At 40.3% G+C, this 110,064-nt stretch overlaps 1 protein-coding gene across 4 annotated transcripts; it reads left to right on the top strand.

Moving 5' to 3' along the window:
- Positions 1-13,850: 13,850 nt before the first annotated feature.
- On the top strand, positions 13,851-109,305 carry ARNT2 (aryl hydrocarbon receptor nuclear translocator 2). Of its 4 annotated transcripts, none has more exons than XM_051796951.1 (20): positions 13,851-14,073; positions 39,013-39,124; positions 44,785-44,832; positions 47,914-47,958; positions 50,547-50,760; positions 52,188-52,401; positions 69,150-69,252; positions 71,232-71,297; positions 71,773-71,858; positions 79,019-79,095; positions 81,072-81,206; positions 82,045-82,119; positions 84,949-85,100; positions 90,852-90,924; positions 91,080-91,203; positions 95,189-95,285; positions 97,794-97,932; positions 99,432-99,597; positions 102,119-102,255; positions 104,670-109,305. In XM_051796951.1, exons 1-20 carry the CDS (start codon positions 14,043-14,045, stop codon positions 104,766-104,768), a joined length of 2,193 nt encoding a protein of 730 aa, XP_051652911.1. In that variant the 5' UTR covers positions 13,851-14,042; the 3' UTR covers positions 104,769-109,305. The 4 variants fall into 4 exon arrangements, with proteins under 4 accessions (XP_051652911.1, XP_051652910.1, XP_051652913.1 ...); XM_051796950.1 differs by having other exon boundaries at positions 13,852-14,073; positions 95,186-95,285; XM_051796952.1 differs by lacking the exon at positions 13,851-14,073 and adding an exon at positions 32,835-32,979 and having other exon boundaries at positions 95,186-95,285.
- The last annotated feature ends 759 nt before the right edge of the window (positions 109,306-110,064 follow it).

The following is a 110,064-nucleotide window of genomic DNA, read 5'->3' as shown; positions in this document are numbered from 1 at the left end:
TCCTCATATTTAGGGATCACTGGTTCAGCAAGCTCTTACTAACATGCTATTAGTTGTCTCTAAGAAACATATCAGAGGTGAGATAACCATTGCCAGGATTCACTTTTGTGGATCTTAAACTCTTTTTCATTACAAATATGATTGGTGATTAGTCAGAAATCTTTATTACTGTATTTACCTTAGCATCTTAGGGGGTTCATCTGCTTCTCAGATTTCCTATTTCCATCCAAATTATGGTTTCCCTCATATGAATTGGTTTTGAGATGTTCTGTATATCCAAAGTTAAGATTCTTATTTGTCTAGATGGTATTAAATAATTCTTTCTCTGCAGGGAAACTGGATTCATGGACTGCAGCTACTGAAAAATTATTATTGACAATAAACTAATCGAGATCTTATTTCTTACATCACTCTGTTACTCATAAATAGAGCAGACTCAGAGGTAAATTAATTACATTGTCCTAAGCTCTGCAACTATGTTGACAGACATGGTCTTCCTTCGTTAACTCAGAGGTAAGAGGGGCAACTCCATCCCCCTCTGTTGCTCTGCCTCTGTGGCCTGGACTCTGTGAAGCTAAAGGTTATTTGTATCAGTCAGACTTTGAAGCCCAAATGTCTTCCTAGCTGCAAGCAGTGTCTTTAATGGAAATGAAGAATGCAAAATGCAAGTCTTGATAGGTAGAATACTTCAATACAGCACATTTAGCAGCCAAATATACTGTGGGTGTTAATGGTGTTGGAACAGAGATGCAAAGTTATTGAAGCAAATAAGCTTAACAGTTAAGTTACATTATGCTTTTTAAAATGTTTTGTTCAGTTTTGGTGCTTTTTCTGTGGCTCATTCAGCACAAGTCGTGTGCACTATCTAGAGTTGCTCTCTTGGTGATTTAAATGATATTCAGTACCTCTCATTTTACTACTCATTAATACTCATTCCTTGCAATGAGAAGGTCTCACATCTGCACACTTCTTTACACCTCTCGCACTAATGAGCACTTGCTCATTATGCAAGAACTGCAGAATTCCATTCAATACTAACATGAGGTAGAGAAGATGCTTTAAGATGTGCAATGTGAGATCCTCATAGTTGTAAAACTTTTTTAATAAAAGTAATCTTAAATGGCAAGGTTTTTTACATGGTGCATCAGTTCCATATCATGCCTGTTCATTGCTTCCTCTTGACTTAAAGCTTTGCAAGTACTCAAGCACCATGTTGACAGTGAAAAACTGATGTCATAGGTATCTGTGGGACAATTTGGTTCTCTCAGAACTCCTGGAGGTCCAAAGCAACTGATCCTGCAGACCTACTTGTTCACATGACTGAGGGACTTGGAGGCTGGTGCTTCTAGGAACTCCATTTCCATCCTGCTGCTGTCCACAGGTGAGTGTGAACTTTGGAAGAGCCATATCCCAGCCTGTCATGCTGCAGCTTGGCATTTCATCCTTACATTTTATTTTTAATGAAAATATTTCAGGGCATGTGATCCTGCAAGCACTTGCATTAACCTGCTTTAAAACTGGTCTATGAAGTCTAAGCAATTTTCTGCATCCCATTTCTTCTACTTCAGCACTTACACCTCGTATTCAGAGTAATACCTTGAGTCCAGTGCTCAGCTGACAGTCCAACCCACACCATGAAAGCAGAATCTGGGCATTCATCTACGTCTGTGTGACATCTGTATAATTTAAATAACCTCCCACGACCCTTGTGTGAATGCTAGTGTTCATGTAATTACTGACAAAAATTATCTTGCCCATAAACTGGGTGAACTGTGTATAAATCCTTGATGCCAGGGAGTAGGATTCTGAAATGTGAGTTATATTCAGAAGGAATACAAAATGCAGAAGAAATTACTCTTACCAGAAAAGAGATTGATTCACTGAGTTCTATTTAGCTTTTAATTTATAACAAACTTGCCTAATCTCAGTTTCTGTAGCTTCTGTTAAAATATTAAACAACATTATATCAAGTACATCTCCTGTGACATTAAAGGGAATGGAAAGCTTAGACACACATTAATTGCATTCCAAAATGTGGCATAGACCTTAATAAACCTAATTTAAAGAACCTTAGAACAATGACATTTATGCTTTAATTAGAGCAAAGGAAAGCTGGGCCACACACTTTTAAACAAACAATTTTTCTTGCGGGACTCGGCCTTTCTGGCAAGGTGCACATTTCCCTGCACTGTGCCACACATCAGTCTTCTTCCACAGGCAAAATTGGCTTCCTGGAGATGGATATTGCCAAACCAAAACACAAGAATGAAAAGCATTATGAGAACCAAGTAGACAGTATAGGCAGCCTTGAAACAAGGCTTTCTCAAAAACCGACTGGACTTTCCCAGGAAAATGAAGTAATTTATTTCTCTTTAAGGAGGACACATTAAAATAACCAGATACGTTCCAAACCCAACAATAACAGTTTAAGATGAAAAATGTTATTTTAATGATCCCTATCACTCTGGTATTCTAATCACAGCACATACGTTTAAAATGGAAAACATCCAAATCTGCAAAGAAACAATTGACATGAGACAAAAACCCCCTTCAAAATCAGATAGATTAATAGATCTAATTTATTTTAAAGAAATTCACAAACTGTTACAAAAAACAGATTGGTCATAAGACTCTAAGTTGTTACCATATGCATCTCACAGATTCTGTGTTATGTTCCTTATGCTGGCAAACTGACTAATGATTTCAAGACTGTTCCCCAGACAAGAACATGACAATTTGTGTGCTCTGCATTAAAGCACTTTGTACTCTGCAGCAGAATGAAACATAAATTTTTGTGGAAGAATTTAGATGTTCTTTCACAATCTGGTCTGGTAAAAAGGAAATTGTGTAGCAGCTTAATATATATTTAAAACTGACAATCTCTCTGAATGCAGATGAATGATGTAATATGTAAATACTGCACTTGTATTTACTTTCATTTTGCTTTTTTAATCTTTTAATGCTGTAGTCACAATCTCAGTATTTCATTATCTTGCAGGTTTTCACAGCAGACCCTTTGGATGTTGTTTTTCTGCAATTTGACAGTTTGGAGGCACTTGGGACCATTGGATAAAAAGAGCAGCCAGGTAGACTTGTTGAAAATATCAGCAATTTATTGTTTACTCTGAAACCTAGTGACACTAATTAAAAATGTCAATATTGTCAGCAATTCAATAGCATTTTCAATGAAAAGTATGGGTATTTGGAAATACAGCAAAAATATTATTTTTAAAAAACTGGTCATAAAATAAGTTTGCAGTTTCTTAGGGAATTCTAGTATCTCTAGGACTTTCTTCAGTATGAGTTTAAAACCCCTACCTTTTAGGTGGAGGGCTGGTGTGGCAACAATGCATTCAAGCCCAGAAAGCTGTGATGACTTGCTTCATTTAATAGGACAGAAGTATTTGATTCTGACTTTTGCAATTTATCCCATTTTGATTTCTGTACTAAAGTGTTATTATAATATATTGCAAAAGGCTAAGCCAGGTATATGAGGATGGTTGACAAAACTCAATTTTTTTTTCTGGTTGAAATTAGTGATTTTGATATGCCCGAAAGAAAATTTGTAAGTAAACTCTTTTTGTGGGAAAAAGAAAACAAAAACAAACAAACAAACCCCCCCCCCCCCCAAACCCCATGTTCCAAACTCTGATGAAACTGCAGATTCTGGAAAAAGTTGTTTCATTCAAGAAACATCATCAGCCTCTATCTTGGGGCTCATTCGGGCAATTTAATGCACACAAAGCTAACACTTGCAATCAAGAAGGACAAGCCATACATTTTTAAAAGGGAACTTCATTTTGGAAAACACTAGAATTGTAACACTGTAGGAAGTCTGTGGCATCAGGCCAAGTACTTGATATTAGCTGTTAATTGGAACTCAAATTCTTACTCTTTTTTGTGAGCATGAAAAGTGATGAACCCAGGGCAGCTCTAAGCAGGACTGGATGCTACAGGAATCCCTTAAAACCATTGCTATAAATGGTTACACCTCATTAGCAAGAGGCTCATGTCTAATGTCCAAATCCTGGTAGAACAGAAAGTCAGAGTTCATTTATCTTAGACTTTAACAGCCCTGAGCATTAGCAGAAAGCCCAGGTGGGTAGAGGACATGTTCCTGTGCTCCTCTGAACAAAAATGATGATGCTGATGAGCTATGCAATGGATGTCAGGTGATCTGGGAGTGAATCTCCAGCCCCATGTGATCCCGTGATGAGGCAAAGACATGAATTTATTGAGTATAATTTCTTCTTCCTGGCAGTGAAGACAGGAATAAATGAGCAGTTACGGCTGAGTTCTTCTCCTCTATTTAAATCCTCAGACTTGCCCCTCAGCATCACACTTGAGAATTTAAAAACACTGAATCACACCATTTAATTGTGGGTACTTAAACCTCCATTTGACTGCGGCAGAGTTTTGTTTTTGAAGATACAATACAGAAAACCAGAAAATTTAGAGTTAATCTGTACATAAAAATATGGGGTAAATATAGCATGAGCACCAGAAAAATCATTGGTATTTTAAGAACTTCTTTTTCTTCCCTATTACCACTATGCTGTCGTAGCACAATTCAGCAGAGTTGGCCTGGCATGTGTGGCTGTGTGTTCTGAGTGATGGTTAGATGATTAGTAATTCAACATGACCTTGAATTCCATCGCCCTCAGACTGGTAATCACACAGCTTATGTCTATTTTGCTATTGCTTTGGGTGGGAGAAGATAGAAGGATTTGCCTTCTTTGTGAATACTTGAGCAGCAGGGGCTAATCTGACTCCATATGGTATTAATAGAACTTCACCTTTTTTTATTATTTTTTTTTATTTTATACTATTCGAATAATGTCCAAGAACAGCACTTGATATTAGTCATGGTAGTATGAAAACATTGTGTCAATATTTTTTCCATGAAAAATACTGCGAGAAAAGATGCATTTTGCAGCTGCTACTCTTTGGGACACATTCCTACTATTCACTCACCTGTGCTTAGGGGTAAGGCAGCAAGAAGCAAAAAAATACCTCAAACACATATTGAAGAATGTGTTCAATGGGAATAAGAATAATAAACTGTTCTAACTTGGGAAAGCACAGAGCACTCAATCCTATTTTTCATAACTATTGGTCATTTCAAGATGAGATTCTCAAAGGCCTGGTTTGCTCAGGCCTTTTGAAGATCCTAAATTTAGTGGGGTGGCTGAGGGTAAATAGGGGGATGCAGAACTTACCCAATCCACATTTTGGCACTGGACAGTGTCAAAACTGTGTACACATTTCTCATTTCCAGACCATGACCGTTCCAGAGATGACTCCACCCACATGATCCAGCTTTCAGGCAGCTGGATCATGACGAGGAAAACTTACTGTTCTCTATGGAAATCATCTGTTTCAGGCAACAGGAGCAGCAGAGGAAACATTAGACTGATGCTGAGCATGATTAAAGGCAAATTTAGACAAGGATCAGCTGTGTCCAGCACCACTGCAGGAAGCACTGCTGGAAGTACTTTCCTATTATCCCATATTGTTACTTATGCTCTGACTTAACCACATTTCACGCAGCTCCTGCCTGCAGTTGCTCAGTGCTCTGGTCTGTCTCCATCATGCACAGTCACTGCCATAGACAGTTGGGATGTAATTGTAACATGGGAGAAAATGTGTAGCCTTGTCCAGACAGATATGCCTGAACAGCCTTGACATCCTCCCTCCTTGGGGTTGGGAATCAGCATAATCTCTGTGGTCCTCTGTAGCTTCAGTGCACCAAGGGCATTTCTCGAAAATCCTGTTCTCAGATTTTGCCTTCCATCACCGTTCAATACTCTAATTGATAGATGGTAACTTTGAGGTGAAGCACAACGTGCTCAGAATGGGAAATACCTGACAAAACCTGTAAACATCACATTACAAAAAGATAACTCAGGCTCTGAAGAATCAGTCACCAACCAACATTTCTCCTTTTGGTCTCTCTGGCTTTGTCTGTCTTTCTGCCTCACACCAACAGAAAGAATAAAATACAGCATGAAAGAGGCAGTATGAAAAGACAGTGTCCTGCTTACACCCCACCAACAAAGCTTTTAAGGTATTTCTTTCCAAGTTAGCTGTGAGCATGCTGTCCTGGAGTGAATTCCATGGACTCAGGAAAAAACGATGCTCTGGAGGGGCAGCCAGTAAGTGGCTCTTCCAGAAGTGCGAACTGGCGCACACGACAAACAGGAGAAGCCCAGCATATCATCCCAGCCCTCATCACATTCCATTTTGCAATATGGTGACAATTGTGAAACAGCTAACTACTTTTTGTTTATGTTTTCTTAGACAAAGAGCGGGAAAAGGAAGATGATGGTTTTCCAGCTTCCAAACCCCCACAATTCATTTGCCTAATATTGTCTGGGAGTCTTATCTTCAACAAAACTCTGTGCGTGTGAAACACTCAGACACAGTGAATTGAGATAAGATGAGCAGAGTAAAAATGCATTTCAGTCTCTGGATATCCAGGATATTTTGTGACAAATTTCTTCATGATTTTGTCCAGTCCAAAGAAGGTATTTGTTTTGCTTCTTGCTGCCTTACCCCTAAGCACAGGTGAGTGAATAGTAGGAATGTGTCCCAAAGAGTAGCAGCTGCAAAATGCATCTTTTCTCACAGTATTTTTCGTGGAAAAAATATTGACACAATGTTTTCATACTACCATACACCGTAGGCATTGCTATTCCACAGTCTTTTCTTTATAAGCATTCATCTCAGCTGCCTTGCAGTGCTGTTTCCACTGTACCATTATCTCCTACCCCAAAAGATGCAACCACCAAACAGGAATCTGGGTGCCAACTCCATCACTCCACTGTTCAAAATCCTGACACTCAGCCTTCTGTTTGAGGAGATCAATACATGATCTGGCCTGGATGGATAGAAATTAATTGATGTGACATTTTACAATTAATTCACAACACTGGGCTAATGCTAAGAGTGGTTTTAATGATGCAGATGAAACATTCTACCGCATGAATTCCCCCAGCAGCAGTTTGCTGGAAGCTGCAAGAGTACACCAGAGGGAAGTATAACTCAGCATTTGCCTTGTCTTTACCTTCCTTCCTCAATCATTGCAGAGTTAGTGGACATTGTCAGACACAAAATGCTCAGCCAGGTGGATCTTTGGACTGATTAGTTGTTATGTATTGACAACTGTTTTTAATATAAGTATACTACTACACTTTTTTATATGTTAGCAGATACAGTAAAAGAATTTTATTATATTTGAGGTGATCTGGAAGAATGGATAAGAAAGAAAAATTATCTATGGCTGTATATTCATCTGTTCAAGATGGTTGTTCCTTCTTTGTTAATACAAATGTGAGAACCATAAAGCATATGGTAAGGGATGGTCCATCACTTTTAAAGTACACTTTTGCTAATGTAGAAATAAATTATGATGCATTCCATAATTCAGGGATTAGATTTCTGGACATAATTAAGCATGTACTGCCTGGTCTCAGAGACATGGGTACATGTGTTCAGTTTGTCTATTTCAGAAATAAAATCAAGTAGGAATATTTTGTGCAAGCTCTTTAAATAGAAGAGTCTGCTGAGAATTTGCATAAAATCTTACTCATGAAACGTAAAATGTGTCATAAATCATAATTCAATTTATAAGACAATTAAATGCATGTGTTTCTGTTCTCTTTTATGGTTCTTGGAAATTGTTATCTTGCATAGCTGGAGAAAGAGAGGCTAAAGAAAGCAGAGAAGAATTAGAATAGAATTAGCATTAGAACAGAGGGCAAATATCAGACAGTCACTTCCTTCACATATTTGTTTTTTCTAGCTGTCCTGTGCTCAACTGAAAAAGCACAGCATATTTCAAATTCCTCATAATTTCTTATTTTCCTTAGGACACAGATTGCCTCCTATGTCTCACGGGATTCAGATGGTTTTGTTGCAATTAACTGTGAGAGATTTTCTGCCATTTTAGTCTCTGTAGCTTATGATACCAGTAAATCTCTCTGATGAGATACAGAAAACTCTGTAAAGGGATAGAATGTTGTTTATGAAACTTATCAAAGTACTCTTCGTAAATTCTCACTGCAAACAAGGCAAAGGCCTCCCTCAAGTTGGCAGCAGTATTTTTATAATATGCAATGTTCTTAAAGTATGCTTTTCAAACTGCATTGCCATAAATGTAAACGTGTCCTGGTCCTATTGTATGTTTTATTGTATGCCCAAGCACATCAATCTTTTGTTGATTACGATTAGATCAATTCTAGAAATATTGTAAAACTAGAAATCATGAACCGAGAAATTAAATACTTTTGTCAAGATGTGTGGTGTGGATGTTGTATTACTTGAATCTTTATATTTTATTACATTCATAGACTTTGTAATACAGCAGATGGGGCAGCAGGAATCTGGGAAATCAGCAGTTTGGTCTCACGCTGAGCAGTGAGTGAAAAAGGCCCTTTTCCCTGCAAAAGACCAGCTCTGGTTTTACTGTTCATTTTTACTAAACTGACTAATCTTTTACTCCAGCTACTATTATAGGACTAGTGAGTTGGGAGGATGCCACACAGTGGCAAAATTTTAACAAAAAGTCTTCACCTTCCTGGAGCTACTTGTGATGTGCATGTTTGTTTCAGCAGAATTTAGCTCAGGACCTTATTTCTGAAGGTGGAAAGGGATAAATATGTTCAGGACTCTCTACTGACTTGGAACTCCATTCCTATTTCTTCAACCCAACAGGTCTCATTTGCTTCATGCTTTAAATAATAATATCCCAACCAAAATAGATCACAAACACATCCCTTCAAAAGAAAAAGCTCTTGGTTCAATATAAGACATATTGCATTTTGGAAAAAAAGACTTGACTTGCATAGTTCTTGGTGTCAGTTTGCTGATTCAGGCCCAAGTGCTATTTCTGGCATCTGTCTTTTTGTTCATGTCTTGGGTTTATGTAAGTAGACCAGTATTGTTTATATGGTTTTGGGTTTTTACCCATTTGCTTCACAGAATGATTTCAGGGATATAATTAGGTATGCACTGTGGAAACTATATTCCCAGATGCCCTGTGGTCAGTTCTACCTGAGGTAACCACCAACAGCCTCTATCAGCTTAATGATGTCTATTGTTGGCAGTACTTCTGTCAGAGAGGGAGGTTAATATCAGGAAATAAAATAAAATCTGCTTAGTAAACATTGTGAAGAAAACAGGTTATGTGTTAATGTGCTTGCACCAGCTATTCCTCTCTTAGGCTTTATAATCAAGTTTCAATGTTTAAATTTTGGTTGTTAATACATGGTTAAACTTATACAAACTTTGAAGCAGCTTGAAATGTTAGAGCTGAAGTTAAGAGATAAAAGGTATCTGTCAGGTGTTTGGTTCCCAGTCCAGATTTCTACTAGCATAGGAACACTTGTCTGATCTCGGTTACATTTCTTAGGTAACAGACATCTGCCACAGACATTTCACCTTTAGAAGGGTTTCTGTAATACTCAATGTCATTTTCCCTACAGGAAAACCACTGCAGAATTTAACAGCAATAGCTATAGAGAACATCATAGAAATTACATTTCTATACCTCCAGGACCGAATAGACATTAATATAACTTACACATTCTTATCAAGGTCTTTTATTGCATTTTATAGGAAGAATACAATTTTCTCTCACATTATATGGGATAGTTTAAAGAACAAGGTTGTAATTTCCTTAACAAATGCTTTTAAGACCTTCCTACGATAGTTCACATTTTAAACTTTATCATTTTCTCTATAGCTTATTTAGGCAAGTGTGGTCACCCATATGTGACGAAACAAATTAAAAAGGGCACATAATGTTCCAGTTCCAAGTACTTGGGTGGATGGGGTTGCTTAATATACATATATCATACTCTTCCAAAATGGCAAAGACTTTTGGATGAATTGAATGCAATATATTAACTCAATTACAATGGAAACACAGATCAAAGAATGTAGCTGGGAGGTCTTATTAAAGTATGAGACTTTATTAAAATGTCACTGGTTTTGATTATACTGTATTAAATTGCCTGAAATTTCATTTCATGTCCCAGAAAAGAAAATTCTACTAGGGAACTGTAGGTTCAAGGTTTCAGACCTTGTTTTTCAACGTTGCTATTAGAGAGGACTTGTACTGGTAAAAACCACCAAAGATCTTTTTTAACCAAAAAAGTACCACATCCAAGTATTCCAACTGGCAGGGCAGTGCTGAGCTTTCAAAGGAAAGGTGTTAATGGAGAGCATTTTCAGTGAGCTGCAGTGCTCAACTGATCTATTTCTGCTTCTGAAGCCAACACAGCAGAATACACATGTATGCTGAGCACTGCTATCAGTGGTAATAGCCCTCTAAATTGGAAACAATCATTGTAAAGACATCTAACAGACATTCTCCGGTACATAATGACAAGACTGAGGTAAAAATCACTTTTCTTAATTCGTTTACTTTCCTGTTGCTACACATCATGTCAACACTTGTTTGTAATTATATTAAAATGGTGACGCACCCCCTGTTGTGAGGCAGGAACAGTGTAAAGTTTGCATATTGCTGTCTTGCATATCCATCCTGTTTTGTGCCTGGTATTGATACAACACTGTTCAGTCTCTCTGCAAGCACAAAGGTAAAGTCCAGCACTGTCCCTGCTTTTGTTGTGAGGAGCCCCATTCCACAGGAATTAGGCTTTCAACGTACATAGCTTGGCATGAACTTGGAGAAACGTGAATTCATCAACTAAATTGATTTCTTGCTTTAGTCTGTACATGTTCTTTGCATTACACTGAAAGTAAAACACAGAGCATGCATTTCCACCATGGCTAGAACATGATTTTAAGAGCAGTGATGGTTTCTCTCTCCAGTGACCAACGTTACAGATCTTACCAGAGGTATGGAAAGGCTCAGGACGAGATAACAAGGAAGCAGTTTATTACAGATAAACAGAGAATAATTCCATTACATTTATGGATTGTTTCAGGGATTCTGAAAGACTCTGCTAATACTGCCTATTAAGATAGAGAAGATGGGGAGGAGAAAAAAATCAATTTGTTTCTTAATCTATTTAAGTGAACAAAGAATTGCGAGTGAAACTGAACAGAGAGAGTCAACAAAGCTCACAGCAAACAAAAAAGAAAAGAAGCTTTATTTTTGCATAATTATGTCTGAACCACAGTAGATTTGACAGAACCTGTTCCATGCTAAGCCCTAAGGTCTTATTTAGGCGGAGCACAACATCAAATACCCTGGCTGTAATGTGCTCTTTCTGGGCTAATCTAATATCTCATGGGATATCACGCATGGGGACAGCACAGGCAGTTGAATGGTTTTGTTGGTTTATATTCAGTCATTGTAGGACTTATCCCATATGTTTGTTGAAAGCTATGATAGCACACCAGATCTGGTTTTTTTTGGGGGGGGGTGGCTTCCTTATCTCTAAAATAGAAATGGAATAAGAAATATTAGTGCTTTTCTGGCAAGAGAGAGATAAGGTTTAACCCCTAAATACTTGTAAATGCCTTCAGAGGACACTTCAGAAGTGCCTAATGCTATAAGTTATGGTTTTATAAGGCCTTTTACTATCATTATAGTGTTAGGGGTTTGATCCTTTAACCTTTATGCATGTATGTAACTTGACATAATGGAGGCTCATTGAAAAGCTTTCATGAGCAGCACTAGCCATGCAATCTGAACACCAGATTTGATAGGAACCTAAAGGAATTGAGCTCTGACCCTGCACCAGGGTAAGTCACTCCAAATGTTGCTTTGTTCAAATCACAACGTTTTATCTGAATGGAAATAGCTGTATTTACAAAATTGCTGATATTAACACAGTCTTCCTGTATTAGCAGGGTAAATGCCTCAAGATAAGAATTAAGATTGCCTGCTGAGCATCCAAAACTCTACGGCATCAGGAGGCACTAAAGCAGTTAAGTTGCTCAGAAAAACAGCTCCACATCTGATAGACAAAAGCACAATAAATCAAAGATAAAGTAAACTTTCTAGATAACCAGGAGCATTTAACGCTGTTCTGATTAAACTCCTCTATAGGAAATCAGTAAACACAGCCTCCATGCTTTCCTCATTTTTCTGCCAATTTGCATCTTAATGGATAAACTGGTTCATGTTACTCATTCAGCAAAGCAAGGGATTGATTTGCAACTTTTCATTTTGAGTGCTCCCATCAAATACTGCAGGGCTGTTCAGGGCAACTGAGCACAGCCATGGGCAGGTATTTAAAGATTAACAGGCCTTTGTGGCATTCTGGGGAGATGACAAAGCCATCAAAATTCATTAATTTTTTTCCAGTATTACACACATGCTGCACGTGACTGCTACAGTTATTACACCAGTGGCTTTTCAGAAATCTTGTGGTTTAAATCTGTGATACTGATTTTTTTTTCCCTTAAAGACCTGAGTTATGAGATTATGAGAAAAATCTCCAATTCCATTGAAAGTGTATTTTTCGTCCTTGTGTTTGCAATGGAAAGGCTTGAAATGTGAGAAGAGTTACAAAGGCTCAGTTGTTCAGTTGTGCTACTTAGCGTGAATGTGAGTGCAGTGTGAGGCAAAATAAGGTTTTTAGAGGAATATGATACAATTCATATGCTCCACCTGGAGGGGCATAGAAGGTCTCTGAACTCCTGGATATTTTTTTAAAGAACTCCAAGAGTTATTACACTTTCCTCTGTAATTCCAGGAAATTAGTATTATTAACAAAGAACTAAGATGTTTCTGTACAACACTGTCCATTTGAAGCACCAAGTCCTCCACCTCAAAGTCAGAGGTACTGTAACATGCAGATAACACCACAGCTACTCTTTTCCCCCAAAAGATCTTTATCTAGCGCTTGACCAAGCTGCACACCACGTCAGCATGTGTGATCCTGAGGAACCACAGAAATGGCTCTCCTGAAACCCAAGTGGAGAAAGTGTTGGAGGTGTATGGACTCACAGGGCTCTGTTCCCCTTCCACCTCCCAGAGGACATCGCCACCTCAGGGGTGAAGGGATGTCATTGTCTGGGGACAACAGGGGCGGCAGTGACATTGTCCAACAGCTTCCCTTCTTCACCATTTAAGTGGGTAAGCTCTACCACAATCACTACCCCTCAGTTTTGGGGGCAGCAGGCGTGGCCCAAGATTCCCCCTTGGTTTGGTGGGTGGTGGACAGCACCCCTACCTTCCACTCGTTTAGAGGGTGATGGACAGCACCTCACAGCTTGCCTTGGTTTTGAGGGCAGCAGGCAGTACCTCAACATTTCCCCTCAGTTTTGGAGGTGATGGACAGCCCCTCAAACACTTCCCCTTGGTTTTGGGTGCAGCGGGCAGGACCCCAACCTTCCACCTCCGCTTAGAGGGTGATGGACAGCACCCACAGCTCGCCTCGGTTTTGGGGTGGTGGACAGCACCCCAGCCTTCCCCTTCAGTGTCAGAGGTGATGGACAGCACTCCAAGCACCCTCCTTGGGGTTGTGGGCAGTACCCCGACTTTCACCCTGAGTTTCGGAGGTGATGGCGAGCACACCATCCTTTCCCCTCAGTTTCAGAGGTGATGGACAGCGCCCCACAGCTGCCCCTGGTTTCGGGGGTGTTGCGCAGCCCCCGCCCTTCCCCTAATTTAGGGTGCTGGGCAGTTCCCCCCGCCCCGCGCCCTCATCGCCGCCACCGGCGGCCCCTCCCTCGGGAGAGTTCGCGCCCCGGGGGTCGCGGGTTCGAGCCCCGCCGGAGCCGGGGCCGTTGCGGGGCCGCGTCGCGGGGCACCCTGGCCGGTTCTTGCGGGGGGTCCCGGGCGGGCACCCGCGGCCCGCGGGCCCAGCGCACATGTGCGGCCGCCCGGCACATGCTCACTGAGCGCGGCGCATGAGCAGAGGCGGCGCGGGGCCATCGGACATCTTGGGCCGCCCCGCTCGGAGCGCGGAGCGGGACCCGGGGCGGGAGGAGCAGCCGCCGCCCCCGCGCCGCCCGGCCCGCCCGCCCCGCCGCCTTCCCCCTCCCGCGCCTCCCCCCCGGGCTGCTCAGAGCATCCCTCCGCCCCTCTTGCATTTGTGTTAATTCTTCTCAGAGACAAGATGGCAACGCCGGCGGCGGTAAACCCTCCCGGTGAGTAGCTGCCGCCTCGCCCCCCAAGTGGCACAACACGCCCCCGCCGCAGGCTCGCACCCGCCCGGCTCGGCGCGGCCCCGCAGCCCTGGGGCCGGGCGGTCCCCGCCGCTCCTCCCGCCGCCCCCGCTGCGGGAGAGCCGGGCCAGGAGCCCCCCAGAGCCGGGAGCCCTGGGCGGGTTCCTCGGGAACGAACAGTTTCGCATAAGCATCGCGGGCACGGGGCAGGAGAGGAGCGGGGTCGGGCAGCGGGGCACCGCGCGGACCTGTGCGTGCCCCGCTACGAGGGGCAGGTTTATTGTCGGGCGTGCGAAGCCAAAACAGGGTGTTGAAACTGACCAAGGGCACCTCGGCGTGTGCCCTGTGTTTATTTGTTTCCCAAAGGATGCAGTAAATATTTTGTGTTAGTGCTACAGTTACTAAGAGAAGAAACTCACAAAAAATTTTCCCTTTGAATTTTTGCGTGAGGGAAGACATTCCCTGACGTTTCGTTATGTGTCTGTGAGATGCAACATCTATTTTGTTGGGTACTTGATGAAATAAAGTGAGTTTGGATGAAATTACATATTTGGATGAAACGACATATTTTGAAGATGTACTTGGGTCGACTTAGTGTGAAGCAACAGGTGTCTGACACTAAAAATAAGTGAGACAAGGAATCTTGCACTGAGCTCAATACTAATGAAAAGTGTTGTTATCAAAGGTCGATTCCTGGTTTACTTGTTTTAGTGTGTGCTTGCATTGTGTCACTTTTTGGAGAGCCAGGTTCAGTTCTGACAATTAAGGGCTTGCTTGAGTAAATGCCAACTAATGTGTAAAGCCTGTTCATTAGATTAAATCCTTCTGTAGTTGGTAGTGTAGCTGTCATGCTGAAAGTAAATATTGTGATATAAACAATTAATTTGGTTCAGTAAGTGCCAATAAATTAAGCAGGAACTGATATTTGTCAATCAGATTAAGTTTTAATGTCAGAATTCTACATATTAAATAAAAATCAATATTTAATGGAAGGTTATTAAATTAATATTATTTAGTTTCCAGGATACCATGTTGCACATGAGAATGGAGAGTTTCACAGTGTGCACTCACAGCTACAATTCAGTGAGTGGTGTTGCAGACAGAGGAGGATACAAATAGCCTTTTTTGACAGGGCTTTGGTTTGCCATTCTCCCATCTGCTCCTCCGAGCTACACACTGGAGGAACAGCCCTGACTGCTTAGAGGTCAGTGCTGAAACTGCTGAATTATAGCAGAGCCTGGTGCCCCTTTTGCACCAGCCCTCTCCTCTTTCTATTTCTACCTGCCTGCAGCTGAAGCCACAGAAAGATGTGGTTGCAGGAGGTACAGTGTGCATGGATTGCTTAGCCTTGGAGTAGGGCTTTACCATTGTTCCCCTGTGACCGCTTTGGGAAATGAGAGAGTGTTATGGGATTATGGAAGAAACTTCAAAAAAAAGAGGGAAAGAAGAGCCAAGTGTGTTGTCTGTGTGCATCTCTGTGCATCTGATATGGTGAAAGTTGACTTGCAGTGTGGTCCTCAAACTCTCTGAAGCACAGATTGATGGTCTGCCGGAAGGATGAGGAAATGTGTTGGTTTCCTGAAGTGAACCAACATCTTCTGTAAGGCTGAGGTTACAGAGCATCATTTCACTCCTCGTCTGCGCAGTTGGAATAGATCTGAGCTGAAAGACAAACTCGCTGGCTGTTAATGATCCTCCCACCTTTTCTGTGTATAAGCATTGTCAGATGCAGCTGTGCATGGACAAAGTCAAAATAAGGGGTTTTTGGGCAGTGAGGAGAGGAGACCTTTGATCTGTAGCATAGTGCTGCATTTGCTCTACCACGGACAGCAGAAGACGGAACTGTGTGAAATACCTTGATTTGTGCTGTGGCTTTTAAAGTCATAATTTGTTGCTTCTGCTATTTTTTTGCCTTAACTGCGAAGTGGTGCAGAGAAACAGTCAAAATCTGTAACGAAATTATTTTAATCCTGCTATTTTCTCTTGGGGACAGATCCTCAGCTGAAGGACCATGAAAGTAGCCCTGTTAGTGGTAGCGAAGCTGTGCTGCCTTGTGCCAGTTGACTTTCTGATCCGCAGTGTTAGGGGAGCACAATAGAGAGATTAACTTGTTAAGCATCTTTAATGATGATTAGAAATTACAATATGATTAAATTTTTATTAAGCAATTGTCTGGGGTTCTAATAACAGTTGATAATTTAGGCAGGACATTAACTTGCAGCTACTACAATACAAATACATGTGATTTTAGTCATATTCTAGGCAGTGGAATGGGGATTAGCTGAGACAGAAAAGCTGGGTGTTCTGTAACTCTGGAACGTCTTTCAGTGTGGGATCTCTTGGTTCAGAACCATGCACTGCTCTGCAGTAGCATCTTCTCTCTCGCAGTAGATGCAGATTTATCCGTTTTCTCACTGTTCTTTTTTCAATGGCCAGTTTGAGTTGGAGAAGTTCATGGGAGTGGGGGCAGTTGGCAGCCTCTCCAGGCTGGGGCTCATGGGAACTGCAGTGTCAGGGACTGAAGTGTGGTGGAGGTCACACCACCTCTCTGGGCTTCCTGGGCTGCGTTAGATCTAAACTTATAGTCCTTTTTGGTGAAGGTGTTTGTCCATAGCTGCAGCTGGACATTGCACTGACAAAAATGGGGGCTCTGCGAGATAGGCTCCTTCCTCTTCCTGCATGCTTAGCTTTGGGAACAGATCTGGTTAGAAGTACTTTGTTCGTTTGTCGTAATCTGGATGACTAACTGGAGTGTGAAACACAATACAGGTGTGTGGGAAGCTCATCTGCATTGGCACAAAGCATCAGAGTTAATTTATTTCCTCCTGAAACAAGATTGGCATATTAAATGGGATTTAAGAACAAAAAAATTGTGGAGGTGTAACAAGCATTTCATAAATTATTGCTTGCAGCAAAGTAACTTAGTGCCATGTCTGTTTCAAATGTGTGTATTTTTGGAATGCAAACTTTGTCCATAACTGTTGCTACTTTGGGGTCAAACTTTGGTTAACTTGTGTGCAGTACGTGATGTGGTGGTTTGTGTATTAGCTAAGTTGGATTGAAAACAAAACTCTTAATGAATGTAGGATTTTTTTTTTTTTCCTGAGACATTGCTTGGTCTTGGGTAATGAGTTCCAGTCTGGCTCAGTCCAATGTGTGAGCAGCAACTTTCTGCTGTGGTCAGGTGATGTGAAATGAACTGTTTGTATCCTTTCAGTTCCTCCTGGTGAGGTATCCCTATGGATTGCCAAAATGCCACAAATTCAAAAGTCAAGTTAGGAGAAATCATGAGATTTTTGAGTTGATCTATAGTTACCTTAGAGGGAAGATCCCTTAGGATGCATTTTTGGCTGTGTTTTAAGATTTTGTGAATCCTTAGGGGTATATCCTTATATTTAATTGAAAAAAACCCCCAAGCCTGGGTTGTTCATGTAATCCCTAAAGCTCCTTTTAACATTTTCTTTTTAAGCAGAGAGCCCAAAATCCAAAGGGTATGGAGAACAACATGTCCTCAAAAGGGCATCTACTTGAGATTGTCTTGAGGTGGTGGGACATGAGAAAAAAGAGTTGCTGGGGCTTAAGTATGATCATTACAACCACAGCAGCTCATGAGGGGTACTTCTAGCCAATGGCTAATTCAAGATGTGAAAAAATTGGGGTTGTAACTTGTAGAAAGATGATTAAATAAGCTCTCTTTGCTTCCAGTTTGTAATTTTATGTCATATCAGTGAAAGCTTGTAACTCAGCCCTGCATCTGAGCTCTTGTTCTAGGCAAGTGCACTTGGTTCTGGGAGTTGGTTTTGGTTTGTTTTTGTTTGTTCAGCTTGGGAGTTTAGTGGAGATAAATCATTCTCCTGTTTCAGCCGGACATTCTGAGAACCAAATAATTTGTTACCCAGTTTTACATTTACACTCAAGTTACTGAGATATTAAGTGCTGTGGATGAATTTTCTTGATGCTGCCCATTCCATATTCCCATAAGGAACTGGCTTTCTAAAGCTGACAATCTGGCCATTCTCCAGCTTTCACACAGCTTTGAAAGTGATCATTAAAAAAAAAGGATCTACTTCAGTCTATTAGATTTTGAATTGTCTGTTCAACTCATAGCCCAAAAGTGGTTGTGTTTTATTGTTGCAGTTCTGCCCTTCATTCCAATGCAGCCGATCCAGTAAACCAGGAAATGGATTTCACTGCATCCTGGGAAGTAAATGGAGTGTTCTAGTGATGGAGGTTTTAATGAGTTCTGATGTTTCTGGGATGCAAAAAAGTAGTCTTCATTCTAAGATAAAGTTGAAAAAAAAAGGTCTCAAAAATAGAACACTCGTTAGCTAATGGAGGTTTACATTGCAGATCTTTTTGTTCTCTTGTTTTGATAGGTTTTTTTGCTGCAGAGTGGGTCCATAATTCAGTCAAACTATGAGGTGCTAGTGCCTCTTGAATTGTTCTGTGATAATGTTTTGTCCTTCAGGACTGTGTACTGAACATAAACTGGCACTGATGAAATCTCTCTTTTTTTTTAATAATTCTAATATATAGGTATAACAAAAGATTTCATTATGGGATATCTCTTCTATCACAGAATAGTTATTTAAAATTTGCATAAGTAGCTTGTGGTTAGTTCCAAATGTTTTTTCCAAGTAGAATAATGTTTCCCCATGCCTCTAATAAAAACACAAAATAAAAGAGAGATTGCTGATTTCTGTAATACCATATGGTGTTGCTGATTTTTCTTACCAGTAAGGAAAATTGCAACAGAGATTAGGTAGCAAAGGGAAAAAAAATAGGCTTTTCAAAGCAGGCAAAATAACTCTGTTGATGTAGTGATTATTGTTATTAAGAGGACAGAAATGGGGCTGTCATTATGAAGATGTATTCAGAGATTATGCTTAAATGGTTGTGAAGATCAGATATGTGTGTCGTTTAGAGTAATTTTGGGGGGCTTACTGCTTCATAACTGACAAGCAAGAATGGAAAATGCGTTAATTCAGTGCTACCTGCAGAAATCACAGTTATTAAAATATGCAGTAGAAAAGGGAAAGAGAGGTCTTTGAGTTTAAGAGATGGGAATTTAGTTCTTGGATCTTGTAGATCTGTGGCAGATTTTCCAGTCTATCTATAGCAAAGTGTCTCTGGCTGGCCAGCAGTGTCTAGAGATGGATGAATCAGCTCAGGATGAGCTGTTCTGTCTGGCCAGCTCTGTGGAGTGCGGAGATGCTGCCTTGGATGCAGAAGTGTGCACCCACCAACACAAGCTACAGTCTTTTCTGACTGTGAGAGTGTTCTCAGTAAAGGTTATGTGGGAAAGAAGTCTCCAAAGACAGAGGTGCTACTTTACTATTCTGTAACATAATCTGTGCAAAAACTTAGATTTGCTGGACGATACAGGCAAAAAATTTGACATTCCAGAAATCGTGGGTGGGCACTTGCTGTACAAACCATTGGTACAGTTTACTTCTTGCTAACAGTATTTTCTTTGTTCAGCTGTAAAGCATTTCCTGTCACCCCATCTGTATCAATCATTCTGTCAAGTGAGGAAAAGAAAAATTTTGTGAAGCTGCCTTTGTACATTTAAGTTACCTTCTGATTATAATCCGAATAAGATAGATGCACATTGTTAGCAAAGCAAAAACTTAAAAAAAATTCTTTGCCTTCCATTGCTTAAAAAAAAAATACATGTGAAAATTAATGGATTGAATAAAGCCATGTGGACCAAATATCCACTTTTTGGCTGCTCCAGAAAGAGCTACTTTGTCACAAAATGTTACAGGATTCCAGCAAAATCTGACCTTTAAAGTGCAGAAATTACGTGGTTTGAAACTGCAAGGAGAAACAGAATTTTTTAATGAGAGCTGGTTCAAACTTTAGTTTGGGTAGTCAGAATTTCAAATGGATCTCGGTTTTATTGTTTACATGGATTAATGTCTGTAGTCATGCGATCAGCAGTGAATTAGAAGCTGTTTTCAAGATAGATGTAATTTCCATTTTTTTGTACCCAAAGCACGCTGGTCTTCCTTGAGCAAAGCCATCTGCGCAGGGAGAAAGAGAAATCCTTTGTTTTGGATACTCTACATATTGATGAATGTTTCTAAACTTTCTGCTTCCTCTCCTTTTTGTCAGCTTTTTTTCCCGTTTTACCTATCTTTAGTATTTCTGTCCTATGGTTTCAACCCTGCTTTCCACACTTAGGTGCCTCTACCTTTCTCACAGCTCCTGTAAGTACCATATTTTCTCTGTGGAGCTGTGCTGAGCTTTGTATTGACTTCTCAGTCAGTGTTGTTTAAATGTAAATGAATCCTGGCATTCTACTGGTGCTACTCCCAGGTCTTTCAACAGCTTATAAATTCAGATTCTGTTCTGTAGGGAGCGTCTGAAGTTCCCCTTAGAGAAAAGTGGTACTTTTCTGTTGTAAGTAGCAACTGTGCTGCCTTCTGTGTAACCCAGCAGGTACTGTAAGGTATAATGAGTTGGCTCAAATTAGGAGCCTCTATTAGCTTGCATCTGCCCTAGATGTGTATGTGTTGCTGTTTTGTTCAAGGACAGCTCATAATATTAATTTCAAATGCTTAGATTTGAGCTGCTGCAGGTTTTTCCCATCTGAATGTCAACTGCATGTGACAAATAGAATAATATAAAATAATTATAATTTTTTTCTCTAATCAACCGAAAGGGGTGTTGAATTGTTTAATTACTGGCTTTGCCAGCATGCAGATGGAAAGGCTTTTCAGGTAAGTTGCTCCTACAAAATGCCTGAAATGGATAGTAATTAACGACTGGCTCTTCATTGGTATGTTAATTATGCTGCCATTTGTCCTGGTGCCTGTCGTTCTTTAAATGTTCAGTTACACTGAACTGAAGCGTTCACTTCCTGGCAAACACAGAATGTATCAGAACAGTTTGACTCTCAGATATATGCAAATATTTTATGGGAAGAGGCATGCCAGTAAATCACTGAGCTGCAAAGAACAAAAACAGTGCATATTTGTATTCTTCAGAGGTAAAAGCAAAACCTGTTTCTGAGGAACATGCAGGCCTGATTTTGAAAAATGGTCTCTAGTACTCTACCAATAACAATCCAGAACACAATTCCATGCAAGTAGGTCATTTTAGGGGCTTGTTACTGCTGGCTCTTTCTATTAGTAAAGGTAGGTGGACAGCTGGGTGCTGTTAAACGCCCTTGAAATGCACATGCTTTAAAACTGCAATATCTGGAATGATGAATCAAACTGGAATAGAAATACTTTTAAAACTTGGGATAAAACTCATTATTTTGAATGCAAGGAGAATTAAAGTAACTTCTTGTGAATAGATCACATTCTCAAATGTTATTTAATTTAGAGTTTAGTTCTTTAGAAAATGCAGATTGTCTTCTGTTTTCCGGACAGTACTTTGCAAAGTGCATCCCCAATCTCCAGGTACTGCTGCAATAAATAACAGGCTGCATCTGATATGCCTCCAAGTCATTCAGTAATGTCCTGGAGAAGGGCAGGCTGCTGAAGTTATGTGGCTGACCAGCATGTGAGTATGAGTCTAGTTAGTATTTTAATTTGCTAAGCTGCCAGATGCAAAGTGGTTAATCTGCCCAAGGCATGGTGACCCTCAGCAGGTGGCAGAAGTCAACCCCTGAAATGAGGTGCTGATTGTAACAGTAGCTGTGGGAAGTGGATTACAGTAATAAAATTAGCTGTAAAATGGCACTGTGTGTCACTGCCCTCTGAGTCATGCTTCATCTTTTAATGGACAAAAAATGTTGTTGTTGTTGGTTCTGCAGAGCCAACATGGGCTTGGGTGAGCTGGATTTCCATTGTGTTGTGTCCAATGGAATTGTGAGCAAAGTTCCCAGCTCAGTTTTGAGTTCAGCTTTAAAGACTTAAAAGTGCTGTTAGCTAGAAAAGCTTGGTTTGAAATGCTTAATTCTGACGTTTGCAACCACTGAGAGGCAGCTCATTTAGCATCGGTCTGTGGAGGCTTCCCTGTGAGAGAATTTGGGAAAAGAGAGGCCAGTCTGATGAGGCCAGTCTGATGACTACTCCCGTGAGTCATGTTCATGTAATAGTGTTTGGGGACACCAATGGTTTCCTCAGATTTAATTTTATTTTTTTTAAAGCATTTTTAAGAGATCCACTGGCTTTCTGCATATTGCTGGCTCACTCTGAAAATGCTCTGCACTTTCTGTAATGCGTAGTGTTTTGACCAGTAAAAAACAAGGCTCTGTAATGAAAACTTCCCTTTATTTTAATGAGATTTTTCAGTGACCTTAGAAATACAATGTCAAATTATTGGAACTATGTAACGAATTAAGGATTTCTGGGGATAAAGTTTCCTCTGCTAATTTTTTTTGTTTTCATAAGCAATGTTTCTGGTTTATGAGAAAAAAAAAGAAAAAATAAGTGTAATTTGCTGTGCAATCAGGTTTGTGGGAACAGCAATTGCATCTTAGTTGCAGTGTATTTTTGCTTACCAGTGAAAGTTTGAAGTGTGCATTTTCATTGTTGAAATTAAAATAAACGAACCATTGCTAGGAAAAATACAGGAGTATTTTCAAACTCTTTTGTGAGGACTGGAAAATAAGAATCCTTTCTGACTGCATGAGGTCGTTAAAAAGGTGCACTCAAGTCCTAATAATTAGTCATCACGTCCTTTCTTGCAGACAACTTAGCAGACCAGAGTTTCTGTGAAAATAACTTTGGGGGTATTCAGCCCTTCACTGGCTGTGAAGCACAGTTTATGTGGCAGAGGTATCTGTCTGTCTGCACTGCAGGAGGATTGATGCCTCCTGCCCACTGGGTTCTGACCATCCATGATCCTGAGCAGGCATGAGGTGTTGAGGACATGTTTTGTTCTGGCTCTGCAATCATAGCAGGGATCTCCAGGAAAGGGGAGAGGGGACTGCTGGGATTAAGAATTTCTTAAGTGAACGTTAACCATCTTTCCTGAGTGCCACGCGTTGAGGCCTACAGAGTCCAAATTTCCCCATTTCCAAAACACCTTAATATGTGTAACGTCTCTGTAGATTCCCTGCCATCTCTGAGTTAAGGTTGGTCCAAGTGGAGCTATTGTGCTGGAACTGGATTCCCACTAAGAACAAAACATTCTAGATCAGACTTGTGCTACATGGAACCACTGTCCAAAAATATCCCATTACAGACATTTTAGAGTTAAGTATAAAATTTCCATTATGGATACTAACAGAATAAGACAACAATGGAGAATTTTCTTCCTTCTTTGTTGATGGTAGTCACTGTGAAGTACTTGGGTGTATACGAGTCTTTGGGTTCCTTGTAGTTTATTCAAGCTTGAGACTTAGATATTGAATGATCACAGCTGTTGGGTTTTTCTTCTAAGTTAAACCTGAGTGTTTCTGGACTTTCTGTACTCTCTGATGTCTTCTCGATAAACCAAATAAACTTCTACCTTTCGAGATACAGTAGTCTTTTGCTTAAATGTATGTTGATACTCTTTCACTGTTCAGACAAGCTAACATCATACATTTCCTGACTCAAGACTTAATCTTACTTTTTTAATGGTCCTCCTCTCTGCTTCAGAACCTTTTGGTTCTGAACTGTAAATGGGACTGAGGCTTATAATGGTCTTTAACATTTTAGTGAAAGCTGCCAGTGCCAGTATCTTTGCTCTTCCCTTTTGTTACTTGTATTTCTCTCTCCAGGTTCCATGCATGTTTTAAAAAAAAGGCACGTAAATATATAAGTAATGTTTGAGGTTAGGCAGCTGTAGGATGACACTGTAAATGAAATCTTAGCACTGGTGTACAAGAGCTCAGTTAAAAGATGGGTGGTTTTACTTGTTGGCATTTTGGTTGAGTAGAATCAGTTGGAGATGTGTGAGTGGGTGGAAGGAACATTAACGTGAAGTTCATGCTGAATTATGTTTTGCTTGAGGAAAACTATTCATTACTCTCATAGCTGGCACATGCCTCTTTATTCCTTCTCTAAAGTAGTATCTGACGGCTCTGATGAAAAGGTTGATATGACATTGAGGAATTGGTTCTGCCTCATCCACTGATGATGTGCAAAAGCCTTTCTGCCCTTGGCAGAACTGAACAAGCCACAGGCACTGTGCCAGTCCTCCCTTTGCTCTAGGAAGGGCATACATGTGGTAAATGGTTCAGGGTGTGAGGAGTCTTGGCTCCATCTCTGTTACCTGTGGAGGTTAATGACGTTTTATTTGAGTTCAGCTCCAGAGCTTGTTGTGTCTCCACCTAAGCCCCTCTGTTGGTACTGGTTTTTCAAGGTGGTTTTAAGGACAAAATGTTCTTTCATCATTGCTAAATTTAAAATGAATGTGGTGATTATGAATAAGAATTTGAAAGACCAGTAGATTGTCACTGTGCAGGAGAATTCTTGGCTGCTACAAACTGGCTGCATGTCCCCTGTGTGTCACTGGCTGTCTTGTGTCTGAGAACTGAGCAGGGAAAGAAGGCAGGCTGGTGGTACGGGCACAGGACAGGGCTCAGGTTTACTACAGATTTCCTGCTGAACCTCTGACAAGTAACATTTACATGCCACAGTTAAGTCATGTGATTTTTGTTTCCATTTCTCTTACCTCCAGTTTGCATGTTCTGTTTATAAGACTGTGTATTCTGGGATGTTTTTTTCATTTGTGTCCATTATAAAGTGACATATTTGCGGGAGAGTGTGAAGTGTCTATCCTGGAGCAAGCAGAGAATATTTTCTTTTTCATAGCAATGTCCTAATTGATAATGTTTTAATAATAGGCTTTTATTGCAACCACATTTATGTTGGATTAGCAGAAATTTTTTCTCCCTTTGGGAAGGAGCAGAGATAAAAAAACAGAATATGTAGCTTCTTTCTCACTGGAAACAGCAGTTACTATTTATTCCAGGCACACGAATAACCATTAATTTGTATTTTCTTTACAGAGTAGATGTGATATTTGGATAGTGTGCTTTTTAAGTGCCTTAGCAGAATATACACATGACAGATAGTTATTTCACTAACTAGCAACGATCCACCTGACTTTAAAGTACTAATACAGGTTTTACAACTTATTTCTTGTTGTCTTGACTTATGGTTGTTTTCAACACTTAATTTGCCTTTGAAAACGCATTAATTTGTTCTCATCCAGTTACTGTTTGTATTAAGATTGAGAGCAAAATGTACATTACTTCATACACCAAAGAAAGGATCAAACTATATAAAAAATACAGTTGCACTGAGATAAAATTCTGATATAGTTTTCGAGTGTTTATTGTGTATTTGCAAGTTGAATTTGAAAGTAGGAAAATGCATTATATGGGGGTATTTGGTTAGTGGGTTAACTCAAACTGCTCTTTAATTCAAGTCAATGAACTGTCACTGGAAGTAAATAAATTTCCAGAAATTAAATCATGATTCTTTCTAATGTTGAAATAGAAATCATAAAGTACTGGTAGTGATTTCTTGGTAAATGCATTTGGCTGCCACTGGTTGTTTGCTTTGTTGTGCAGGGTCCCCTGTAGTAGCTGGAACCTCATCGCCCAGCTTGGAATTCAGACTAATCTTGTGTGTCCTGTGTACTTGTCTGGGCTGCTCTTCAGTCAGCAAATAGCAAAGCAAAAACCTTAGTTTGGTCAATATTTACAGACAAATAATAAGCTTGTTTTTTAACAAACATCCAGTTTGTTTGCAGTGAGGCTTTTTTCAGTATCATTCTTCACTTCTGTATTTGATATATCCACAGAACTGTCTGTATACTTTTGGGAGCAAGTGGCTTGTAATGGATGTCAAATCATGTTTAATATGAGTATGGTGACATGGAAAAATAATGCTTTGTTGTTTTATGCTTTCTTTGTTTAGTAGTTCACTGGTAGAACATCCAGTGAATTCTTGTATTCTGTACTTCTGAAAAAGCAGTAAGAACCTGGCTATTACTGATTGCTTATTGAAAGTCTAGCAGAGCCTACCTGAAAACAGCATTTTCTCTCTTATTTTAAGATTGGTAATTTCAGAAAGCAAAGTATAAAATTCAGTATTATAAAAGCTATTCAGGAAATAGCTCTATGAAGAAGTTAATCATTAAAATTTTGAAAATTCATGAGACGTTTTTGGGTGTGTAGTAATCCTAAAGTAACACTAAGAAATCTTAGAGTTATGCAGCAGAGCATAGCATTTTGTATTTTCTATATGCCATAATGATGAGCTGTGCTATTTGGAGCATTTTTGTGGGAATAAAAAATTCTAGAATTTAATGGGAAACAAAAAGGCAAATGCAACTACCTTTGAGTATCCAAAAGCCTGTGAGCTTTTGTTTTGGATTTTGTTGCTGTAATTTGTTTGTTTGGTTTGGGTTTTTTGTTGTTGTTATTTGCAGATATGGAAGATATAATATGTGAAATGAACCAAAAGGCAAAATGTTCTAAAAAGCATTTAGTGAAGGAGCAGTGAAAGGTGGGAAAATCACTAAGACTTTAATTGTAATTTTGTTTATTTGCAGAAAAATTCACAGCTTGGGAAACTCATCTGCAAAGATGAGGGTAGCTGCTAATAAGGGTTGGTATATCAGAACATTAAAGACTTCAGAAGTAGTTCTGAAGGTTGTCCTTGGCGGGAGGTTAAACTGAACACATCCAGATCACTGAGAGGTGCCAGATGAGCATTGTGGGAAGATTGCACTACTCCTTTTTGGGTGGCTTTTCGAGGTTCAGTTTGATTTGAATTGAAATTTTCTTATCCACAGCCCTTTTCCCATGGTCTGGAGGCTGGACTATAATGTTTCATAAACTGGGCCTGGGATTTGGAGAAGTGATGGCTTGGAGTAATAGATTACACAAGCAACCTGTTCACTTGTACATCTTATTTGAGTCATATAAAGTTTTTGAACCTTGTTGCTACTATGGGAAAGTGAGGTTGGCTGTTTTCTCCCATCTTTAGGGGAAAAAAAAATAAAAGAAATGTTAATCAGAAAATATCCTTTGACCTGCTGGAAGTTCAGTCAGGGATAAAATGAACTGAATATTTACTATGCTCAGGCTGAGTTTTTGAAATGGAATTAAGTGTGGGATTTTTTCCCCTGCAATTTTTAGACAGAGAATGCTACCTTAGAAATTGTGAGGAAAGGAAAAAATACTAAACCACACCCTATTTTTAGAATGTGTTTTGTGATGGATAGTTATTTTCTTTTTAAGGTATTTCACATAAATATTCTTATTCTTAGTAATAAATTGGGGTATGGAAACACCTAAAAGGCCCATTAATTATTGTAACATCAAATAAGCATCATTTGCTTGTTGATCAAGCAGAACTTAAGTCATTAGTGCTATCAATAGAATGCTGTTTAATGAAAACAATAGCATTCTGATTACCTAACAGTGCCCAAGGACACTGTAAATATACTGATAATTAAGTATTTGGTGATGCAAGTTGCTGTTCTGAATGAAATTTAAAATTAACATACGCTTCTGAGGCACTCTTAAAAATCTTTGTAACAAATAACGAAGGCATTTGAAGGACATGAGTAAGTAATTTTCAATGAGTAATTTAAATCAGAGTGGTTTGCATTTTACATCTTTGTCGTTGGGCCGTGTTGTTCCTGAGCTTCCTGCAGCTCATGGAGAGTCAATGTCTTGGTTTTGTGGGTGAACCACAAAGAGCTCAGGTCTTTGAGCCCAGCTTGGTCAGTGGCTTGCAGGGCAGCTGGTGGGTCACCACCACAGCAGTGGTGGTGGGTTTGGTGTGATGTAGTTTGACAGTCACCACTTCCTCAGAAATAGGATGTGAAGATCTTTCCTGGTCTTCCTTAACAGCCCCTCCATGACTTGGCTCACTAAGGTGATGACCAGAGAAGATTCCTCCTGCTCTGTTGCAGGTCAGGTACGACCACTTCTGTCTCGGTCTGGATTCTTGGATTTTCAAATTTTTAAATTTAGGATGAATTTTAGAAATACTTGCACCTGTGAACTTAGACAATGTTTTCTCAATGAAAATTGATTGAGCCAAGTCATGGAATGAATTCATTCACAAAAACATCTCTGCTCGTTATTTCAGAAATATCTTGTCAAAGTTCTTCCAATGTGAACCAAAAGTTATAAATACTGCCTTGAATGCTCATGAAATCCCCTGACTTCTACTGTAGTTAACAGAAAATATGGACAAGTGATGTTGGCAATGACTTTCATGTGAATTTTGTGCATTTCTGGGTAGAGAGAAGAAGTAAAACTGTTGAGAGAAGACGTTGGATTCCTTGGAAGGTTAAGCTGCTCCCGATTTGCATTTGGTTTAGATCCGGTTTGGTCAGTGTTGTAGACAGATTTATTACCAATTAGCTTTATTTCTTTGCATATTTATAGCTATTGAGTAAGTTTTATGTAGTTATTAGGACTTTAAAGCACTGTTGACTTTTTATGATGTAAACTGGAGAACTACAGTATTGATCTTGGTGGTTTCTTTCTTGTGTATTTTAATAGCAGTTTCAAAACAGTTTCCATAAATTAGTAGATGAACTTGTACATGAACAAAATAGATTTTTGATCAAGCACTGATACTGTTTGAAATCCAAACCAGCTTCTATTGCTGGAAGGTAGTTGCTAGATATAGTAAAAAGCCAGACTTCTTGATAGAAAATCATAGAAATGTTATTTTAAAATAAAAAGTTTGAATATGAATGAATAAAAATGAAAGCTTAAATGATGTTGTAGTGCAGATAAACTATCAAGCAGTTACTATTGTTTTTATTTATTTATCATAAGACAGTTGCATAGGACTTTATAAAAGGAAATTCGCTTGCAAACATTTTTGACTTATATTTTGAATTATATAACAGAGAGGAAAAAAGATGAGTTTGGAGAAGGACAGATAGCAGTGATGGTATAAAACAAATAATGAGTGATCTAGAGCAAGGGCATACTATGGAAAACACTTGATTTGATTGCTAATAAAATAAATTATAGTGGTAATTGGCTAATTTCTTATATTTGTAGAAGAAACACGTTTAAGGAATATTCATATCCACTGCTCATGAAGTAAAAATGTGCTGTCCTGTCCCAAAAGTAAAAATTTTCTCAATCCCAGCTTGTCTTTTCCAGCACTGGCCAAAAGCAGGTGCTTGAAGGAGTGTAAAATCAGAAGAAGCATGTGTGGTGCCTCCCTTTGGTACCATCCCACCCTCCAGGCATGTGTGACTCCGGAGGCTTCTTGAGACAGGCATGACATCTGATTTGTAGAGCTCAGTGAATTTCCTTTCCTCAGTTTTGGACAGGCTCTACTAAAACCCATGTAATTTTCTAGCATCCTCAGGTTCCCATTGCAGGGAGTTTGGGGCGTCCAAAGATAGTTGTGGCTTGTCAGGAAGGCTTGGCAAAAATAGTAAGGGTGTGGAAGATATAAAAGGTGACAAGGGGGAAGTTGTGGGACAGTCTGACTGTAGCTGAAACAGTTTCATGTTGCCCTTGAGGAGAGGACTGGCTTGGGGTGACTCCCAAGAGGGGACAAGCAATGCAGTGGGAGAAGGAATCTAGGTTTACTCTTGTGTTTTATCTTTGTAGTCATGAGGGTGGCCAGCAAGGGATGTGACAATGTGCAAGGCAGGAAATGAGGAGTGGTTGGATGAGAGGGTTTATCTTTCTGTATAGACGGAAGTCCAATCTCAGTAAATCTTCGGAATGCAGAGGGAGATGTGACAGAACATGCCCATAACTGAAATCACAGTAAAGCTGATGTACAGTGGTGTGGGTTATTTTTTTTTTTAACTTGCATTTGAACAAATTGAGAGTTACCCAGTATACTCTGTGTGTTTACTGAGCAGCACTCATTTTACCAGGACCTTTTAACAATTAGTGATAATCTTGTGGGGCAGGGCCATGTGCAAGTGTTTTGCCTAATTCAGTGTTATTATGCCTGGCTTTAGTGTAGCTTCAGCTGGTCTCGCAGCTTCCACTTTACCTCCTGAAGTTTTACTGGATGAAATACAGCAAGTGTTTGTTTCGAAAAGGGAAAAAATTGTCCTGTACATGAATTTCTAATTGAATGCCAGCTAAAACAAGCTAAATGAAACAGCCTTGTTAAATGAAGAATTAATGGACTGAGTGTGATCTGTCTCTGAGAAACCTGAAAGAAAGTCACTGCAGTTTATTATTTTTTTCCTGGTGTTTGTTTGCTCAGGCTGGGTGTGTGCTTTCACAGTTTGTGTGAGTTCATTAATGGGTCAGCTTTGGGCGCTTCTGCATAACAGAACAGCCATATATGCTGTTTGCTCAGTCTGATGCTAAGTAAAAAGTATGGAAAATAACATTGAATGTTACCTTCTGTTTCTTGCACACAACTTATAATTATGCAGTTATTTTTGGCAAATACAAAATGTCAGAGAAGGAGAGAAAATCACCATTCATTTCAAATGGAAATGATGCATAGGGAGCTTTGTTTTTTGGTAATTTACTTACTACTTTTGCCATGTGTCAGTAATATCAACCAAAATAATGTCAATAAAACCAGGGCAAATTAATAGAGAAGACAATAAAGTGTAGAATTATGTTTTATCAGTGCATGTGTATAATGGCCGAAGACTGTCAGGTTCACATTCAGACACCTCAAATGGTCCTGCTGCTGTTGACTACAGTTTTACTGTGACCCTTCATGTAAGGACCTGCCTCCCTTCTTTTAATAATGTTTCCATCAATCCTGAAACAGCCTTTCAAAGCCAGATTTTCATCCTCTCTGAAAACCGGCCTTTTACAGTTGCTGCCCTACTTCCCTGCGCGATTTGCATGTTCACTTTCCCACTTGTGACTATTTATACCTGAGACACTTGCCAAGTGCTGGAGGCTCAGGTTGTGTTTTCAATGTGAGTCTACCCCAGGTCCTTGGAGTTGTTTCTAGCTCGCTTTCCCTCATGCATTTCCAGGCCTTGGTTGTAGAAGTGCTTTTCTTCTAATGCATCGGTCCATTGTAATTGTGGTCCAGACCTGGGCACTGTTCTGTTTGTCACTTCTGCAGTGAGAAAGATTGTCAAATTTTAGAGGCAGGCCAGGTGCTTAAATTCAGGTGCATCTTCGAGTTCCTTCTGCAGTGCAGGTACAAGCCTTGTTTTAATTCTGAGAGCACTTATTGTTTTCCAAGACTAGAGACATGCTCTCAGGGCAGGAGCCATTTAAGCCTCTTTTTTAACCTTTCCTCCTTTTTTTGAATTCCAGCAACCTCTTTTGAGGGGAATGGTCACAATTTGGCAGGACTTGTCAGCAGTTGGATGTATTGGCTTATTAGAGGGCGTACAGGGAATAGTTCACCTCAGTCAGAGGCTGAATAGGTCAAGAAGAGATAACAAGGAATTATGAATAAGAAGTGGAAAAATAGCCAGAGAAAAATTCAGGGTCATAGGTGCCATGCCATTTGTCAGGAAGATAGGAGGAATGACAAAGCAGCTACCCCTTCCCTTCTTCCCAGCCTAAGTTTAGGTAGCAAAGTGCATTTTCTGTCTATGCCTCAAGTTTAATTTTTAGTCTATAGCATTCCCTGCAGTAGGGGCAGAAGTGTGACTCCAGGTCTTCTTCTGGATCATGCTAAAGACCATCCTGAGTTTATTCAGTTGTATATGGGTTGTTGTTGGTCGTGCAGGCACTGAGCATGGATGTGGTCCCCACCCTTTTCTTATGCCCTGATATCTGTGAAAATTGTTGTACCTTGACCACAGGATAGATATTAGATATGGATGGATGGAATTACCAGACATGACTGGAATAAACAGTGATTAACATGAAAATAGGAAATAAAAATAAGAATATTTTCAAAATAGCATTCAAAATCACATAGTACTGTATGAAATAGTTTTTTTGTTTAAAGAATCATAAGACTGACATTTTTACAACTGGGTTTTTGGGTACCATGGTTTCTGGATCTAGTTTTGAATGCTTCAGAGGACTCTGATTTTCAGTGTCAGCTGCTCATCCTGCAGAGATCCGACTTGCATTGTCCCTCAAGATGAACACTTGAAGCAAGAATTCCCCTAAAGCAGACCAAATTCCTCTTAGTCAAGGTCTATTTCTAATTCTGTGTCTGCATCCCACCTTCTTTTGCACATCCTTGTGGTGGTGTTGAACTTATAGGGCATGCAAAAAAGTATGGATTGTACTGAGATCCCAGGGCTCCATGAATGGGTTCTGTGAATACAGCAGTCAGGTGTGGAGGCACTGTAGAGTATTTCACCTCTTTGGCTTCTAATCCTGCTCTCCTGGTCTACTGATGGGGCATATGGTAAATATCTCTTGGATTTGTCACTAACTCTGGCATCTCCTCCAGAGTCACAGCAGAAAAGGCAGTGAGCAAGATGACTGGATTTGGCATCTGGAACACCAGTTAGATCACTCTCTTAAATTGCTGGTCCCTGTCTCTGCTGAACAGCCCCTCAACTGAACAGCTTCATCTCCCCCCCTGCACGTCTGCTTAACATTCACCTGTGATGCAGACGGATGATAAAGCTCTGATTTTAATTTTAAAAAAGGGAATGTTTCTCTCGTAATGTTCTAGTAACTAACCATATGCCCTGGTTTTTCTTCAAGATCAGGGGTGAGCCCCCACACAGACCCCAAAACGCAGGACATCGTGGTGGAGGGGGAAGTTTTTAATTAATTAGGGTTTATATATTATTCATAAAAGCCCTTCCTATCTTAGTAGCTATTTCCAGAACCTAAATGGTTAAAGTAGAAAATGTTAGTAATTTTGCTGCAAATAAATTGATCAGTATGCAAGACGGTTGTCACCGGCTGAATCATGGTCCACAGTTAAGGTAAACAGATCTGTGATGACATTTTCTGAGCAGAATACCAATGCTGCTACATTTCTTCCCAGAGGTTTCTGACTCTTCTTATATGCGGATAAAATTTCTCTCCTAGAAGGTTTTGTTCACGGGAGAGAAATAGCATCTTTGTAAGAATCTTCCTTAAAGGTGGGATTTCTTATATTTTGTGATTTATTTGTAATCGTGATTCTGTTGAGAGCATGGAAAGGAATGTTTTTGCTTTTCTGCATATCCTGTCGTACAGTAGATCTTTTTGATGTGGAGTCTATTTAAAGTGTCTGGCAATGGAATGCAAGTAAAACAGTATTTAACGGAGTTATCAGGAACAATGAAAATGTTTTATTTTTTATAATCTTTGAGAGTGAGCTCTGTTTTATAATCTCTGTAGTTAACACATAAAAGCAATGACTAAATATACAGCTAGATTTCTAGCATTAGTGTTTCTGTGAAATATTTTTGACTACATGATGGCTTCATATTTTAATTGGCATATTCTGAAGTAAGAGATATGATAAATTTTATTCTTAAATGTCTCTGTGCTAGGCAGAAAATCCCCTTTGCAATTGACTGCAATCAAAACCTTTTAGCTGAGATGCATCCAACTCCCGTATGACTTCAGGGTAATGAAAAATACAGTTTCCAAAGAAGTTTTTGAAATCTACTTTCTCAGAATATTTAAAAGAACATTTTAAGATCTCTGTGTATGATGCTGTTGATGGGAGAGGGCACATTTGTAATTCTGTGTTTAGGCTTAGATCCACATTTACTTGGAGGTGATTGACATCTCAGTCATTCTATGGATTAGTGGCTGGAAATCTGTCACATTTGTATTGATAAAAGCAGAATCTCCTTCGTTCAGTCAGATGCTGGTATCTGACTTTAATCCCATTTATTACAGTAGATGCTGAAGGATAAGAGAGCCCTGTGGAGAGCATGCTCAGTAATAGCAAACCTGGAACTGGTCGTTAAAGTCAATGTCAGGGATTCAAAGTCTCTTGGAGTTGGCAGAAGCATTTCTCCAGTAGACTTTGGATTTAAACCTGGCCCTGTCCGTGTCTGGTGTTTGTAGGCAAGGGGAGTATAGTTTGGGTGCTTGAGTTGCTAAAACCAGTGTAATTAATAGGACCTTTTGTAAGATGGACTTAGAAAGTCTTGTCATGCACGGCGTCTGGTTGTATTTCAAAGCTGCACAGCAAGATGCATGGCTGTGATTTCTGGAGAGAAGCAGAGCAGAGACCATCAGCCCTGGAGCTGTGTGGTGCAAACTGTGAAGACATCTGGCCAAAGAGCTGAACTTCTCTGGGGGATGCCTCAGCAGGTCACAACATTTGTGTCAGAGACAAGTTAAGGCTGCACTTCAGGTGGTGGTTCTGGGGTGGGGTTCAAGATTTAAAGTTTGGCCTTAAGAGCCATGGTTTAATAGTTCTCTGCCTGAGAAGTCCGGGTTCATCGTGGCTAATTGCAATGTCCAGTAATTCTTGCTGTGATTGTGGTTCTCATGCACTTTCACAGTATCTTTGTGCAACATTTAGCTTGCTCTTTGTGTTTTGCTTTGTGAAGAGCACAGTAGCTGTTTCTTGTGCAGATCTATATAACAGAGTTTGAGATGAACGTGGATTTTATTGGGAATAAAACCCTATGTTTTATCCCTGTATTTCTAATGTGCATTTGCAGATTGTTTTTCATTTCAAAAAGATCCCTGATTATTTTGGGGGTGACTTACGTGTGGCACTGGAGAAAAGTGTAATATCCAAACTTGGAGTGTTTAGCAGTGAAATTAATTCTGGATGGAAATGGAGGGACTAATTCTGCTGCTTTTACATTGAGCACTGACATTGTCCCTGGATTAATGAGGCCCCTCAGAGATCCCCAAGATGAATATAAGTATTAGGGGCAGGATCAGGCCTGCTTCCAGTGGTAAGACAAGAGCTGTAAGGTGTCATCTAACTGGAAGAATTGTGAGTGAAGATCACTGAAGATTGTGAGTGTTGTGTTGGGTTTTGTTTTAATAGCATTTCTGTGTTCTTTGGCAGATCTCTAGGTAACTCTGTGACCTTCAAAATTAAATATTGTATACATTTTTTTCAGCAAAAGGTAACTTCTATTTGATGCTAAGGAACATCTTTTAAGTAAAGTTATTCAGAACACTGCCTTGATGCTTGCAGATGATTTTCATGAATGTTCAGCTTGACCTTGTTTTACTTTGAGAATTATACCCTTATGCTCATGTTTTAATTTTGGGTAAAGTAAGCAGCACTTGCTTTATTTCTGTTGGAAGAAGGAAGGTCCACTCTTGGAACGTTCAATCTCAAAAAGAGAACAGCTTGTTTCATAACTTTTGTTGCGGCTGAAACATTTCTGTGAACATCAGTGTTAACATGTGTCTGGATGTGGGTTTGCTTATATGGGCCTGGAAACATGATCTTTATGATTGTTGACCTAGCATGTTCTTATATATGTATATATATATATATATATGAATATCAATATCAATAACCAACTTGACACCCTTCTGCAGTGCTGGACTTTTATACTAGTTTATGCTCCAACAGAGTAACTGGGACTGCCCTCAGTTTACGTTGATGTAACTTCACACAATTGCAGGTTACTCTTATGATTTTTTATGTTGGGTGTTTTTTAGCTCTGTGTCCAATACACACACTACACCTTTTCTTTGTTTTGTTTATGGTAATAGGCTCCCTGGAATGCCTCTCTACTACAGTATTTCTATCTGAGACTCCAATTTATGGGTGTCTTTTTTCGTCTCTCTTGTTTTCTTTCCTGAGCAGGCACAGGCAGGTAACTTCTCAGGTGCTTGGTCAGAGAAGCAGCTGATGGTTCCATCAGATTTTGCATCTGGCTCTGCCTTCCCAGGTTGGCCCTCATTTCTGAGATAACATGTCAAAGTTTCTACTTTTCTCACCAGCTGTATTTTATAAATGTAAAAATATCATCTTGTCTTTTTTATATGCTTGTGAACGAGTAGAGATGAAAGTAACTTGAGAAGTAGTTCATATCCATTCCTTTGTCTCCTTAGTTCTTTCAACTTTCAGCAGAGAACTGGTCCTTTTGTGAGCCAAGTTTTTACAACCAGAATCCATTGCTTACATTTCTGCGGAACCACCCAACTTCAATAGGGCTTCCAACACCCTGTTGGCTGCAACTGAGCACTTGGTCACATTGTCATCTCTGTTCTTGAAGTCCTCCTGTGGTGCTCTGGTGTCACTGTATGCCAAGGCTGTGTGTGAGGTGCTTCACTGCTGCTCTGGCTGCCCTCGCTGGGGCAGGTCAGGTTCAGGTTGTTCCCTTCTCTGTGCTGCTGTTGCTCTTGGAGTTGCCTTCTTTGCTGTATTTCCTGCCTGGCTTGAAAGAGACCCAGCCCTCTTGGTTTCTCCATCTGCAGAGCTCTGATTCTGTTGTGTAAGGGAAGAAATTCTGGAAAGTGACTGCACTTCTTAGCAGTGTATGTCCACCCTCAAGGGTCTCAGGAAAGCTGCAATGGATGACACAAGGGCTGGTGTCTCTTTGACATGGAAACTCTAAAAGTGCCTTACAAACCGATGTATGTGCAGGTTTGTCATACCTTCAGACTGTTGTATAATGGAAAGTCTTGTGATTTGAAGGGCCTGAACCTTTCCTTCCTCTTATCTGAGCTTTCTTGTGTATTAATGAGAGTGGATCCCCTGATTAATTTTTTTTTTTGTCGTGTTTATATTTGGGAAATGGAAGTTTTTGAAGACCTCTTTTTAGAGCAGTCAGCACAATGACCTTGGTTTCATTCTCCCAGGACAGTGAAGATGTACGTGAAGGCTATTTGGTGTAAAGAAGTTGCTTGTGGTATTACACTGTTTTTGATGTACCATTCTATAGAATCAAGATACTTATATAGTAACTCTTTGGCTTATACCCTTTTACACCAATGATCTATTTGTTGTAGAGTGTTTTATTTCAGGTATTTTTGGACAGTGACATAACTGAGCCTCTGGTTTGGTAGTTTGGCCATTCCTTTAACCTTTTCTTTTTCCTTATACACAATTTCTGTTTGTCCTTCCTACTTGAAACCTGCTAGCTACCCTTGTCTCTTTTATCTTCATACATGAAAGGCTGAATGTAAGAGCAGAAAAGCAACTCATTCTGCCTATCCACAACCACTCAAACTGCAGAATGATCAAAATGTTATCTGTCTGGGTCTCCCCAAGTTGACAGTGGTGAGAACAAGTGCCCTGTAGAAAGGGGTTTGCTCAACCTGTTTTGGATGTACCACCAAGCATGGGATGCATATGGGAGTGCAAGGGGGCTTTGTTTCCTTTTTAGTGATGTGTGAAGTTGCCTTAAATAGTTAACTTGGGCTTTTGGACTTTTAAGAGTAGACTAATCCAGCCTGTTTTTTCATCATCTTTGTTTTAGATTGAGGAAGATGAGGTTACAAGAATTTCTCATCACAGTAACAAAAACAATATTGTTTTTACTCTCTAAAAATACTGCTCAGAGATGATTGAAATTGTTTTACAACTACTACTTTAAAAGAATCTGATCTCCTTGATGATCTATACTGAAATGTGTTTCTGAGTGACAGGGACACTTTGTAGGTAGATTTATTATGGTTTTTACCATCTGCTTTAATAAATGAGCGAGCAGAGCATTTCAAAATGACCTTCAGTTCTGTCCATGAAATGAGTTTGAATGTTCTGAATGAATTATGGGCATTAGACTGCTAAGGGTACTTATTCTGGAAATACTGATTTACTGTTGTTTGGATGCTCATGCTTTTATGTTTGTATGGAAATATGCTAATGTACATTAATGTTGTGTTTCCAGATAGCTGCAGCTTTAGCCACAGTGGGACTTTCTGTGGTGTGGGGTTGTAGGCAGAGATCTCATTGTTTGGCCTTGTAGACTTTGTTAAAAAATATTGCTCTGTTGCTTTTTAGTTGAAGAGGAGTTAATAAAAGTAAATGTACTAGAAGAAATTCATGAAATCAGTGAACAGATAAAATGTTATTATTTGAAATGCATAATATTGCATAATGGATGTATATAAAGTATGGCAGAGATGGAAGTGCTCTCCAGACATAATGAAAGAACATGGATTCCTGTTTCCATAATTGAAGGTATTTTGTACTTATCTGTTGGGGAAAAAAACCAGGATTTTTTAACAGATTTACTTTCCATTAGTAATTATATTTAACTATAGCTCCAGATAACTTGCCAAGATTTTTTAAAAAGAAAAGTTGGAAGGAAGATGCATTTTATTTCAAGATAATTAAATGTTTTGACTGTAGATTTTACCTCCAGAGTGAATAAAGTATATCTGCATTTAAAAGTTATAATTGCTCATATAGTTTATAAGAGTTACATAGAGGAAAAACATGCTTAATCCATGGGATAGAAGGGAAAGTTATAAATATGTTATATTCCACTTTTCTTTTTTGAAGTGTTATTAGTAGGTTTTATAAATACTTGCCATTAGTGGTATGAAAACCATTGCATAAGGTGAGCTCTTGCTGTTTCTCGGATCAAAGTTTAGAGGTTTGAAGAGCCCATTGACTTGTGGCTATACCTTGATATCAACCTGGATTTTGGGCTCGGTTCTGCTCTGCAGGACACCACACAGAAGTGCAGGAAACCTTCAAGCTCTGCTAAGTTCAGTCTGGTCCTCTAATACCTTCAGAACATAAATAATAAAAAACAGTGTCATCTGATAATTCATCTCTACTCTAAACTCTTGACCTCTCTGGCAAACTGAGAAGATTTTTTTTTTTTTATTTTTCTTGAGACCCTGGTACCACAATCCACAGCTTCATTTGTCTTGGGAATTCAGCTCTACATTTCTGCACAGGGCACTTTAACTGTTGCAGAAAGGTTGTTGACCTTTATCTGACAGCCCCTTGGAGACATAAAATGAGAACCATTAGGTCACTTGAAATACAGAGGTACCTACCTGTGATTGTCTCCCAGGCACTGGTAATGGCTATTGACACAACTGGGCTTCTTGTAAGGGAGCTGTAAATCTGCTGGGTTTTGGTAGGAGAGCTTTATTTTTCCTTTAGAAATAAAAAGGAAAACTTTCTCTGTTTATTTTGGAAAGGGCCTTTATCTAATGTTGCCACCATGGGTTTCTCCTTGAAGGTAATGGATTAAAGGATTTCCCCCACCTCTTCCCCTACCTCTGCTTTACAGAAATGGCATCAGATATTCCTGGCTCGGTGGCCTTGCCAGTGGCTCCAATGGCAAGTGGACAAGTGAGGATGGCAGGATCCATGCCTTCCAGAGGGGGAAAGCGTCGCTCTGGGTAAGCCATTTCTTTTTTTTTTTTTTTTTTTTTTTTAGGTCTGGAACTGGAAATTACTGGTATTGTAAAACTCAAAATGTACCTATATGTATGTGTACATTTAGTATGTAATGTTTTATGTATCTAAATTACATTATGACATTAGTCACTGATGTTTTGTTTTTCTCTTCAAAATATCTGCTCCTTCTGCAAGATCAAACGTGCTGCTGTGTGGCTTCTTGTTTTGCTTGTTTCAAAAGACTTCCAGGTTTGGCAAAGCATCCAGAAATGGAGCTTGGATCCTGTGACTGTCGTAGATGTAATGAATGCATATTGCCTACATCTGCTTAATCCCAAAATGATTTATCATGTGAATAAAAGCAGCAAGTTTGCACATGCAGACTTATCCAGCTTCACCTGAAGGTTGCACTTGGAGTCTCTTAAATGGAGGCCTGTTTAAAGATGTTTTCTTTATAGTTCCAGGTACAGAAATACCATGAACAGTCCCCCTTCACAAATTGTGGATTATGATATTCTGGGTCTCTCTGGAAGTGCAGCACAGTCTGCTGCTGGGAGAAGGGCCTGAAGCAAATTCAACCCTTACACAAGCGTGGGGGCTCTACTAAAGAAGAAGGAGAAACCAGGGAACTTCAGAGGTTGATGTGGTACAGGGATGGTTTTTCCACATCAGATTGCTCTGTGGCAACTCACAGTAATCCTCTGTGTTAGAAGAAAAGTGTAGCAAGAGCTTCAGAAGAGTAGAAAACTCTTCTCTAGTATTACAGTAAACCCCTCTTTTTATCAGTGGTTGATCACATATAATAATGGTCTTTAGGTGATGCTTTCTCAGAGATACCTGATCTGAGACTGCCTTCAAAAGAGATTGATTTGGTCCTGAATAAGACAATGGTAGGGCTTAACAGGGTTGATAGTGGGAGTAAAACCTTCAGTGAGGGGCACCTAAGGAGAAGACATTATTCCTTGTGAGGCTGCTCTAGGGATTGTTTGCCAAGACACATTGCCAGTTTTAGGTGTCTGCTCAAGTAACAGTGCTGGACTCTCAATCTTAGAGTGAATTAACAAGGGAGAAGGTGGTCTGTGCCTCCAAAGGGGAGCTAAGTTGGTGTGACATGAACACTCTGGCTGTTGTTCCGAGGCAGATTCCTTTGAACAGAACAATCTGGAGATCTGCTCACACTGAGTGTCCTTTCTTTGCTGAGCTAGCTGTATGAAACTGGTCTGAGAGACTTCTGAAATCTGTCTTTGACAGGCATCACATTTTTATTTTCAAGCTGCTGAATGAAAAAACCTTTTTAGACTTGCACTCAAAAGAGAAAACAAAGCATTAACATATTTTCATTGCTACCTAACATAGATAAGCTTTTGTGCTTTTGAGTTGCAGGATATTTGATCTCGTTTTTGATCATAAACCATGTCAACTGTGAGTACCAGTTTGCAATTTACTGTTGCCAAGGGTTGGTGCTGCTGACTGTGAAATATTCTGATTATATTAAGTACTGATTTGATATTAATTAAAATGCTTTAACTGTTGTGTTTTAAGTATTGTCATCTATTTGCAAGAAGGTGGAGTGAGGGGAGGGTGAGAGGATCATAAAATCAAATTATTTTAAATGTATTTAACATGCAAATTCAGTGAGTCAGTATAGATTTGCTTTTATACCCAGATGGTGGTATTTCATTTGTGCACCACAGCTCTGAACTAATAGCCCTTCTCCAACCCTGAGCTGAGGGTGCATTTTTTTTTTTTTATGCTCAGTGTGTGTGTATTCAGACCTTGAGGGAAAGAATGCCTGCTGTGTCGGATTCCTCCAAGCCTGTCTCTGAACAAAGTTGCAACTAACACTTGGTCCTTTCATTACTGTCCTGGCGATACATCTTTGTACACCTAAATCCTTGGGCATTTTAGAAATGAATGCTTTGTGTCAGACATAAAGGAATGGAGCTGGTGTACACAGCCAGCTTTCCCAGTTTTGGTTATCTCTGAAAATTGTTTCTTTTCTCATAATTGCTGAGGCAAGCTGGCAGAATAATTGCTGTATGGACTTGAATGTAGATTAGTTTAAACTCATTGGCTACCCAGAAGGTTTCTCTGACATGTAGGCATTTGGCTTCATTGACAGCTTGGAAAAATATTTTTCCTTTCTATAAATTACACCAACTGCTTTATGGAAAAGAGTGACAGCATAAGATAATGCATTGCAGTGGTCAATGACTACCTTAGACTAATGCACCCTCAGTTCTTTATTTAATGTGTTTTTAATTTAGGCTTTGCTGTGTTAGAGAATAAGGGGCTCTTTCACTTTCCTGGCTTGTCTGTACTTGGGCAGGGAGGGTTTGGAGTTTTTCTGATTATTTGGTTTCAGTTGCATTGGTTTTGTTCTGGTCTTTTCTTTGACCCAGAGCTATTAAGATCTGGGGAGGAAGAGACCTCAACCCACCATTGTACCCCCACAATATTTTACTGAACAAAAGGCTGTAGTACAGATCCCCATCTGCCTCTCAGCTGCATCTGCTCCTGACCATTCCTGCCTGTCCCCTTCCTACACTATATAATCATGGCAAGCATCTTTTGACATTTCCTGGGAATTTTACATAGTAATTTTGTTGTAGTCTTGAAATTCTCTCCCATCTCAATTTTTTAACCTGTGCAGGTCTACCTTGTTGTAGAGTTTTAGGGGGGTTTTGTCTGAAAATAATTGAGAATAATTAAATTTTTAACAATATTTTTATCACTGTATTTATGGTACCCACACATCTTTTAAGGAAAATACATTTTAGTAAGTACCTCATACATCAGACCTTTTCACGATTGATGTGAACAGTATGAAAGACGAAAACAAGATTTATGCTGTCTCTTCAAAACAAGAGAGCATAGTGCAGCTTTTTTTAAAGCCCCTTTTTAATGGGAATTTTAAATGAAGATAAAAGATAGTCTTTCTGAATCTTCTGAAATGATGTCATTTGTCTTCTGGGAGGCTGCTTCTACTGTTTTGCTAATGTGCAGTATATTCTATCTAAACAGAAGATCTTATCTGTCAGGGTATGAGGAGGTTGATGGAATATTATTTTTACGTGTTCTGCTGTGTTCTGCTAAAGGTTACAACTGATTCACTGTCTTCCCCTCTGCCTCACTGTAAAGCAGACACGGTGGATCAAGCAGGACATTGGAATCAATGACTTTGTACCTGAGTGGGTTTTTTTAATGTTTCAAAAGGGTTTTTTCATTTTACACAGGGAAATGTGAAATGTGTTTATTAACAAAGATGGGACAAAGATACATTTTGCTGTTGCATTTTTACAAGTATTGATAATTTTAATGAACTTTGTGTTCAATATCTGGATTTTTTTATAATATTGCATTTGGAATAAAGTCGAGGGGTTTGGGTAGTTTAACAGAGCAAAGGCATTATTTAAAGATTTAGAGTACAGACTGATAGTGCACCCTAAGCACTCAGGTTATGCCATAATGAGCCCACTGTCGATGTGGGAGTTGTTACCTATGGTATTAACCCATCTAAGGTGAGAAGCTGATATCCAACCATCTTGATAAGTAGTCCCCATTACTCCTTCAGAGGTGGGGACACAGCGTGGGCAGCAGGATCAAGCCTTTAAGTATCATCAACTTCTCTGTAATTCTCTGCATTGTATTCCAGAAATCATAAACTAGACTAAATGCAGTAGAGCTAATTTTTCATTTTGGGGGAAAATCCACTCAGCTGGAGTATTTGGCTGGAAGCTAAGAAAATCATAGAATCATATCTACCAAGGCATGAGATCTCAGTGTACTGGAGAGGAAGGAAAAGAGTTACAAAATTCATCTGTCCCATATTAAAGCAGTGTCTCATAAAATCCCTGAAGAAAGGCTTTTCCCCGTAGGTGCATATTTTTTCTGCAGCCCTTTCCCTCCTGGTTTGACACTGGAGGTTTCTCTCAGTTGTGTTTCAGTGAAGGATGTGCCGTATGTAATGCTTTTGTGAGAGGTTTCAGGTGGAGCCAGCCTAGTGCTGGTCTGATGTGCCCTCCACTTATGGACCAGCAGTTCTCCTGTAACTTTGACTTTCACATTTTCAGTGTGGGTAGAAACACTGCAATTAGAATAACTCAGAAGTTTGTTCTGGAATGTCACCTGCAGGCACATTATTATATGTGGGGAAGAAGCAGGTAGGTAAGAGGAGACCTTTGGCTAGGCAATAATATGTAAATGTTAAATTGCTGGGAGTATTGTCTGTGGTAAAAGGGGAATTCAGGCTGCTGGTGTCAACACTGAAGGCCACATTTGGGGTGACAGCAGCAGCTGGGTCCTGGCTTAGCTGCAGCCCCATGACATGAGTGAGGGCACTGGCCACTGGAGGTTGGTGGTGTTCTGCACAAGGCAGCTGAAAGGTCACAGACTTTGGGACCGGATTTGGTGGTAATTAGGCGAGCAAAGATGTAATTTATAATGAAAATGATGATTGCATCAAAGTTAAGCAAGTTAAATACACAGCTTTTCTTATGACTCTTTGGGGAAAATGGTTTTCCCTCTGCTTCCTTCAGAAATGAATAATCACTATAACCATCTGGAAAATATTATTGTGACTTTCCTAATATTGTGTCCAATTCCTGTGCTGATTTGCTGCCCTTGTCCCAGTTGTATGGAGGTTGCTGTGACTTGGACACATCTTTTATGGGCCAGTCTGTCTTGGTTATCAGAGTTAGGAAGCGAGGCAATACTGCTTAACTGGCACTTGTACTTCTCTATGCTGATGTAGTTCCAGAGAGTGTTTTTACATCATTGTTACCACACCCTAAACATAGAAATCTCAACTTGTAATTGGTAGGAATTCTTTTAATACTGAGATAAATGTCATTGTCACTTTGCAGGGATTTTGCCTTTAATAGGACTTATATGTGTTGTTAATATGAAGAGTGTTACATATGTAATCTGTAATTGTATGAAGTTTTATTACAATGAAATATTAGAAAGCCTAGAGTGTCAAAGAAATCTGACAAAGTTGTTTGCAAAACAGACCTATGATTTTCTATCTACACAAATTAAACTGACTAATCAAGATCTGTATATCATACTAATGTATTATCTTATTAAAATAAATACACTAATACAATAATTGTATGTGGTAATTTTATATCGGCTTGGTTCTTACTCTAAATTAGTGGCAGGGTCACCACCTTGTGATTGGCATATATATATTTGTCCATCTCTTTTTAAAGTATAAAAATGTATAAAATGCTTTGGAAATTATTCTATTGCTTAGCTTTGTAGTGGCTTAATATCAGTGGGAAGGAGACAATCACACTGCCTAACATAGGAAACTAATTTAGATGTCTGCTTTAGGAAGTTAATCTTCCCAGTCGTTCTGTGTGAGAAGTGAAGAAAGAGGTTCCTGCTGTTTGTGGCTCCTTGGAGAAGCCAAACTGGAGGGCTGGGATTTGGCCCAAGGAAGAGCTCATCTCTTCTGCTGACTTAAGAAGGAGGTCTGGGACATAAGTCAGCTAATGAGCTGCTTCTAGGTCTGGAGAATATGAGCAAGACTGGAATCTGCAGTCGTTAACATCTCTAGTCAAAACACAAAACAAACAAGTTTGAGAACCACTGGCTTGAATGTTCATGGCCCCATGCCTGTGTCTTGATTACTGATTTGGAAATCTTGCTTTCACAGAATGGACTTCGATGATGAAGATGGGGAGGGGCCCAGCAAATTTTCAAGGTGAGCATTTTCGAAGAGTCAGCCAAATCACTGACTTCTCTCAGTGAAGAAAGACAGCTGTCTCACTACTGATGTTTTAAAGTCAATATGAATATGGCTGAAGAACTTGCCAACAACTTGACCCAAATTCTAGTTACTGTTTTTATCAGCTTCCTCTGCAAATTAGGCATCTCAATAGAAATCTGCCTAATGTAGTTATTGGTTTATAAAGCTGACAGTGTGTGTGTCATAATTTCACTCTGCAGCTATGTCAAATGAAAAAAATTGTGATTTTTAGCTTATTATTTCAAATGCTGTAGATGTACTTTGGCTATTTGACATTGCTGAAGTTGTCTTTCTGCCACTGAAAATGGAATTTTATTTCTAATTTATTTCAGATGTTAACTGCTTATTAAGACAATTTGACAGATCTTAGAGGTGGATTGAGTTTTTTAAGATTAGTGAGCTTTACATAATGTACCATTAGGCGTAACTGAATAGTAAAAATTGACAAAATAAATGTTAATTAACGTGGAATATTCTAAGCTAGAAATAAACAGTAAAGCATCATTGTCATTTTCTCACTTTTCCTTTTCATTTCTGGTCACACTGTTTGCGTTTTTTCATCAGAAACCAAGCAGCTGCAGTGAGGGGTGTAGACACTTTGAGGCTTGTAGGTAACTGCTGATTATCCAAATTGTAATTGCAGCTCTCTAGCAGCAGCCATGTTGAAACACAGCTGTCACTGTAGGGTTTAACAGATCTTCCTAGTCAGTCTGAAAGATAAGTGTGCTGAAGATATGCTGTAACACTCTATCAGAATTTACTGGACAAGACCAGCAGTACTCCTGTTGAGCTGATGTCATTTACTGAAAGGCTGCTCCAGTCCTTGCTGTTAAAACTGGTGATCTGAGGGCTTAGTCCTAATATTTGCTAGAAGATACATGTTAAGGGAACAAGGTTTTTGATGAATAGGACCTGATTCATGCCCGCATAAGCATCAGGGTTTCTAGGCACACTGGTGCACATGTGTTGGTCTCTCTCCATTCTGGCTTCAGGTTTTCAAAGTTTGCTGGTGGGTTGAGCCAATAGTTCCATTAGTTTTATTGGAGAGGTATGCTGTGATGTGCTTAGACTCAGTTGATTTTAGATGTCAGATCAAAATCTGGTATTTAAATCTGAAATGCTGTACAGACCTCAGATTATCTGTTTTTAGGGAGTACAGAAAAACAGTGCAGGGACAACCCACAGCTATGTTCAGACATCCTCTTCTAGCTGTGCTCTCTCTCTCTCTTTATGACTTTTCCCTTCTCCAGGGTGCTCACATGACTGATTCCTAGCTTATCTCAGTCAAAACTATTTGGTTAGCAAAGAACTGCTGTTTAAATGTTTCAGCTAACCCAGCTGGCTTTGACTGAAGTGCCTGAAGGAGCATGTGTGCAGAAAGGTCAGCTGGGAGACTGGAAATAAAAAAGCAGTAGTTGGAGGCAATAACATCTTCAGCCCAGTTAGGCAGAGAAGGATGAGTAGAAAAGCCCCAGGCTTGTGGGAGCTACAGGAGTAGTGGTGTAGTGCAGTACTCCACGTGAGTTGACACACTTTGCTTCTCGGGGACTGCCAGGTCAGCTCAGGTATCTCTGCATGGCATCTCATCCTCACACGGAGCCGTCTGCATGTGCTTCCCAATGGTGGCATGTGGCCATTCCTCATGGAATCTGTCTTTTTGTTGGAAATTTTTAGTCTCGGTCTGTTCTCTGGGCACAGTCAAGGGGAATAAAGTGGCATTTTCACTTGAATGTTTTGAGGGTGCTGGTGTTAAACGCAACATAAAGACAGCTCAAGTCTTGCTTAAGCTTTGTCTTCAGTGTTTGAGTCTTAATGAGGAAGGAAAATATGAAACTTCATTAGGAACTTAGTTTTAGTTCAAGAAAAAAAAAGTTCATTATTAGTTTTTTAGAAGAGAAAAACATGCTTATTTAGTCTGTATTACTTTGTTAGCTAATACATGGGACCTTCATATGCTGTCTGTTGTAATAAATTACATCATTTTGGAAAGGTGTAATTCTAATAAAAAATCTCACTTAAATATTCTTGAGCAGTAGTACCCTTACTTTTAGAAAAGACATTACCTTATTTTTGTATTTTCCAAAACTTACATTTTCTGTTTTGGAACAAGCAGTTTGGTTTCTCCAAAAGTAAGAGCTTTTTCAAACAGATGTCTTTTTGTAACTGTGCTAGCAAAATCTAATTTCAAATAATTGGAATGTTTTTTAGGAAAGGGAAAGAGGAGCAGCATGTAATTTTTTGCTGAAATGTCACACTGCTGCCTGTCTTTGGGACAATGGTTCAGAAACAGTGAAGCTTTGGTCTCCCAGGGCAAAAGTCCCATTGGTTTGGATTTCCTCCATAAAAGTGCTGCCAATACACTGCACATACCTGGCTGGGCATCCAACTTCTGTTGATTTGTGTAGGAACAAAGTACCTGTTTACTTCTAGGGATTTAAGCCAGTTTAAATTTCACTTCTATTTACCGAGCAGTTTCACCTGCCTGCCTGACTTTTGCTGGTCTCCACAACAGCCAGTACAGTGTCTGTACCTCCAAAACTTTTTTCTGAAGGCGTCCTTACATAACACATCGCACTTCAGCCGAGTCTCTGCCCTCCCATGTTATCTGTAGACCATCAGTGCCCTCTGCTGAATGGAGTGAGCTGTGGTTGCAAGCTGGAACAGAGACAGCTCGTTCACTTCCAGCACAGCAATGAATATTTCATGGGCTGCTGTCGATAAAAGCTCACTGGTGTTTTCTGTAATGGTGCTGGTTGTCGAGTTTCCCAAGCAATCAGTGTATGTCAAAGTGTTTGCTTAAATCCACTGAAACATGTCTTCTACTTTTTTAAATATACAAGTGAAACTTTTTAATCGGCATGGCTTGGAAGTATCATCAGGCTCTGTGTTTTCTTTGCTGTGTCATTCTCATTCCCTTGTTTTTCTTGCTGTTATTTGTAATAGTTTGCAGTTGTGCACCTCTTTGCTTTCTACTGTGTGTTGACTATAATGCAACGTGTGACCCTTGTTGACTGACGTACTATCTCTTGTTTCTAGGTATGATGGTGATCAAATCTCTGGTGATAAGGAAAAGTTTGCAAGGTAGGCGTGTCCTGTAGAGCTTTTCTGCTGAGAGAAAAGAGGGGGATGTTCGTGTCCAAAAATGTCAGTACGTGTGCCTTAGCTTAGAGAGCTGGTTATTTTGTTTTAGGTGGGACGATGATCAAAGGACTGCTGACACAGGTAGGAAAAAGGGAAGTCAAATATGGTTTGCCCCCATTTTTGCTTTATATGATGCCATTCTGACTTATCAAAAGTCAGAATGGATGGCGGATCCAAAAGTGCTTGAAATCAGAAATACAAACCCTAAGTGGTTTTGAATCAGCTCCCCGGTATCCCAGAATTTAACGTCCTTCCAGAATTTCCATATAAAAACAAGGGTAGAAATGACAGAATTAGGACATCATTCTGTATACATGTTTATGAATGCCAGGGTTCCTAGGACACAGACTTTCAGAAGAGGACCACAGCTCCTCTTTTTCTTTTAAGGATTTAAATTTTAACAAGTTTCAGGAAAGTGTCAGGGTTTTTGTTTGCTTGAACATTTTCACGGCCAGTAGATTAACATACTATTACTTTTAGCTTTTATGATCATAAATGAAATGGACTGTTGGGATATTCTTTTCTTCTCATGAAGTTTTGCAGTCTCTTTGTTTACTCTGTATAATGGTTGTTTTTATAGTTCAGGAGTATTAAAATACTTTAGTGGCAAGACAATGTCATATGTATTTATAAATGTAAAATGTGTGTTGAATATGTCCGTTCTTTGTCTCTCTTTCTTGATCACTGCTTCTGTGAAAATGCTGAACTTAGAGCAAGCTTTCATCATGTAAAAATGCTTTTTTTTCTTCCCCTTGTCCACATTTACCTGCATGTATAAGCTGACGTACACAGGTGTGCTGTATGTACGTGTACACTGTCACACAAGCTGCTCTGCTCATGTGTGTGTACATGATCCAACTTCCACATCTGTGCAGACCCACACAAAGGCTGTTTATCAGCCAGGTGAAATGAAAGGTTCACAATTACAGTGTAATAGATAGTGACCTCAGGCAAGGCTTGGCTGTGATTTACTGAGCAGCCATGGGCTGTCATTGCAGGCACCCACAGCTGGGTTTCCTGAGTATCAGACAGTAAGCACAGGCATCAGTAGGAGTGATAACTCTGCATGTAGCCCCAGCAAGGGGTATTTCTGGAGACAGTACCTCATGCATGTAACACCTGTATGCAGGAACAGGATACACATTGTAAAGCAGGCCAAGCCCATGCATTCCTCTGTTTCAGAAAGCAGCATGCAACAACTCATATTATTTCTTGCATTTTAAGAAAAGGCTTCATTCTTCAAAGAAGCCAAAAAGTGTGCCAAGCCTGTCTTCTCCTTTCATGATCAGTCTTCATAGCAGTCAGCTCTAAAGAACGTTCCAGTTTCTTTTAATGTTGTGTTATCACATCAGTCAGTGCTGGTGGACTCTCCAAGCGATCACCTCTCACGTCTTGTTGGATCAGCCAGCGATCCCACAAGAATATGCCATGCTCAGCTCATTGAAATGAGTGGAAGATGCTGCTTTGACAACTGAAGCATCATCTACCTGTTGTGTACTTGTATTTAGCTGCCACCTGACAGGTACAGTATAAGAAGAATAAGTGCAAGGCACTGAAGCATTCTAGGTCCACTTGGACCATTTCAGATATATTGGTGTGATTCCTTAATAGTGATCAAACTATGGTGATTTCCAGAAGGGGAAAACTGAACTCCCAGGTCTTTGTTTCTGAAAGATTTTGGTGGCTGTCCATTTTGAGAATTCTCAAATTTGACTCACCACCTCAGTCATATGTTTCCTCTAAAGGATGAGAACATTGGAGCTCAGCCCAATCTGGGCAGCATCAAGTACTGTCATTGTTATTTCCCTGCTGTGCTAGATTGTTTTTGAGCATAAATTCCAGTCTATGTCTGACAAGCCAGATGTTTACTTGCTGTCTTTCATGCTCATTTTATTTATTTATTGGGATTTTTTTTTTGTGTGTACTGTTATACCATATATAGTCCCAGTGCTGCAGTCTGATCCTGCAGTCATGTAGTTACTCCCTGCAGGGATGTGGGATGTTCCAAAGAGTATTTCAGGACTGGAGATCTGTGTATCATTGAATGGGGGTTTTTCTGTAAGTCAGCACTGACGCTGCTGACCTGATCCAGCTATTAGTGAGAGGTTTCCTCTAAAAGACACCTTTTATAAGCAAATCCAACATCTTGAGCAAGGACTGGAAGCTGAGGGATGCATCTCAGCAAATTTGGGAGTTTGGCTGATGTCAGTTCCTCGTATCTTTCTACTTCATTTTTGTCCTTAAGCCAAAGGAGATTAAGCTGGTTAAGAGATTAAGGTCACAAGCCGATAATTAGGAATATGGGTTCTTTTCACAGCTATGAACAAATCATATTTGTCTGTCTGTGGCCTGGATTTTCTGCCTGTAAACTGGGGGGATAATAGAGGTTTGCTTTGTAAAGGACTTTGCTCTCCTGGGGTGCAATCAGCAAAAGACGTGCAAAGTATGGTGATTAGTTACCTCCAATTTGAATTCTTACACTGCTCATGTCTCTTTTCTGTTGGTTTGGTGTTTCTTTAAATGTTCAGGGAGAATCATAGTGAAATCGAGAGGCGCAGGAGAAATAAGATGACCCAGTACATCACCGAGCTGTCTGATATGGTGCCCACCTGTAGCGCCTTGGCTCGGAAGCCCGACAAGCTGACGATCCTTCGGATGGCTGTTTCACACATGAAATCAATGAGGGGCACTGGAAACAAATCTACTGATGGAGCTTACAAGCCTTCATTTCTTACAGAACAGGTAGAATTTCAACAAATGTCTGTCTTCTCTGGTGTGAATACAGTCAGTTTTTTGTGAGTGTTTGGACTTGATCTTAACTCTATGACAGATCTTCCTCTTTGAAGAAGCAAATTGGGGTTCTTACTGTGAGGTCTGTCTGAAAAACAAGGCGCTTGCTGCCTCTCAGAAAGGAATTTTCACCGCCAGGTCTGAGTTCTTCCCATCCTAACAAAGATTCTCTAAAATAATTAAAAAATGAGTCTGGAAAGACCTGTCTGTCCCTCTGGGGGTTAGAGGAAGGTTAAAAACATTGTTTAGTCTTAACAGTGAAATTCCCAGCAGCTGAACTGGGCAGAGATGAATCCCATCTGTACTGGCCAAGGTACTTCCTTGGTTACATTTTTGATGGAAAAAGGGAGATGCACCCAGTGCTTGAAGGAAAACTGTGTTTAACTGAGTGCATTTGAAATTCCTGCCACCTCCATTGTTTTTGAAGTCCTATGGGTGTAATGTGCATTTTTGTGGGCTGAAACGATTTAAGCACTTACACATGTAAGTTATGGCCAGAGGCAATGCTGCTTTCTATTAGAGAGACAGCAGCTGCTGCTGACCTCTCAGTGTTCATGTCTCTAGTTATTGTGGCTTTCCTGAAGTGTGTTTCTGGAGGGACTGTGCCTCCAGGTGGGTTCAGGGCTCTGGGTGCTGCATCTCTGGTGGATGTCTCAGGACAGAATCACCCAGGATGGATGAGCAAGGGACCATGTAAAGAAAAGGACAAAGACAGGGTTGCTTCAGACCCTTTGGATCTCTGAGGCTTAATATGCACAGACTGGAAAATGAAAGCAAGAAGTGATACAACCTTCTTGTATTGTGGCTCAGGCCCCCTAATGGAAGGGGAGGCTGGGGGTTCCTTCTTTGTTCCCATTGCACTCTCTTTCTTTTATCCAGTGACTGTTTAATTTACAAATGGAGCCCATCCTGAGAAGGGCCAGGGGAAACCAATCTAGAAAGTCTTGTTGGTTTCTTTCCAATTAAATTATTCAGGACATTTAATTAAGGAATGAATTTGCTATATGAGTTAGAGCTGTTCATTTCTTCTGTTTTTACTCTGAAATATCTTTTTTTTTTTTTTAATATGTGTATAATGTTAGATGCCTATCATGCAATATGCAGTGAGTATTAGTTGCTTGTTTTTCCCAAAGTACACCAGATGATCACCAGATGAAAGGCAATAAAGGAAAACAAAGTGTTGTTTGTTACTAAGATTGGCAGTTTATGCCTTGCTACAAGTTTGGTTGTGTTTTTACATCAGCACTACAGTGCAAATTTCAGTCTAGGTTTTGATCAACTAATAAGATCACAAGAAAACAATGTTCTTTGACAGGGACAGATGTTTTATTTAATTCCCTTTTCATGTTGGCATTCTAATCAAATCCTTTCTTTGGAAGGAACTGAAACATCTTATCCTGGAGGCTGCAGACGGGTTCCTGTTTGTAGTTGCAGCTGAGACGGGGAGAGTGATCTACGTATCAGATTCTGTGACTCCTGTGCTGAACCAGCCTCAGTCTGAGTGGTTTGGCAGCACTTTGTATGAGCAGGTTCACCCAGACGACGTGGAAAAGCTGCGAGAGCAACTGTGTACATCCGAAAACTCAATGACAGGTCAGACACGTCTGATGTATGGTTCTGTGTCTTATGGATCCCTGCAGAGTTTTTCCTGACGTTCAGAATGCCTGGTTTAAAAATCTGGTAAAAATGAAATTCAGCAAGATTAAGCTGTTTTCTTGCAGGTAGTGCAGTAATATAAGTCTTCTTTTGCGTGACTGCATTTTGCTCCCTATTTGTTTGACTTCAGTCAAACCACCTTCACATAACTCTGCGTTCAGACTTCTGGTTTGGAATCTGGATTGTTCTCAGGCTTGGTCTGGAAATCTAGGTTGTTTTCATTCTATCCTCAATGAACTTGTGACTTCTTTACAAATACATGTTTCTTTAGGGCAGTGTTTGATTAGAAATTGAAAATCATACTTCAGACTTTTCCATTTTTGTAAAAGTTTCTTGTGGTTTGCTAACTGGAATCCTGGGGAAAAAATCCAACGTTTGGCAACTGAAAATGTAATGGATTTTAAATGGGAGGCTTGCTCCTATAGCAGTGGAGTAAGTTACCTGTAAGTTGATTACCTATCATGTTGCACATAAAACTAAACCATATTCATATATCCACTATAACTCTGGCTTTTACATCATGCTCAAAGCTGCCAATAGGAAACTACCTCATTTTGAATAGGATATGTGTATGTTATAGCTATGAGAATTAGCTAAATCCTGGTTTAACTCAAACTTGGAAAGGAGGGAACCCATCTTCTCTTTTTATTATCCACATATTATGTTTATAGCTAAAGGAAAAAATCTAGGGGATAATATTAACAAAATCCTGATCCATGCAAAAGTCACATATTTTCTCTTTGCTTTAGTAGTTAAGAATTCTGACCTGGTTTGCTGGAAGTTTTGTTGTGTTTCATAACTCAAAGAACAGTGATCCACTTCTGAGTGAACCTGCACACTGTTTACAGCTTCCATGTCAAAACAGTGCCAAATTCATGATTTCCTGTGGTTTGAATGTGATGTGGTTTTGGCAGAACTTTCATGTATTCACATTGTAAGCTCAAAGCAAAATTCTGCGGTGAAAATCCAGATGGATCAAAACCAAGTGAACAGTTAGGAAAACCTGTGCAGGGCAAAACAGCAGAGTTTCATACCACGAGACTTGCAAAGGAGCACAACCTCTGTTTTTATTCTGTAGCCTGTAATACATCTTAGTGTACGTACCATCTTCCTCCAAGAAGCCTCAGTGAAGTCATGTTTTGACTTCCAGAGGTGCTGAGTTATGGGACTTAACCTGCTCAAACTAGAGGAGGACTAGACAGATGCAGAGCACTTCTGAAAACCCAACTCTGTATTTTTCCAGCCTTAGCTATGTACTTTTCTTTTACACTAAATTCATCTGTAGCCAGTGGAAAGAAATCAATAGTATTTATAGAGCTAAATCTTTTCCCTGCCTGAGTCTTTTGGAGTTGTCAGATTGACACAGGAGACCTATAAATCTGGTGTACACGGACAGCTGAACATTTTCCCAGTGTGAGGAAAGCTGGGTTGCCTGTTTAACTTTTTGAGTAGTTTTGTTTTAAAGATATGACTGGTGAAGTACACCAGCTATACTAGTAGTTCTGTCAGTCTGTGGAGCATATAGATAAACAGAAAGCTCTAGATTTATTATATTAAACTTGTATTTCCTTGATTCCATAAGGTACCATTAAGTAAGAGAAGCAGTCTTCTGTAAGGGCTGTCAGTCCAGCCTCTGTTTATAAACAGCATGCAGCAGGACTTCAGCATTTTACTCTTGCTCCTTTGAGATACCTTTCTGGGAGAAAGGTGATTCCAGAGTGCATTCAGCCAGTTGCACTTTTCTTCCTGTAACACAGATCATACTGAGAGTAGCTGCTTTGTAACAGTACTAACTGAAGCATTGTGGTGACCTGAAATAATCTGTGCCTTAGAGACATTTTAAAAGAAGTCAAGTAGGCAAATGCACTTCTGTAAGTCAGTGTTTATTAAACCATTTAGGCAGCCCCCAAGTTTCCCTGGGCTTTTAAAAGTCATGTTTCATGCAGAACAAAGGGCAATGGAGAATTTGAAAGAGATAGAAACCACTAACCAGTCCGCTGCATTTGACGTTTTTCCTGCTCAAAGTGAAATTCACTTCAGGCAGCAGGAAAATCCTCATCTTTTAGTGACCTCTGGCTGTGGAGGACAGGATCTGCTTAGGGAAAAGGTTTTCAAATGAAAGTGTAACAATATGTTATTATTTTTAATTTTGCTCTCTTCCTCATCTTCTCAGGGTCCATTTTCTCAGCTCTATAACCTTCTCCTTCAACCCTTGATCTGGGGAAGCAGTGACAGCATCTTGACAAAGGAGAAACTTCACTTGCCTTGCAGCAGATTGGAACGGTGTCCTTTGGTTATATTTGTCTTGTCAAGTGCTGATCATTAGTGCTGTATTGCTGGGATTTTCCCAGCACCTCTTAGCAATTCTTCTACCCAGAGAAGCCACTGCAGACCCTGAGAACTTGGGAGGCTGCCACTGCCAAAGGGGAGTGACAGAGAGCCTGTGGAGAAAGGAGGCTCCTGCTCACATTTCTGCCCCCAGGAGTAAGACTGGGACTGGGGCTGTGCTCACATGAGCATTTCTTTGGCAGTCACACAGCTTATGCAATCCTCACCTCATCTCACCCTCTCCCTTGGCATTTATGTGGTACTACAATGAGTCACATCAAGGGCCCAGCTAAAAGCTAAACTAAGCTAAAAACCCTTGGTTTTGGTAGAGACAACTCTCTGGCCCACCTTATCACGGGGGTTCTTGAACTCTGAAGAGTGCTAACACCAAGGAGAAGTGGGAAGTGAATAGTTAAGGATAAGGAGAAGACAGGACTTCAGGAGCTGTAAAAATTTATGTCAGAATGAAGTGGCTGTTTAACTATGGCCTCAACCACATAGTGTGTTTGGGGAGTTAATTGCTTGCTCTTTTTTAAACTCTTAGGATTATGGGGAAGGATGCATAGTTTCTATTTCATTTTGTGCCCTTGGAGATTTTATTCCCTGGAAATGGAACAATTGACTGCTTGTTTGTTGTATGTTAATTGCTAACACATTGTAGCAACAGGAAAGCTGAACTGTGAAGTGTGTGCAAGGTTTGAAATGCTCTAGAAAAGAGAGCAGCTGAGGCTTGATGATAGCAACAAATAGTACTCTCAAAAAGTCTTTACATGTATCATGTGCCTGATTAATCAGAATGGGGCAGATATGCAAAGTGATAATTCATTTTTCCTCTTTGTTCTTGGAAATACGCAGATGGCAAAACAAATGACTTCAAATATGGATGAAGATCAGATCCCACAGGAGGATCCGTTAGCAAAGACCTCTTTGCCCTTAGGATGCACTGATGGAACTTGGTGGATGTTGGGTTCAGATGCAGGCTCAGTCCTGGTGCAAGTGAGAGCCTCTAAACAGACACCAAATCTCTAGTGGTGCAGAGAACAGACAGAACTTAGATTGAAGTGCAGAGAAAAACATTTTTGAAGAATTCCTCTGCTACATTTACTTGTAAAAAAATGTCCGAGCAAGTACTGTAGTAGACTATCCTGTTAAAATACAGTGTTCCAGAGCTCTTTGCAAGACTGATTTCTACGAATCTGGTTCTCCATAAGCAGGTAATGAAAGAGTAGAGTGATGAATATAGACATCTTTGTATGGTTGCCTGGAAATACTCCCAAGTGATTCCATGATATGTCTGAGATGTGCTTGTCAAGGCTGTGAGATCCCTGTTCTTGCACCCAGCATCTCCAGTGGTGCAAATGGAAAACACCCAAGTTTGTTGCCTTCAGCTCTGAGGTTATCTTCAATTCTGAGCTCCAGGTAGGACAGCATGTAGAAATTGAGCTATAACATCTGCCTTCAGCCTCACTCTCTATGCTAGGGCAAGGCAGGGAGCAGCATATGCGTGGCACAAAGCCTCCTCAGGACATTTGGGTTCAGAAGGTGTCCTTGCAAACTGCTTCAGCTGAACAGGTGCTGCAAGTGTGGACCCATGACTGCAAGAAAATTATTAGAACCAGAACTTTTACAGCTTTCATTTTCAACTGATTTAAAGATGACTAAGTCACTTCACTTGCTAGCTGAAAAAGATTAATTGAGGTTACTTCTGGACAGAACTTGTTTGCCAAGTTTAGTCTTGGCATGATCTTTTATTACCATATGTTATAAGTGCAAAAAAGTAGAACTTTATGACGGAAATGGTGACTGACCACAGAAAAAACTGAGCTGATAGGTACCTTTTGAGAAGAAAAGAGCATTTTGTGGCAATTTGCTGTGGTTTGTGTATGTTATGGAAACATCACTCCATGTTATACAAACAGAGATTTGGATTGGGGAACCTGTCTTGCAGAACCTTCAAATAATGTGTTGTCTTGCAGTGATGATTTCACCACATGCAGTTTTCTGTCCAACTGCAAAGCTCTGTTACCAAGCAGTTTGTAGACACAGACACAAAATGCAGATGTTGTAGATAGAGTCAAATTGTGTGTAAAAATGAGAAAAATGGTGTTCAACTTGAAAGAGAGCAGTGCCAGAGACCAGTAGCTCACCAGTGGAGAAGCAAAGTAAAACTTTCCACAGCACTGAACAGATGGGAAGTGCTCAACAAATGGTAGATAACCATGTGAAAGAAAAGATTAGGGATAACTTCTCTCTACAACAGATAATCTTCCTGAAAATCAGCACATGATTTTTATACTGTGAGCTGCCTTATACTCCCATGTCAGTTTTCCAACTCTGATTTCTGCATGATCTTTCTTAGAAGAGAGGGGGTGGTTCTCATACAGACAGCCAACCAAGTGAATGCAAATGTGATTTGAACTCTGACTTTCCATGAATTATTTAGAACTCTAACTGATACAGAGAAGAGCTGGATGAGACTCCTATTTGGCTTCTCATGTAAAATTCTCAAAAGAAATTCAAAGACCGACTTGAGGCATGACCAGAAACTCAGCCCTGGCAAATATAATTCTGTCATGCCTTAAATGTCATCATCAGTAACAGTAAAACTCACGTCTAATGGAAAAGTAATATATTATCAAAACAATTAATGAGGTGACTTCTGCACTGTATTAGCAAGCCACATTATTAACTTCTCCACATCCACTTAAAAGTTGGATCAGCCTATTTATTAAAAAAAAATGGTTAAAAAGTCTATTCTATTGTAGGCTTTTGTGCCAAAAATTTTATACCAATAATATATTGTCAGAAGCTCTGTCTTCCCCGTGTCTTTTGTAGACATGAAGATACTTGTCAAAGATTGATGCTTTTCTACCCAGGGCTCTTAACACTCCTTGAAAAAAAAATGGAAAAAAAAAAAACAAACCCTGTTTTCAGAGAAGTGTGTCCTTGCTGAGACAGTCAATGAAACAAGGAGCTGTCATAAAGCTCCTTTGGGACTTTGTTCTCTAGCCTTTGGTTCTGAAGAGCATATTTATCAGAGGTTCATGCATCAGAAAGGTACTCTACGTGTAAAGGGCGGTTTCAACTGACAGCACTTGATTTCTTTATTATTTTTTTTACTTCTGTCTGTGAGCTCTTTTAAGTACATGAACCCTGAAGAACCATCTGTCTCTGAAATGTGCCCAGCCCAGCAGCTTAGGAAGTAAGAGAACAGAGAATTAAAAGCAGATCTCAGTATTTTCGATTTTAACATCTTAGCACAGGATAACTGACCCACTATGATAGTTGCCTTCTGGGCAGGTAGGGAATGAGTTGTATAATATTTTGTTTATAGAGAGATTAATAGCTACTTGTGCTTTATATCCCAGGATAAAACAATTGGTTCCTCATCAGCTCTTTTCACGGAATGTCCATGAAGCACCACAGCCTGTAGGATGAAGATGAGCAGACATCCAGTAAACAACATGGAGCAAAGCTGATGGGATGGGGAGGAGAGAAATTTTCCATAGACATTATATGAGATGTCTTGAATTCTTTTATGTCTCTGCAGAACTGTCTGAGACTTGACTCAATATTTTATGGGATTTTCCACCTACCCACACACACACATACCCACATGGCCCCCACTTTATTCCTTAGGAGAGTGGAGGCTGGAGACAGCTGTGCCAGGATTATTACACCTGCAGTGGAAGGGAATAGAGATTTTGGAAAACAGAAGCTTCAACACTGTAGTTGCCCTGAAAAAAGAGGGAACAATTCCTGAAACATATTGCCGTGTATAGAATATATATGAGTGATTGTGAACAGAATATTTCAAGTTTCATTCTGGTTTTACTGTAGAAAAAAACAGTTTTGGCAAGGCATCTTTTAAGTGTGAAATCTTGGAAGAGATTTGGCTTGTTGTTGACAGCTACCAAATCATCATGTGATACCTGTTTTTCAGTAAAGTTATGTGGTCCCACTGGCATTGCGGAGAGTGAAGAGGATGTTCCAGAGGTGAGACTTTCCACACACCAGCCCATTGCTGTCCTGTTGTTCCAAAGCAAAAAATCTACCCACATTTTTGTGGACTGTTTTTTCCCATAGCAGGAAAGTCACAGTGCCAGCCACGTGGCCTTTGAACTTGGGCAGTGCCAAGCATAGGAGTTCATGGATTTTCAGCTTTAGTCTGTTCGTCTGACAGGTTTCTTAAATGTAGAATGGAGGAAATGAATGTTCTGCTTCCTCAATCCCCATTCTGTTTGCACGGAAATGCATTAGTGCAGTAAGTACTTAGGAGCAGAAACAGGGAATCTGTGACTGTACAGCATCTAAAGAGTGCCATTCCTGCCCTGTCACACACTAGACAATAACACAGAAATAAGAAAAACCCAGTCTGCTCTCAAAAAATCAGTACTTTCAAATGGTCATATTTTAAATGTATGGTACATTTAATCTCTCAAACATTCCAAGAGAATTTTGTTTTCCTTTGGTCTCTAGGACTGTTTCTGGAGGGAAAAAAAATCCCTAATGTTGGGAGAAGCCAACTATGTATAAAACAGTTCAAAAACCAACTCCTACACAAACACAGTGACCCAGTGGTATCCCTGCTGCTGACACATTCCATTTGGGTGGAAAGTGCTGGAAGGAAAACCAGTGATAATAAGTTGCATTTTTTTTAAATTACTTTGGTAATTATAATGGTGGTTTAAAGAGGTCAGTACATGCTTTTACCAAAATAAGGAAGCAGTTTTAGCCTTGTACTCTGAGGCAAACTTATTACACCTGATTAGCGTTAGGGAATGCTTTTAGGGTGAATTTTCAGGTGTTTGGACATGCATGTGCAAGTGGGTTTTGCGGTCACTATTTCTTTCAGTCTTCAGTTTCTCACTTGGAAACTGCCACGTACTTTGGTCTGTTGTCACAGATGTTGGACTGGATCATTTTCAGCTGCTGGGTTTCAAGGGTGGTGGGTACTTTTTTAATGTTCAATATTTATTCAACCTGCTCTGTTTAGTTAAACACGATGAGATATGTGAAGTTGATGATGGTTTTTTTTTTACCCCTTTTGAAAAATACCAGTGTTTTACAAATACTTGACCAACTTCTTTGGTTAACACATCGCCAACAAAGCAGTCCAAATATGCATCTTGGAACGTTTTGGCACTGGCCTTGCTTGCAACCTTCTGTAAATCTCAGGTGTTTCTGTTCTTTGATGGCAGCTCCACAGATGCTGGGAGGGTGCAGTATTAGCCTTAACATCTGCCCTGTGGAGCAGGAACTTTTCCTTTAGCCTCATTTGAATGTTGTGTTGTCTCAATGCAGTTAATATGATACACTAAAATATTTTATTATTACGTGATGAGTTGTAGTAACAGCCTGGGGAGGCACAGGGAGGAGGAGTGCCTCATGTGTGTGGTAGTGTTCCACCCACTTGCTTCAAAAGGGGAATAAATGTTTTACCCCATGCTGCTGTCATCTCTCTGTCCTTACCTGAGGCTCAACTGTTTCATAATACTGAGAGAGCAGAGGCAGGAATTCCACAGTCTTTGATCCTTCCCTGGCCTTCCACCAGCCTGTTGAGACTCACTTGCTCCTCACTGGTACCCTGCACAGAGCTGCAGGGAGGGAAAAGCCTCCTGTGTGGCAGTGCATAACCGGAGTGGGAATGTGGCCCACTGGCAATTTTCTGTGGTTTGATGCGTTTTGTTGTAGCCCCTTAAATCTGAACTTATGTCATCAAACATTCTTCTTTGTATTTTCATAGCGTGGAGACTTTTGCATGTGTTTTTTAAGTGTCTCGAGTCTTCAGAAAGAGAGTTAAAACTTACAGTGATGTTTTGCCTCACAAACCTTATTTTAATTGAGCTAAAGAAGTAGCCTATAAAAACAGCCAGACAACATCCTCGGGCCTTTTTCTCCTTTCTCTCTTTCCCTCTCATGTGTTTCAATTTCATTCTGTCCGCAGCAAAACATGTTACAAAGTCATCTTGTGGTCAGTATTTATTTCCTCTAATGGACTATTCCGTGGTGTGTCACCACAGCCAGATTTCAGAACCAGGCAATACTAGTGTTTACTAATAAGCATAAATCCCAGTTATTTGAGTTTGATAATGAAGTACAAATAATACGGAAGGCCAGGAGCTGAAGCTTTTTTGGCAGAAGGGTTTTTCAGTAAAGCTTCTTGCTGAGCATTCAAGTGAAACAAATAGGTTAATTTAAAAGCTACTTACAACCTTTATATATTGATTTATTATGCAGCTGTGAATGGCAAAAGAATCAATTACGTATTTCAGTGTTATTTTGGATAGCTGTCCTGTCCTGGGAGTATCTGCTGATGGTGCTTTGGAGTTTCTGGGGTTTTACATCCTTTTTCTAGTTACAGAAAGTCTGACTGTCTTTTGAGGAGCCATTTGTATCTTGGATCACAGGCAGGCCTTTGTATGATAGTTTTCTCCAGCTGTCTTTCCTTCAAAGACATCTGATATGGTGTTTGTAACAGAAGTGCTACCCCAGCTACCCACGAGCTTTGTCGTGTGTATTTGTTTAGGGACTGAGCCTGAAAGTACCTGCAAAGATCAGAGCGTGGCCGAGTCAGGGCTTGTATGAACCTATAGCACAATAAAGCTGCTGCTAAGGTTTAAATGAACTATGCAAAGATAAAAAAAGAAAGGATCATTGCCCCATTTTACAGGTAGGGAACTGGAAACAGAGATAGATGCCCTGTGTTTATGTCTAGGGCGAGCTTATACATCTATATGGGCTTCTATAAACTATTTTCATTAGTACACTGATTGTTTCCCATACATAAGGTAACCATTCTTGAGAGTTCAAAATACATTTAGTTCTTAAAATGTTTTATGAGTTGGTTTTTTGGTTGTTTTTTTTTGGTGTTATAACTTAACTTTCAACATATGCTTTGAATTATTTGCTCACTTTTTCAATGTCCAGTTTTTCCAGGTCCATCAGCATGCATGTGATCTGTAACACTATCCCTTCAGATAGTCCCTTAAAATTAACTCAATAGCAAGGCTCAAAAGAGCACATAGTTTCCTTTTTAATTTAATTAAAATGATGCATATTTGCCCAGCACTGTGGAGAATGACATGATGCAGACTGGTTAGTCAAACATGAAGGCAGGCACAGCAGAGACCTTTTGGTCTTGTGATCTTTTATAATAACAAGTTGTATTAAGCAAACAGCTGTGTAACATGAGGGGTTTCTTATTGAAAAACAAGAGGGGGTGAGAAAGCTTTTCAATTCTCCCTTTGTGGGTCAGTGTCTCCAGTTGGTAAGTAGGGGATAGACAGATATTTAAAAATAGCTGCATTTCTATTGCATTACTACTTCTTTTATTTTTTTTTAACTTTGCTGTTGATTGGATCAACTCTTCATTCTATTGTAAGAATGTCATAACTTGACTCTAATGCTTATACAACGCCTTTTGCAATTAGATGATGTAAACCTTAACATATTTAGAGAGGTTCAAATAATCCCCCTGAGAAGCTAGACTAGTGAGGAGACTGAGCTTTGATGGTTTATATTTATAATCATGGAATAGTTTTGGTTGGAAAGGCCTTAAGGATCATCTAGTTCCAACCTCCTTGCCGTGGGCAGGAACATCTTCCACTAGACCAGGTTGCTCAAATCTCTATCCAACCTGACCTTGAACACTTCCAGGGATGGGATGTCTGCCCCAGGATGGAACAACCTGTGCCAGGGTTTTACCACCCTCATAGTGAAGAATTTCTTCCTTATATCTAATCTAGACCTGCCTTCCTTTAGCTTAAGAATCAGGAAAGATTTAAATTGCATCAACCATCTCCACATGATAGGAACACGTCCACTGTTGTTTTCATCCCTATCCCCTCACCCCGTGCGATGTCCTGACTTTCCTGTAAACCAGAGATTGGAGTTGTGATTGTGGTCTGTAAATGCTGTGATACCAGTAAGTGGTGACTTGTGCTACCAGACACCTTCCAAACAGAACCCAGGAGCTCCTGCACCACAGGGGAGACAGTCTGGAGAACAGACCCTTTCCACATGTGAATTAAAACTGTACGTACATGAATCCAAAGTATGAAAGAGCAGAGCCTGCTGCCTGTTCCAAGCCCATCTGCTCTGCATCATCCCAATCCCTGGCCACAGTCCCATGTCGTGGTGCTGTGTCTGGTGCTGGGGAAGGAGTGTTGTGGGGAGTGCCAGTGTCTGCACGCTGGGCTTATTTGTGAACGAGATGAGCATCACGAGTTAGCAAATTTGTTCAGGGAAAACAACCTCATCAGGCTCTTAATTTCAAGAACTGTGCATTCTTCATGGCCTCTCTATGTGTTTTAAATGTTCAAGAATTGGTGTCTTTTTTGTCAAAGATTTAAAAGACCATTAACTAATCAGCAAATATGAAGGAGTGGTGTTACAATAAACAACAGGGTTTGGGTGGGCATTGCCTGTGGGATCTGCACTGTAACCTTGATGTGATCAAGGAAGACCCACTGTAAAATCAGTGCTGGTTGTAGGTGCACAGGGTAACTGGTGCCAATCATGTGGTTCTGCCCTTAGTCTGTAATTTTAAGTTAGGATGGTCTTAAGCTCGTCTGTTGTTTTGAACGTTCAGGCTATTTCTATTCCTCATGTGTTTGTTTTCTTTTCAATGAGGGGGCAGAGACATGCACTTTTTATTGGTACAGTTTTGTTAATATTGTATTGTTTGGTGGATTCACTCCACATATGTGGTGGTGTGATGCTGAAGGGATGCTCTGCTTTCCTGTTTATAGAGGATACTTGGGTGCCCTGCAGCCTATTTCCGAGCTCTGGCAGTTGCTCTCAGTCTCACCAACCCTACAGTAAATACCTTGATATTTGTAGGGCAGGGACTTGGGCTTTCAGGACAGAGACTGTGTGCTCCAGTGTGTGTATGTGCGTGGTTGATAGGTCTTTGCATCTATGAGCATTGCCTTTATGTAAATAATAAACCCTAAAATGCTGAAAGAAAGACTGTCCATGGTTCTTTTGGGGTTTTGAGGGTTTTTTTATGTGTATATTGTCTTATTTGTATATTGTGAGCTTCTAGAATCTAGTTTATGTAAATGTGAGTTCCTGAAAGGTGTTTGCATTGCAATTGTGATTCTTAATGTATTCTTGTATCATCATCTATAACTTTTTTTATGTTGAGATCCACAGGGTGGATGTATATTTATTAAACTTAATAGAGCTTAAAGCAGTTGCTGCACTGAACATGAGATAAAATTGTATCCCTTAGAGTTTTAAGGCTGTACATTTGTAAAGATTTTTATTTTGTTTTATTGTTGAATTAATGCAGAATAATCGCTCTGTCATAAGCTTATCAAGAGTAATTTAACACAAGTTGATCAAATTTAGGCTATTTAATCTTACTGAGGACATTTTCTTCATGTATTCATAATGTATCTGTTGCTTTCAAGAGGGACTCTGTCAGCTGAGCACCTCAGTTGGTGTAAAGCTGAATGTTCAGCTCTAGTCAGTGCACAGGTGTAAACTGATAAATGAAAGCTTAAAAAAGTTTCACCTTGTTTTCTTGAACTTGATTGTTTGTCCCAAGCAGTGACCTGTATCTTGATTCTCTACAAACTGTTTTAGTTGAGAACAGTCATCTTTCAGCTGATCTTTGCTACTAATTTATAAAGACTTAATGTTCTAATAGAGCATCACCATAGAAGTCCTTTGTTGTCTGACCCTTCAGTTTCAGGGTGAGCTTGCATTTGAAGCTGTGTTCAGAAGCAACAGTACCTTGACCATTGCTTTGTTTTTATTTTTAATTATTTCCTCTTGTTTTCCTGCATCCCTGTCTTGCTTTTTCCGGTTTTATAGTAAGATAAAGATGTTTTTAGTTTTCATAAGGATTTTTGGGTTCGGTATTCCTGTGTTCTGTTTGTCTTCCTTCAGCAGCCTGTGGAGTATTTTTGATGAGCACAAAGTTATCTTTTGTTATCTTGTCCAAACCAAACTTAGTTTATCCTTTATTTTATTTTGCCTGGAAAGAAATATGTGGACAATCTGGTGGCTGAGAAGAATTATGAAATATCTAACTTGTTCTTTGTAAGACAAGACATTATCATCTAGAGAGTGAAATTTGCTGGGTTACTGAAGATATTGAGGGCAAGGTGAGACTCCATATATTCATTCAGACTGTTTCCTTATCAGGTCCAAGATTCTGTGCAGGACAGCAGTCCATGTACTCATGAGTTAGAGGGAAATGGAAAATTGTATCTTGTACTTTGCCAATAGTATTTTTGTGCACGAGGCCAAAGCAAATTTCATCCCATCTCTGTAAGCTGGGTGTTTCCATGCTGCAATCTGGATGTGAGCACCATATGCCTGTTTTTAGAGGCAGTCATTTCAACTTGCACTGAAATTTTTGCAGAAGAATGTCCTTATGTAGCAACTCTTCCTTCTGGTTACAGACTGAAGGATTCTTAGAACTAGAACTCCAGCAGAGAAAGCATTTGTGGTGGAATTAGGTGTTGAAGTTTATGGGAGTTTTGAATCCACCAAAAAAAAGAGAAAGAAATTAAAAAAGTAACAAAGAACAGATTGTGTTTGATTACGAGGCTATAAACCTTAGCATGCGGTGCATAAACATGGAGTAACAAATTTTCTAACAGGGTGGTGCTATTGTGTAAAAGTGGATTTGAGCCAAACTCCCAGATTTGAAACCCCATGAACTTCAGTAGGCCTGGGCCAATCCTTGGCTTAGGTTCATCTCAAACACTGCAAGCACAGAAAACGTGTTTGAACATTCACAGTAGCAATTGGAGGTCCAAAAGGGGAAGGTTTGTGCATAATCCGGTCACTGTTTGCACACGCAAGGGATGTATCGGTGCCAATATGAACATTTGTCCCCCTGATCATCATGAGAGTGGTTTTAGAGCATCTTTGAAAACACCCTGCAGGGAATGTTTCTGGCATGTATCCTCATTCCTTGAGTCTGCTACCAACTTACCTCTTTAGAGGGAAGAGTTTTATATGGCCTCTCGTTTTACCCAAATAATGAATCACTTGCTCATTGTCCTCACCTCTGTGGCCCCCTCTGACAGCCCTTTCCTGTCATGACAGCTGACATCAGGTTCCTGGATCACACAGCAGGTTCCTGCTCTGAGGACAACTGGTTTTATTACAGGTTGAAGCAACACTGCCTTCTGGATGGGGGCTGTAGTGGGGAGATTTCAACAAATTATCAATTATACCCAGACCAACTGTAGAGATTTATGTGCTAGTTTTACAAGCATTGTGCTCATTTGTTTGCTTTCTCCTTTGCAGCAAAGCAAACTCTGGTTTCCTCCAAGTTGTGCAGCTGCTGTAAGTGGCAATAAGACAGCAGTGTCAGTCACGGCAGTGCTCCTGCACTTGCTGTATCCCACAGTTGTGTCTGGAGCTGGAGAGGAGAAAAGTTTACCATGAAAATGAACTACATGCAATTACCAGTTTGTGGGGAAGCTCATAAGGAGTCCAGCTGGTGGTGGCACTGGGATGTTAAACTCTTCTATTGAAGAAACTAGAAGAAGAAATTAAAAAAATACATGCATACACTGTTCACTTAACAGAAGTTGTCAGAGCATCCTGGAGTATTTCTTATTAATAAAAATGTAATTGTCAACTTTAACATCAGATGCATTTCATGTGCATCCTGTGGAGAAACTTAAATGAGCATTTATCATGGAGGATGCAGTAACACAGAGATAAGAATATTTTATGGTTCTGTGACAGAGCTATCATCAGGGCATGCCACCTCCTTGAACTGAGCTGCCTTTGTGACGCTGAGATGTGATTTATGCTGTTTTGCTTTACTTAGTCTGTTGATCTATAATTCTCGTTTTGATACAATTTTATCATGTTTCTAGTACCAGATGAGACACAAACTGCTTGTTCTTTGTCAAAATCTGCAGTATATTGTTAGAGCTCTGCAAGGTTAACACATGGATGATGGACTATTGAAACAAGCTGCTGAGAGAGCTTTGTCGTAATATCTGTACACCAAACATTTCTGACTCATACTCCCACATGCCCCCTGCAGTGATTTTGTAAGTCAGGGCAAAATTTAGACTTCTCTTTGTTATCTGGTACATATTTCTAAGACATTGCCAAACAAAAAGCTAAATTTAAAAACTCTGTCTTTTGTTGTTGGGGGTTCCACACATGCCAAAGGAACACGTGTCAGCAATTCTAGACTTAGTGGCCACGTAATTGTGAAGCATCCTTTTTGGTTTTGTTTTTTTTTTTAATAGATGTTCTTGGATGATAAAACCAGAGAAATTCCTTTTAGCTGTTTGAGTTACATTTACTGTCACTGCTTTTTGATTATTAGTGTCTCTTCAAGAATTTATATTGGAACGGAAAAAAAAAGTTCACAGAAAACAACTTTTGTTTATGTGTATGACAAAGTTAGTGTGTCCAAAGAGAAAAATGCTTTTAATGATTTGATTTGACTGGCATACTTACATGGACAGCCATTGGGTCCTGCATGTATTCTATCTTCTTTGTTTTGTCATGTATTGCCCTCGCTTGTGAACAGCTTGCCTTCTACCTGATGATACTTTATTTTTCTAAATTGTGTGATTATTTGAGGTGATAGGGAAGTAGACTGTGGCTTTGGCTATACAAAATAAGACAGAGAGACAGACTCCAATGCAGGGAAAGGAAGTGTGTTTGAACTTCAGATCCATCCTAACTCATAGGGTCAGCATAACTGAGCTGGGAAATATGGTGGTATGATTTCATCCCATCTCACACCTGAATTGTAGACCAGTACTGATATACAGCACAGTGCTCTGAATTGAAGCATCTTTAGGAATTGTTCCCAGACTTGTTAACTTCTTAGCCATCCAAGATACACCTTGGAGATACACCAAATGACCTGTTGGCAAGGATGGCTTTCCTCCAGAAGGAGTTATTTGGAGTATACCTTAAGAGTTGCTGCTGCTTGGTTCTTTAGCTAAAACATTAATCTTTAAACTATTACATAATTATTTTATTCTCGTTCATGGATGGAAGCAAATATTTAAGGGTAAAGTAATTCTGAAATTGGTGTTTGGCAGTAGGATTGTTTCATAACTTAATTTTTGGACAGAGACTTTTAAGTCAGTCTGGTGAGGAGACTGAATGTATTCTGCATGATTTCTACAGTACAGAGTATGGTATCTTACATTGCTGTAAACTTGGCTAGTTATATAACAGTAAAGACTTAGGCTTATATAGTTTGTTACTGAAAGATACCCACCTTAAGCATGTGGGTTTGCTCATGGTCTGATGTTGTCAGCACTGGTGGCTGTCATTTAATTGCCCAGCAGATGTTGCACTGCATTTCTCTTGCCCACTGTCACTTCTGTGGCTACCTCCAGCCTTGTAGCATCATGGACCTGGGCCAGTGATTCATTTCTAGTCTGTGCAAGATTTTATACTCATCTGTTATTTGTTATCAACTGAGCTGTAGATACAAAAGTCCATTCTGTTAGATCTTTGGTGATAAACAGAAGGATTATAGGTGATAACTAGTACCCTGCAGTCACTGATCTGAACCTATCTGTAGTAACCACTACCTTCTGTTTTGAATGAAAAAATTAATCTGTTACCCCCTGTTTTTTACTAAAGACCTCCCCCCACTTACCATAGGAGTGCCAGCTCAGTGGTCCCTTTTGACAACTTGGTAGCTGTCTGCACTTTTCAGTGCTGTGCCTCTGGTGTGTGATTCTGAGGTTTGTAGTCAGCAGGGTCTGGACATGGACCTTGCATGGACTCGTGTTTCTGTTTGGTGAGTCAGATCCTCTCACTGGTCCAGCTGAAAATTAACTTCAGAAATACTCTGACTTATCAGGTTTTCATCAACTATGAAAGGGCCCCGCCACAAGTGATGTATCTCGCTATCCAGGAGAAAACTTTGGTTTTACGTGCTTCTCACCATCACAACAGTTCTGGCTGTGTGAAGTGGTGCTGTGATGGGAGCATCTGGATAAGCACAAGCACAGGGAAAGAGAGCAGCTGTCTGGGGAATGATACAAGTTGCTTTATCCACAGTTCTGGTAAAGAGTGGAGCAAATCAAGTCAAAAGCTATGCCTGCTGTCATTGTCTGCCTCCAGACATTTGACTCTGCCTTGGAAGTTGGTCTTGGGCCAATCAAGAGAAGAGCCATCACTGTTGTGACTCAGTCAGCCTTGCTGAAATCGTTAGTTAAGCCAGCACATAACTGATCCTCCCCTCTGAGACCAGGATCAAGACTTTTCGTTGGTATTTTTTCCCCTAACTGGGCTAATGGCATTCAGCTTACGAACTTCTTGTTATCTTAGTTTCTAGTAAATGGAATTAAATTTATGCACTGAACACCAGTTGCTCTCCCTGGCATTTCTAGGACGAATCCTGGACTTGAAGACTGGAACAGTAAAGAAAGAGGGTCAGCAGTCCTCAATGAGAATGTGCATGGGATCCAGGCGCTCTTTCATTTGCAGGATGAGGTATGCATTTACCTTGGATTCCATGATGGTTCCAGTCCTGCCTCAGATTGTCTGACTTCAGACCTTGCTTAAAAACCAAAGCTGTAATGACACTCCCATGAAGCATTTCTAGAATGCTTGCTTTTGGAATTGGAGGAAAACTGAAACCTGTCTTCCTTTACAATTAATGACAAAACAGCACCTTGTTTGTGTGTTGTAGTTATTCTTAATAGTGTGGGGTGTAGGATGCTTTTTTCAGAGAACTTCATGACCACTTCACCCCTGGAATGTTAGCCATTGTCTCTTCCAGTTAAGTTGTTTGAATCAATACTTTAGGAACAAAGCTTTCGCAAGAGTAATGGAAGCCCAACTCTGTGTATTTTTTCAGCAAACCAATAATATTAAAAGAATCTTGAAAATAAACAGGAATTCAGTTGCAAACTAGCCAGCTATGTAGGAATTAACCTAAGCCTGGTATGAATTACCAGATGTCAGCTGGCTGATACTAGATAAATGAGTAATTGTTAGAGGGTTTTTAATTCGCAATTTTCCAATCTCTCCTGCAATGCTTGGGCTTCTTTAAAGATATTTGCCTGCCCAGTGCTTTTCATCGGGGCTCATGAGCACTTCTGTTGTTTTAGGTGCTAACAGGCTAAAATGCCTGTTGCTATTGCAATAAATTTCTGTCTGTGTGGTTAAGAGGGGAAAGTACATAATTGCATCTGCAGCCTAAATACAATATATGTGCTGAAAACAGCAAATGCAAAATTCGCCAGAGAGTGAAAAGCACAAAGCAAAATATGTGACATATTACAGTACAGATACCTATACTTTGGTTTTGTGGTGAATTTTCTTCATCATGTGAGGAGACTGAATGTATGGCTCTTGGGTGCCATTGTAAGGTGTTTATACACTTTATGCTTGCAAGATCAGACTTCACAGATAGAGCACCTAGAGCACTTTTCCCCCCTTAACTGGGAGGAAAGAAATTCAGTTAGGAAGAGCAGCACTGGGAACTTTGCTGTTTCTTCCTCCAAGCTGCACACACTGATGGTGTTAGGAGGACTTTTTTGTACACAGAAAACCAGACCTAATGTCCTGTTTGCAGTTGTTCCCCAGCTTTCAAAACAATTCACATTGCAGTTATTTCTTAGCACCCTGTTTCTGTAAACTCCAGTGTACCAGAGTGATTGTACAAGTGCCAGTAGCCCCATTGTTTTCTAATTCTAAATCTTATTTTAATTGTTCATTCCATCTCCTTGGCAATGACTGAGAAGAAAAAAAGAAGGGGAATTAAAAAAAACCTTCTGGGAAGAATGAGCCTCAAATAATGTGAACTTTCCTTGTGATTGTTTCTTTCATTGTTATTATTCCTTTTCCCATTGAAAATGAACTGCATTTACCCTTCAAACTATTTACTCAGCTTCAAATGAATTTTTGAAATTATACAGTTAGACATGTTTAGAAATATAACAAAATGCACATCAATAAGCGTTAAAGTTTCTTGACAGTGTACATAGTTTGATCTTGCAAACATTAGTTTAATGTCTGTTGACATTGTAGCTGGGCTATGGCAGTCAAAATGCTCTGTCCAGGGGAGCTACTGGAAAACTGAGATTGGTTTGTGTGGGTATTTGGTGTCCTGACTCATGTTCTTCTCCAGTTTTCACCCTCGTTTTATGGTATTTTGGAGAGTGTCTATTCTTTAGCCACCCTTGGAATATCAATTTCAAATAATTTTTAGGTTGAGGGAGTGCAGAAGGGAATCTTTTTCTAGTCTCTTCTATTTTTCTAAAATAGAGAAAATATTTGTAGCATACCTGAAAAGCTCAGCCTGTGGAAGCAGCACATTCTGAGAAAACATGAATCTGCAACTTTTTGTCAGAAATAAGTATCCATTATTGTCTACTTATATATGCTAATAAAGATCTGAAAGTGCATTTTCATCATGTATATTTATATTTATATTTGAGTCCTATAAACTGTTAATTTACTTTTAGGTGTGGAAATGCTCCTCTGGATCATTTACCTCTGAACAGAATAACAACCATGAGAAAAAGATACAGGTACTATTATTTATTTTACCACAGACTAGTTAGTTGCCATTACCTCAGTGGGAAATGGGAGTGCTCATGCTCTCTCCAGGAGTGCTACCTGGACAAACACCTGCATTAGCACACAGCATAAAACAGCCCTGGGGCTGGGGAGAGGAGAGCTCACCACCAAATTCAGCTGTGCTGGAGTCACTGGGCCTTTTTGCAAACAAAATCTTTTTGCACGTGTCACTCAAATTCTTTGTCTTAACCAGCTCCATCTCTGAATTAAGCTTCAGTATCTTTCTTGGAGAAATATTATGCAAGACAGGTAAAGCTTGAATAGCAACGTAATGGAGCTGACAGTGCACAGAACTATAGGTTGACACTTGGTTGTTTCCAACATAACTTACAAATACCTGTAAGTCATTAACTGTCATAGTTTAAAAGCACAAAACTATTCTACATGTCAGTCAACATGATATTTTTGTGTCTGTTGTTCATTTAGGAATGGCCTTGGCCCAGTGAAGGAGGGAGAAGCACAGTATGCTGTTGTCCATTGCACTGGCTATATCAAGGCGTGGCCACCAGCAGGTGAGTGTCTCTCGTGGGAGGTGGTGTACACCACACTGTCAGTGACACCTGAAAACCTGGCTCAGCTTTGTTTGCTTCTAGAAAAACAGGATGAGTTTTAGTGGGGTCACTGATTAAACTTCATCTTGAGAAGCTCTTGATAACAAGAAATCAGTTGTTGTTATTTACTCAGGGCATCCCCATTTTTCCATGTGACACCCTTCTCAATTTCATTGGCACAGAGCAACTGTAGGAATTGTCAGTAATGCAGGATTCCAGCAACTGAGAACAAAAGTTTTCAACCTCATAAACCAACATAAAAATGGTCTGATTTGAAGAAGGTGGATGCAAAGCATGTGTACCTCTAGAAAACACCAGCTAATACTTTACACTTAAGTACTGAATTGCAAGCACCTGTGTATGAAAATTTGTAATTACAGTTTAGGCACATGGGTCTTCACAGTGATGGTGTTACTTGAGAATGTTCAGTATTTGTGATAAATTCTGGTTTGAGGCTGTTTTCTTGGGAATAAGTCTTGGCATATTGCTTTGAGCTACAGAGAAAAACATTTACCTACTGGAACTCAATATTACATATGGGAGTATTTACCTTTGAAAAATTCAAAGAGGAGACAGAGGAGCTCATCCAGACATGGTTATGAGCAGGGTTATTTGACCTTGGCGTTTGCAGGAGTTGTAGAGGCTGTTTGCAATGTGACAGTGCTGCTGGCATGAATCAAACCAGGAGCTGTCCTGCCCTTTTGCAGTTGTGTACCACAGCCATAAATCACATTTATCCAGAGATGATGAGTGCTGAGAGGTCGTTTGTACCAAGTCTTTGCAGTGGGGTGCAAACACCAGCATGCAGATGTGAATTTCTTGTTGGGTTTCTACTGAATTGCAGTTTGGGAAGCAGAGGAAAACTTCCCCTCTTGTTGCTAATGGGATTTAATAGGAGTGAAAATGTTCCAGTTTCACTTCTATCTCAAAAGAGTGAGAGCACCGTCAAGTGTTCTGAAAATGGCAGGTTTTTTTCTGTTTGTTTTCTTCCACAAAGACATTAACTTTTCTGTTGGTAATTCCAAACATAATTGAATTCAACCGTGATATACAGGATGTCTCTTCAGGAATGTGCAGGTCAAATAAGATTTCTTTCAGCTCGTTGCTTAGCTTGAATGAGAAGCTTGCTGCACGTTATGGGATGTTTAAAGAGATCTAACACTTCAGGAGTGTATGTTGCTAGTGTAGAGCTGCAGATGCATGAACCTGCACTAGGTTATGACTGGCAGCGTGTGCCCTTCAGCCACCATTTCTGCAGGACAGTAGGGATGCAGTGCAGGAACATGGTAGATTAAAAGGATCTTCTGGATCTCTGAGTGCCCAGTGGCCGGGTATCAATCACATTGTAAGTTCCAGTTTACGTTAGTGAGATGTTTTCCCTGTCTCCAACTCTTCCAAAACCTCACTGCTTTCCCATGCCTAACAATCTCTTTAATTTTCAGTCGTCATTATTTTATGGGAAGTTTTTATTTCACTGAAGATCAAGTGGGAGTTTTCCTGCCTCGTATCTCTGTTTCTCTCCAGTGTTCTGGTGCATTTCCAGAAGGAGATCATATCCTGACAACCTGGATTTAGCACAGATAATCCAGCCCACTTCTTCTACTCTCCGTTCTCACAGTGCATTCTCTTTATCCTTGTGACTTTTCTCTGCACTTGTTTGTGTTTTCACTTCCCAAAATGCAGGTCACTGGCACTATACACTGTTGTTTCAGATGAGATTGTAATGGTGTATAATGCAAACAATATCTCCTGTCCTGACTGGCAGTGTATGATACAGCATCCTTCTCTTCTGTATAGTGCATCCTGCTGGCATCCTCAGTCATTTGATATGTGTACCAGCCTGCCTTCTCCTCAGTTGTCAGCTGCAGATCTTCTTGCTTTGAATTGTGTGATGTTTCAGTTAGTAATACCAAGTTCCATCCCATTTCTGTTGCTGTAGCTTATGACTGTTATTAGTCCCCAAGTGCATGCTTATGCATTTAGTAATGTTGGATTTCATCCCATTTCTATTACTCCACTCCTCAAAGTCACATGGTGCTCCCTTATGATATCCCAGTTCTCCTCCACAATGTTAATTTCTCCAAACTATAGCACAATCCTAAGGGATGTTTTTGGTTTTGATGGCCTTGTGTGGAATTTCAGTGGTCTTTTATGTTACCATCCAGATTTTTACTCATATTAGTCATGACTGAGTGCCTTTTTCAGGGCACATAGTGTTGAAAATTGGGGCCTTTTTCATGAGTGTTTATTTGCCCTCCCAGTCTTCCCTACTTTGTGCTGGTGATTGTCATGCATTCATTGACTTTCAGGGTTGAGTGGGAATATCCATGGGCTGAATTTTTCCCCTATATTTTTAGGTAAATAAGTGGTAACATACTGCATTTCTTCTCTTTTCCTGCGGTAATTCTGATGTGTATAATCTGCAAAGCAAATGAAATAACTGCAGCAGTAATGGAATTTGCTAAGGCCTTTCTACCCTGTAATAAAATTACATTTGTTCAAATCAGTTAGAGAGCAGCAAGCCCTGGCCTTTGCATCATCTCTGGATTCTTTGAAATAAATGGGCTTGTGCTAAATCACTGTTTAAAAATTCATCTGTGGAAAAGATAATTTTAATTTATTTTTCAATTGCCAAGTGGGCACTCTAATATAAACTCCAGATCTTTTTCTCTCAAAGCATATGCAGTGTGGCATGTGCATTATATAGGTAATATACAACACAAAACATACTTTCAAAAACAAAATAACAAATATTTAGCAAATGCACTTAATCTGTACTTAACCTCTTTTGTTTAGCACTTGTTATTTTCGCTTTCTGGGTTGAATTGCATTGTCTGTGGCCAATGTGTAATTTTTTTAATCCCACACTGAATATAACAATCAGTGGTGATACAGAAATATCAGGAACTGCTCTGTGATCATTATCAGTGTGACAGACTATCAGGTTTGACAGTGTTGTTGCAGTGAAGAGTCTATGCAAATCTGTGAAGTAATCTGGGTACTTCAAATAGGTAAAAAAGAATAAGCTACAGACAGCTGGCACCAGTATGGTGGCATATTTTAAAGACTGCGTTTTTTGTGTTATGGCTCAGGTCTGTGGTCAGCATGAAAACATTTTGCACATCTTGCCTGCCTTTGTGGTTTTTCTCACATTTATGGAGCAGCAGGTACTTGGAGACTGCCTTTAGCCCCTTTTTCACTGAGAAATGGAAGAGAAAACTCAGGAAGCATCATGCCTCATCCTCTGTTCAGGCTGTGTTTGTTAATGGTCCATTCATTTTCCTCCACGGTGCCTGAAAAGAGAAGGGTAAAACTAAGATCAAGTGCAAAACCCAGCATGTGATACCCACACGCTTATATCAGGTAAACTTTGTGTGGAAGTCAAAGGAAAAAGGAGTCAGGTAATCCAGATGGACATTCCAACCAGTTATGTTGCATGTGAGATTGAATAGTGAGAACATAGAGTTGGGTTATTTTGAACGAGGTAGGAGGATCGCTGGTTTGGAACTGGGTGAGCACCAATTCCAGCCTTTGTCCCTTTGTTCCCAGCAAAGCAGCACAGCTAGAACTTGTCATCCTTAGCCTAGACAGTACTTCAAATTCATAACCAGTCACAAAACTGAGAAATGCTGACCTTCTCTTGATTGTTCCATTTTCAACCTAGGCAAGATTTGCTTTTCTGCTGTGTTTTTTCCCCTTTGAGCATGTCCTTCCTGGAAGGAAATGAGTCTTCTGTGGTCCATATGATATTTTCCTAATAGGTTGTTTTTTTCATGCCATAACAATTGATGGAAAATATTTGGTGTAGAGAGAATATACAGTCTGTCAAGATGTTGGTTGTTTTCTGTAAATCAAAACCAGCACCAGCAGAAAAGCACATAGTGAAGAAAAGGCTTAGATAGATACTTATTTCAAAAGCTTTCAATAAAAAGTCCCAGAATAATGTCAAATTCAGATAATGTTGAAATCTTTTTTTCTCTTTAGTTAAAAAAGAAACATTTTAATCTTCCAAGTCAGACTTACGGTAACGTTCTTAACCACAGCATGCCGAAGCTGTTAGGTTATTTTTAAAGTTTTGGCCAGAATCTAGACATTTGTGCAAAGTACTCCCTTCTTCCAATACAAAACAAAATAGTTGCCTGAATATTCCTTGCAGTGCCATCATTTTCAAGGCTTTATTTATTTTTTTAAAGAAAGAAGAATTTAGTTTTTATTGGGATTTTCCACAAGATTTTTTTCCTTGGTATGCCATAAACATGCACAGCTTTTCTTTTTATGAAAGCCTTTTTCCATTGTTGTGCATGGGAGATAAAGTCACACAGTGCAGTTCCATCCCCAAGCAAGTAACCATCAGAAATGATTCTGATGGAGACAGACATTAGCAGGGGATTGCTAATGATCTCTGGACACTTAGCTTACATCTTTCTAAAGACTTGTAAATCATTTAATTTTTAGTGTAGTGAAATAAAACCACAAGTCCACTAACACTGTTCTGTGTCTCACAGAGAATATGGGGGAGAAGGGTAGAAAAAAAAAAAGGCAGAAGATGAAGCTGTTCTGGTGTTGAAGCCAAGTGGAAGCTCTTTGGGAAAACTGAAAAGTTCCTTATGTCCACACAAACACAAGCCATTGCCCTGTGGGAAACTGTTTGCTGGCATAAAGGACACTTGGAAATTAAATATAACCCCTGACGGCACCGCATTCTATTTGTGATGCTCAGTTGCAGGCTTAGCTTTGCAAATTGTTGATATTAACTGGAGCAAGCACAGCACTGTGTTTATTATTCAAGAGGAGCGTATATTCGGTGTTGAGAAATAAAGTCTCTTGCGGGGTTATGCGTAAAGATTGTGAATAACTAATGTATGTTTATGTTGTTGATGTCCCCTGAAGATCAGTTTCATGGCTGCATTCCTCCAAGCTCTTACTTTTTTTAGAGATAATGATGGTACTTGGCGGTGTCCAGGAGCAAAATTACATTATGTTAAGAGCTGGACAAACTGGTATTAAGTGCAGGGCACATATCTTTATTTACCTGTCCATATTGGAGTATGTTCAATAAGAAGTGTGCTAAAGCAAAGTAAATTTCTTCTACAAATGCATCCTCCCATATAAGCACAGGCACAGTTGAATCGTTGGAACTACCAGCAGAAGAGTAAAGAAAATAATTTCCCTCTATGAAATGCTGCCACTAATGGCACCTACATTGCAAAGGAGCACACAATCATTTTGTCATATTTTTTCTCTAGGCACTTCAGGGAAGGGTTAGCAGTCCCCCCTGGATCATGTATTGATTAATTCCAGGCAGATTGGTTTTTATTCATAGAGTGTCTTGTGGGATAACCCAACTAATACATTTTCCAATGTGTTATACAGACCGAATGTAATCCACCTTAGGGAGGAAAAAGAAAGGGTGAAAATTATAACAACAGCCTCCCTTTGTCAACAGAGTGACGTCAAAAATAATGTTTCTTAGCTAGGTTTAATTTTGGAGATTGTTTATGTTGCTTTGAGTTTATTTGAGTTTATTTGGGCAATAGCGAGCATGGACTGAGTTCCTAAAAATGAAAGCATTGTTGAAAGCTGCAGAAAAAAAAGATTATGCAAAGTGGAAGCCATCCAGCTGTATCTTTGCTGTCCTTTGCAATACTCTGAGCCACTAAGGAAATGATTGAGAAAGCTTTTGAAGTCAAGGGAAAATACTTTAAATTTGTCCTTCTCAAATGAAAAACTCTGTTTAAAAGGGATCTTTTGGTAAAGGTTATCCAACTGCAGTGCCTGGAGTTATTTCCTTGAAACAGCTCTTGTTAGATGGGACAATAATGCTCCTCTGTAAAACTCTTGAGATCCCTTCATAAAATCCTAGTTATCAGTCAGGGGCTGCAAATGAAGCTGTGCCCCCCAGATTCTGAGATTAATCGCAGAACAAGTTTGAATATATATACAAAAACATGAGGGGTTTTCTTTCATACACTGTGTATTTTATTTTATTATATAGCTCAATGAGGACCAAAAAATACCTGTAAAGTGCTATTTGGAAGCTGATTGTCAGATAAGATTCAACTATTTTGATACAAAGTAACTTCCTTAGAGATGACTTCAGTTCATTTGGCAGCATTTATAGTCATTTTTCAGAGGTGTCATTTAAGAAAGTGGTTGTGTTGTCATCCTCTGCACAGTCCAAAGATTGACTTACATTGGGAATTATAAATTTAGAGAATAAATTGGCTGTTGTTTTGTAATTGATAGCTGCTTTGCAATTAATTTCATTAATGCTTGTAAGTGCCTCTTAAATGATTCACTGCCTGTTGTGACTGATTTATTTGAAACGCCTTGTGAAAGAGTTTACAAATCACTTAAAATAAGTCAGTGGTTCACTCTTGGAAGTCGTTTTTTCAAGTGCTTTATAGGAAATTGGTATCTCAGAACTGGAGCTGGGAAACAGCCTTTACTAAAGGCTTAGCCAACGAGCAAGTAAACAGTGTTAATCTGGATGTTCCTATTTCTGAAACACTGAGATGGAAAATAGTACACATGTATGTTTTGAAATTACTCCTGTGTTTATAACAGTTACTCCTGTTACACAACTGAAGCAAGGGCTGTTAGCAAAGCATCCGCATTTTTTGTCTTTCAGTGTAACAACCCAGATTTAGTCCATTATAGAAAAAAGTAATACCAGCTGTTAAATATGAGCGTAAAATTAGTGATTAATTTAGGCTGTGCCTTGTTTATAAGGCTCATTATAATATATTATTCACAAAGGAAACTGAACATAGTGTGCATGCACTGACCATTTAAGTGACCCCATGTTTCCAGTAACACGCTGCAGAGCCATACTCATGGAAATCTTACTGTCCATCTCACTGTATAATGGAATTTTAGTATCTGCTTTGTCTTCAGCAGCCAGAATTGCTGCTGTGGGTCCTGTGTGTGCATGTGAGGATTGAGCATAACTGAGAAAGGTCATCTGATCTGAACCCAGAAATAATGACTGAATCCTAGAGAAGAAAATAAAGTTATTTTTTGTGATTTAGAGCATCTAGAACAGTACAGAACCAGGTTAGCAGCATCTATGTTTAGCCCAATTTCCTAATTGTAACAGTATTTATTATCATTTACTCTAGGAATGACTATACCAGAAGAAGATGCTGATGTTGGACAAGGTAGTAAATATTGCCTCGTGGCAATAGGAAGGCTTCAGGTAATGGCAGTCTTTCCTTATACAAACTATTTCTGAAAGCATGATCACTGTTTTGGTTTAGTTGTAAAAGATTTGTGCAATGTTTTGGTACTGGACTGTAAATTCTAACATGCCTCCAATATATAAAGTGCCTTGATGTCTGTCTGCAGTCAGTCACTTTCAACAGAGCAAAATAAAACTGTAATTTTGGTGCATGTGTGTACTTAGTCCACTAAGAACAGCAGAGATACTTCTGAAGATGAGTGTGTACAGATCTGCCATTCTTTAGGGTGTGTAGGGCTGGGATATTGTAGAAAGTGAGAAACGTGGCTGTACAGGTGCTGCAGATGGTGGGTTAAAGTGGCTCCCAAAGCCCGTGATATGCTCCCTGCCATTTTTCCATTCATTCTCTTTCTCTCTGGCTAATCAACTACTTCAAAAACTGTGATTGCAGTAGGTGTTCTGAAAATGGCAAAGATAAGGTAGTCAAGAGGCACTTCAGAAATCACAGCTTTATTCTCAGTGTGTGTTGTGTTGTGCATTCAAATGAGATGTCAGCCAAAGGAACTGGGAGAATAAAATTTTACTTCCTTTTTGTCCAGACAGTTGCAATTGTTGTAGTGTATTTTCTTCCTTTTTTCATTGCTGACAAGAGCTCAGAGCAACCGTGGTGAATCTCCATCACCACGGCAGGGAGGCTAATTTTTATCTTCCTGGTCTGGGAATTCTGCCACGGGGGAACGTGTCTGAGCCTCTTGCATGATCTCCTGCACTCATTGCCATCTGCTGGGATGGTATCACTCCTTCAGAGGAGAGGTAGAATGACCTTTCATTACAGCACAGGTGCCAAACCCATCTTACCTGGGGCGAACAGCCTGCCAATGTGAGCACTTCTGTAGAGTGGGTCTCCATTGCCATGGCAGAGCTACAGAAGTGTTGCAGGATGGTTTTTAGGTTAATCATGCTTTTATAATCAAGAGTAATATATTCCACTAACAGAGAGAAGGAAGTTATGGGGATTCATATGTTACAGCTGCCAAAGGAAGATGATTTCCAAGAAAATCACATTAATAATGTATGGAGTGTCAAAGCATCTGTTCTGTCAGAAGAGCCATCAGGGTATGTGAGGGAGGGCAAGAGGAGGCTCTGTGGGTGGGTTAAATCACAGAGGAGTCAAGGTGCTTAAAAACTCTGTTAAAAACTCTGTTAAATTTTGTTCTCTAACAGCAAATTGAAATCTTACCTACAGTTAACTGGCTAATCAGCTTCAAGGCAGCAAAAAAAGAGAGATTTTGCTCATTTTGCATTGGGACCGTAGCCCCAGTAGGATAGAATGGATATGAAATGACCTGATTGCACAGATTTCATGCAGAGAGCTGGAAATGCATCGTTCTCTCTGGTGAGATTTGAGGTACAAATCTCTGGTGAGATTTAGAGGACTGTGTTTTTTCATTATGAGCAGGAACTTGCTGGCCTAACATCCCCTGCCTCAGCCTCTGGAGGACTTCGTTCAGGTTCTGTGGTGTTTTGAGTAAGGTTCACATCACCTGAAATATGGGTGCTTAGTCTGCACAGTCCTGTAGGATATGTCTACAGATAGTGTGTTGACTTCTTCTAGAGATCGACCTTCCTATGCTAAAACAGGAGGACTGCATTGTTCTCTGAACATTCTTGGTTGACAGAGATAGGAACCAAGATGCCTAATGTGCCTGCAGTGTGAGATGAATCTAGCTGGACTTACATCCTTACTATATCCCTCATTCTTGGGAATTTCTGGTGTATTTGTTTCTCTCTTGTGCTGTTAAGTATAGATGAGTGTCATGGGATGAGGTATTTGGTCTGCAAACTAGACTAAAGGATGTTCTGTGTTGTTTATCTGCTGTTGTTTTATGTATGACTTCCTTCAGTAGTGAGGAGTGTGCCAACAGATTCTGTTCTTTAGTTACGTAACCAAATTTGACTTGAGGTGACTGTTGTGTGGACTTCCTTGGTCCTAGGTAACCAGCTCTCCAGTGTGCATGGACATGAATGGTATGTCAGTCCCCACTGAGTTCTTGTCTAGGCACAACTCTGACGGAGTCATCACCTTTGTCGACCCAAGGTGCATCAGCGTCATTGGCTACCAGCCCCAGGTCTGTGACCACTGGGAAGGTGGAGAATGGTTAGAGCTAATGAAGAGAATTCCATTTGCAAACATGAAATCTTTGTAGCTGATAATTCATACGTTATGCACTAAATGCTTTTCATTTTTCTTTGCTGTCCACGCCTCTGTAAAATTTTGTTTTCCCCTTCGGTATGTGGGATATCTTTTTATACCTTTAGATCTGATTAGAATTCTAACAGCAAAGTGCTCTAAACCTTGCGCAGCTTTACAGTGAAGACATTTCTGTGATAGAAAGTTAACAGTGCTTGGAGAGAGTTTTAATCCTGTAGACCTTTGCTTCTGCCAATCTATTGAACAGTAAGCAAACATCGTTTATGGCATATATTTTCCTTTAGGCTTACATCTGCTCCTCTGAACAGGAGGCTAGTACAGAACTGAACAGAATAGTAAATGAATTCCTGACTACCACAACTCACCCTCAAATAACTCCCAACAGTTGCAATTTAAAGGCAAAAATAATTTCTTGTTCATTTGTTTTTCAATTTATTTTGATTTTAGATAGCCTTATAATAACTATTTTTACAAAAATCAGTGCCATAAAATGAGCTGTAGTAGAGAATGTCAGTCTCTTCAAGGCACCATTCCACAGTTGTTAAAGAAGCACTTAAATTTTCTGTACATACATATATCTGTGCAACAGTACAAGTATAACGTAGGACATGATGCCTGCAAACCTTGTTTGTGTGATTCATCCCTGATTAACTGACTAGTCACATTAAGGGTGGTAGACCTGGATTACTTGCACATCTGCTCATGGATTTGGGTTGTGGTTTGGGTTTTTTACACAGGTTTATGTTTTGTTCTAGGATCTTCTGGGGAAAGATATTCTAGAATTCTGCCATCCTGAAGATCAAAGCCATTTGCGAGAGAGTTTCCAACAGGTGCTGTGTCCTGCTCCTTTTGTTCCACAATTCGTTATTTTTGGTACTATTTTGATTACAGAAGTAGCTCTTATGTTTAGCATCTCAAGGTATTCTGTTATGCAGGAGGAGTGCCAAGATACAAAACAATTTGTTGGTCAGTTTTGAAATTGGTTAAGCTGCATAATAAATGGTGCACCTGAACTGGTGCCCGATCGCATCAGCGGCGCAGGAGCAGTGAGAACACATATGCTGTTTTTCACTGGTGCCCAAATGATTGATTCCACTAATCTATCCAAGAGACAGTGACAGAGAGCTGCTGGATAATAACACACCAAACATCCCTCTCCAGTGAATCCATCCAGTGATTGCCTGGGGCTCAGCAGGGCTGACTAACTAACATTGAGTTAATGACTTGGTCCTCGCTCTGTTCACTGGAAGGGAGATCAGGCCTTGGAGGGCGGGCAGAGTGTCCCTGAACTCAGTTGCTGGGGACTTCCCTGTCACTACTCGCTGTTAGGCATGTGCATAAGTGATTTGCTAGATCATGGACCTACATGATTTGCTTAAGGTCATAAAAAAAGACAGCAGGAAAAAATGTAATTAGAAGTAAAAGCTCCTGTTCACTCAATCTGTGTCCAATCTATGAAAATATTGTGGTGTTTCTTTAGTGGGCAATTGCTTTTTGGGTATATTTTTGTTCAGTACAGTAGCAGTGTGATTAGAGCTGTTACTCCAGTCATGCAATAAAAGACTGAAGTAAACAGTTAAGCTTTGCACCAGGTGGTTTTTATTTCGAAAGAATGTAAGAAAGTAAAGTTAAACATTAGCCTTGAAATTTTTTGTGCTATTTTGTTTGTGTGCACTGTTTTAAGACAGTTCAGAATTTTCCCACCAGCACTCTCTGTACTTTATGTATTATTACAGAATTAGTGTTTGCTTAATCGAGACTTCAGGACAATAGATCACTGCAGTTTGTTTTATTATTGTTTCTTTGGCCTTAGAAATATCTTAATTAAAAAGGTAACTGTGATTTCAAACTGCTTTTTTTTTTCTTTTTTTTTTTTTTTGACTAAAACCCTCTGTAAACTTGACACTTCTAATTTGCTGACAGTATCAGAACAAGGTTGGTGCATAACAGAGGAGGAAGGCAGGGTTTTGCAATTTTTGGTCAATTGCCAGTATCTATCTCAGAGCTTTTACTTCCTTGGGAAGATAAATTCATTCATCAGGGTGGGAAAAATCAGGCCAAAATAAGATAGTCTCAAGGCCAAGACCAACAAATAGTATCAAAGGGTCCAGAACACAGCTATTGGATACCCAGTAGGTTACTTTTGGGATTGCACACTTTTATACCGGCTCTGTGGCTTTTACCCTGAGTGTGGTGGTAGAAAATTGCTGATAAAAGAATGTCACTCAGTGAACTCAAACTACAAAAGCATTACAAAAAACCAATAAAACCAACCAAGCATTTACTTCAGTATGATTTTGAACTTTCCTGGGCTTTGCTAAATCTTTTTGTGTCTTCTATTTGCACTCTTCCCATTTAGTCCTATATCCAGTTGATTAATTTGAAGTGCAAACCTCTGAAAAAACAAGGTTGGAGCATTTTTCTTAATCCAGTTTCTTGTCAATAAAGACAGAAGATAAATAGTAGGATTTCTACTTTTAGAAAATACAGACTGCAGATAGCTAATAAAAAGTAAATTCCAGGTGTTAAGGATTAAGAATCCACGGAAAGATGTAATATTTATTTGCAGTAGACCTTCCCTTTCCTTCCTTGAGGCACCTCTGAGATAGCTTGGTGGAAAAGCAATAAAATGTAAACAGAGATAGTCCAGGAAAGTGCCAGCTGAATGACTTTAAACCATGAAAATTTTCTTCTGGCTTAAACCAAGATTGTTGGATGACACATGAAATGTGGTTACAGGGCCAGTGTGTGAGGATTGCTTTGAGTGTACTGGAGTTGGCAGCTTCTTAATTCTAACTTGGTGCCCAACTGTTGACTTGAACAAAACTTCAGCTACCAAACCCAGGATTTGAATTGCATGTTGCCAGACACCTAGTTCTTAGTTACAAACAAATAGACTGTCCATGCAAAGATTTTGCTCTCTTGTTTTCATTCATACTATTAAAATGGACAGTTGCTTATCAGTCTTCTCTCCATTCAAATGCTGGATTACTCTTTTTTTCTTCTGAAAGCCCAAAGAAAGTGTTTGTTGTTAGCACTTTGCCATCCTAGAGAGTCTTTTAGTGTGTTTGGTGGGGAGGAACCAACCCCTTACAGTTTCTAAAAAAAACCCCAAACAATAAACACCATTGTGTTTAAGCATTGTCCTAAATTTTGATGCTGATGTGTGATTTGGTATATCACATGTATGAATTGTATAGCTAGGTATCCAAGCAGAAAAGCAGTCAGTCAACGTCGAAATGGCTTTTCTTGTGGTCTTTTGTTTTAGCTGCAGTGATTGGTTTATGGTTTACCTATAAACATTTAAAAGATCCTCAGTTTGGTTTCTCTCGATAAGTGCTTCACATTAAACATTCTTAAAGTTTCCCTGTTGGGAGAGCAGCACGACCTGAATGATTGTCCTGTATTGAGTCTGTATTCTTTTTCTAAGCAGGCTGGAAAATGGCATTTTATATGACAAAGTGTGAGGATTTCATTCTGAAGGAAAAAGCTGCAAACACGAATAGGATTTTGTTTATTTTCTCCGCCTGCAGATTTCTCCAATCTGTCCTTGGCTTTCTGTAATTCAAGTTTAAAGCATACCAGTTGCTGCTGTTTACTATTCATTTACACAGCAGGTAGCAATCTCCTTTTATTAACCTTTCCAAATGGCTTTGCAGGTGGTGAAACTGAAAGGTCAAGTCCTGTCTGTGATGTATCGTTTTCGCACCAAAAACCGGGAGTGGATGCTGATCAGAACCAGCAGCTTCACGTTTCAGAATCCTTATTCTGATGAGATTGAATACATCATCTGCACCAACACTAACGTAAAGTATGTGCCTTCCCAGGTGCTCTGTACATGGTTTTGAAAGAATTGTTAGCATTACTTTTTGCTGTAAAGCAAATTTTGATTTTTTGGTAGCCTGTTTCTAGCTACCTTTGTTTCTGTATAACAGCAAGTCTGTAACAGGGTTTTTCTGCATCATGGGATCTCACAGTGTAGCTGTTTCTCTGTGTCATTATCCTGAGATGCTTCCAGGGCCTGGCTGCACTGGGGGGAAAACGTCACTTATCTGTTATGTCATTAAACAAACCCATTGATCTCGGTCCAGGCTGCCTTAAACTAGCACAGAGCTTCCAGCAGCAGGCCAGCTGTCCTGATACTGGAAGAAGGTTAGCCTGATTCCGAAGCCAAAAGAAAATTCTGTGTCCATGTTCATTGTGATCATACCATTCTGCAGTCCTGGCATCTTCTGCTTGAGCTGTGTCTACTCTTATGACATAATGAAGCTGGGAAAATTATTTCCTAGTAGACTTGAGTGAGGAGGGTTCCTGGAATTCAGTTTAGGTCTGTGGAATATCCCCAAACATGGGGACAATCCAATCCGTATCTTAAAATGGAAATGAAATCATCCTGTCTTTGCATTACTATTTTCGAAAATCTGTCATTTGGCTTCTTAGGAGGAAGTCATCCTCGGAGTATGATGGAGGTTCGTCACTGTGGACTGAGCAGAGATGCTTTTGGAGCCTCCTGAGTTCTCAGCCAGTAACTGCAGAAGTTAATCTGGCCTCAATTGCTTTGTAGTGTGGGGATTTTTTTAATAAATGTTTCTTCTTTCCAGTATGAATTTAATGTATTCCTAAAACTCAGTCTGCTTCTGGTCTGACCAGAGATTTTTTTGCCAAGTTTTCAGCTGTGAGGAAATTACTGGTTTTAAGATCTCAGCCTGTTAGACTGTATATCTGAAGTGCTGAACGAGCAGTCTGCTAGTGGAGATGCCTGCTTATTGCTTCGCAGCAAAACCAAACCCCTGGGGCTTTGGCATTTGAGCTTGGAAAGGTAGTGAGTGCCCCTGGGTGTTCCTTGTCCTGCTCCTTTGGACATGGCTCATACCTGAACTGAAAGGGCCATGCATTCACTTACATAAAACCCAGCATCACTATTGTTTTGCTCATTTTTTTTTTCTCTGCATACCCGAAAAGTTGGGCTTAAACAACTGAATAGTTAAGTTCATTGAAAACAGGAAAACGTGTCTTGAAAAGACAGCTAAATATCTTACTGTCTGCACTGTGCATCAAAAGAGATATTTCTGCATTTCTGCTGTCCCATAATACTTTTCCAAGTAATTTGTATATGCAAAAACAGTCCTGCAAAGTAAAAAAAACGACTTCTGAGATTTGTCCCGGGCTGGCTTAATTGTGCTTTGTTCCCAAGAGGCCACAGATGAAAAAGTGGGGCTGGAGACTTACGCTGTGTTGACTCTGGGAATGCTTTTTTCTGAGCCTGCACTACACTGTTCAGCTTGGCACTGCAGCACTCACTGTGAGAAATAGGACAGTGCCAGCTCCTGGCTCTGGTTCCATCTCTCTTGCTAGGTTTGAATAACAACCCAGAAATGCTGACCTAATATGGAAGTTGCCTGCTGCTACTTTGACAGAGGATGTTCCCTCTTTCCTGTCATGTTGAAAATGTTCTGAAATGGGCAAGATACATCCCATTATATGTCTGCTTTTGAATAGTAGAAAGAATGCATTATTCAAACTGGTTTTGTTTTCCCCCCCCCGTTCTCTCCCAGTTCTCAGACAGATTTCCAAAGAGAACTTACTGTAAAGTATTGATGTTCCTGCCTGTATCTGGTTTTATTTTCTTTTATTTTCACATTTGGGGTCATGTTTTGACTTATGATTTCCTAGCTGCCTTGGGGAGTTGTACGTCACGGTGACTGGTGATTTCCGCCTTCTCACTAAGCTCCTGCTGGGACTTGTGGTTTGACCCCATGTGCGTGGCCATCCTTACGTGTCACTGGAAGTATCAGGTGCTCTGGGTCCAGCAAGGTGCTTCCCATGCAGACCAGGAAGGGTTGCCTGCCTCTGCCCAACTGAAGGCAGTTCTACACAGAGATGTATTTTGATTTACCTATTGCTGTGATAACCTGGGCAGCTCCATAAAATACAGGTTTGAGGCAGTTATAAATTCAGCATGAAATTGTAAAGACAATGTAGCTGAAAGATCTAGGTTTAAATCAGTTGGTCAGTGAACAGCATTTTTGCAAAGACTGTAGAGGGCAGTGGTGGTTCCAGTTGTGGAGGGATTAATTGATTTTTACTTTTATTTGTTGGCTTGGTTTGGTTTGGTTTCTTCTTTTTTCTCCTTGTTTTTAATAAAGATACTCCTTTGAAGCTTCAAATAGTCAACCTTCCAAGCTTGGTTTTGGTACAGAAGGATAAGGAAACATTAGGTTCAAATGTTCACTTAGTTCCTTGCAAAAAAAGAAAAGAAAACTTCTCTCAGTTTCACTTGGGTGTAGGCATCCAAGAGAAACTTCCTGGAGAATTGGAGCATTTAACGTTTTGCATTTGTGCTGTGTTCGGCTGAAAAGAGAAGTCCCCCATTTGGCCACGTCTTCCTGTGTAGTTGGGACTGTTTGATTTCCAAAGAGAAATAATAATTATGATCAGCGTTTATTTAATATACAGATAGAGCAGTGTTTGAATGAAATAATGTCATGGTGACAGATTATGTAATATATTTTATATATATGTATATAGCTCTCTCAAAATAAAGAAGAGACATATTTTTCTGACCTTCATATAAATTCTGATGTTTCATTTTTGTAAACCTCAAAATCACACACTGTGTGAGTTTATGAATCCTGTGAGTGAATTTATGAATCCTTGAGTCCTGAGTCTCAAGACCTTCTCTCTCGGAGTGAGCTGGCACAGGTCCCTGCTGGAGGCAGCCTTCTGGATGAAACAGCCTGCACTTTGTGGGAGAGATGCTTTCTGTTTCAGATTCTCTGGGCCAAACAATAGAGCTCAGCTATTCTGATAAAAATCCAACCTGTGGTAGTGGTGGTAGAGACTTACTTTCTCATGATCTCATGCCATCTGCAGGCTCCCTGGTCCTGGTATTAGACAGACCCTTTCACTGGGGTAAGTTGATGCTGTAGGCTAAAAGACAATTTCTGAAAGAGGATTTTGCAACAGCATCCCCAAGGCTTTTACTACTCCACTTTTGTCCCAACCAGATACAGGAAGCATGGGTGCCTCTATTACATAAGAAGAGCTTGGTAGGGATACAGTAGCATTGTTTCTTTCCCACCGTAAAAACTGTTAACTTTAAAGTTTTTTAGTTATTGTGATGCCTGGAAAGGGAACTGGTGAATTCAGTGTTCATAGAAATTAACTCATCAGAAATCCTCTCCAATGACAAAAGAGCTTTCACAGCATCTTCACTTTTCCTCCACATAGCTTTACTGAAGTAAATTTGAATTAACTATCAAGGCCTTCAGATTCACAGAACCATTCCTTGTTCAAGCCAAGAGCTTTCCCAGTTTCATACTGAACATGTAGGTGAAGAACCCTCTGTTGACCCAGACAGTACCACCTCACTTGCTGTGCTGGATATCCTGTAGAGCCAGGAAGTTTCTTTTGTTTACTCCTTGAACCTGTGAAACTGAAATTGAAACCAGGGACAGTTTGGGATTTGGTTTCAAAGTGAGAAGACATTCTGAGTTTTGCCCAAACTGGTGCTAATTCCTTGTTTCTGTATCATTTTTACTGTCCAGCAGTTGGGTGACTGAAGAGACCTGCCTGTGTTGGCTGTTCAGTCACAAGGGTGGTGAGATGGCAGGGTCTGAAGCGGCCACCACAGCACTGCTCAGCTCTCCCTGGTCAACTGCTCCAGGAATTGCTGCACAGTTTCTTCAGGTTTCAAGCATCATTTAAACTATTTATGCTGTAGAAGCCAACAACAGCAGAAGATGCTAACCTGGCTTTGCATTTCAGTCTTAATTAAGTACAGCATAGCTTGCACAGAGTTCAGTAAAGATACACACAACTGTTTGGTTTTTATAGGAAATGGATTTGGGAGGTTGTTCCTAAGTTCAGTGCTGTTAACATGATGTGATGTTTATATTGTACTGCAGCTTAATGAGTATTAGAGATGAAAGATAGAGAAGGGCAAAGGAGCACTAGGTTAGAGAAGTGCCTACAAAACAGATGACTGGTAAGTGTACTGTTTTGTTTGGCTCATTTGTATGTATAGGGCTGAATCAAGAAAACATACTTTATAAGGAACAGAGGAGACCTAATGTGCTGTTTATTGACACACGAACCAAGTTGGTGGTAATAAAAACAAATGAAACAGTGTAATTAGCTTTCACGTTAACAACAGGATTTAATGGGTGTTTATTGTCCACAGGGTGGTATTTAGAAACTTCCCCATAGATTCCCCATGATTAAATTACCTCCCATAGTTCTGTTGGAAAAGTATGCATTTTATGCTTGTGAACAAAGAATGTCTTTGCATTCCAGAGGTAATTTTCAGGAATTTTCTGTTGGCTAAAATAATATGGAAAATCCATGGCTCCCTAATGACCTGGAGGACTACCTTTTTTTTGCATCTTGCTCCTAGGACAAAAGTGATTCCCTGTATTATGTGTTCTTGCACCCCAAGGCTTGCAGAAGGCTTTTTGCCATCGCCTCCGATCTGCTGTTTGTTGCAGGTCACAGATTTTTGTCCAATTTACCATGGAACCTCGTGGCTGAGCAAAGTGTCTTCTGGAAAAGCATCAAGGGATGGAAAAATCTGTTACTTACTTCGGTAGCTTGTTTGAGTGATTTCACACATTCCCATCAGTTTGTGCCTAATTTGTCATTTGCCTTTGTCTGCCAGTTTTTCTCTCGGCCCCTTGACATTTGAATCTATCTAGTTCAAAATTTAAAGGAAGATTTGGATGAAAATCTAAAATTTAAGCAATTTTCTGGAGTTTCAAATCCATGATCTTGCTGTTTTGTAAAATCTCATCTATTCCCACCTGTCCCATTATTGTGTCTCCTTGGGGAATACCCACATAGTGTGTAATTCCAGTCTGTTGGGTGATTTTTCCTTCGGAAGGAGGCAAGAAACAGAAACTGTGAGCACTGTCAAGTATCATTTGCAAGTATCAAATCCAAGCATTTTGTCAGTTCAACTCCAATCTTATCCTAATCTCTGAGCTTTAGCATAATTTGGGGGGTTTATCTTTTTTGCTAACTGAGCAAAGAGCCCAACAGAGATAAGTGTGCTACCAGTGCCAGAGGTAATCTTGTTCATTGGGACCAAGCAACAGAAAGCAACTGTTAATGGAAGGTACAAAACATTTGGATAACTTTGCAGCTGCTGAGGTGTTTGTCATTAGAGAAGCAGTCTCCCTTGAGACCTGCAATGCCAGCAAGCATTCTGTTTGTCTCAGGAGGATCAGAGAAGGGATCTGGTATATTCATCATTAACATGAGAAAGGTGATGAATTAAGAATGGTGAACTCTAAAAGTCTTTATAAGGAGGTTGTGTTCTATCCTCCATTACTTACCCACCTACATTTCTGTGCTATCACAGCAAAATTCTTCCTATGCCTCGTTGCATTCCTGTGGTGGAGGCTTTCTGAACGAGAAAGCTGTAAAAACAGATGAATCTCACAGGAAAGGATTTACTAAATCACCTGAGAGACATTTCACTGGGAGTGTAAAACAGGAGACCATGACTATTCCTTTTTGTATCTTAGCTGGGTTTTGTAACAAAGTCATTTTGTCCCCCCTGCAGACAACTTCAGCAACAGCAAGCAGAACTCGAAGTACATCAAAGAGATGGGCTGTCATCCTATGACTTATCTCAGGTGAAATTCTCGTGTTTTTCTTTTTGTGCCTCTGATCATTTAAAATGTAAAGCAATGGCAGATTTCAGCAAAACTAAAACTACATTGTGACTGTCCCTGAATTGTTTTTGTCAAATACAGTGGAGGGAATTACCTTCCTCTCTGTATCTCAACAGGTGCCTGTTCCAAGTATACCACCTAATGTTCATGAGGGTGGAAAGTCTGTGGAAAAGCCTGATGCTATCTTCTCCCAAGAGAGAGATCCTAGATTTGCTGAGATGTTTGCTGGAATAACTACTTGTAAGTGAATGTCTCTGGTGTTTAATTTTTAATACTATGTTAAGCTTGGTTACATGATGTGGAACACAGCTTCAAAAGAATGAAAAGAAACTACATTGTGGCAGAGAAATTTGTAAGCAGCAGCAGTCTTGGGGGACATTTCCTGGCATTTGCATTTAGTTGGTGTTTCCCCTAAAAATGATAGGAATAAATTCAAGGAGGGAAGGACAGATTTTATCACCAGAGCTACCTGGTTTTGCTTCCCTTTTCATTTCACAGGAAAACACCTTGAACAGTGTTCATAGATATTAAACATACTGAACAGATCTTGCCATTTCTAAGTATGTATTTTCTTTCTTAGAAAGCCAGTGAGTTCACCTCTCTAAATAGGGGTGGATTAAGAAAGTTGCCATATAGTCTTAAGATAGGCTTGCAGTTTTTTGTCAAATCACCAGCTTTTGCAGTGATGCTTTCAGAGGCATATGCCTTGAAGTGTAATAAGATACTTGTTCTCTGGTCAGTTGAGGCATCTCCAGTCACGTTACCTGTCAAAGAGTCCCTGCTCTTTTTCCCACAACTTTTAAACTTGTTGGCAAGTTCTTCTAAGAGTGATAGGAGTCTCAGGAACAGTAGGTTTTTCTATATTTCTTAAAATTACTGTGAGGACAGAGTCCTTACTGAGTGCCCTCACCAAAGGATTTCCCAGCCCTGTTCTAAGAGGTAACAGCCAACCTGCCAGTGGGAGAGATGTACCTGACTCAAACTAGCCCAGCCTGTGCTGCCTCTGGCCCTGACAGACAGAAGTCATTGAGAAGACTGGCAGCTGAAGGGGTCATCTGAAATATATCTGTAGGAAACCAGGCTCATTAATTCCACTACTTGTGGAAGAACTCATTGGTTGTTTATTGTTCTTAACTGTCCTCACTGAAAAAGAGAAATTTTTACATTTGTTTTAAATAAATCACTGTGCAAGTGTCACGCAGTGCACAGAGGAAACGACCCACAGGGTTTGACTCCAGGGGTGTTGGGAGATGACCTCACTGTGTTGGTTTCTTATGTCTGGCTTGGCCTTTTCAAATGGAGAAGGCATTGTAACTGCAGGATAGACCTGATACTGTGTCCTCCTGTTGCTAGGACTTCTCTGTTACTCCTGTTCATCCTTGTCTGTCTACTCTAACAGTGAAGTCAACAGCTGAGGCCATAAAAGGGGTCCATTAGAAGGTAGCAAGACTCCAACCCTAAACACCAGAATATGTTTTTCCAAGCAAGAACATACTGCTTTGTGGCTGCCTTGTTGGCTCTTTTTCAGGCAACTCTCAACTGTTTGTGAGGAGGGGTTAGGGTTAAGGGTGTAGCAAGCTGTGAAGTAGCTGGGAGGTTATATTCTTGGAAATACCATTACTCTTTTCATTCTTATCAATTTACAGGCTGTGCTTTTTTTGGGACATTCTCCCTGTCTGAATTTCTCATGGAAGCTGTGATCAAGGTCTCCTCTGAATGATAAAAGATGGTTCACAGTTAGAGATGAGATACCCTGTCCAAAACCAATATTGACAAGCCTGCATGCTGCCTGCGAGACATTTGCATTATGTTGATACCCGATCTCTTTCTCTGCTACATTCTGTAAAAACATGAGTTGACACAGGGAGATTGCTGCCATTATTGCATGTAATGACCACACATCATTAGAAAACCAAAAGTTGGGAGTGGAAGCCTGGCTTTACTGATTCATGTAAATGCTTTGAAGCCCAGGATGGTGCAGTTTTTAGAGATATTAATTCTAGAAGCAGAAACACTGGTTCTACTGGGAGATGGGCCATCATTGACCAGTACAGTGGTGGAGTTTAGAGAGGAACAGGTAAAACATACACAGAAAAAAGTTTTCAGTGCTGTACCAAAGGTGTGAGAGCAGAGAACTGTGTGTAAAGTCCTGAGCAGGAATACAGCTGGGAGAGATGTGGGCCAGATTCAGAGGCTAAAGAGCATTCAGGGTAACTCAGGAAGGAGAATTAACTGCTTGCGATTAGTCCCCTTTGTCTTGGCCTCATCCTGTGGCACAGACCCTGGTAGCTGCCATGGCAACTCTGCTCCACTTGAGGAATTCCTGTTCATTTAGGGCACTCTCAATTTTGCTGGTCAGTTGTTCTCAAATATCTAAAGTACCCACAGGATTTTGGCTCAGTCTCTTCCAACCCTGAGAGTTTGGTGTCCCTGCAAAGAGTGACCTTAGAAAATGGGGCATCTCATGCAAGAATGACATTACTACATAAAAAGGAAAAATCATCTGCCCTTCTCAGAGAGATCCTGAGCCATTTTCAATTTTTCCTGCTACATACACAACATTCTCTAGATCTTGTCCCCATTTCTCCCTGTTTTTTTTGATATGAGAGCGTAGGTTTGCAGCCAAAACTCGGTGACTGTGCTGGGCAATATGTAGCTGCCGAGGAATTTTTACAAATTTCTAGATTCCAAAGGAAAAGCAATGGCAGCTTTCATCAGTGGCATGCACACTCCCTCTCCAAGACTCCTGTGAGGTAATTTGAGGTGACTTTTTTCCTTGGGAAGGAAAGCTGGTGTGTGTTGGAGGCCTTTTTCTGAGTCACACTCAGAAGGTCTCTAAAAGCTAGTGAAAACAAAAAAATACTTCTGTTACTTGTGAATTGACTGGGCCTTTTGTCCAGGAGAGCATCTTGTGAAATGAGTGGGAATCTGAAAGGATCAAAGGGGAAAATGAGGAGGCAGACTTGATTCCTAGGCCTGTCAGGTGTGTAGCAACAAATGGTTGCAAAACCATCAGCGAGTTGCAGGGTGTTTTGTGCTTGGAGGGAAGGCTAAGAAAGTGAATAAAGGATGGTGGAGCAGACCTGGAAATTATTTTAAGAAAAGTAGTAGTAGTGAGATTTCCCTGGGCTTTGGAATAATCCAGTGCCAACTAATTAAATTAAGGGACCAAATGATGCTGTTCACCCAACCTCGTTTCATTCAATTAGAGATTGATCTCCAGTTGCCACATTAAGAGTAGACTATAAAAGTTAATGGCATCTTCTTTTGTGTGTTATTCACTACACTGATTTGTCTCACATCCCACTGGGATTCTTGCATCCTATTTCATGGCCCCCTCAAGCCACATATAGGACAGCAAAATCCTTGAGAGACCAGTGTTTTGCCTTGCTACGGCTCAGGTGTGCACTACAGCTTGTGGCACTCGACACCTGTGAGACTGAGATGCAGGTGGGGGCTGCAGGACCACCCAGGTTCTCAGGTGGTCACCCTGAGATGTGCCACCAGGCTGCCTGGGAGGTGGGTGCTCCTCTCCAGTTATCCCAGGGGAAGCAGATTGTCACCTGGTCAGGAGAGAGGCTTTTTGGCACCGTTCCTTGGGTCGCTTAACCCAGCAGGGTGGGGGCCCTCAGCTGCTACCTCAGTGCAAGCAGCCTGTGATAACAGCAGTGGCCCTGGGGGGAGTTTCCTGGTGCCAGAAATGTACCCTCACCTGAGGCCACTCCCAGGTAGCCCCAGAGGTGCACGTGCATCAAACCTTCTTCAGACCATGTTTCATGTGACATTCCTCCATCCCCCTGAGCAGACCTCACATCTTTCTTCCAGAAAACCTTTGTTCCCCTTCCAGTCTGTAGCTGGGACCTGGGCACCCCTCACTCCCCACTTCAGCCAGAGCTGTGCTCTGTCTCACGTTCCTGCCCCTGCCTGCGTGGTCAGGAGCAGCTTTCAGCTTCCAGTGGGTCGGGGCTGTGTGGCCAGAGGGCACGTCCCAGTGCTGTGTTCCAGGCAAACAATGGCATTAATGAGGTATGGCCTGTGAGGAGGGTATGGAGGAGACACAAACCAGCTGTGCCTCTGGTTTCACACTGAATTGTCATACAGCCCTTTTGTGTCATTCCTAATGTGTTCCCCAGGGCTTCTTCATAAAGCTTTAAGAAGGAAAGAAAAAAATTTTCTCATCCCCTAAATTAATTTTTTTCTGTGCACTGTTTTTCTTTTGTAGCAGATAAAAAAATGATGGCCTCGGCATCCACAGCAGGAAACCAGCAGCTTTACTCACAGGGAAGCCCCTTTCAGCCAGGACACTCTGGAAAGACTTTCAGGTACTTAGTCCAGATCCTGAATGTATCAGTTTCTGTCTGAGAGTGGGGGGCTGCTCCCCTTCGATCTGATGGAAAAAAAAACCAACCTAAGGGTGTTCTTTATGTGAATGAACTTAACTGTGTCTGCACTTCCCTGCTACGTGGTGTCTCAGCACTTAAACTGGGTTCACAAGCTGGGGTGATTTGGGTATCTCAGAATTATTGGCTGGTAAGTAGATACTTTTTGCTGTGATCATGTAATTGGAAAAAAGCTAAGAAGCAACAACAAATCCTGAAGGGAAATAAATCTGAGAGGTGGTGGAGCAGGCTCAGAAATCTGAGGAATATTCAACCAAAGTAGGAAGGTGCAAAGATTTGTTTTGCACTCGCAGCTGTCAGTACTCCTGCAGCCTGCCTTGAAGGGCATCAATGTGGATACCTTTCCAATGGGAACAGAGGGATGCTGCATCCACAGTCCCAGCTCACGACTGGGACACAGGCATGAATAGTTTTCTAAGGCAGCTCCCAAATACACATAAGATGGCAGTCTGGCATTTTCTGAGGCATTTTTTAGTTATTCTGTGTGCCTGTCATTTCCAGTCACTTTCTGAGAGTGTGGTAACAGCGATGCTATTTACCTTAGTGCCTTTTGGTATCGCTCTGGGATTGTCATACTGGAGTTTCATTCTCCTATTCAGACCAACCAAGGTTGTGGAAGTGAAGAAACAGCCATTCAGAGCCTCTCAGTTCCAGGAACTGGAAAACATCTGCAAATGCTGATTTTATTTAAACCAATGTATTCTTAAAGTTATAATTGCTAATAATCTCAGTGGGGAGAAATAAAATCCCCATGCGTGTGTTTTCCAAATTAAAATCAAGAATAACTTGGGGGGATATGACAGTAAATTAAAATGTCTTTTAATTGGATATTGTATATTACCGGATAAGACTTGGCATCTTGGGGTTTGGCATGTGTTTTGTTTGTTTCTTTTGTTAATTCCTGATGTTTAACTATAGCTTTTTTCCTACTACTGTTCTGTTACGTCTTACATCAAACAGTGGCTTGCACTTCTGCCAGCATTTCCACCCTCAATGAACTGTCCTCCTTGAATAATCTCCAGCCTGGCCCATTCAGTTACTGAGCCTGGGCAGCCTCTGGGCACTATTTTGCAGAATCCTGTTTTCAAAGTACATATTCCAGATATAATCTAAGCTCCTTAGATGATGGGACTTGCCAGTCCAGCTGAGAAGGCAGTAGGGCCAGCCCTTCTCAGCAGCTGCTCTGTGCTTCAGCCAGGTTTAGATGGACTTGCTGGTCTATGTTTCCCTCTTTGGAATCTCTGTGATAGTAAAAAATAAAAATTAAAAAAATAGAAAAACTCTACAAAGAATTTCTAAACACACCCTTTGCTTTTAGGCAGCTTAAGAAATAACTTAGAATAACAATGGCCATATTCAAATGCCTGCCACGTTTTGCTTACACTCTGGGAGGGATTCTGTCAGCCTTTTCCAAGGATTCTGATTCCAGCTTTCTCTCTGCTCAGTCCTGTTTACTTCTTTTCCCAATCTGCTCCATTCTTTCTCTGTAAGATTGTGAAAATAAACAATAGGGAAGGGGTTGGAGAAAAGAACAAACTGTTTCAGTTGATGCACAAAAGTGGTTTTGTATGCTGTGTCTTCATTTATATTCATTTATATAGCACATGTAAAGTATTGAATGTTTCTATATATAAAAACCCATTCACAATGTGTAGTTGTGTAGATTCAGTTGCTCAAGAATTCCATGAAAGTAAAATTAGGAAGCGTAACAGTCCTTCATAGAATTTTATTTATAATTAGGAATTTCTGGGTATTTCTCTGTAGTGAAATTCAGTAATTAGGGAACAGCTAACATATAAACAAGTTCCTCTGGAAATACTTTATTATTCCAAAGTTATTACATTAGTTTAACTTCCTGTCTTGATTATTCTTTTGCCTGAGTATGTAACTGCATGCTCTTCTTTAGCATCAGTTAGCGAAAAAAAGGAGTTAAAAGCCCAGCTTTTAATATATAACACATATTTCTTCATTTCCCAGGCAGGAAACAAATAAAGAAGTGCTTATAAGTATTGTCTTTTGTGCCCATCTTCATTTAGAGTGGCATTTAAGCAAATACTTAAATACTGTTGACTTCAAGCACAAATTTACAATGAAGTACCTGCTTGAATACTCTCTGAAAGGAGGTTTTTTAATGTGTTAAATGCTAAACTAGCATGGGGCTAAGTGTTTATGCACTGTATGTGAGAACAATTTTATTCTTAGAAACCCTTCAAAGAGATTACTGAAGTCTAATTAAAAATAATTTTACCCACTGTGTCTATTTGAACTGACATTTTAGAATACCAGTATGTTTCATAGTTTTTGTGATGGTTCCAAGTAATTTTTTATCAAGACAGATTGAATAATTCATTTTAATGTTACTGTCAGCATTTTCATATCTGGAATACAGATTGAGAATATGCCCTACAAATGAGGTTTCTGTTCCCTTAGTTCATCTGTGGTACATGTGCCTGGTGTGAACGACATCCAGTCTTCCTCATCAACAGGCCAGAACCTGACACAGATATCTCGCCAGCTCAACCAGAGTCAGGTGGCCTGGACAGGAAACCGGCCACCATTCCCAGGACAGGTATTGATTTAAATGCTTTATTTTCATGGTCAATAAAGATTAACAGTCTCTCTGCTTTTTACAGAATTAGTAAACCCCATTTATAACGTGAATGTTATTAGTTTGTGGTTGGAGAGGAATCAGTACCTTCCTTCTGTTTCTTGGCAGGTTGTAATAATCTGAGCCAGCTGCCCTGTGTGTAACTGCACTGGATTTTGTGCTGACCTAAAGCCCAGGAAGGTCTTTGTCCTGCATTTGTTGTATATGTGCACTGGATGAAGTAAAAGAGGACAGATCTTCTGTTTTAGTATTAAGCCTGTGAATTAAATCTTTCTGGGACCAGGACCTTGCACCCAGCAATGTTACCCACAGTTATCAGGGTTGACAGAAGGAGCACATACAAATCCAGGCATGAATTCAGGGCAGAGGCTGCTCAGCCTGTTGCCCTTCCATTAGCACTGCCCAGTGTAGCTCACACTGTGTCGTGTGCTGGAGGAAACAGCACATACCTCCATCAGATGCCTTGTGCTTGTCAATGTTAGCCCAGAAATCACTTCCTGTTCTGTGTAACAATTAAAAAAAAAACCTGTTTGAAACTCTGTTAGAAGACAGATAATATGAAATGGTCAAGTTTGATCTTAATAATGCTGCTCTTAATCACTCTTGACTTCCCATTGTTTGGAATGGCATGTTGGGGTGGGCACTAAGTAACTTTTCAGCAACTGAATTGTTTCCACATCAATCTCTGATTCTTCCCAGCCCTCAGTGTGCCATGATTATCTGTCACACCTGGTTAAGGAAATCCTGTCATAACATTAACTTGGTTTTTTTAAATGATATGGAGGGTGCTGAAAATGGCTGAAAGAAATTACTCATCCCTCCTACTGCACAAATTCTGTTCAAGTCAATGGAATTTGTGTGTGATTACAAGGAAATTGAAATTCATTTATCCATCTTAAATAAAGTAAAATAGAGTTAAGCCTTGCAGAAGTGACATGGCATGCTCTCACTGCCATTGTGGAAGCCTTTAGAAATGTGCAATTTCTTAGCTTGGAACTGAACTGAAGACTTAATATTATCTTCCTCGTGTTATGTGCCTGTAGGGATCTGTTTTAGTCCCACAACTTCCCTGCATTTTTCCAGAAATCATAGAATCATCAAGTTTGGAAAAGACTTTTATGATCATCAAGACCAACCATTAATTCTTTATACATGTTCAGTTTGAGATTCATCTTTGTAATAGAGGTGAAGGATATCCTGGTTTTCCATATAGCTCTGATACAGAGTACATGTGAGTTAATCAGCAGGAGAGCTGTAAGTGTTGGTTTACAGTCTGTTGTGTTCCTTCTGCAGCAGTAAGCTGGCTTTGACAGAAATGAAATATGGCTGAGACAGGAAAAACGTGCCTGTTCACATCTACAGAGTTTATTTAGTCTTTGCTTTATGTTGTTAAAAAGTGATTCTGCTGTGCTGTTCCTCAACAATAAAACTTATCCTTTTTTTTACCCTTTATTCCTCAGCAAATTCCATCTCAGTCTGGCAAGGCTCAGTCATCTCCCTTTGGGATTGGAACAAGTCACACCTACCCAGCTGATCCATCATCATACAGCCCCCTTTCCAGCCCAGCCACCTCTTCTCCAAGTGGGAATGCCTACTCCAGCTTGGCAAACCGAAGTGCAGGGTTTGGTAAGTTTTAAATGATGTAAAACAGAAATGCGCATAAAAATGAAACTCTCCAGTATTAACTTCATTAAAAATCCTCCAACCTGTTCTTTTGGTGGGTCAGTTGGGAAGCCCACGTGATGAGAGCATTTTGCTTTCTCCTACTGAGTACAGGGAACAAAGCTGACCTGTTTCCTCCACACTGCATCTGCTCCGCATCCAACACACTTCAGAATATTGTGGCATTTTATGGCATGAGGGAAGTTTTCTTATTTTTTCCCGGTAAATGCTATCACAAAAGAATCAGAAGTTGCTTATATTACTAGTACAAATCCTCCCTGATTGTGGTCAGCAGGTTCAGTTTCTTTTTACTTCTCAGGAGAACACTTAAGTGGCACAAATTTGCGTTCAGTTCATTTTTCATCTTTTCTGACTGCACGGCAGCGTCCTCTTGCACAGAGATGGTGTGTCGGAGTTTGGCTGGAAGCAGGATTTGTTTTGTACTGCTACTAACCTAATCAGAGTAGGTGCCATGTTTTGAAGTTGTTTTCTTTTCCTATTACATGCTAATTTAATGGCTTTCAGACCATGACCCGGTGCAGAATAATATTCAAGAGTAAAAAATACAATGAATCCATCCATGATAAACACACGTGAATTCCATGAAAAATGTCACTGGCTGGTAATAATGTGCAATTCCTAAAAGCATAGGTAACAGTGAGCTAATGTGTGTCATTTTTCCCCTGTTCCTTGGGAACAGAGCTGGTGCAGACCCACTGCAGACCTGTGCCTAGAAAAAGTGAATTGAAAGGGAGCTCTTCCCACAGAGCTTATTTCTGCCTCCATTTCCATTTCCACCAGGCATTGTACATTTGTTTATGAGACAGACTTGTATTTCAGGCCTAAGCTACTTGGCAAGAACCCTTTCACCTAATGAGAAACATCTCCTGACCTACATCAGCTTGGATGCTATTAATAACAGCCTTCACGGAGACGAATGGCTTCGACCGCCGGCTGGCTGTAACTGCTCTGCTGAAAAGAAGCATCATTTGCTTCACTGAGTTAATTTCAGTGTATTGTTCTGAGGGGAAAAAAAAAAAAAACAAATACCAAACTTGCAATCTTTCTTTTAAAGGGTAACTTGGATGAATTTTAGTTTGGCCCTTAAAATGGCTGCAGGGTTTGTGAGTCAGCTGAATTACTGGTTGTGGTAATGTCAGTCAGGGAAGAGCTGTAATCATCTACTTCTGATGTGATAGAAATACATCACTACAGCCTGTTTACTTTCCTGTAAAATGTTCCCTTTATCTGTGTTGCATGGCTTAGCTGGTAGCCAAAAGGACTGGATTGAGCAGGTGTTTCTGTATTTTCTGAAGCCATGACTGTGAGTAGTGGCTGATTTGACATGACCGAGTCTGGTTATCAAAGACTTGACATAGCACATGTGTGGAAGTTTGGCACAGGAAATTTGGCACCCTTGGCAGAGGACACTGATGATCAGGACGAAGCAGATATACACAGCTTGATTCTCTACAGTGAGAGGAAAACAGGCAAAAATACTTGGAGTAGTTATATAGAAAAACATATAGAAGAAAAAGAGGAAAAAATGTTTGAGGAAAAGCATTCTTAGAAGGACATACTGTAAATAATGGAAGGAAAATTACCCAGAAATATTACACATACAGTGCCAGTCTGTAGAAATACAGGGTAAAATGAGTTCAGCTTAAGTGTGCTCTGTGGCTGTACTCCTGAAAAATGTACGTGTAACAGGTAACCAACATATGTTTTTCCTGGTAGACTATCCAGAAGAAATTAAATCTCCCTGAAATCATCATTTTAAGTGTATTTACTATAAAGTCTTGCTGTTTGTGTTACTCTGTGAAATGTAAATGGCCTCAGACTTTTAAGAAACTATCACTGTAGGAACAGGATGATAATTTGCTGTAAACGGTGTGTTAAATAAATCATTTTGCATCTATAATGTTGGATAGTCCAACAAACAACACTGCATTTAATGCAGTAATGATTGCATTTAATACTGTGAGGCTGTTGTGTGTTGATCTCACTGTTTCTACATCTGCTTAAGAAATCTTACATCTGCTTACATGCTTCTTAGATGGGTAGAGAGCTGTGCACCCACTGCTCTGCAACAATTCAGCCTTTTGAAGAGAGAGAGCATTCAGATGGTGCAGTTTGGTTTTTAAGTGAAATGGCAAATACTCCTTATAGTGATTAAAAAATGTTGGGGGCATGCTTGAAAATTGTCTTCCCATGCCTGGCTTGTGGTGTCACTGTGCATTCTGCTGTGGGCAGTTCACCTGCCAGGTTGTGCAGCCATGGCCCTGAGCTTTGCTCCTGGGTTGGCCCCCACCCTGCAGTCAGGGCTGAAACTCCCTTTCACTTCCACCCCACAGGGCTGGTGTCCCTTGGGATCTTTTCTCCAAGACTTATTTGCAAACCCAGGCACTGATGGATGACGCCTCAAAGCAGGCAGGTGTTTTGGAGGAGCTGCTGTCTGACTTGTGCCCTTTCTCCCCTCCTCCAGCTGAAGGTGGCCAGAGCAGTGGCCAGTTCCAGGGGAGACCTTCCGAAGTCTGGTCGCAGTGGCAGAGCCAACACCACAACCAGCAGAGCAGCGACCAGCACTCGCACCCACAGCCCAGTCAGACCGAGGTGTTCCAGGTGAGGAGAGTTCAGCGAGCCCAGAGTCCCTCTGACAGCCTCTCCCTGCTGAGTTCAGAGCCGTGGCACTCAAGGGTCAGGGTGCAGCAGGGCTTGGGGCCCTTCCCTCCTGCTGGGTGCTGCTCTAGGTCTGCACTGCTGTTAGCTGGCCTGAGCTACTGAGCTGGTTTTGTTTCCTGCCACAGAACAGCATCTTTGCTGATTTAAAATGCTATTTCCCCATCTCTTTGCACTCTGCACTTAGGGCTCATGTCTTTTGCAGAGAACTCAAGAAATACTCCCAGGTGTAGTGTCTCTTATCCTGATTCTGGCCTCTAACATCTCAGTCAAGTCCAATTAGACATCAATGTGTTTGTCTTTGATAGTTCAAGCAGGAAAGGAGTCTGATACTGTGTAGAAGATAGTGGCCAATAATTTTTTAAGGTTAAACCCAGTCAGATATCAGATAGATGGTAAACAATCCTCTTCAACTATCTAATTTTGTAATACTACCTATAATTTTGAGCCTTCACTACAGGTGGAGTAGGACTTCATAAGTTAACTAATACCATCACTATCCTTGTATAACTGGTTTTAAATTAGATCAAGAAGACAGTTTCCAAGAAAACAATGCAGATAAATGCAGGAAAGACAGTTCAAGCCCCAAGCAAGGTTTAGAAGTGGGGCACCTCATTATCTTTTAGAAAGTAAATCCACCTGCAAGACCAGGCTCGTGCACAGTTGCTTGCAGGAACGCTGCAGAAGAGATGTTAGCATGGAAATACTCCTGTGTGAATGAACCATTGCTTCACACAGAAACAAATAACAGCACTACATCTGTCTGCATGCTTTTAGCCCATGACCCAGGCAAGATTAATCTGCTGCATCTCTTTGTGTTAGTGAAGTTTAATCGCTTTGCAAGTACTTTAAACCAAAAGAATATTCAGAGGGATTCCAGTGGAGCTGGAATCCAGTGACAGTATGGTTTGATGGCCAACAGAGACACTGGGCTCCAAGCAGGGTCTTGCTTGTGTCAAAGACAAGTGCTGTGTCTGAAAAAAATTCTCAATAAATTAGTGGGAAGAAGACCAGAGGAGAAAAGGCGAGCTGGGCTCACCTGCAGACCTCTTGGAGGTGAGTGTGCATTTGGAGGGAATTAGGATAATAACTGGGTGTGATGAGAAACTTGGATGAACTCAGTTCAGAGGCCTCCAAGAAGCTGCTTGGATTGTTTGTGCCCAAAGCCAGCCTTGGGTTAGCTGGACATAAGGAGAGAGGCAGACTTGAGAGGGGACCCTGCTGGATCTGTACCTGAGGAGAAGTCGGCCTGGAGGCCCCAGCAGCAGAAATGCCTTCAGAGATGGAGATGTAAACAGATGGGGGCATCTACAACTTCCCTTTGGCTGGGAGACAATGTGGGAAAACATTAAATAAGTGCAAGTTTTGGTCAGAAAAGGAAGGCCCTCCCTGGCAGCTCAGACACTGCCAGTTGTGTTCACAACCACATCAACAGGGATACTATGAAGACCTCAGATGGATTTTAATCAGTCTTTATTTTGAGGCGACTTCCCAGTGCGCAGCAGCTCTCTGAGTTATTCTTTCACAGAGCGGGTCCTGTGAGATTTCTTGTTTGTTTTTTTGGTTTTGTTTTATTGTGAGAATAATGAGCCATCCCTGGCAAGACTTGGCTTTGCAATAAGAGCTTATTATTGTAAGGACTGACAGGAAAAGCAAGCATAAACTCTGGTTTTCCCAGCAAGGGATATCTTTTCCCTGTGGCTTCGGTCTCCGGCTGAGAGGAAAGGTTGAGTATTTTTTGAAGCCTCCTGCAGAGACCTTACTTGTCTCAAGACACGTGGGAGCAATTACCATGAAATCCCATTTCTCCTGAGAAGTTCCTGCTATTTCCTCTGCTTCTGTACAGTCATGAAGGCTGCTTGGGCATCCTGTGAGCTGGGGTGGGTGTCCAGTCTTTAGTGTTCTGCAGAGCACTAATATGTTCACTTAGAGAGTGCTGGGGAGGAGACCCTGCCCAAACCCACCCTTATACAACAGGAGCTCGAGCCTGTGAGGTGTTTCATACTTCCCATGTAATGAAACCAGAGAGTTTGCCTCTTTCCATGTGTGGCTACCCGTTCCAAGGGGAGCTTTTCCAGTCTGGAAGGAGTAGGAGGCAGCTCAAGTGTGCCTCATTCAGAGGAGCAATCCAAAACTTCTGCCCTGCATAAGTCCCACCTCTTGCTCAGAAACACTCCAGCAAACCATAAGTAGCACATAAACCTTAGCCTGGCCCCCTGCACAAGTCTGATTTTCACCTTATTTATCTAAACTTGGCCTTTTCTGGCTTTACACTGAAAAGATGAACAGGAAACAGTTTGTGCCTGGATAATGTGTTAGCAAGTGACACCTCACTTTGATTTTTCCTTATCGTGCAGGACATGCTACCGATGCCGGGGGATCCGACGCAGGGCACTGGCAATTACAACATTGAAGATTTTGCTGACCTGGGCATGTTTCCACCATTTTCTGAGTAACTTGCAAAGCAGAAATGGAAGTTCTTCTCCAAGGCCATTTCAGTGTAATTTTGGCGCTGCTTTTTCTGTGTTGCATTTCTGTAGAAGCTACTAAACCAGAAGACACGTTTCTCATGTTTCAGATAGTGGTGTAGGGCTTGCTCTCTCCTCCTTGGGGTGCATCAGTGCCGACAGAGGAGCTCCAGCACTTGTTAGTGTTCATTGACAGCTCCATTTTTTTCTTTTATTTTATTGTCATCTACCTCAGAGATGAAAAACTTTGCTTGATTTAAAAAAAAAAAATCTCTGAGTCTTAAATATTTGAATGTGAATGATACCTAATATTTCCTTTGAATGGTAATTTTTAAATAGATAACAAAGTAACAAAGACTAACAGAGAAAAGGTAAGGTCATGTCTTGTTACAGTGCCTACCGCTCAATTTTGATGCCTTGCTTTAAGCTTAAGTTTCTGAAAGCAGACACAATATTCTGTTTTCTTTGATTCTTGTAGTTTTTAGGTCACTTTAAATGTTGAGATTAAGCAACATAATGTAGGCCTCTCTCACCAGAAGATTCAGCTCTGCCTTTTCTAACTTAAACTTGAATGTGTGTACATTTTGGTACTTTATGTATATCTTGTGCTGTATGAAGTGATTTCCTGTACTGGTTTCTTTTGCCTTTACAAAGGGTCCATTCTGGAGTGTACTGAAAAGTTTGATGATGTATGTGACGGATTTGAATATCGTGAGAATCTTCATCACTTCACATAGGTGTTCTTACTTTTAATTCAGGTGGTTCTCTGTTCAGAACAAACATTTACTTACATAAGCTATTAGTCTGGTTTTGCACTGAATTGAGGCCTATAACCTTGTACATTTCTCACTGGCTGCTTTAATTTCTATCGTTCTTGCTTTCTCAAAAAATTGCCTCGTAAAAAATGACTGTAAACACATTGATATTGCATTTTCTATATTAGCTGCATTTCCTTTCTGTGAAGTACTTTTTTATACTGTGAAACCTCACATTTTAACAGTGCAGGGTGGTGGCCTGTTTCTAGGAAATCATTCAAGCTCATTTGCTGCAAGCAGTGAGATGGTTTTGTAGTGTATAATTTTTTTAGAGTGAGTTGGTAATAGATATCGATTGGACTATTGTCCACTGCGTACACAGTGATAACTTGAATTTTTGCTTGGATTCCCAAGCAATTGCTTCTGTTAAACCCTTTTAACCCTATTATGTTAAATATGGGATTTTCAGCTTACCAAGTATGTTGAGGACTCTTGACTACTCTGAATGCCATATGCTTTTCTGCAGAGGTAAGTTAATCATCTTCCTCTTCGATGAGTTGCCTACCATATGTCTTCATCAGAGATGTGGTAGGAAGTTTTTTTATTCAGTATTTCATATGCATGATGAGTTACAAAGGTTGGATTGTAGAGTCGGAATTTTTATCCAGATCATTTCTTCTGGAATGGGAGGAGAAGGAATTGCTCACGAGGACAAGAAACCCCAAGTTCCCACGTGCAGGTTGTTCACGACCTTTGAGGTTGGACAGTGGTAGCCAGCCTTTGCAGAGGAGGAAGGGGACAGCTTCCCTCAGCTTTTGCATATTCAAGGACCATCAGGGACCTTGAAACAGCAACCCCAGGGCACAGTCCCATCCAGAATATCTCAGTGTGTGCAGTAATTCTTAGACCTCACAGCACTAAGCTCTTCCTTCTCGTAGCCCCTCTTGAATTCTGGGGTGCCTCTGACAGAGGGCACGGTGCACATCACCACAGTCCATCCTGTCAGGATTCTGTCCTGGGAAGCAGGCAGGCCCTGCCCTACAGCCCACTCTGGCCATGCAGGCTTTGGGCTGTGAGCATGGCCCAGGGACACAGCTGTCACAGGTGGCCATGTGGTGGTGTGCCCATCTGACACTGCTTTCCCAGCCTTCTCCGAGATCAGCATGTAGGTTTCAGTATCCAGGAAGAGTCCGTCCTACTATTTCTTTCACTAAATCTGGGACCAATCTCTTACCCTATGAGCAAGTGGGGTTAGGGACTCCTTCTGTAGGAAATTTTTGTATATTTCTAGGTGCAGTACTTGAGAGGCCTCAGATCTCCTGGTCTGTACCCACCTCACCAAATCACACTGAAAACAAACAAAAAACCTCATATCTCTTCTCTCCCAGAGATCAGGAAAACATCTTTTTAGGTGAGCAAGCCATGCTCTTACGCACTATTCTTTTAAATACATGGATGTTTATTCTCTCGGAGCCATCTCCCTTTTCCCTCGTGCTGCTGGGATCAGTGAGTGCTCATGGAATTGGACAGGCAAAGCTCTGCTGCCCCAGAGTGAAATTCAGTGATGTCTGTAAGATGTGCCTGGATGCTGCGCTGGCTGAGCGAGGCACTCAGTGTCCGTACAGGGACTTGAAAGGGGCTGATCACGAGGGAGGGAGCAGTAGGTGAGCAGTTTGTGTCCCTGCACAGAAGATGCTTGACATAATAAATGTAATTTCTTATAAAATTCTTAAAAAATATTTCTCCCTAAAGTGAAAAAATATTGGAAAAAATGCTGTTCCTCTGTCTTATTTTACCCAACAAACTGCTTTAAGTATGTGTAATTTTCATTACTTCCTGAATTCAATTTAAAAATGGGGTTTTTAAAGTAATTTTCTTTCTCCTGACCTCAGCAATGGTAACTTCCTCAGCGTATCATGGTTTTTATACTACTGGAGAAGGCTTCTCATGTACAGAATTTGGTTGTGCAGTTAGAAGTGCACTGTTAGCAGAATTTGAAGCACATCTCTTTTTTTGTTGTTGTTTTTAAATACAGTATTATTTTTTTTCAAATCAGTGTACCTGAGGGATCAGAACATGGACTGCTTCTTACCTTATGGACTACTCCTGCCTTTCTGGTTGGGAAAGGTGAGGGCTACTCTGTTAAGGGCAGTCTGGACAGTGCCAGGTTTGGGGTTTCCCCGTGAGCCATTATCACCCCCCGTTTCTGTTGTGCTTCATTCTTGGCATCTCCACCCTTCCTCCCCTCCCGTTCCTGGCCATCCCATCTCTGCAGTGCTCTCCCAACCTGTGTGGGAGGCACTGGGTTGCCATTCCCGAGCCAGCGAGGAGGGAGCAATTAATGAGCTTAAAGAGTTTGGCAACTTTGTGCTTCTGACCAAGCAAACGATCAAGTCGAGCCGTTGCTGCCGCCGGGCACCTGCGCTGCCCTCCCTCCGCGCTCTCGTGTCCGTGGCTTGCTCCTCTCCAACAGCCACGCCCCAGGTCTTGTGGCTGACAAAGCTGTGTAGCCTTGGCTGTGCTGTATCTTTTTGTCATGTGTTTGGTTACTAAAGCAAACTTACTTATATCCTATAGCTGAAGTTATAAGGTGCATTGGGAATGCTGATGTTTTTATTACGTGCCGTCGGTGTAGCTTTGCTGGCACTCTGGCTTCCAGTTTCCAGAATTTCACAGGTGGTGGATTTCTTGTTTCTTTTGTGTTTTTTAAGCTGGAAATAAAGCCGTGATTTCTGATCGAACTGTTGCAAACACAGTGTTTCTTGAAACTGAATCTTTTGGGGTTTAAACTAAGGGAGCAAGAAACTAAAAATAGTGATGGTCTGGGTGAGTTATTTCAAGGAGCAGAGATGTAGACAGAAGATTTTAGCTATGAAAATATTTATATTCATTTATTCAGACAAGAAATCCTGTTTTAACAAGAGGGATTCCATCACATTACTTGTGCAAGTGCTACTGGCAGTACTACAGTGATGCTTTAACCAGATAGTTCCATTTGTAGCTTTGTTGCCTTTTCTTTTCTTTTGAAGTACAGTATGAAACTGTAAATACTTCTTGCAGAACTGCCTTTTTAACTCTTAATTACTTTTGGCACAGTGTTAAATAGTGTTGGATTTACCCAATTGCTATGACATATATTTTTATACATAGGTGTACTCTTTTTTCGAGAATAATACAGCCATTTTGTCATTAATGCCTTATCGGTGTCATACTGCTGTTGCTCTTTGTTTGCAAGGTATCGAGTGGACTAGTTTCTAGTTCAGATATTTTCACTTTTTCTGGCAGTGCTCAAGTTTGGCTTCAGGTGATTTTTGCCAGAGTCCCATTTTTCACAGTTGTTAACTGTGAGAAGAAAAAGAGAATGTAGGCTTGGGTTTGTTGCTGTTAATGGAGCAAAGAAAAGGTGATGGTATCTAATTGTCTTTAAAAGGTCAGTCTTTTCCAGAGTGCATTTCATGAAACTGATGAGTGTGGGCACTGATTACTTTGTGTAGATTAATGGTATTAAAAAAAAAAAAAAAAAAGGAGAGAAAAGAAAGAAAAAGAAAACAACTCCAAAAATGGGCTTCTGCCATTGTTAGGCACTTGGTTACATATCTGTTTAAACTCTTCATATTGATGTGAAATTGTGCTGTGGATAAAGTGTATTTTGTACTTCTGAATGTTCTATATTTATGACTAACAAGTACAGAATCAGTTGTGTGTATGTATAACTAATTACTGCCTTTTTAAATTTCATTAAAATAAAAAATGTCATGAGCTGTTGTTAATTCCTGTCTTTCTGTAAATAAGTAAGATATACTGTTGGGAATTGTCAAGTAAGAAGTAATCCTGAATTATAAGATTCATGCCAGAAATCAGAAGATGAAGCATTGATCTTTGTCTTTGAAATCTCCTCCTGCACTTTGTGGTTGGGGACAGGATGTTCCCCTTTTATCTGTCTTGTAAAGGCTGTCCAGAGGGAGCAAGAGAGGAATGATAGTTTGAGAGCTCAACTGCTAAAAGAAGTTCCAGAAAAACATTAATTCACAGCCTGTTTTGCTGAGGTGTGTGAATCGGTGTCTGTATTATACGGGGTTTCATTAGAGCACAATTGATTTAGAGTTAATTCATGGTCTGTGGCAATATTTATTCACTCCCTGGGGTGGTATCACAGTGGTTTCCTTGTCCACCTTTTGGTCGCATTGTTCAAAGTTGAAAAATACTTGTATCCTTCCCACAGCCATTCTGGTGACCTTTTCAGCCCTTCTTATGTAAGGCTCATTTGCCTTTCACTCTGTTCTTCATTACATTTATACTGTATTTCTTTGTCAACTTGATAGCAGGATTTACCTTTCTAATAAATCCAAAAAGCTGATGACTGGACCATGGCAGGAGCTGAAGATGCTGTGCCCCAGGGCCTGTGTTCCTGATGTGGGGTAGGTGGTGTTTTCACAGCTCATACTCCATTTTCAGGGCTCTGCTTGTGGAGAATGACCATGGGCTCTGCTGGGCCCCAGAGGAAACTGGAGCACTCAGAGGGGCTTAGT

Source organism: Manacus candei, unplaced genomic scaffold, assembly GCF_025592945.1.
Source record: "Manacus candei isolate 608988 ecotype Guabito, Panama unplaced genomic scaffold, ASM2559294v1 h1tg000046l, whole genome shotgun sequence".
Classification (NCBI taxonomy): domain Eukaryota; kingdom Metazoa; phylum Chordata; class Aves; order Passeriformes; family Pipridae; genus Manacus; species Manacus candei.
Note: the sequence above shows the minus strand (reverse complement) of the source record. Positions and strands in the feature narration are given on the sequence as shown.

Excerpts from the sequence above, each read along its gene's own strand:
- ARNT2 (XM_051796950.1), top strand. The coding sequence starts at position 14,043 with ATGGCAACGCCGGCGGCGGTAAACCCTCCCG. Across the intron at positions 79,096-81,071 it reads TGGCAATAGGAAGGCTTCAG|GTAACCAGCTCTCCAGTGTG; the intron begins GTAATGGCAGTC and ends CCTTGGTCCTAG. Across the intron at positions 95,286-97,793 it reads CACTCTGGAAAGACTTTCAG|TTCATCTGTGGTACATGTGC; the intron begins GTACTTAGTCCA and ends CTGTTCCCTTAG.